Below are 144,179 nucleotides of genomic sequence, written 5' to 3' on the forward strand. Positions count from 1 at the left end.
TGAGTTGTCCCATCCATCTTAAATGGGTTGTTCTCAGAGAGGTCCTGCTACTATCGCCCCAGCACAGGATGCTTGGGTGAGGGCTGCTTTCCAGCTCTTCTGGGCTGTTGTCAAGCAGCGACCCTCACACAGCAGAGTCTTCTGTTCAGGTGGGTGGTGGCTGAGTCCAACCTACTGTATGTAGGACAGACCCTAAGCCACTTGAAGGAAGGAGAAGGCCCACCTTTCCCAGAGAAGAATGGTGATGGGTGCCCTCTGTGAGTGAGCAGAACCACCTAAGGATGAGGGGTTGTGCTTCCAAGGCACAGGGGTAAGGCCATGGGGAACTCAGGTGTGGTGTGCATAGAGCCCTAGATCACCTTAATCCCATCATGAACCAGTATTTTCAAGTCATTGTTTGTGCATGTACAGCAGTGTTTGTGTTAATTATTAAGCCCTTTAAACATGTGTGCGAGTGAATATATCATGGGGTTAGCAGGGGAGATTACATCAAATGTATTTTGAATGGATTGCAGATTTTCAGCATTTCTAGCTTGGTTTCTTGCTTAGTATTGAATATTAAACTCATTAAAATCAAAAGACTTCCTGGCAGTGAGCATATTAGCAAATTATTTCTTTGCCAACACAGTTTCTTATACCTGGGCACCCGCTGGTATATGTGGTGTTTGACATGGAAGCTCACTCCACCGCAAGGCAGCTAGGATTTCCTTCTTTCCCTTTTTGAATTCCAATGTTAGGCTGACTGTTCTCCATAACACAGAGCTGTAGATATGAAAATTTCTTCTCAAACTGTAGGGGGCTTCAGGTGTATTAGATTTACAATATTGAATCTATTTTCCTTGTAGGCCAGCCCAAAGACTCTGTGCTGAGTTTGTGTTCCTTCCAGCTCCCTCAGAGTGGGTGGATCAGTGCAGCCCAGCCCAGCCTGCCATTTACTACATCATCTTCTGGCTTTCCTCAGCTGCACAGCAGAACAGTCTAGCTCAGCCTGCCAGCCTGCCTGTGCCAGTAGACCTCCTGCGTTCATTCCAGCTCCCTCAGAGTGTTTGAGTGACTCCTGCAGCCTGCCGTTTCGCTCCCCTTCCGCTGGCTTCTCTCGGTAATTCAGCATAGTGGTCTACCCCCTAATGCCAGCCTTTCTGCCACCCAGATAGCGGGGTCCTGCAGGAACAGGTAAGCTGGAATTTAATTTCTCCTCAGTTCCCACGTGTGTGTTAGAGTAGCCTGGCTGCCTTGTTGAGCTCATCAGCAGTTCTTCAAAGAGCAATGCAGAATGTTCTGGTAGCTCAGACTGCCAGCCCCTCCGTCCCTGTAGACAAACCAAATGGCTGTAATCTGTGGTAAAAGATGAGTATGAGGGAGAAAAGTGCCTCAGATGGGACATAGATTCTGTTCCCATACCTCTTACAGCTACCTGCATACAGAGCATTTTACATTAAAATACTAAATTGGGACTTGAGAATTCTGCGTTCTGCTCCTGGCTCAACCATAAACATCTTTGTGATCTTGGTCTATTCATTGAATCTTTCTGCCTCGTTCTCTACTGTGAAAAGACAATAATACTTTCTAACACCACTGGGGGTTTTATGAGGATAGATTAAGGTGCGTGAGGGGATCAGATACAGCAGTGATAAGTGCCATAGAAAAACCTATAAACAAAAAACATAATTTTCTTTAACAACAGTGCTGTTGTCCAGCTGTTCTAGTCTCCTATGATTTGTGCCCCTTTAATGTGGTCTTGTCCTGGGCCAGCACCCTCAGTTACCTGAAGGTTCAGTCCTGTGCCCTTGGGGTTATTAATCCAAGAATGTTGGTATCACCCTTCTCCTCACTTCTTCTGTTTCTTCATAGCAGAAGTGAGACTGCCAGGGAACTGTAGCACTTCAATCTGGTTCTGCAGGCTGTCTCTAAAGCTCCTTTTTTAAAATCCTTGTAAGGAAAGGAGGCTGCTTAAGTTCTATTGAGCTGATTTTTACAACACTGAAGTCCAGAGATTTTAAGCAAGTGGTTAAGGTAGCCAGTTCTGAATAGGTATAGACTTAAGCACATGCTTATGTGTTTTCCTGAATGACGGCTTCTGTTTGCTGCTTTTCCTTCTTTTTAGGAATTACCTGAGCTAGGGGAATAAGTGAGCTGCGTGCTCTGTCAGCTAAAGAGCTTCAAACTTTCAATCTTCAAAACTTCCTTGAAAAGGTGGCACTGTTCTTAGTCTTCATGTCTTGTCTTTGTATGCAGCCAAAATAAAAGCGAGTTCCACTTAAACTAATATAGCACCCTCCCCTCTTTACAAACCCACTTCTTCCACGAACCTTAGGTTAAGCACCTTACCAGTGATCATTCCACATCTCCCCCTCCTAGAACTGTTTTATCCCATGTTTTGTCTTGTATGTTATGATCCCATTCTGTGAAGCGCTGAGCACTTAAACTCTCTCATTGACTTCAAAACCCCAAACGCTCTTGTTATAGCACTAGGACCTTTGGAACAAAAGCTGCATGACTGAAGGCAAAGGGAGTTTCCCTCAGACTTTAGTGGGAGCTGAACTGAGCCCTTTGTTGTAAATTCTGTGTAGTAGGGACACTCTCATTTCTGTTTTGTTAAACAGCTTGCTAGCTTATAGCGCCATGTAATTGTTTCTTAGTAAACCCCCCCTATTTTGTGTAAAATAGTCACAAATCCATGTTAAGTAAATAACCTCATGATAACAGCTGTGGTGTTAATCCATTGTCTTAAGTATTGTTTAAGCAAGATGTTTCTCACATTTGACATTAATATAGGCTGATGCTGAATAGACTAAATCTTTTAAGAAGTGCCATGATCAGCATGTTTCAGCATTCGTTGTTTGGCTTTTTAGCCACTTAATAAGTTTCTTTCTGTTCATGTGGATAATCATTAAAAAAACCTTATTGTCAATGAAGTATCTCTGGTTACTCATGTTGTAATAGATAGTTGATTAGGTGGACTTTACTGTGTTCACATCTGATTTTGGGTAGACATTGCTAAGGGGGTCTTGTCAAGAAAGTGGCAATTATTACAGCCCCATCTGGAGTGACTGATTAGGATGCTGAGATGCTCCATTAGGAAAATGCAGTGACCATATAGATTTTTTTTTTTAAAAAAAAATCTATGATCAGTTCCTAAATACAGGAGTTAAACCATGCCTAACTTTAATGAAATAGTGATACCTTTAAAAAAAACCAAAAAACAAAAAAAGTGTTTCATTGGCTGTGCTATAATGAGAAGGATACAAGAATTGGGACTCAATTAAAAGATTAAATTAAAAGCCTTACATGCTCTAATATTTTCTTTATCATCTTTGGTTGAAAGGCTTGCACTATTTCCTCACAGCTCTTTCTCAAAACCAAAATTTACCCAAGCAGCAAGAATTGGCTTAATGTAGTAGATAAACTACACCCTTTGGTTTCTTTCCCATTATATCTAAGGAGAAAGTTTCTGTCTTTCCTTTATCTATACACCTGAATATAGCTCTGTAATGTAACTCTTACTGTACCTATCTGATAGATATGATGGGAATAACGTGAGGAACTGTCAGCTTCCTCAGCTACATTATGTCTCCTAAGTCAAATGGCTCTGCGCATCCTTATGTATTAAACTGGCAAATACTCAAAAACAAAATTGTTGGAAATCTTTAAGGCCATGCTTTGAGAAATAGATCTGAACATCTATTAATACTTTATTCTTCTGCAGAAAAATGAAAGGTCAGGAGAGTTAAAAATATGAAGTATGATATTGGTGCAGCAAAATTCAGTATTTCCATATGATCAGAATTTTAATAATTTATTCTTACACCTCTGCCACCACCAAAGCAATCTGGACAATGTACAACAGAAAGAAACCAAATACAGTAGCATATGTCACATCTTCTTAAAATACTAATGAGTGGGTCTAATTTAAAAAAGGAATTGAAAGGGAGGGGCCGCGGATACATTTTGAAAATACTTTTAACAGCAGAAACATAAAGCTTTAAGATGGTTAGGTTTTTTTTAAATGGGGATGTTCAAAATGAGACTGACTACTTCAGATGCAATGACGAGAGCCTTAAATGATGGGTTATGTGCAAATCTGGAAACACAATGGGCTAAAGGAGCAGGTACATGAGGTCTAATGGCCCTTAAGGTTTTAAATAAAATAGTCATAACTGAAATCAGTGTGCCATTTTAGAGTCAGAGACACAGCAGGAGAGGTAATATCTTTTATTGGACCAATATCTGTTGGTGAGAGAGACAAGCTTTTGAGCTTATGCAGAGCGCTTCTTCAGGTCTGGGAAACTTACTCAGACTACGTCTACATTACAGCACGTACAGCAATGCAGCTGCAGCGCTTGTGGTGGAGATGCTCTAAGCTGATGGGAGAGAGCTCTCCTATAGGTTTAATAACTCCTGCCTCTGCGAGAAGCGGTGACTATGTCGATGGGGAAGCTCTCCTGCCGACATAGCACTGCCTACACCGGCGCATAGGTCAGTATAATTTACGTTGCTTTAAGGGAGTGCATAAGTCACAGCCCTAAGTGTTATATTGAAGTAACCTGTAGTGCAATGGTTCTCAACCAGGGCTATGTGTATCACTGCGGGTAAGCAGAAGTCCTTCAGGGGGTACATCAGCTCATCTAGATATTTGCCTAGTTTTAAAACAAGCTACATAAAAAGCATTGGCGAAGTCAGTAAAAACTACAATTTCATGCAGACAATGACTTGCTTATACTGCTCTATATACTGAAATGTAAGTGCAATATTTATATTCCAATTGATTTTTTATAATTGTGGTAAAAATGAGAATAAGCATTTTTCAGTAATCGTGCTGTGACACTTTTGTATTTTTATGTCTGATTTTGTAAGTGAGGTGTAACTTGGGGGGTATGCAAGACACATCAGACTCCTGTAAGGCGCACAGTAGTCTGGAAAGTTTAAGAGCCACTGCTGTAGTGAGACAGGGTCTCAGAGTGTCACAGCTAAATACAAAATGGAACAAATTGTTTAGCATAAGTAGTTAACACACATTCAGGCTGAAGTGGCCCATTAACACCCCTCCAATTGTAGGGAGGAAAGGAAGGGGGGGAAAGCAACTGGGGAGGGTTGTTAGTTGGTTATAGATTGTTGTAATAAGCCAGAAATCCAGTGTGTCTGTTCAGTCTATGATTTTAGTATCTAGCAAAGTTATGAATTTAAGCTTCCAGGTTCGTCTTTTGAAAGTGTTGCGCAGGTTTCCTTTGAGGGTGAGTACTGGTAGATCAGATACAGAGTGATCATGTTAGGAAAAAAGTTCACCCACAGGTGATATGGGGTGTTTTTGTCTTTTTCTCATTTTCCTGATTGAATTCATTTGAGAGAATAGTGATTGTCTGGTTTCACCCACATAGTTGCTAGTGGAGCGTTTAGTGCGTTGGATGAGGTACACCACATGTTGTCATATGCATGTGTAGGACCCATGGATCTTGAAAGGTGTGGGGGTGGGGAGTGAGGGAGGCAGGGGGTGCTGATCATTTCCGCAGTTTTTGCATCTGTTGTTTTGGCAGGGTCTGGTGCCGCTTTGAGTTGGTGGGTCCTGGTCTGTAGGGACCTTGCATCTGATGATGAAATTGAAGAGGTTGGGGGCTATTTGAAGGCCAGAAGAGGGGTTTCAGAAAAGATTTTAGAGTTCAGACAGTTTAAAAAATGGTAGGCAGATGAAATGATGACTCTACCCATTAAGTAACTGAACTGCTAACTGGACATGCATTGTTATGAGGTGGTCAGGCACCGTGTTTATACAATCTAGACAGCCTTTAGGGCCAGGTTCTGTGCTCATTCAAGTAAATGACAACATTCTTATGGCTTTCAAGGAACAGTATAGGCCCTAATGAAGCCAGCCATGAATCTGATTCAAGACTGCATGGTTTTTCAATATAATTACACCTTTTTGTAAATGTTCTCAATGATTTCTTCATTTCTGTAAAGTTTCTGCTGCAAAAGCCCAAAATGACTCTGCACCTGCACAGAAAATCCTACCTTTGTAATTGAAATGATGTGACCTTAATTTAAAACAACACAAACAAACAAACAAAAGGATTTCCAGCTGCATACTTTCATTTGCATTGAAATTGAACTTTATGTACTTAAGTACTATGTACTTTTGGGAAAGTTCTGGATTGGGAGTAAGATGAGAGGAATTCTGGAAACTCAATCCTTACTTTCAGATCCAGCTAACATAATTACAGTTTTGCTACTGGCCAGTAGCACTGCTCTTGATATCATCAAAGCATTCTTGTAAAACATTGTGAACTACTCCCAGTGACCATTTCTGTGGTGGGCATATGGTAATCTTAATGCACATACTGAACCATGCCTTGTACAAAGAGCTATGAAGATTTTACATATAAACACCAGGATAGATCCATGTGAACTACCAAGGTACCAAACAGCTTTGTTGTAAACAGCATACAATTTGAAATTTTGGCATCTTGGCACCTATTGTGCAAATATCTTTCAAATAATTTTGGGACTCTGTGGTCTATAGTTTTGCTGCTGTAATCTATCACATCAAATAATACATTTTGAGGGGGCTGTGTCAAAAGCATTGGAGAATCAGTGCTCAATGAACAGTCAGTTGACGTTGATCAGTTGCATTGCTAAAATGATGGAGAAAAAAGCTAGAAAGAAAGCTGTAACAATACGGTCCGCCTACAAACATGACAAACTGTAACTTCTAGGAAATAAATTGATTTGTTTCTGGAACACATCTGCTCAGTTTTCTAGTAAAGTGCAATTTATGGAAAGAAAATGTCCTGTTTGAAAGACAAGACTAAGCCAATTGTGATGTAGTTTAACCACTCATAGATACGTACCTATTACTTTTATTTCATTTGTTTCTGGTAGCACTCAAAATGTACTAGGTGTTTTCAACAGCTTTAAAAAGAAAAAAATAACAGTCAAAGAGAGAGATGGTAGGAGGAAAAGGTAACAACAAATAAGTAAGTAGGGCCAAGTCTTGATAATAAAATGTTTGTATTATTCAATGGTGTGTGTGTGTGTGTGTGTAATACACATCCACTGGAATACCAAAACCTAGTTGGTCTGCTGGAATGCTTTCCTTGTTCAAATCCTTCCTGAGGGACTCTGTCTGCTGTGGTGATATCTCAGGAACATTAGCATATATGCCTGTTAGATATTTCCATACTAGTGAATTGTGTGATGTGGGACTGTTTGCATGGGGAAATACATGGTTTTGCTTTTATAGCACAGTAGTAGGAAATCTGCTGTGCACAGTGTTACTGAACATGTTGGAGATGTGCAGGACATAGGGGCAAAGTGGCAGAGAAATCGGTGAATAGGGATGGTTGTGGGTGTGGCTGCCCTTTAGTGCCCCTTGCTGATCTAATGTGGTGCTCCAGGCACTTGTCTGCTCTGTGTCCTTTCTCTCAGGTCCCCTTATGAACGCTGTGCAGTCCAAGTCCAAAAAGGTTTCAGACAAAATTCCCCCACTGCAATTCTACTATTAAATCCCAAAATAAACTTGCAATAAAGGCTCTCCCTTTGTACTCGTGGGTTGCACAGCCCTCCTTTTTGGGGACTATGATCACTAGGATTTCTGCTCTCGCTCTCGCTCACTCTCTCTCTCTCTCTCTCTCTCTCTCTCTCTCTCTCTCTCTCTCTGAGCACCTCCATGCAGCTGAGCCCTGATGACCTTTTATCAGGTCCAGGTGCTGGTTGTTCAATTAAGGGAAGCTTGGACCTAGACACCCTTAAATGGGTCAGCAACCCTATGACAGGGATGACTGGAGGTTAAAGTATGTTACCCAGTTTCACCCAGAACAGCTTTTGTGCGGTGAAACAATTTATATGAAGATTAGGCAGACTCATATCTCTATTACATCAGTGTAAATTTGGAATAAACTCTGCTGAAATTGAGTTATTCTGGATTTATGCCAGTTCAAGTGAGATCAGAATCTGCCTCCCTCCCAACAGAAACCTTCCAAGTAGATAATCCCCTGGCATAGGTGTTTGAAATGAGGGAGATCTAATTCTGAAGAAGACAAACGTGCAGATAAATCTGCCTACCTGTTTGTACCACATTTGAAGTATTTCTGGGAAAAATCCTTAATACTGTATTTCACGTACATTTACGGCACAAAAGACTTGCACAGAAATTCTGAATTAATAAATCAAGTGTTTACATTTAACTGCAGGCATTTATTTTTAATTTTTATCACATATTCATAATACCAAGCATAACGAAACGGATTATAATGAAGTTTACACAGATGTGCATCAGGTTTCAGTAGCTTTGTAGCAGAACATTCTGATTAGGGTGACCAGATAGTAAGTGTGTCAAATCAGGACACTTCTTTTTTTCTGGGGGATAGATGGGGGAGGGATAGTTGTGTGTATAAGATTAAAAATAGAATGTGCACTAGGCCTACTTTGTACTATAGGGCTTCTTGGAAGAGTCCGAGCTCTGCAGTGCAAGGCTGAAGGAGCACAAGCTCTGCACAACTGGGACTTGGGCTCCTTCAGCCCTGTGAAAAATCAGGAGAAATAGTACTTTGATCAGGATGGGGGACAAATGGTACTTTAAGCTTCTATTCCCGAGTGGTGATCACTTCTAGGCCAATTATTACTCTTTGTGCCTTGTATAATAATTCCTATTGGAACTGTTGCATTCTTTCTAGGTTCTATTTGTTTCTCCTTTAGGATCTGTAGCAGATTGGCAGCCCAAATTTTGACACCCTGGCACAGCAAGTCCTTCAGTGCCTAGCTTTATGTGCTCCTCTGGGTGACATATCGGCTTTGGCTTTTCCTTCAGTGACACATTCTGTCCTTCATCAAAATAATTTGGAATGTACTAGGATTAAATAAATGGTATGTATTGAAATACCAACCTGCCAAGCTAACCACACTTAAGTTTGCCAAACCAAACACGGTAACTGGAAATTTGCCTCAGCCTTGAAGTCTGTCTCCGATAGGATAGGGCTGGCTCCAGGGAGAGGAGGCTGCTCAAGAAGACACAGACTCAGAGATCCCATTCCTGGAGCAACAGAAAGCAGACTTTGTTTTGCAAATTCAAACTTTGGGTCAGTGTTATGGGCTACAGCTGAATTTCCACATCTCTGGGTTTGCTAATCCCCGTTACCCACCAATGATTTATCATAGTCCCACCATTTCTAGACTATTTTTAAAGCATTATCTCAAGATGATTCTTGTAATTTACAAAATATTTTTTCCTCATTGCTATTTATAATAACTCCTTAGAGACTTCAAATTGAAATCTATTTCCTGGCAGAAGACTCTCCCTCCATCATACATGCTAGTTATTGTAGCATGTATAGTGAGATTTGAGCTGCCTGTTGGCATTGTGGTGTTTTGGGATTTTATTTTTAAGAAACATTAAAGCATTTAAAGTATGAGAAAGAAAACCCACATACACAGAATATTACATGAAGAGGCTGTTGGGGGAGGAGGAAAGGTGGTAGGTAGGCTAATTTGGGGTCTAGCAACCTTGAGAGTGAGCCTTCCCAAAGTTTAACGGCAGCTAAAGAACTATGGGTCCCCTGTGCCCATCTGTGAGTGGACCATTGCCTGTGCCCATGAAAGGGGGTCATTGCTCTAATGTGGCACTTGTCCCACTTCCCCAGGACTTAACATGAACCTCTCTGTAGCTAACTACTGGGTTTCTGACTTCAGGAAGTTGCAGGGTTTGGGACAGGAGAGCAGGCTGGACTCCTCCACATCCTCCCCCTCTCGAATCCATAGAGGTAGGGTGACCATATTTTCCCAAAGGGAAAACAGGATATTGCTGTGGGCCAGCCCAAGCCCCCCTGCAGCATGCCCACGCGCGGGACCAGCTTGAGGCTCCTTGCTTCCTGCCCACCCATGTGGGGCCAGCCCAAGGCCCCCCCTCTACTTTCTGCATGCAGGACTGGCCCAGGACCCCCTGACTCCCACCTGCGCAGGGCTGACCCAGCCCCAGCTGCTCTCCCAAGCCCCTCCCGCATAAGGCTGGCATTGCTGCTGATCTCTGCTCCAAGCCCCATCCCCCCCACATGTTCCTCCGTGCCCCTCTAGGGGTCACATCCCACTTTTTTTTTGGCAAAACTGCATTTGTCCCATTTGCTCTTGCCAACTGATGATCAGTTGGCAAGAGCAAACGAGACAAATGCCCAGTTTTACCAAAAAAGTCAGAATGGCTTAACAGGGCTTAAAAAAGGGACTGTCCCAGCCAAAATACGGACATATGGTCACCCTACATAGAGGAAACCAATGCACATTAATACAATCAATTGCTTCATTGAGTGGAACCCCCTTTTAGAGAGTGGCTCTGAGAGAAGTGATGATTGGTTGACACTGTTCACAGTGGCTTGCTCATGGGACCAGAGGAGTCACTGAGCCGGCAATGGAATAGATGCAAGGGGTGGAATCCACAGGATAAGCAACTTAAATGCTCAGGGTGATATTCTGGCCTTGCTGAAATCAATAGGAGTTTTGTCATTTATTTAAGTGGGGCCAGGATTTCACCTTCAGTATTGGGACAAGAGGAATCATGTCCCATTCCCTAATGAAGTTGGAACTGAGTCTTCTCTCCCCTACATGAATTATTCCTATGGAGTCTAGCCCCTAATAGGGGGAGAATCTCTAACTCAAAGTTAGGCTTCATCATTTTCTTTCACTGAGAGAAGTCTTTCCCCCTTTCTTTCACATAAACTCTTGCATCCAGGATCTCCCAAATCCATACTCCATTCTCCTTAAGAATGCACCCAGGGTTTCATTTCATCCTTTGTTGGAATCTGTCCTGCCGCTCTGTTTTTCCAAGCACCCGTGCTGCTTGTTTTTTTCCTTTCTTGCTATAGTTCCTGTCACTTTAACAAACCTTGAATATTCTTTTAATAGCTCTGTTCTCACTAGTCTGAATATTGCTATTTCTGAGCTTGTCATGCAATACCTATAGGACATAAAAACATGGGAAATGCCCTATATCCCTCAGTTATATTTAAAGTAGTAAGAGCTCTATTACAGAGTTCAGTTGTAATTACACTGACCTAGTGCTTTGTCAGTTCAATATTTGCTTAGTCAGTTTTGCTGATCTTAATTTACTTACATTTGGTTTTGATGCCAATTTCTCCTTTCTGTTTGCTATTCCTAGTAAATGTGGTTTTTATGGTGCACCTTGCTCTTAAAGGAGATGAGGTTCACAGCAGCAAATCTTGAGATTGTAGCCTGTAGGACTTGTGAAGCAATCAAGGAAAAGTACAGTACATAGAGGCCTGCCTGCTTTATATTATCATATATAGAGAGATTGCTAATGCCAATGTTGCGTATAGAGATACAAATTATGATTGACTATTTCAGTGGTGGCTGATGTCAGTGGTAGCTATGAGGGGAAATTGCATCTTTTTAAAAAAATCTGTTAATTCAAGTTATGCAGACTTTATGAAATCAGATTTAATAAATTCTACATTAGGTATGGGTGACAAAGCAGAGTTAAAAACTATATGGAGTTAATAATGTAATGGGAAATCACTTCTAATACCTAAATAATAACCTCTCCCCAAACTAGTCAAAAGCACCCACTCCTTGCCAGGACCAACATCTTAAATCAAACTTGGAATTCATATTCCAAGCCGTTTTTGAGTTATGGCATGCTAAAGATCACATCTTTTTAAAAACGTTGATATCTCCCAAACACTTGCTTCAAGCTTTCCAGATAAATTCTGCCTTGGCGTAAGCACTTGTCTGTGAAATTTCAGATGGCTTGGTTTCATTTTGATGAAGTTTAGGCAGAATATGTCTAAATCAGCCTGCAAATGGAAGGATTCTTTCAACCTGAACTGTGGAGAGACTATTGTCTCTCCATAATAAAGTAATAGATGTTTCAGAAGTGCTTTGAAGTTGTTCCAGCCTCTTCATGGTGCTGTGAAATCTGATACTTCAGCTTTTAAGCAGTCTGTGAAAGTACAAACTGTAGTACTTGTGGAATTCATTTAGTGACTTCCAAGCTCAAGTCTGGCCTGGGAATGAAAAGAAACAGTTTAAGGGAAGGTGGGGCCTGGGGGAGAGAGGGGCAGGCTTCAATAAAATGTGGTGGGCAGTTGTCAATTTTGGCCTATTTTCAGATATGTGGCTTCATGCTTTCTAGAGATAAACTGTGACTTTTCCCAAAGGATTGAAGGATTTTTTTTCCATTAAAACTTTTAGAATCACATGGCTGTGAAGTTAAGTGAAATACAGAACAGCCAAAAACCATGCTTTGTTAAAGCACTTAAATGTTAAATCTTTTGGTTGGTTGGAAGACCTTGTCTCCACTTATATCAGCACAGTGCATTTGTCATCTTCAAAAAACAAAACAACCTCTCTCCCCCCTGCACCCTCCAAGTTACCATACTGTGTAACAGTCTAGCAAGGTTTGCCTGAAACCCCTCATCCAGTCAGCAGATGTTGGTTCTTCATGGAAAGGAGTAAATGGGTTGTGCTGGCTCCGAGGCTCTCAGTTGTTACCTCAACGGTCTATGAGGGAGGTGGAAGTGATAGAGATGGAGGTTTTGGGGAGTGTGCTGGACCAGAAAGAGATGAGGGATCTCTTTGTCTGTTATTCTTCACAATCGGATCGTTTTGTTCTATTTTACAGTAGGCTAGAAAAGGCACCTGATTGTATGTTGCTTGTTAGTTTTTCTTTGGACTTGGTTTTCACTGCAGAGTTAACTTTGAGTTATAACTTGAGGATTGTCTGTAACTTGAGTCATGGCGACACAAAAACCCCTTTAAATTCAAGGGGGTGGGTGCTTTTAACTCGAGTTGGCTGGCTCACCAGGGGGCACAGGCTACTGCTCCAGTTAGCACAGCTCCTCAGCTGCTAGCACAACCACTCTGTGTAGTACTCCATTCACTCTGTGCATCTCTAATGTTGTTCTTCAGCGTGGCTGCTTTCCATTGAGCACGGCTAACTCAAGAAGAATGAAGTCAGATATGGATAACTGAAGTTAACAATGCACCAAAGACACAGGAGGACACCAGAGGACTAGGCTGACCAGACAGCAAGTGTGAAAAATTGGGACAGGGGGTGGGGGTTAGTAGGAGCCTATATAAGAAAAAGCCCCAAATATCAGGACTGTCCCTATAAATTCGGGACATCTGGTCACCCTACAGAGGACTAACTGTGATTCAGTCACCATTTCACCATTCCTCCTCTGCTTCCCGCTTGCTTTGGGAAAGGAGTAAGTTGTTCCACCCTTTTTTGTGAAATAGTTTATTCTCCCCTCTGTGTGCCCATGCAGCTACTCGGACCAGTGAGTACGGAGGATGGAGCTAGGGCTACTGCCATTCCTCCCTTGCCCTCTGACTCCACTCAGCCCATTTGCTTACAGTGGGCAGTTGTATCTGCAGAGTAGCCCTTCCCCTGCCCAATAAAGCCAGAGTCACAATTTGAGCAGGAGAGAGTGGAAGCGTGTGTGGGGGACATCATGCCCTGCACTGAAGAGTAAGGGTTGTGACCATCTAACGTATATGGAATATCCAGCCTGGAGTTTTAAAAACACTGCAACACAAAATCTGTACACACAATCTGCACATATGTGTGTCCCTAAGTAGCATTCACCAATATCCTGACAACACCAGAGTTGTAACTGCATGCAATCAGATTCAGTGGTTGGTGAAGTCAACCCTATATATAGTTTGTATATCAGATTACGTTTCTGTTGTGTTTTGGAATCCTTTGGTTTGAAAGACACTATGTAAATGCAGGAGCTGATTATTTTATTAAGGATAAATAAATATATATATTATATAATATATACACTTAGTTCTCCTGACTGAGGGATGGATATGACGGTGTAATGGGGCAGAATTTGGCCCACAGGGTATAATTTGCGGGTTTGTGTCAGATAAGTATGGGGCTTTCTGATGCCAACTCTGATAGAAGGAAAACAACAAAAGAAAAGCCCAGCCCGTTCTGTTTAGGAATGGCAATAAGAAGCAGACAACTTGGATCAGAGGATAGTCTGCAGTGATGCATCCAAAACAACTGCTTTTGTTCCAAATTGAGCTGATGCATTCAATAAAATATTCAAGGAATGTTGTGCCGTTTGTGGTGCAGTACTATAGATATCGTTGTCATGAAACTAAACACTCAAATCCATGTTAAAATAATATTACCATTGAAACAAAATCAACAAAAGCAAGGCAAATTCCAAGGGAAGACTGCTGCCGCCCTGCAAGTCGACTGAAGTTTGAAATGAAATGAAATGATCTCCATTTAACGCTCAGAGCCATCACTCCGAAGACCCTTTGCTTATGCCAGTTCAGTGGCTCAGAGAAATAGTTTTTAAACTGCTTAGCATCAAGAGGTCAGAAATTACAGACAGTAGTTTAAGAATTTAGAACCAACTGTGTGATTTCAGTGAAGGTGAGCATGAAGGCTCCTTTATATTAAGGAGTAGTATTTTTTCACTTGGCATTGTTTTCTAAGTCAAACATAGGCGCACATATATGTAATGTTATGAAATTGTGTTTGTGTGTGCGTGCGCAATTCGTACATATACTATATTTCTGGTGACATCATAATGAGCAGTTAAGGTCGCATTCGTATTTTCAATTAAAGTGGGATTTCATTCTTGTAATTAGGCAGGAAAGCAGCTGTTGAGCATAACCAAAATTACACTGCTTGCTCTCAGGGTAAAGGTTCATAAGGTTCAAATTTATTCAATGGTCTGGGAATTCAAAGAGGCTAAAAGTAACTTTCTAAAAAATATTTTAGAGCAGCTAACACTATCTTTCAGAAGGTTTTACTGCTTGAAACTTAAGGTAGAAATAGATCAAAACAAATTTATTAGTATTATGTATCATTAGTGTTTCTGTTTACGTCACAATAGCTGAGGGATTTAAAAAATCCTTATCAAATATCATTATCAATACTCTGGCATTTTATAATTTTGGATGTTAGCTCTTTTGAAAGAGATGAGAAGGTTTCTAGCCAGTAGAGCACAAAGTGGTCAATAATAATAGAATATTTGGGTTAATTACCTTACCAGTCTCTTCTATTCTTCTTAATGCTTAGGGTTTTGTAAATGTAATATTTTTGTCCTGTATTTTGTGAAAATGTATAATGCAATTAGAGACTTGTGCATTGAGATGACACTAATATACAAGTGCCACGTAAATATTTATAAATAGAAATAATAACACTAAATGAACAGCCTCCTTTGCATGGAAGTATCCATAGTTGGCCTGGCTAGTGATTTTGGTGCTTCTGAAAGCGGTTGAATTCTGAAATCTTCTGTTAACCTGGAGAGCAGGTAGAGCACAAGCAGCAATGCCAACCTTGCCATGCTCCTCTGCTTTGATCTATAGGGACTGCTTCTCAGCAATCTTTAAAATGTTATGGTGGGGAGGAATTGAGTGAAAAATACATACATCCTCTTTTTTTCTTTATAACTATCATTTGGATTTGTATCTCCCTCCACCCCCAAGAAAAAAACAAACAAACAACAAAAAACTCCTTTTTTTCCTTCCCTTTTGCAGCTTGCCTAGTTCTGATCAGCTGGGAAGTAGGAACAGGAGCATCTGCCTCTGGAGAACAGGCAGTTGCTGTGGCAAACAATATCAACAGTCTGCAGAAAATCAGGGATAAACTGGGAGGGAAGAGCCCCTGTTCTTCCATTCCAAGGTATCTACTAAGCAGGGAAAGGGCGGGGAGGGAAGGGGAAGCACTGTGATTGCCTAATGTAAATGGAAGGCTACGCTGTCAGAAACCATGGACCGGATAATGGGAGGGGGCAGAAGCAAGTGAGGTGAGGAAAGGGGGGATGGCAGCCAGTAGCTAGTGAAGCTGCTTTGCCACAGATCTCCCTCCTGCTACCCGTGCAGAGACCATAGGACTTGCTGGGGCTACCTCTGCTCTTCTCCTGGCAGTGCTGTCACAACACAGGAACTGCAACCATCCTTGCTCACAGCTCCTCTCTGACTTGCTTTTGGGATGAGAATGAGGGAGAGGAACAGCATTCCCCCAGTGCAGGGTTCTGAAATCCTCACCCCTTCTGCATTTGTAACTGCACCAGGTCCACTGGGTCAAGGCCCTTTGTGGCAATGGAAAAGGGGGAAGGATTTGTCCCTTACTATAAACTTTATTTCTCTGAAAATATTATAGGAGCCTCTTAAGCCCCACAACACTCCTGTGAGAGGTAAGTAGTAGTAGCCCCATTTTAGAAATGAGAAAACATAGGCACAGAGGACAAGAGACTTTCACACAGCCACACTGGAAGTCTGTGGTAGAGCTCAGAGTTCAAGTCTACCTGCTACAGTCTTGTGCCTTGACCATCAGACCACCCACTGTTTGTTTGACGAACCCCCCAGCAGATGACCCCAGTTTGGACACCAGCACTCTAGTAACCTACCTCATCAAAAGGGGTCATTGCTGAGGGTTCTCTCAGCTTAGGTATTGAGAAGAGACAAATAGTGTTAAAACAATCCCTTTACAATTTCCATATACCCTATATTTTACTGTAACTCAACTCAGAAAATCCATTCATTTCTGCCTCTCTCCTTTAATCTCTAAATCCATGAACACTAACAGGCTCTCCTATCTCTTTAAGGTGATAGTTTATGGTGATAATAACTAAGACAGTTAAGGGAAAAGAAACAGCTTATTTGTGGTGCATTTATTACAGCCAAGAAATAACAAGATGAATAGTGAAATATTTCTCTCTGTAGAACACAGTTTTGTGTTTTAACGGATAGGCTTTGTCAGAGCTAAAAGGGAGTTTTGTAATACATTTTTTGAGAGAAGACTTCCAATGTTAATGAGCAGCTGAATCTGTCTCAGGGAAACAGTTTGTTGCTAAAAATAGATCCCAGCCTAACTGTAACTAAACTCAGATTGCAGAAACCAAGCTATTCAGACTCCTGATTTCTAATGCAGGAGGAGAGGAAGCTATTACAAACAGCTCTGATTAATATATATTTTCAAAATGTGCCAAATGAGCCCAATTTTGAAATTAATCCACTTGTGAACTTCTATCAAATACGCTTACAACATTCTCTGGAGATTTTCTTCAGATTCCCAAAAGCCAATCAGAAACCAGTTAATAGTTATGGGGCTAAAAGGAAAAACACTGCACACAATCTATTTATAGAATGCTAAGCAAAACAGTGTGATAAAGGGCAAATGTAAGCTTTCAGTGAGACTTCTCCCTTACAGTCCCTGTCATGTGGTCTTTACATACAAACCATACAATTAACCATGGAAATTAATTTGCTTTAGAACAACATTATTTTGATTAGAAGAAAATATTACAGTGTTTGTTTACTGTTTAAAATGTTCTCATTTGCAGGCCCTCTATGTTTAAGGGATCATAATGGCTTGCAGGGCCTAGAGATTTGGGGCTATATTTTCAGGTGGGCATCTGCAGGTCTGCAAGCATGGGTGCATGATGGAACCTTCCATTTTCAGATGGAAAACTTGCAACATTGGCAGATTTTTTTTTTAAATGCTCAGTTATGGGTGTCAGTGCAGATGGAGTCTCAGCAGGTGGGTGCGAAAGGACACAGGCAGAGCTCTGCAGAACTACTTGTGCCTCATTCAACTGGTGCTGTTGTTGCCATTTTTTAAAAAACCCAGGTGGTAGGCTGGGGTGCCATCTAGCTGGAATAAAGGATCCAGTCCAGAATGAGAATGGCAGGTCATAAGAGGTTCTGCTATCTGTTTTGCAGGTGAAGTTGAACTCCTGGCCATGATGAGTCTGACTCAGGAACCCCTTCTCACTGCCCCCCATGAAGATAGTGCCAGTACCAAAGTCTAGCAGCATAGGTTGGGCAAGCTCTGGATAGAACAGATAAGAGAGTAGCACGTCCCTGGGATCAGCTGTCATTTTTGGGGCCAAAAAGTCAACCCATAGGGCAGCCTAAAATGATGCATACCACCTATTAGTAAATAAGAACTGGTACCACCTGGTGTCAGATAGGAGACAAACTATCTGAGGTACTTCCTGTTATGAGTTGTTGTCCCACATTTCTAACAACTAAATAGGCCTTGCAGCTCTCTGTGGAACAGAAAGAATAGTGATATAAAATCGGATACAATTAATTTAGGGTGAGTGGCAAACAATAAGGACAGTGTCTTTGAAAGAGTGATGCTACACAGCATAGGATAAGTAGCCAGCAGTGCACTAGTAGAAGAGAGAAACCATGTATTTAGCAATGCAGCCACAGAATTTGATGTCCTTTCACTGGGCATATGTTGCATATGGACTTCCCAGAGCCTCCATAACATAAATCCATTTACAGAGCAAAGAGTGGTAAAAGTGAGAACCAGGCTCACCTTTGCATAGGAATCAAATCATACGTATGGCGCTGATCACCAAAAAAATGGTACAGCAGTCCTGTGAGTCAGATGAGCACAAGGCCTGAACAGAATGTTATTCATAGCCAGGCAGAACAAAAGGCTGCTCAAATAAATGCACAAGAATTAGGCAATGCATTGGAGGCAACAGAACAGTTAGCTAGGTGTGGCATTTGTCACAGGTAACAGGGATGTCTCTAATCACGTAGTAGTAGGTCAGAGGGAATTGTACCTGTGGTACGGCTATCCTTGCTTATAGTGCATCTTAAAGAGACATAATAAAGTTTATTAATTAATGTACAGCATCCACTATAGAGAAGCAGAACAAAATACCCAGCAAATGCCAAACGCCTACCAACACCTGTATGTTTGTCATGTATTTAAGATCTATCTATCAAAGGTACAATACTTATATGACCCTCATTACCATAGCTTCTGAGTGCCTTACAATCTCTAAGCACCATATGACACTCCTGTGATGTAGGGAAGTGCTATTATCCCCATTTTGCAGATAAGGGATTAAGGTATGGAGAAGCTAAGGCCCCGATTTTTAAAGGTATTTAGGTGTTGCTCCACTCAGCATTGCAAGGCCTAAGTCCCATTGCCCTTCAATGAGACTTTGGCTCCTAAGTCACTTAGGTCTTGCTTACAAGCTTACACTGCTTACAAGCAGACTTTTCTTGTCTTTTCTGCTCACAGGTCTTGCAGTGTTGAACGGAGCCATGCCTAAATAACCTTTACAAGTGAGTTGTTCAGGGTCCTATAGGAAGCCTGTTTAGGAGCACAAAATTGAATTTAGCTCTCCCAAATCCCAGGCTATCACCCTAACCGTTGGAGCATCCATCCTCATGACTTGCGTGTCATCTGCTTACAGTGACATTGCAAGCCAGGGCCCCAGTTATCATGGTTCTTTTCATCCCTCTTTCTCTGACCACTGGTTTAGTTGTAGACTGTGGCTGGAGTTCCACTGTATCAAACCATGTGGAATCATGGAGGAGGGGACTAAACCAGTGGGAGGTTCAGGGCATGTTACCTCAGCCTGGGTGATTGGGGATGGCACAATAGACCAGATGACCCTTTTGCACAGTTATAAAACAGCTGCTTTATTGTATGACTCTGCTTTTTTTTTTTTTTTTAAATGTACTACTTTGGGCTTGCAAGTTGAAGTCTTGCCAGAGCCATGGACAGAGACCTATTTTAGGTTTCCTTTGGGTCATGTAGGACTTGTCTTCTGTACTCCTGGACAGTGCCGATAATCCTACCCTTGTATAATGAGGTGTCCACCCCACATAAGCCCCTTGAATCAGGTTAGTGTGGGCTAGAAGGGCCATATGTTGCACCTGCAGGGGAACCAGGGATTGATAAAGTCTAAGGGCAGATGAGCCAGCTGGGTGAGGAGCTGGGATAGCCTTATAAGTCAGGAAGAGGCAGCAGGGAAGAGGTTTGCAGTCAGTCCCTAGAGGGAAAGGGAGTTGGCCAGGGACAAGGAGGTGATCCAGGGGAGAGGAAGCCCTGGGGAGCTGCATTGGACTAGCAAGAGGCCAAGCAGGGTGAAGTAGCCACGGGGAGCAGAGGAATCTCTGGTGGTAAACAAGCAAGGAGGTACAGGCAAGGAGATGGAGAGGTGGGGTAGGAAGGAACCCAGGGAAAGAGCAACAGGGTCTGAGATTGAGCAGAGCTGGATTGCTAGTCATTGGGTCCCTGGGCTTAAACCCAGAGTAGTGAGCAGGCCCAGGTTTCCCTACCAGCTCTTGGTAAAGTGGCACAGGTCCTAGAGACTTGGAATGAAACAGACACATCAGTGGACGGCTTGTCCAGTGGGACCTTGTTACCTCAGAAGAGGAGGACTATATCATTACCTGGCTGGAGGGCTGAGTTAAGAAGAGCAAGCACCTTGAGGCATGGAAGTGGGGGCAGGGAGGTGGGGGGAAAAACACAATGCGAACAGCTGATAGATGGAATAAGAGCTAATTCCCAGAGTTAGCCAGGAAGACATGCACCTACAATGCGTGGAACCCATTTACACCTTGTCACTAGAAATATGCTAGACGCTACCCCAACATGATTGTGATATATAACGTGTTTAAACAAAGATTAAAAACAAGAGCCCTAAGCATTAGCAGTCAATCAAAACCAATACTATTCACTGGAGTATGTTGCCACTCCTGTAGCAATGGTCTGGCCACAGTATTGATTCAGAAAAGATTCTGCAATTTGCTGCAGCACTAGGTGAGTATAGCCTAGCTAATGATGAAAAGAGCATATTTTCCCATATTTCCTAGTTTGAGGCTGTAAACTCAGAAAAACATCTCCATCCTTTCACCTTCCTTCATATCAAGGTGTTTAGGCCAAAAGGGCTTCCCAGCTGCTGTGCAGAAACTCTTTCATAGTGCTAAATTGCAGAAACCTAATCTCAGGTTCCAAAGCAGACTTTTCTTGGCATCCTTTGGCAGCAGCAAACTATCATTTAAACTGAATATATCAGTTTGTTGCACCCGATTTAACAGCTTGCCTGTGATGGACCAGAAAGGAGAAAAACTGTATAAAGCACCAACCAAAGTGAACCTGTTTATGCTTTGAAAAGCTAGAACAATTGTAAATATAGATTTAAAAAGCATTATTCTCTACCATCTGTGCAGAATTCCCGCTCCTGAGTCTTAGTTCCTTAGCATGACACTGGTGGATCTCCATTAGCTCTTAAGATCATATGGAAAGCAGTAGTAGTAGGATAGGGCTCAGGCCAAGCTCCATTGGATGCCAGCAGCTGCTGAATTGAAATGCTGCCTTCTGAAAGTTCCTGTCATTTGTTCTTACTGTGATCAGCAGAGGAGTTCTTTTCAGGAGACTACATCTGACCAGGTATTACTCCACTTCTTCCTCAGATCCTTACAAAGTCTGATCAGGTATCTTTTGAGTAACCTTCCCTGGTGTTCTTGTAGGTCAGGACAGTCAGCTGAAAAGCTAAGGTCTTTGTCTTAGGTGCCCTTCTGAACTGTCCTGATACTTTGGAAAAATTTTGACCCGGTTCTAAGTTTTGTAGCTCAAGCTCATTTCATATTTGATCCTCTCAGAAGCTTTAGAGTTGCGAATTATCTTACATTTACTTGAATTAATTACCAAAATCATTTCTTTGCCAGCAGTGATCTCTCCAGGAGGGAGAATGGTGCCGTTTTGGGAGAAGCAGCTACAGGAATTGCATCCCTAGCATCTCAGACAAATTACTAAATAAGAACTCCTTCCTCACTCTCCGGGAGATTATTTCTAATGCCTGTGATAAGGTGTGTGGGAAACTGTAGGCAGCAGGGTATTTAGTGGATTTATATTTATATTGTGGATGATGTTGCTACAAGCTGTAACTTTAAATGTTTGCATATATTTGACATTTGACTGCAGAATCCTCTGTTGCTATGCCCTGGCAACACCTGTTCACATCATCTTGAATTGTGGGTTCTCAGCTGCTCCAAAAATCAAGCCAGGCATCCAAAATTAGTGGGCACCCCTTGAATATTTGGCACTTAGTCTTCCTTTGTCATAATTCTCTTCATTCCCCACAGCGCCACATACAAACTAAAGAAAAATTAGGACACTGCAAACTCATTCTAGGTTGAGCTTGAGGTAGGGAGAAAATATTCACGTCTAACTCTGCTGTCTCTGATCTATATTTTGCAGCTAGGAAGCTGGGTAGCAAAGATCAACCAACATGATGCATATGTTTGTATTCCCATATGTCAGTCTCTCAGACAATTTCACAGATTAGCTAATGGGAAGTAGGCTTTTCAGCTTCTTCAGGGCTCTTATGGAGAGATGTGAATGTACTCCAGAACCTTGATGAGTGATAGAGGGAGCTCTCAAAGACAAATTTCCACTGATGTTACTTAGACACACGACCTATATAGAAAGTCAGGAGTCACTCTCAGGTTAAAGAAATCAACACTGGCTTCTACCCAGGATGTGAACTGTTTAAGAGCTCCGCTATACTTGTGTTCTTCTTTATTTTCAAACACATGGTGGCAATGCAGCAAAGTTACAGAAACAACAGCTTGGACAATGGCCACATCCTACCCCTGGTAACCCAAGTTTTATGGGATCTGGGTAGACCTGAAGGAGGAAAGCACGGAATAAAGCAAAGCCAGGGAGAGTTGTGGAAATGTTCCACAGAATATGGCAATTACACTGGAGTAGAGTAGCCTTTACATCCCCACTGCACATGGGGAACCAGAGAATCCATGCAGTGGTGGACCCTCTGCACCTTCCCCAGCCATTCCAACCCAGCCCCAAGTTTCCCTGCATGTTGCCTCACAAGAAGCTTGCATGGAAGTCCAGTTCCATGCTTCGCAGGGTGTGCTAATTCCCTGGTTGTCCCAGGCATGGCCAAATTCTGCCTCCCCATCATCTTGGACAGCAAAACCTGCTCCACTGCCATCTGGCTCCCCATAGCCACAGAGATAAAGACAGGAGTTGCCTATCTGTGCATGTGTCACAGTGATGGAAAACAACAAAAATAAAAAGAAAAGCACAGTTTGCCCCACAGTGTTTGTTGCCAAACAGACTCCGGTGCGTATTCCTCCTCCCCTTCACACACATACAAATGCACACACATGTCAATGTGAGAGTATCCTCTTACTGGTGCATAGTTAAATGAATCTTGATTCACACTAGAGCTGGTCAAAAAATGGGGTTTTTCTCCATGGAAATGTTTTTTCTAAAATGAAAAATTTTTTTCATAGAATTTCCAGTGAAATTACACCCCATAATATTTAGATTCTGAAATTCCTCCCTTGTGCCTTCTGGAAATTGTCGTTCAGGTGCCTCTTGTTCTCATTCTCCTCTCTGGGTTGGACTCCCGCAACTGTATTCCATCTCCCATGATGCACTACAGCCATAGGATTGCCATGATGCACTGTCTCTCCGCTTAAAAAGAAGGACCATGGATGGCGTGAGAATGAAGAGGAGAGTGGTCATGTTTGCAGCAGGTTGGAAACCGTTTTCTAGCTCCATCTCCCAGAGAGGTACCCCATTTTTCAGGACACTGTGTCCTGAATAAGAGAGGTTGCATTTTGACCCCAGTAATACTGGCTGACATTGGCACCCACTGCCTGGTGCATGTGGGTGGTTGTCTCACCATTGGAACTGCATGATCTTAGTTTTAGTTCCCCCTACTTGCACAGTTCTGAATATTTCACAAGGTCTCAGCTCCTTTGCTCCTGGCAATTGTGGCATCAATGTGTTTTTGCTCGTATGGTCATTTGTGCATGAAGCCATCTCAAATTTCTCTCCCAAATAACTTAATGACCTAAACTACACCCACTACATTAGGTATCTCTCCTCCTGCTTCCCCGTGAAAAAAAAATCCCCAATCTACCTAGTCCCCTTATTAACAGCCTAGAGTGAGGGTTAGTGTAAGAGAATCTCTTAAAAGCTGTTCTACTGGAACACAAATGGGTATAAATGTGCCTCATCACAGTGTACTTCTCAGTCTGAGACTCACACCTCAATGGCATGGAACACACTGATCTGATCCATTCAAATATAAACCTGCCAGAACAGATAGTTCTGCACAAAACCATCCCACACTCCCACTAAGTGCTAACAAACAGGACTGTGCTTGGAAGAGCACGCAGTAAAGCAGCAGTGTGTTCCATTATTTTGTAAATGATCTAGGGGACGAATGACACACCAACCCAGTTCAGGACTATGCAGATTATGGAGGCTTTTCAACAGAGAGAACATAAAGCTCACTGCATGGGGCACATGGGGGGAAATAAACATCAGCGTAAATATATCTATCTATATATCTCCCAACTTCCATCTCCTTGTGAAGATTTCTGCTGACTTACCTAAGTATCCAAGAGAGGAGTTCTGAGGATTTCTCAGCCCTTTGGTCCTGATTCTTGTACAGATGAAGGTGGGAATGGAGTAGCCCAGTGAGTGAATAAGAGGGTATTTTCTCCTCTCAGCGCCTTATGGGTCATTCCATTCTAACTCTCTGAAGCACTGTACTTCATACTGCAGTATGTTTAATAAAAGTGTGTAGATGAACAATTTACAGTAAAGATGCGAAAGAGACAACACTTAATAGGCAGTCATCTGTCCCAAGAGACTGCTTCAAAGTATCCTCAGCCACATGGGCCAGATTGTCTGGTATGGTCAGCTGCTTTGTGTTGCCGTCCTGGCATAAACTGGCCCTGCTGCTGACATAACACACATGCAGAGGGTCACTTTAGCACTCTGGGGGCGTAGCAGTAGAAGACTGAAGGGTGGAAGAGGGGGGAGGGCATGGCTAGGATGCCACTCTACCACACTGATCCTCAGCTGTGCTCTTGGCCCTATGGGGCATTTTCACTCAGTATAAATTAGAGCAGCCTTTCCTCAGGGACACCTGCCTGGCACAGAGACAACACCGGGACTGGAAGAGTGTCAGATTTGCTTGTGTTTTTATTTTTACTATTGGGAAAATGTGATCTTAGTTTTGGTTCCCCCTACTTAGTCACTTCTGAACCTCACATCCCCTCTTCCCCCCTCCTCCCCTTCCCCCCCGCTCTTCAGCAGGGTTAGATCCTTTAGCTTCACAGCACAGACCTCTGCCATTTGAGCTAACAAAGTAACTGATAGCAGTAGAAGGTTCTCACACTCTGTGTGGACCATCCACTAAAGGGAGATGAGGATCGTATTTTGCCAGTGGGTTTCACAGCCATTAAATTACAGCAGAGGAACATTGGAACTCAACAATTCTGGGTTCCAGAATCCAAGAGGAGCGTTCTCTTGTGATCACAGATTCTTCTGCCCCAAACCCCCCATCCCCACCAGGGGTGCTGGAACAATTTGTGTAGTGGGGGTGCTGAGAGTCATTGAACCAAGCTGTAAACCCTGCATATAATGGATACCACTTCAAGCCAGGAGGTGTGGCTGCGCCCCTAGTTCCAGCACTTGTAATCCCCACTCCTCCTTTCCCTGGCCCCTTCAGCCTGTACTTGTCCCAGTCTCTCCCCGGTTCTTTGTCTCAGTCTGCTATCTCGCCACCTGATAAGCCTGGCTCTGTGCCCCTCTTCATTTCAGTTTGGTTATTTCCTCCTCCTCCTTTCTGCCTGGGCACCAGCAGTGAGAGTATTGAGAGCACAGGAGAGGCCATCTCCCTCCTGTCAGTTCCTGTGCTCTGTGCTACACTGTCCCCCTGGCAACCAGGAGGAGCGATCAGAGGGATAGTCCTGTTCAGCTCACGCAGTCCCAGGCTGCAGCATGCTCACTCATACTCTCAGGATGGCACACAGGAGCTATGAAAAGGTGGAACATGCTCAGTGCAGATGGACTCTTCAAAGAAGTAAGCTGCCAAACTAACAAGTCTCTACTAAGCAAGTGCAAATTGAGATTTTTCCAGAGGAGGCTTATAACATGGCCAAATTTGGATGAATTTTCACAGTGATAGCAAAAGGCATATCTCTGACCTCAGGGCAATGCCCCTGCCAAATTCAGAGTTCCAGCTTCAAATCACAAATGCACTAGAGGTTCTCAATGAAATAGTTGTAGATTTTTTTTTTTTTAACACGGACAGAACCAAGTCGTATTTCCGAACCTCATTCTGAGAAATGGCTTACCTGTTTTTGCTTAAACTTTTCAAATTTTTTAAGTAAACTGAAAGGGCATCAGATTTAAAACCCATTAAAACATCAAAAATACTCAGCCTGAGGCATGGGAAATTTCAGCCCAAATGGTTAAAGTTTGGCAAATTGTAAGAAACTGAAAACAGGTTCTTATCCTGGGGAGTATTGGGTAATTTTAACTAGTCATTGCTATCTGCTCCAATCATATCCATGGAATTAGACTGTTTGGTGCAGTATAAAAGTTCTGGGATGGATGTAATATACGTGGTAAAGCACAAGTGAGTATTGCAGGTTCACCAAAATATTTTCTTTATATAGCGCATTACAGAAAATTATTTTAGAAAGTGTTAAACCATTTTTATTGGGGTTATTTTTCATATCCTTCTGCCAGTAAGCCAAGTGCCTTAGTTATTATAATCACAATGGTGCAAGATTTTTAGGGGGCCATAAAATTGGTCCTAAGTAACTTTTTATATCTAAAAATGTAACTGTTATTTTGACATCTTCCTGGGCTAAAAGCTGGGATCTCCCCATCCAGTGGTATATGGTTTCTCTTTCCTAACCCTGCAGGACCATGATATAGCAAATTATGTTGGAATTTCTTTCTTCCTTCCCTTTGGGCTTAATATACTAATGCTGTGATACCATAGTTATGGCAACATTTATAACCAGAAATTATACTAATACAGCAAAAGTACAATATTTTTGCAGGATTATTAGAGAATAACTGGTTGTGTACGAAATGGCCTCCAATGTTGAACATAACTTTCTATCACAGGCAGCTACAGTTATTTATGATAGCAATATAGCTGCTGTTTATTATTGGAAAAATTTCTCATAGATGAAACAAAAAGAACATAAGCTTTCTTTGGCATCTCCTTAGTAAATAACAGAGGAAGGATTGGAGTTTCAGAAGTTCAGTCCCTTAGGATAAAAAACAACAACCCAAAGCTATAAATCAGACCTTACTAATATGAGCGCTTCTTATTAGCATCATAGTTTTCAAATAAACAATGTGTCTGATAAGCAGTTACTCTGGGAAGTAAACTGCAAATGGAACCTATTGGTAGGTAATACAACACTGAAATCTGTCAATAAAACAAATATTGTTTTGCTTCAACAGCTCTGATTTTTACTCATAGAGAACAGAGCTTTCTAGGCAGTTTTATGGGCTAATGTTTGATAGACATGTTACAGCACTTCTCTGTTTACATGACCCTATCATGTTATAAGAAAAGGAGTACTTGTGGCACCTTAGAGACTAACCAATTTATTTGAGCATAAGCTTTCATGAGCTAAGCTCACTTCATTGGATGCATACTGTGGAAAGTATAGAAGATCTTTTTATATACAGAAAGCATGAAAAAATGGGTGTTTACCACTACAAAAGGTTTTCTCTCCCCCCCACCCCACTCTCCTGCTGGTAATAGCTTATCTAAAGTGATCACGCTCCTTACAATCTGGTTTCAGAGTAACAGCCGTGTTAGTCTGTATTCGTAAAAAGAAAAGGAGTACTTGTGGCACCTTAGAGACTAACCAGTTTATTTGAGCATGAGCTTTCGTGAGCTACAGCTCACTTCATCCATTTCCAGCACAAATCCAGGTTTTCTCACCCCCTCCCCCCACCACACACACACAAACCCACTCTCCTGTTGGTAATAGCTTATCTAAAGTGATCACTCTCCTTACAATGTGTATGATAATCAAGGTGGGCCATTTCCAGCACAAATCCAGGGTTTAACAAGAACGTTGTTGTCCCTGGATTTGTGCTGGAAATGGCCCACCTTGATTATCATACACATTGTAAGGAGAGTGATCACTTTAGATAAGCTGTTACCAGCAGGAGAGTGGGGTGGGGGGAGAGAAAACCTTTTGTAGTGGTAAACACCCATTTTTTCATGCTTTGTGTGTATAAAAAGATCTTCTATACTTTCCACAGTATGCATCCGATGAAGTGAGCTGTAGCTCATGAAAGCTTATGCTCAAATAAATTGGTTAGTTTCTAAGGTGCCAAAAGTACTCCTTTTCTTTTTACAAATACAGACTAACACGGCTGTTACTCTGAAACCTGTTATCATGTTATATGGAGTCTTTAACCTTTACATTTATTTTAATGTTATAACAAAAATAAGCAAGAGATCATTATTTAGTTAATTTAAAAGTCATCTACTATGAGCATTTGGATCAAATAATAAAAAAGCATAGCAAGATGTATCTTCTATATAGTCTTGTAAACCTGAGGAAGTGTGCTGGAAGTGAAGTGATCTTTTAAAAGAAGTTTTTCACAAAATAGAGAGCAACAAATAAAATTTCAGAATGCTCGTACCTCCTTTGGGGTTTCTAAGGAAATAGAAGCTACATTTTAATTTTGTTTTTGCTTAAAATTTTAAAATATGAAAAACAAGAAACTCGTTGCAGCAGCATGAAATATAAAACAATAATTTCTTGGAAATATATTAAAATATTGGATCATTTTCCAGTAATGTTTATTATTTCAAAATTGTTTGTGTACATGATTTACCTGTCATTGGAAGACTCTTTATACTCTCTTGGATTCTATTAACACAACTATTTTCAGGAAATCACATTCTCTTTCTATCTCTGTGTAAACAGGGATATGGAATATGATAGGGTTATAAACAGAAAAACTGGATATTCATTCAAATCCAAAGGTAATTGTTGTTCATTTTAGTTTATTTATAGCTTTGAAGAAAAGGGATAATTTTTAAATGCAAAACTTGAGCCATTCTTATCTTTGTTCCACTTGGGACTGACTTCATTTTGTGAAAATGCAAAGAATGTACAGTAAGGCATAGAGTGGGAAGGAGATCTTTGTGGAGAGATGATTAATGGTGTTTAAAAGAAGGAAAACAATTATGTAATAAATACAGCCCATGAGATTCAAAGTGAAGAAAGCATCACAGGTGCAGACTGTGAACAAGCCCCAAAAGAAAGAATATTGGACTCTTAAAGAGAAGATACATAGGATATATACGTAAGATACATAAGCAACAGAAGATATATAGGATATCTCCTTTCATAAAGTCTGTATTTGATAAATCAGTACATGGAGAATTTAAAGGCCTAAATGTTTATAAACTCAAAAGAACATCCGTACTCCTGTAAAGTAGTACAAATAGTACAACAGTGTTAATTTACATGAAGTGGGAAAGATGTGTGGGCTAATGGGTCAGTTTGTTTTTGACTTTTGCAAACTATGTGATTTCTGCCTCTCTTTGGTTTGGTTTTGTTCTATTTGTTTAGTTCCATTTTGTTCCATCTCAGCTACATAATTGTTCTTTTAGCCTGTAAATATTATGGTCAATCTCCAGCAAAGTTTAGATGAGGCCAGTCTAATGTAAACAAGTGTGTCCATGCCAAATAATGAGAGTAAGCATAGCCATCTCTTGTGATATTTCTTTCCCCCTTTTCCCAAATGTCCCTTGATTGCGAGAGCATTGCAAAGCCTGTCACAGTAGCTGTGCATAGTTTCTGAGCATAGTTTGACTGTCCATCTGGTATTTAGTCTTGGTGTTTGATGCAGGAAACATTCAGTAAAATGCAATGTGGAAATGGGAAGAAGATAGCTTCGGGGGCGTGTCCTGCCTCCTGCAGACTACGTCCCTGATCTGCCACACATATCCACCAGGGCTGGCCTTACCATGAGGCGAACTGAGGCAGCCGCCTCAGGTGCCAGACTGCGTGTGTGGGGCAGGGAGGTGCCACTAGGACCCAGAGTGTAGAAAATTGTGTCTGCAGCTGGTGCATATGTATTCTCTCTGTTCTAGATGCACAGAGATGGTGGAGTGCTGTGCTGGAGGAAGAAGGGTATAAGAGACATAACAGGAGAAAAGGTGAGAGGGAATAACAGAAAGCAGCAGGAGCTGCAGGGAGAGAGGGGAGGAGGAGGAGGAGCCTCTTATGTACCTCTCTAGCACCCACAGGAGCCTGGACTGATTAGCACCAGCTTCTCAGGGAGCTTCCTGTTTCCTGCTGCTTCCCTGAACCCACTTGAGGAGAACAAGCAGTCAACTGAAGTAGCAGGAGCCACTTAGGCCCTTAAGACACTGATATCTTTCCTCACTCAGGCCCTGCTACCAGCCTGCTTATTTTCCCCCTTCAATTGAGTGTAGAGAGCCTCTGTAGCGGGCACAGAACAGCAGTCATGAGTGAGAGAAGAAAACGCCCCTCTGGGGCAGCATTTGGAAAAAGAAAGCAAAGGAAGCTTTTCTATCTGAGCAGGAAGGAGCTCTCCTGAGATACATAGACACAAATGTTCACGGTGAGCCTTCCGGCCCCAGTGAGGATGTGAGTGGTGAGGACATGCCTGATCTTCCTGTTAGTCAGAGTCCAGATGACCTGGCAGCTACTGCAGCATCCAGATATCCATCTCAAATGGATGTAACCATGCACATTCCTGAAGAAAAGTGTAGATCAGAGAAAAGTGTGGTGGAGGCACAAGAAACAGCTGCTGCTGAGTTCAGTTCCTTAAGTCTAGATGATCCAGGACTGTGGACCCACTTGAGCAGTAGCCTGAGGGACTTCCTTGTACTGCATGAGCCACAGCAAATGAAAAACTTCATGTTCCCCAAAGACAATGAAAACAGAAGTTTCCATCCAACACATTACTGGCGTGAAATCCCCAATGGTGACAAAGTGGAGAGGCCGTGGCTTATGTACTCAAAAACCCAGAGTGCTGCATACTGTTTTTATTGCAAACTCTTCCAGTCTAATGTTCCAGCCACATTGGGTTCTACAGGAACAAAGGACTGGAAAAATCTGGCTAGAAATCTGGCATGCCATGAGAAGGCAGCAAATCACCAGAGAGCATTCCATAGGTAGAAAGAGCTTGAGATGAGACTAAGGTTAAAGGCCACCATAGATGATCAGCATCAAGACAAGATTGCATCAGAGTCTCTTTCCTGGCAAAATGTTCTGAAAGGCTCATTGCCATTGTGAGAATGCTTGCTACCCAAAACCTAGCACTGTGTGGCACTTCAGATCAGCTGTATGTGCCAAACAATGGAAAATTCCTTAAAATTGTGGAGCTGATGGCCGAGTTTGATGCAGTACTCCAGGAGTATCTAAGAAGAGTCACCACCCAAGAAAAGTACACACACCGCTACCTTGGAAAAACCATTCAAAATGAGATCATTCAGTTACTGGCAACAAAAGTCAAACAGGAGATTGTGGCAGGTCTGAAGTCAGCAAGATATTACTCTGTTATTCTGGACTGCACCTGACATCAGCCATACGGAACAAATGACTTTAATGGTGTGTTTTGTAACAGAACCTAGTGAAAATGTCCCTGAAATGGTGACTGTCAGAGAGCATTTTCTAGACTTTATTGACATTGATGATACTACAGGAGCTGGTATGACAAATGTGCTTCTTAAAAAGCTGGAAGATATGGGAATTGCGATAGCTGACATGAGAGGTCAGGGCTACGATAATGGTGCCAACCTGAGAGGAAAGAACAGAAGAGTGCAGACATGGATCCGAGAGTTAAACCCTCAAGGTTTTTTTGTCCCATGCAGTTCTCATTCATTGAACTTGGTGGTCAGTGATGCAGCATCAGCTTCTAGTGAGGCTGCTGAATTTTTTAATGTAATTCAAAGCATCTATGTATTTTTCTCTGCATCAACTTATCGACGGCAAATTTTGAAGCAGTATCTGGGAACATCTTCTCTGACACTGAAACCACTGAGTGCCACACGACGGGAAAGTCGAGTGGAGGCCATAAAGCTTTTCAAACACCAAATTGGGAAGACAGATGATGCCATAGTTGCCATTATGAAGGATAATGCTATGACAGGAACTGTTCGTGGGAGAACAGTGGAAGAGGGAAATGGAATCACCAGAAACATACATAACTTCAAATTTCTGTGTGGCTTAGTGTTGTGGCATGACATACTGTTTGAAATAAATGTTGTAAGCAAGAGACTCCAAGGTGTTGACATTGATATATCTGGAGCAATGGAACAACTGGACAAAGCAAAGTCATACCTACAGTCTTACCGGTCAGATGAGGGATTTCAAAACGTTCTGAAGAGTGCACAGAAGTTGGCAGAGGAATTTCACACTGAAGCTATTTTCCCACCCATTCAAGAATACAAGAGTCACCGAAGAAGACATTTTGATTACGAGGCACGGGATAATCCCATAAGAGATCCTAAACAAAAATTCAAAGTTTAATTCTTTAACCAGGTGCTAGATTGTGCAGTACAGTCAGTTGAAGAACGGTTCATGCAGCTCAAGGAACACAGCAGTATATTTGGGATGTTGTATGGTATTCCAAAACTCCTCACCATACCTGAAGAAGACCTACACCAGCAGTGCAGGGCACTAGAGACAGTGTTGACACATGATGACATGCGCAGTATTGATGGGAGTGATTTAGGTGATGAACTGAAAGCCCTTTCAAGATACATTTCAGCAGGGTCAACTCCAAAGGCTGTTCTGGAATATATGTGCACAAATAAGATGACCACCCTCTTTCCAAATGCTTTTGTTGCTCTGTGCATACTTCTAACACTTCCTGTAACAGTTGCCAGTGGAGAACGCAGCTTCTCCAAGCTGAAGTTAATAAAAACACATCTACGCTCCATAATGACACAGGAGAGGCTGGTCGGCCTTGCAACCATCTCAGTAGAGCATGAGCTGGCCCAGACTGTGGACCTTCAGGAAGCAGTTCAAATCTTTGCAACCAAGAAGGCATAGAAAGCACCACTTTGATTATTCAAACAGATAAAAAGGCCAGTGTTTACTATGCAGACAAGAAAAGTTACATTTGCTGTTCAGGCATTTGAAAGTTAAGTGTTACTTAAAATTTTTGAACAAGGCATTTTAAGTTGTTAGTTCTCCTTTATTGGGGTAGGTAGCAGAGCAGTACCATGAGAGGAGTAGAAGAGGAAGAAAGCAGAATTGAGACCTTTCAAAGTTTTGGCCCAAGAGAGGGTGTATGGGGGCATCAGGTGCCAAAATGTTGCGGACTGGCCCTGAAATCCACACAGATGAGGAGCACCATCTGTAAGATGGACGTGAGCGCAGTGTAGCTTTCTTCTGATAAGTCAGTGGGTTCCCCTTTCTCTACTGTTGCCTAGTAACCTCCCATTCTGTCCCCAGTGCCGAGTCTCCTTGCTCATCCTGTTGACCTGGTAGCCTTTCTTCGTTATGGCCTTAGTGCCTGAGTCCCCTGCTTCTCCCTCCAATTGTGGCAATTCAACTCCAGTACCAAGTCTCTCCTGCTTCCTCTGTGCCATTTCCCGTGCCTGGCCCCCACCCCCACTCTGGTCGATGCTTATCAACATCCATATCTGTTTGTTAGCTGTAGGACACGGATGGTCACTGTTTGGTACAAGATATTCACTACTAATATGGAATCTTCACATCCTTATTAGTCCCTAAGGAGCTAAGGGTGAGAGGGGCCTGACATTTTCCATTACCGAGGGGAGAGGAAGGAGTCAGGCTGATCTCCCCCACTCCCCCTGCAAGAAATGTATCTGTTTTTGAATACAGAGTACTTTCTCTGCCAGGGAACCCACAACCATGTTCATTCACGGACTCTCTGTCTCTGGAAGATTTTTTTCCCTGAGCTTCAGATGCGAGTGCTGTGGTGATTTGCAGCTGGAAGAGTTGCAGCATGCTTGGCTAAAAACTATTTTAAATAGCAGGTAAAAATATTAACCACTTCTCAGCTCTGGGGGTACATTCAAACAGTTTCCACCAGCACAGCCCCTCCATGTTTACATTTAGAGTTACTGTAGAATTGATCATAATGGCTACTGGGGGGAGAATCCAGATGCAGTATATTAACAACCGATGATTTATTCTGTATTTCTTGTGTAGAAAGCCAAGCTACAATTTCAAACTTTCCTGCCTTCTCTTATGGGTACTTTTACACTTCTTTTCTTTTTTTTTTTCCCAGATATAAAAACCCTTTAGTCACTGCCTTATTAAATCTGCTCTGTTGCCTGTTTATTTATTGGTAAATGCTTTCAGATTAATCTTTCCTTCTTGGGAGACAATCTCTCTAAAAGCTGGGCAAGAGCTAAGGAAAATCCACTAGACTGGATCTCTCCTCTTGCAGCCTAGGGTAGAATGTGGTGCAGAAGCAAATTTTCCTCTAACACATAGATTCTATGGGACAAATACAGCCATTAGATAAACGTGATTAACTCCCTTGAGTTCAGCGAAGCTGCTTTCACTAAGCCTGAATATAGCCTATGTCTTTACCTTAACCCATCTCTCAGTTCCTGCTTCCCAACTCTGGATCTGAGTAGTGTCCTTCCTTCCAAGATTCTTAATGGGACAGTGTGCTGTTTCCACACAAAACACTTTACCAAAAAAAGGTATTGAGGGCCCTGACTATATGTAGTTTACCTTCACATTATAAATTCCACACAATATATGAAACAATAGCAAATGTGTACATTAATGCTTCTCTTTTACTTTGATTTACTAGGAAATCTATACATTCAACCAGTTCTTTAAACTAAACTATAGGAATAGCAAAGTGGGAACAGATTTTAAAGAAATGCTTGGAGAAATCAATTCTTTGGGCACTGTTTTGAAAATGTAGTATCTACTGTCTTGTCTCATGTTTTGAATGCTCTTGTCTTTATGCAGGTCAGTTTAGTTAGATCCGAGCCTCAGAGTTTGTCACAAGTGGCAAACAATTTTCTTGAAGAATTTTGCTGCCATTTGGTAAATCTCCATAGTCCAAAAGGTGTAAGGCTTCAAACTGCAGCTTTATTTTAGCACCGCCTTTCATGGTTAGGAAGTGTCAGAACATTGACCTGTTAATTGAACTTCTCCTGGGAAATCACTGGGTAAACGTCATTCATATGGTGTTTTTGCCTGTTAATTTCACAACTGGATTATTAGATGCAGTAGTCTCTTTTTTAAAAATCCTCCCCGTGGACAGAAGTGTAGGAGAGTTGTTCAGTGTATACTTTCGGTAGATTTTCAGCAGATGCTCCTTCAACTATGGGCTTTTTGGTGTCTCTGACATCTTGATGGGGCTCAGCTTTCGTGGAAGTATAGTCTCTGGAGAGATGCTATACAGATGAGTCCCTCCCAGGTAGTCTGCCTTGGTGGCACACAGGTAAGTAGAATGCATTTTGGGGTTAGGAGGTTGCACACTGAGAATTTGCATCTTACCCCTTCATCTTGGAGGTGTGTCATGTATTCTCTCGCTGCATCAGCTTTTGCAGAAAGGGTGGGGTCATGGCTCTATCTCCTTGGTATGTCTAGCACTGATGGCAGTGCCAACACTCCCTAATCTTTGAGCTCAGGACCGGGATCATGACTGCCCCAGTGTGTGTCTGTTCAAACGGGTGTCCTTTATGCTTCCTTTCCCTATTTGTTCATCATTGTCAGGCCCTAAATATCCTGTTTTTAACCTCATTAACAAATAGCCCTATATGTTCTTAGCCAGGTACCATCTTTGACCTTGATCAGCAGTAATCTGGCTGCAAAGCAAAATTTGACATAGAAAAATCAGTTTGTGATGCATTCTCTAAAGAATAATATCCTCTTCCTTCTATCAGCTAGAGTCAGCCTCAAGTACAGAATAATTGCTCAAAACCCCTTCATATTGACTCTTCATGTCTTCTGTTTTCCATTATCGGTCAACTGCTAAATATCTTAAAAGGCAGAGTTAATAATTATTAGAGCAAGCAAAAGCATTTTCTCAGGATAACCAGTAGTTTCAGAAACTTCAGCTGTTCACCCTGCTTTGTCACCTATTTTAAAAAAAAGTGTCCATATTTCATTGCTATCTAACAAACAAACTTCTGCCCTCGATCCATTTCCTCTTGGGCAGTTTGCCAGAAATAACAAATTCAGCTTCAACTCTTTGCTTAAGAAGTTTCACTTTATTGAGTAGAGTTCAAGTGCAGTCTATTACCCTAAACTAAGTGATAAAAAGGCCTTTGATGTTAGCTTCTTGAGTGACTTATATAGGCTAGTGCTTCCTGTAGGGAAAATAGGACACCATCTAAAGGAAATGTTTGATTTATCAGGTAACTCCCTCCCCAAGTTCAAAATTATACTGCAAATGCTTGACTGCCTTGTGGAAGAATTATACATGCACATAAATAAAGGACCTGATCCTGATCCCATTCAGATTAAGGGGAGTTTTGCCATTGACTTCCATAGGACTATAATCAGCCCCAAAATAGTAAGAAAGCAGAGGATATGGTAATGTGGATATTCTGAATTCATTGCTTGTCATCTTCTAAATGTAATTCCAAATATGGAGATTGAAAATCAGTCTCCTCTCCCTCTGGTCAGTGGAGAAACTGCTTCTGTTTGTACAGCATCAGTAGTTCTTACTAAGCTGGAGCTAAAATTCTATTATATGTGAGTGTTAGTTATGCATATGTGATAGGTTATTTGTTTATTACTTATTTATTACATACCATGTTATCTGGAGTTATTTTTTTCCTGCAAGTTTGACAAGGTAAGATTTCATTATAGCCCCAGCCAGCTCCTACTGGTCAGTGGGAGCCCCCGCCCTCCCCACCCCTGATACCAGTGGGAGCAGGTTCAGGCCAAATAAAACACTAATTACAGAATTAAGACATATCTCAGTCTGCATCTTAATTCTGAGTGCTTTTATTTTTATGCAACTTTATTATAAGGCAGTTAATATGTCAACATGTGGAAAGTCTGCACTAGAGGTTGTCTCTAGTACAAACACACAAACCTGTGTATCTGTAGAGTTTTTCTGTATGTCTACACTACCACGGTAAGTCAACCTACACTGTGCATTTCCAGCTACATGAGTAATGTAGCTGGAGTCGATGTACCTTAGGTCAAGTTACTGTGGGATCTACCCTGCGGGGGGTGGATGGGAGAAACTCTCCCGTTGACTGACTTTACTCTTCTCCTCAGGGGTAGAGTACAGGGGTTGACTGGAGAGTGATCTGCTGTCAATTTTGTGGGTCTTCACTTGACCTGATAAATCGACCGCTGGTGGATCGATCCCAGAGCGTCGATCCCGGCTGTAGTGTAGCCATAGCCATAGCCATATGTGAGAGTAGCTCATGGGCTGTGATCACAGCCTGCTCACTTCTGCTCCTCCCCATCCCTCCTGTTCAGAACTAACAACCTATCGATGAGGGGATTTGTGAAGGGGCCTGGTTCTAGTCAGGGCTAATGGCACCAAAATGAAGTGATTTCCGATAGGTTACTGGCTGTGGGTTTGAATCCTGATATGGCATGTTAGCAATTCAAAAAAAAAATTAGGATGGTTGTAAGAACTGTGACAGACTAGTTTTTTGTGGAAACGCTTTGTGAAATCAATTTCACCAAAATTTCATTTCAGAGGACAAAAGGGAACAAGTGTTTGGACAATATCTATTTTGATATTTCTGGAACTAAATGTTTCCATTTTTCCTTTCAAATAACTTTTCCCTTCAAATCTTTATTCTGTATTATATTTATATAATGTAAAGTAAAAACAAAACAAATAACGTTTCGATTGAGCCAGAGCTATTTTTAAAATTTTCTCCTGTGGAAAATTTTGAAATCTTCAGGCTTCATCCCAAATTGGAATGCAAACAGATTTCAAAAATCCTCCATATAATAGGATTTCCATTCTCCAGCCAGCTCTGGAAATATAGCCTCCATGCTAGTGGAGGGAGTTAGACAGTGTTTTTAGATGCATCTATGCTAACTAGAGCAGGAAGAGAATGATTAATTGCATGATTCTGCCACTGCAGCAGTAGTACCTTACTCTGCCAATAGTCCTCCCACTGGCTTCAATGGGACTTCCCATGAAGTAAGGTACTACTCAACTGGAGTAAGGGAGTCAGAATCCAGTACTAAATGAATGGATTAGATAATAAATTAACTCTATTTCCCTAAAGAGGAGAAAAACCACACAATTTCCTGCCTATCCAAAAAATCAGTCACTGGTTGGATTGTGCCACCTTGGATTTGCGCCAGAATGTTCAACACTGGCTTGGTTGGATGGGGTTTATGTCATGAACAGGGTTGGCCACTCAGGGCAGTTTAGATCAGTTATTGCAGCTAAGTTCCCTGAGGACTCTTTGGAGGCTGCAAGTGGGTTCTGGGGGAGGCTGGCTGGCTTGACAAGGATTTCCAGCAGCACTCAAAATCCCTAGTCATTCGCCTCTGTGCTTCTGACTTTAGTTGTGACACTGACACAACCAAACCAACGGGCACAAATGAAGCCATTGGTTAGAGCTTTCTTTCACTGCTGCTGAAGCTGCTCTGCTTAAATCATAGAATATGAGGGTTGGAAGAGACCTCAGGAGGTCATCTAGTCCAATCCCCCACTCAAAGCAGGACCAACACCACCTAAGTCATCCCAGCCAGGGCTTTGTCCTTCCATGATGCATTCTGGCACTATTCTTGAAACATGTACATGGTTGATTTCCGGTGGCCCACGTAATACCGAGTATAATCCTCTGATGGTGGCATGGCTGTTTGTTGTTGTTTCTGTCTGTGTCCCTGAAATATCAGGGCAGGGTCTTCATTTCCTGGCCATTTCACAGGCAGCCTCACCTACGTTCCCCATCTTGTGGATGACTGAGTGTCCAGAGTCAGAGTTGTGTTCAGTGTACAGAGGTGCTGTTGGCAAAGGATACTTCTTGATGAGGTCTTGTGTTTGTATGAGAAATGCATCAGTTTGGGGTGAAAGGATGCTGCAGTAGCCCCCTGGATAGAGTATATTCCTTTCCTGCAATATGTCTCCATCAGCCAATCTAAACAGGCAAATTTAAACCAAGAGGCAGGTTTTCCCACACTCTTCTCAGCACTTCCTTTTGTGCTGTCTTGTTGGTTTCTTTTATCTCCATGAGTTCTTCCTGTCACCAAGTGTGTGCCTCATAGACCCAACACAGTTTTCTGCTGAGTGCTGGGGACCCATGGTAGCAGTGGTATTTAGCAACAAGTGAGCAGAGCAGTGGCTGGGTACTGCAATCCCACATGACAAGCAGGTTAGACAAATACCTGTCAGGGATGGTCTAGATAATACTTAGTCCTGCCATGAGTGGAAGGGACAGGACTAGATGAACTCTCAAGGTCCCTTCCAGTCCCACGATTCAATGATTCTATGACAACTGCCTTCTGAGAATCCTGATGGCTGGGTTCACAGCTAGAGAGAGTCTCAAGACATACGCATTTTTAAGAAACATCAAGTACCACCCACCCTCAGCTCTGAAAATCCTTTCATTTGTCTTGGCCGCTAAAAGGGAGAGCAATAGGTTTCCTGTTGAACACGCAAGACTCTCCTTTTGAAAATCCCTCAGCGCTAGTCTACACCTGGGCTGCAGAGACTCTTGTTCCTTCGGCAAAGCTTTTTCACCTACCCATGGAAATACAGCCCATCAGCTGGGTTAAGGGGAACATTCATGTCTGTCTTGTACTGGCCTACAACCCAGCAATATCTGTCTGTATTCTGAAGGGGGATAACATTAGGGTTCTTAGATACATGGAACCATATTTCCCCCCATCAAGAGATGTGTTTTTATCAAGCTAGTTGCTTAAGGAAACATTAAAATGCTGGAAACCAGAGATGTGAACTGCTGAAAGCCTTGGAAGTTCTTGGAACCAATTCATTTATCTGACTGCAGGCTCATCCTTATCTCAAAGTGTATTGTGATTGTGTTGTCAGCCTGTCAGGTGCATATTTGGAATAGGAGCAAATGGGGTTTACAATGATTGTACAAATACATAAACCTGTTACAAAATTTCAGTAGCAAGATCTAAATCTCATTTCCTAAATCAAGTAAGATATGGCAATGGCAAAGCAGGACTGCTTTTCTCACTACACTCTGATCTTTGCATGAGATGTTTAAAATGAAGTCCATTCTGCCCATCGTATACAGGGCTTCTTCAGAAAGGGTAGGTGATAAAATCGTGGTGTCCTTGCCAAGACTCTTACATCTACGTGCAATAAAGCACGTTCTAATGCCTGTAAGGTTTTATAAGCCCCCAGGAGCTGGGTTTATCACACCGAAGAATCAACAGTTATTATTAACTGCTCACATGTTCAGCTCAGTCTGAATCCATTTAAGCTCCCGGAAACCTCTAGTTCACACTCAGCAGGCACAGAGAGATGCAAGTGTAGTCACTCCAACATTAATGTTACAGGATTTCATCTGCATAATCACTCCTAGGCCACATGTGAGCTATTATTGTGAGTGCACAATGGCATCACACTAATTACACAAGGTATATTCTGTATATGTGAAGAGAAGCAGGATAGTCTTGCAATAACAGGAGCTCTGCTTTATGGCTGCTAGATTACTTCTGCCTAGTAGCAGGGGAAAGGCCTCAGAAAGGCTTAAGATGGGGGTTGTGATAAACCTACCAAGCATCTTCTCCATACATAGGCTGCCCCCTGCCCTCCTTTTTGGTTTTCTGTGCACTTGGGTGTTAGGGAGCAAGCATGAGAAGAGCTTGAGACTTACTTGCACTGATACGGAGGGAAGATCAAGTCCAGTGGCTGCCCTTATTTGCATATGCATATAGCTGCTCATACTTGTGATGGATCATAGCAATCTTCTGCTTTCTGTTACACATCACACAAGTTATTTCAGGCTGAAGTCAGTCAATCAGCTTGCTGGCTAGTTGGCAATTTTTCTTTGCTAAAGGCTAAAAAAATAAAATAATTGCATAATTATAATTATATGCATGAAAGAACAGAAGAAAGGGAGAGTGGAAGTGTCAACAAAAGTCCCAGGAGAAAGTTTCTCATTCTATTTCCAGCCCCCCCACCCCCTTTTTTTTTTAAATAGGGTCAAGAGATTTCAAAAAGCATCTGCACTTGTGGGTGTCAGTCCAAACTGAACCAAAGCACTGAACGTTTTGAGACAGTTTTGAGACAGTGTCTCAAATCACTTTGAGACAGTTTTAATTAGAAGTGGCACCAGCTTGCCCAACAACAGAGGTATGTTTACATTGCAGCTGGGAGTGAGCCTTCCAGCCCGTGTCAATAAGGCCCACTCGTGGGAGTCTGCCTTAGCATGCCAATGGTACCGGTGTAAATGCTGCTTTGACATTACAGGTCAAGCTGGAGCTCGGGCTCTTGAGCCTTGGGAAGAAGGTTGGGATAGGGAGGGTAGGTGTCTTGAGAGCCTGAGCTCCAGCCCATGCTGCAGTGTCAAAGCCATGTCCATGGTGCTATTTTTAGTGCGCTAGCACAAGCCCCACTAATGCAAGTCTGTCCACTTGAGCCAGGAGGCTTGCTCCCAGATGCAGCATAGACATACCCCAAGTTTGGTTCCAGATGCAGCTCCTGATCCAGTGTTCCCCAAAGCTCAGGGATGCTGATGTTCAGCAAGTAGCAGGGATAGTGTTTGATCAGTCCAGCCCAGTGCTGCATGTACTTCGTTAATAACCCATGCCATATTTTTTAAACTGGTGTCACTCTTACAGGGGGAGTCAGCATGTGCCTGTGGAGGGTGTCACTCTTGCTGGGGGTGGGAGTGTAGCCTTCTCCAAGGTGGTATTAAAAGCTTGAGGCTTTGTCTTCCTCTGCCCTCACTTGTTTATAGGGGAGGTGGTGCTCTCATCTGTGGCCATTCATGCCAGTTACTGACACACAAGGAGGAGGCTGCATTGCAGGTCTGGAGGTAGAGCTGGTCAAAAGAAAATTGTCCACACTTTTTAAGGGGAACAATGTTTTTTTGGCCAGGAATTCTGTAAAATGTTTGCATGGTCACATTTTTTTCCCTTCTTTCTTCAGCCCCTCCTCCCCCGCAATCAAAACAAAAATTTGTTTTATATTGGGGGGGGGGGGAAGAAATCATTGAGGTTTTTGTGTTTTTAGGTTTTTTTCCCCGTTGACTCACTTGTTTTGTCTTTTTCCACTGCAAAAATTAGAAGAAAAAAAAAGTCAAAATCCCCATAAAAACCTCAAAGGTATTTGGGGAAGGGCCTGAGAAACTAACAAAACAAAATCATTTTTCATTTCATGTTTTGATTTGTTTAGATGAAAAATTTCAAAACAAATGAAAGCTTTGTTTCTTTGGAAGGGTTTTATGAAAATGGAATTCTATTGCTCAGCGAGCCCTACCCACAGACTTCCTGCCAATGTTCAGACAGGCCTTACCGGAGATCATTGGTGCCTGGGATGTAGCAGGACTGTGCATGTGCATGCTTTTTTGTCTGATCCCTCTCCTAAATTGCCTTTCCTGTGTCCCGCACTCCAGTCACTGGGGGGATATAAAGGGTGCCCAAGGGTCTTGGAGCATGCAGTATTGCACATGTGCAAGTGGAGCAGCTTTTTGAACCCCTTATGGCCATGCTACTTGCCAATAAAGATTCTTTGTATAAATCCACATTAAAAGTGGCAATCTGAATCCAAGGAATTATCAGTTATTCTCTGTTTGAAATATCTCCATAGCTTCTGTGACTGCTTATTTGATCTTGAACACTTTGATTAATACAATTTAAAAATGTAAGGGGTCTTGATAATTGCACTGAGCATTAGAGTTTTATGGGTATACATGAAACCTAATGAACAAAGGGAAAGGTTACTATTTACTGTAAACATTTATATATATAAATGTCACATGAAAGGCTGCTGGATTAAAGAATTACACCGTATTGCTGAGTGCCTGGAAAAAATCACTTAAGCATTATGTTAGCCCTTGGCAGAATATATTGCAATATATACTGTTTGTTTAAGGAATCTACATCTCTGTGTCTGAAATGACTCTTAGGACTCTGTGTACAGACTCAAGTACAGGAATCTTAGTCTATTTCTACTAGCCTATACAATCTCCTGTGTGTGTGTGTGTGTGTGTGTAAGTAAGACCATGTAAGGGCACAGAAGGCCTCAATGTACCTCAGCACCCCAATAACCAGCGTGGCTAAAGAAATTACTTCTCTGTAAATATTTTTGGCCAGGTTTGCAATTAGGATGGGGGCAAGAGACAGTAGATTCACCATCCTAGTGCTCCTCTTCAGCTGCTGCTGATCACGTACACATTTCCTCACAAAAGCTCAAAGGAAACTTGAAATTAATCCACTCAAAATCTGCATTCATGATGGCACAATCCTTAACCAAATGCACGTAGCCTAAAAGCGAATAGTAGTCTGGCGATTCCTGCAGCCCTCAACCAATACGCAATGTTTATGGATTGACAGTTGGCAGCCTTTACTCATACCTTCTCAAGTTGTTTGGATTATTTAATTAAGGCATGGGTTTAGCTGGAAATCCTGCATCATGGCATAACAAATACCATTGCCTTTTACAGGCGCTCTCTCCTCTGCACGAGCAGTACCACATTGGTCTTCCATGCCTCATTCTTCTTGATTGCACTGATTATTCTTGGGCATATAAAAAGAAAAAAAGACATTTGAAAAGCAAAGAAAGAGAGAACCTGGGGATTGTGGGACTTCATGGTTGTCTGAACAAAAATTAAGAACTCATTTCAAGTGTGGGAAGTATACATCAAAGATTTCATAACGGGAGGATATTCAACAGGGTTTGCACTTTCAGGTGGCATCAAAGCAAAAGGGAGAGATCATTACCCATTAGTTCTGCACTTAATACTGTATGTCACTGCTTTTCTGGGATATAGTTAAAGTTGAGAGAGATCCCTTGCATCTGAACAGAAGCAGGTTAGTGCAATGGCTTGGAACCTGGAAATACCTGTTGGCAGAGGGAAGGCACTAGTATGAAACATAAATGTCCTCTTTAAAGACCAATCAGTGGCAAGGATTGCCCACAAAGGTCCCTTCCTCCCCTCAATGTCACTGTGATTTGTAGGAATGATCAGTTCCATCAGTAATAGAATACATCATTAGAGAAGCAGGACAGAGTTCAGACTTGAAGTATGTTTTCAGCACTGGCTTAAGTTGAACCTCCCCATGCCATTTTGGTGGTTTTACTGCACTGAATTGTCTAAAGGTAGTGCCTTCAGAAAAGCCAGTTTAGTGTGAGTCTGGTGATAGGAACATAAATCTCTTAAGGTAGGGCAGGAGAACTGAAAAACAGGAAGGAAGGAAGGCAAAAGAGGGTGAATTTGAAGAGAAAGAAATAGGGGTGGGATGGGCCAGCTCCAGACACCAGTGTTCCAAGCAGGTGCGTGGGGCGGCAATCTGCAAGGGGCGGCAATCCAGCAGCAGCCTCTCTTTTCAGCTGCCCGCGGTGGCAAATCTGTGGCAGCTTCTATCTCTTCAGCCGCTCAAGGTGGCGGCAATTCGGCATGCTGCTTGGGGCAGCAAAAACAGTAGAGCCGGACCTGGGAGTGGGGGAGAGTAAAAATGTAAAAGTGAATAGAAGGGGTGATCCTTAAACATTTAAAAAACCTTTTCCACATATGTGATAGTGTAGTGCGGCAGGCACTCACCACCATGGTGCCTCCTGCTGGTCGTCCGGGAATTAGCTCAGTTCCAGCCTCAGAGTGCCTCCTGCTGGCAAGTGTCTTCCTACTGGTGCCTGCTTCCTGGTCTCCACCACTTGTAGCACTTCTGGCCCCCTGTCCCTCCCAGACCCCAGTGCCCCTTTCCTCAGGGTGCTGCCCCACAGCAGTGCCCCCACACTCTGGGTCTTCCTTCCCTGGGGAACCCCAATCCCCTAAGCCCACCTGGCCTCAGTGACCCACTGCCAGTCCTCCTCTAGCCCCTTCCCTCAGGTTGCAATCTGAAGTAGCCACTCATCAGCAGCAAAAGGGTTGGACCTGCTGCCTTTCTAGCCCCAGCTGCCTCCCTGCAGTCCTAGTACCTCCCCTGGCCTTTAGCAAGGCCTCAGCCTGGGGACTCACCAGGCCAGAGCTCCTCAGCTCTGCCTCAGGTACCCTGCTTGCTCTCCCAGGCAGCCTGGCCCTCTCTACTGCTCAGCTGGAGCAAGAGTCTTCTCTCATGTGCTCATCCTGCCCTTTTATCAGGGTCAGCTGGACCCTAATTGGGTGTGGCCGCACCTGTGGCTGTTTACCCAACCAGCCTCCCTTGGCTGCTTTTAACCCCTTCCTAACCAGAGCGGGGTGACCATCCTGCTACAGATAGTCACTTCTTACCTACATAATGGAGGCCTCATGAGGCTAGTTCTTTTCCAGGAAGTTGCTTAAACTATTTTAACTATTATTTTCACTCCTTTTGGTGATTTATGGAGCCACTCCTTTAAACATCACTGCTAGACTGTATGCAACAGTATTACAGATGAATGAACCAATCATAAATTGGCTGAATAACATGAATATCAATTGTATTCAGCAAGGCAAATCTGGCCCATGTATAATTCAGTCTATATATGATCTATTTGTTGGTTAGCAGTTCTGAAGCCTAAGATCAGCTGCCTTCAGGAGAGAGTAGCAGGACCTGTGCAAATTGAATTCAGCTGGATGAGAGGATCAGCTTCTCTTCCAGTGCCTGATTCCACTTACCTCTTAACATTATGGGAAAGTGAGAATGTGGAGCCCACTCCTTTCATGTTCCTTGGACCTGGACAGGTGCAGATCGCTTCCTTGCTCCCAAGTCCTGAAGGGTAGGGAAGGTAAGACAGAGGGATGTGGAATAAAAAACTCTGTTGTAGCCCCACTGCTTGTCCTCCTCAAAAGAGAGGCAGAGCAAAGTTTCTCTCTTCTTGGGGCTCTCTTTTCCTGGGGACTTAAGAGCCACATCATGTACCTCTATCCTTGTGGTTACTCCACGCCCTTAAGCCTTTATGGAAGGGAGTGAAGAAGAGGTGTGGAGTGTGTTCACATCTCTGCACATGTTTCTAGATTTCACCTCTTGAATCCCAACCCTTCAAAAGGCCCAGGTTTCCCATCCACCCACATCTACTTAAGGAGCGTCTTCTAGGGGAAGACTTGAAGGCTCTGAGCCCCTCATTGCTACAGAAGTCTTTGGGGCAGCAGTTGACTGGTCCTCTCTCTTAGACTCCTCAGGGGTAGTCAACTGGCCTACCCCCGTTGGCATGTTTTCTCCATAAACCGTCTTTAGATGAAAGAAATATTGAGTGGGATTTCTGGATTCGGGGAGGTTCTGTCTGGCATGTGGGAGCTGGATGATATTCAGTTGTGGGGGTCCAATTAAAATCTGTTAATTTAGACCCCCACATTTAGAATATGAAAATCTTCCATACATCAGCCTAGTCGCCCATCACTACTATACAGTATCCATAATCTCTCTTCTCATTCACTTTGTTTTTTTTCTTCCTGCTCTCTCACTCAAATGCAGCAGGGATGACAGGAGTTATAACAGGGGCAGCATCCATCAGCAGCCCTTGTTAAAGGACTAACCTTGCAGATACCAAAAAAACAAAACAAAAAAAACCCACCAACCAAAAAAACCCCAACCCCAAAGAAACAAACAAAGTAACAACCCCACAGTAGTGTTTAACTAGCCACTGCAGAATCATTACTGCTTTTGAAATATATTCTTACATAATCAGGAGCCAAGAGAAGAGTGGTCTGAAATCTTCAGGGAAAAAATATAAATAAGAAAATGCAACTAGTTATGAGTGAGGTCCGGTTTTACCCCACAATTTACAGCTGGGCTGGTGGGATGTTACAGGGTCAAATGACCTGCCCAAAGTCACACAATGAGTGTGTGGGTTAACTGAGAAGTGAGCCCATAGCCCTCCTGGTCCCTGTCCTTTGCTGTCACAACTAAACCCAAATTTACCTTCAAATATGTAGAGATGTACCTTGTCAGAACAGAATTTCTGGACTTGTCCCAGCTGAGTTCCCTCACCTGCCTGAATTAATTAACACTTAGTCTTTATAGAATCCTTATTTTTGGTCATATGAAAAGCCTTCTAAGATTTTTTTTTTCCCATTTAACTGAAAGGAACCGTTGAACCAGGAAACTGGAGGTCTTTCTGAGATTTCCCTGTCATGGCAAGTTGTCAGGAAACCTCCAGTAATTGTTTTTACTCTTATATCAATTGCATCAACTCAGATCCATCAACATTACTGTCCTACCATTTTTACCTTTCAGCAAGATTGTAGCAACATCTCATTTGCCTGCTGCTAAGGGAAGCGTAAGAAAACTGATTAGCCTTTGTGTGTAATTTCATTGACATACAAATAACGCAACCAGTTAGAATTCTAAATCCAAATGACTCATTATTGACTATTGGGCTTCAACTCTTTTTGATGATACAAATTATCTGAACATAGAGATACTGTGTGGAAGGAGTCAGAGGAAATTATATTTGAAAGAATAACTAAGTTACTGGCATAGGCCTTGATCTTGAAAACACACACGTGCTTAAGTGCTGACATAAGTAGTCTCGCCGAGACAAAGTTACATCTGTGTGTTTGCTGAATCAGGACCACAGTACTTGGTGTATAGTCTACATCTTGTGATAATTGGCTTTTTATCATCCCCACTGTATTCTGTTAGGTTTTTTGGGGGGGGGAGGAGGTTTTTTATATATCTTATTATTTGAAAAATATAATATATGTTCTTGATAAGACATGTATAATGCACACTACATTCAGAAGTTTTAGAGAGGTTTGATATACTGTATCAATATGATGTTTGTGTGTGATACCATAAGATATCGGGGGTCAAATTCAGATCTGGTGGAAGGAAGTGTAATTTGGTTGAAATCAGGGACAATTTCAGACATGATGTAGCGGTGGGTGACTCCACTGTGTTTTTAAGAAAGTAAGAGATGGAAAAGAATTGAATATATGTTTTTTGTTTGTTTGTTTTTTTGTTTTTAATGGAGGAGGTAATATACCAAGATTATGGTATCAGTTGTAAGTGGTAACTGAAAACTGAAGGGGTTTGGGAAATTCTTATGTTCCAGAATCAACTCTCAAAAGTGTGTTGAATAAATGTTCATTAGTGACACACCCTAATCCAGCTCTGGTTTCTGGAAGTAGAAGCACAGGAGACTTGTTTCTCTAATCTTTTTTGTTTTTAGGATAAGAACAAGTTATAGTGATGGGTGATGCTCAGAAGGTTCAGAGATTTGGTCTGTATAATCCCTGAAAATCCAAATAATTCCTGCAGTTTTCCTTTCCTTTTCCCTAGCCAGACTTCCTGACCTGATTACAAACCCTGCTGGTTTCCCACTTTGGAAGAGGCCCTGATCTGGACCAGCTGCCTCTGTTAGGGTGACCAGATAGCAAGTGTAAAAAATCAGGACAGGGAATGGGGGGTAATAGGTGCCTATATAAGAAAAAGCCCCCCAAATCAGTACTGTCCCTAAAAAATTGGGATATCTGGTCACCCTAGCCTCTGTTCTTCTGCATTGTTTGAAGAAGCTTGGCACATCTTCCATCTTGGTTACCAACTTCATAATTTGTGTGCTTTTGAACTTCCCTAGTATTCGATAGATGCAAAATGTATTACGTGCCTCTGACCCTGGGGGAAGACCAAGAGTATGCAAAATTTGAGACAGCAGTCAGCCCAAGAGAGAATGTCAGGTCTGCTAATGTGGACTTTGCAGGATATCAGCAAATGCAAGAAGGGTCTTTGGGAACAGATTGGGTGAGGTGGCGATATACCAGGTTGATCTGAGTTTTCAAAAAGGTTTGGTTCTGTTTAACCTTTGTGAGAAAAGTCAGGGTCAAGATACTTCTGTCAATGTACTAATATATAATATAGTAGGTTCCCCCAAAAGTCACACTTAACTATATCTTTTTGTGGGTCTTGATAAGCCTATTTCTGGGACACATTCCCTTCTTAGCACTTCCAGATCTTTTTGATTGTGTCAGACCGAGAGATTAGAACACCACAGCAACAATAATGTACATAATCCAACAATGCAGCAAGCCATTGTAATGGAAAATTTGGATTTCTAGCATATCCTGAGGATAGGGCAGTACAATGCCAATTGGGAAGGTACCTGTATAGACTCTTCCAATTCATGCACAGGAGCAAAGGAAAGTATATAAAAATATTGAAGAGTGAATGTGTTCCAGAAGACACTTTCTTTAGCAAATATCAGGAATTTCGGTTACAAATTTGCTTTAAGATTTACTTCCTTTAAGCATCTATTTTATACCGATCTGTAGCTGCTAATTTAAATCCATTGACATCTTGTGCACCCTATTTGACAGAAAACAGTTTGTAATGACAGAACAGGGCATGATTGTCTGAAGTGAAGTCTTTTTCAACTTGAAGGAAAATTTGATAACTCCACATTCTTTTCAGTGTTGTGTATGATAAATCCATGATAACATCGGGAGAGTACTGGGTTGTGTGTGTGTGTGTGTGTGTACATACACACAACCCAGTACTTTCCTGATGTTATCATGGATTTATCACATACAACACTGAAAAGAATGTGGAGTTTATATATATATATAATGTCATCTTTAACACCGGTGTCACTGGTGAAGTGTAATTTAAGACAGCTGTTGAGGTTTGTAACATTGTGCTCTGTCTTTCATTGTTTATTTGTGCCTCCCTGATAGCTGAGTGATGGCAAGTAAATGGGACTGAAGAGGATAAGGTTACAGGAAGGAGGTGATGTGAGATACTCTTATACCTGAAATCAATCGGAGCAGGTCAAAGGTACAGTATTCTATAAAGAGCAATAAGACTATTCCTGTTTGTTAGCCATTACTTTCATAGTGGAGTGAAGGAAAAGATAGCGCCTCTTCAGCCCCGTTACAGTACGGAAGCGGTCCATTGCTCATCTAAGCTCCAGTAATTGTTTATTCAAGCTGACATGGGAATAAGGACATAAAAGGAATGGCTGGAAAGGAAGAAACCACTTGACCTAAAAATCCTGTCCCCCTTTAAGTTTATCTTAGCCCCAGTTCTCTTCTCTGTCACCGTATCCTTTAATCCCTTCTCTCTCCATAAAAGTGCCAAGATGTCCCCCACTTATACTACACTACTTGTTTCCATGATCTTATTTGGCAATTAATTCCGTAAGTTTATTACTCTGACCTTGAGTGAAATAGTTTTGTCCTGTATATACTTATTTTTTTCATTATTTTTGAATGTGACTCCTGATTTTTGAACCCCTCATTAAACTGCTGTGAGCAGTTTAAATGCTTACATTTTATCAAATCCCTTTGCAAGCTTTGAGTCCTGTTACTGGGTCATTTCAAAGTCATCATTTCTTCAGGGGCAGTAGATTATTCAGAATTTCTTCATAACAGATATTCTCTTGGAAGCATGATAAAACCTGGGATCATCTGTTTGCCCTATACAAGTAGGGTCTGATTCTGCCATTCTTGTTCACATTAAGTAGTACTTTACTTCATAAATATTGGGACCATTTGTGGAATAATGTACAACTCAATGTGTATAAGGGGAGGAGAACTGGGCTTATAATAATCAGGATTGTCATATATTCTGTTCTCTCCAGGACAATAATATCCAAACACATAGACTCTGTTCTGATCTCATTTACAGCAGTATAAATCAGGAGCAATTTTACTGTCTTCAGTATATTGTGTGAATGAAAAACCCAATGTAACTGTGGTCAGAATAAGGGTCTGATATTTGGATGTCTAATTATTCTATTCTGAAGTATCTATAGTCTTTTTTATATGTATCTCGTTTTCCTTTTTAAAGTATTTTTCAATTAATAATTTTAATAAAATATCCATGAATAAAAATAAATGGCAGATATTAAATATCCAGTTACTGCACATAGAAATAGTACAATGGATTTACCTTCTATTCTTTTTCAGGCATTCCACTCTATAGTTATAGCAGGTAATAAGACACTAAAGAGTGATTTCCTCTACCCTCCCCCATTACTGTATCCATTTACTAGACTGACTTCTTCAAGTACTTCTGTAAAATAAACTCTCCGTTCAGATCCTTTTAATATCTCCAACAATTAGTCTAACAAAATGCATCTATTTTAGTGAAGATTGAGTTGGCGTAAGAGTATAATTGAGGGTGCAAAATGGACACATGAATGGTTTCCCAGCTGGAACTGTTTTGAAGTTTGTGCAAAAGCTGATGATGATCTCCTAAAGTACATCGCCAGCCAAAAAAAAAGAAGAAAAGGGCTTACACCACTGAAGTGGTATTTACTATTTTTTATTTCCTTTCTTAGCTTACTGTCAGCCATGGGAATTTACAAGCATTCCAAAGAGGCTGAGGAAATCCAGGAAACCACAATGACAGCTCTACTTGAAAAGACCATTATATGATAGTTACTTGAGAGAGAAAATATAGCATATTTTACCCCATTCATGAAAGATTAGAAATATCACTTATATTAAACTGTTTGGTTTAATAAATGAGTTAGTTTTAATTAGAGCTGGTCAGGAATTTTTTGATAGAATGCTTTTTGTTGGAAAATGCCAGTTTGTTGAAACCAAAACTTGGTGCAGGAATGTAGCAGGTTCAACAAAGTTTTCAGGCGGGGTTTCTGAGGTACAGGATGGAATATCTAGTCACAGAGGGAGAGAGGCAGACAGACAGTACCAGAAAAGCTTGGGGGCACTCACCTGGGTCTTGGGAGGCCTACATTCAAGATCTTTATCCAAATCAACTAGAGTGGGGATTCAAACCTGGGTCTTGCACATTGCAGGGGATTTTCTAATACAAGGCTATTTGGAGGCCCCCCATCTGTGGGTGTTTTGTGTGTGGGGAGGAAACTTCAGAAGGTTTGTTTTGTCCCAAAGTGCAACAGAAAATTTTTTGAAATCTTGAAAATTTTTGTGGGACAGGAGAACTATTTTCCTACTAGCTGTAGTTGTAATGCATTGCGGGAAGATATTTGTTTGCATCAACTGGGATTTTCCATATAAAGGTCATAGTGATTGACTTCTTTGAGATATGGCTATGTTATTACTCATGTCTTGCTGTATCATGTGCAAACTTTTTGAAATGTACCATTTGTTTTTCTCTTGAAATAATTTACATTTTATAGGCAAGAAACCTCCTCAGAGAAATTACTGGTTATTTTTCCATCCGTATGTTTAACAATGAGCTTGGTGTGATGCTGTGTATAAGAAAGATGACCATTTGTATAATTGTTTCTATGACTGTTAAACAATTGCAACAAATCTTGTACAATGTATACCATGTAAGGTGTCAATGGAAAAGTTACGATTTGCTAAGTATGATTATCCTGTTTATATGCATGTATCATCTTTATATGTGAAGTTATGAATATTGGCTATGGACTTGTATCTTAAACATGTGTTGTATTCCTGGGTGACACCCCGCAGACAGAATTTACATCGGGGCTAGACAGCTATGTGTTGATGGACCATCAAGGACACTCCACTCTCATGCTGCCCAGTAGGTCTCGCTGCGGATGCCTCAGACAGCAGGGAGCCAATGGCCAATCCCCTGTGATTCAGCAAAACATGTAGGGGCATGTGATATGCTCATGTGATCTTGGCCAGTAACTTTCCACAGGCAGGGGCTGTGGGCTTTGTTTGGAACAGTACATTCCTAAGAACATGACCGAGGATATATAAAGACACTCGAGACACCTCCATGGTGCCTCTTTCCTGCTCTTATTCTCTGGATTGTGGATTAACAACTAAAAGGAGCACCTTGAACTATGGACTGAGCACCTTCCAATCTTTTGGAAATTGCCAGAGATACTTTTAAAGCCAGCAGTCTATTTCATCACTGCTACAAACCTGATATAAGGACTTTGCAATCATTTGTATGTATATGATCTATTAACCATTTATAACTCTCTTCTTTTCTTTTATTATTGAATCTTTAGTTAGTTTACTAAGGATTGGCTGACATTGTCATATTTGGGAAAGGTCTGAGATTCATATTGACCTGGGGATAGAAAGAATCTCTCATATGATTAAATGGGTTTTCAATAACCTCTCACTATATTAGATTGGGTTGCCTGGATGGGAGCTAAGGGCTGGAATGCCTAAAGGGAACTGTGTTTGGCTTCTTGTTAACCAGCGTGGTACTGCAGAAGCTCTTTTGTTACTGGTCTGGTGAATCTAATTATAGAGTAAACCACTAGCTTTGGGTATTGTCTGCCCTACTTCTTGCAGTCTGCCCTGCAAGAGTGTGGCATTATCAGTGTGGTCTATCACAGGCAGTCATACCTGGTGTAAGAGCTTTAGCTGGATAAGCACCCAAACATTCTGATACTTTTTAATTTTTTTTTAAATCCTTGTCAGAGCGGGAAATTTCTCCCTCTGTATTGGCCAGAAATATAATGGAAAAGAGCCTCTCTTGAAGTATCTTGGTTGTTTTCAGCAAGAACCAGAAAGTCCAGAGGCACACAAAAATGAAGTAAAAAAGATTAAGCAAATCTTTGCAGATCTTAAACCTGCCAACCAAACCAAACATCCCACCAACAACAAAACCACACAAACCACCACCACCACCACCACAATTTTGGTTTGAGTTTTTGGGGCAAAGGTTTGGCTCTTTCTTTTAAGAGTTTACAATTTATAGTTCCAATTTTTGAAATAAGTTTCTTTTGTGAGAAGTTAATGTTTCCTTTTGTAGGGTGAGTTTAGATAGTAAACCTCAAGGTCACCACTCAGATAATTTTGAGGAAATGTATAGTTGGTATTTTCCAAGCTGCATAGGTGGATTTGTCCCCACAACTTCTATTGGCTTGAGTGGGAACGTCTGGCTAAATTCACATTGTCAGGTTTGAAAACCTCAGTTCTCTGAAAACCTCTGCCTATAAAACATCCATAGTACTTGTCTCCATACTAGTCACTAACTGAGAATTTTCAACCAGTTGGTTAAGTTGTGGTTCTACTCTGAAACATCGTTAAGATGAAAGATGCCTCCACCCAATGGATCCGCTTTTTGTATGTAACTACTTCTTGATATTAGTGACAAAGAGGTGTTCATTCTTCATTAATCCCATTTAACACTTTAGAGCCTGGGTTAGAGAAAGAAATCTGTATTCTATTCTGTTTTGTGAATCTTCAACAGAATTGTTTGATAAGTTCCAGTCAGTCACACATGCACAGCCCTGAGATTGCACAGGTGTCACTGAGGGCATACCTTAAAGATGCACAGATATAACTGCTGTTGTGATTTGCCCTACAAAACCTTCATTACTAGTTGTGATACATCAGAAGGAAAGAGCCCACGTTGATTCTCAGATCCCAGGTTGTTTCCAAGGCTAGCAAAAGGAGGCTTAGTGCATTTGATATGGAAATCAATAAGAGACAATAAATGTGGAACACCATGTAACATTACTGGGTTTCACCAGACTCCAGTACTGTTGCAGGTGGTGTAAGTGGCTCTGTGTAGCTGACCGCATAGCCACTTAAACTGTGTGGAAAATGACTTTTGCCATTGATGCTGTAGTTGCTTTTAAGTGCTTTGCTGAGCCTATCACCAGTAAAAGCTTTGTCTTGGCTTGAATCTCTCTACTTTAGTCTCTCACTGATTGGGCTATTTCTTAAAGCATGGAGCTGCTGCCACAGAAGCAAACAAAATATTACATGGTGCCAAAGCATTATGCAATGATGCTATGTTACAGAATCATTTTTCAGAGCAGAGCTGCAACTTAAGCAAGATTTTGGTCCAAATAAATTGACATAAGCTGGCTTGAATCAAATTGCATGCTGTTTTTTTTTTTCCAACATGCTACCTTGCTAAATTCCACATTCACCCCCAAATGCTGTTAATCTAAGTGGGCTGTGTTGTTTAGTATAACACAGTGCCTTTTCTCTCCCTTTTAAAAACCTATTGGGTTTGATTTGCCAGTCTACAGTCCTCCGGAATCTTACATCTCACTAGAGAATGCCTACAATTAGCAACTGATTTTGTTCCTTTCCAGCTTCATTTCTTTTAAACTGATGGAGGTTACCTGGCCATGGACCTTTGTCTGCCCCCAAATCTGCAGTCTTTAAATAATGCTATCCAGAATGACTGTCCCTGTTTAATTCCTTCATTTTGTGGGCATTTGGCAATGAGTGATTTTCTAGTTTTGCTCCAGGGAACCCATTCCAGAACAAAATGTTATGCAGGTACAACTGTAAACAAAACTGAAATGGCTAGGCCATGCAGTAGCAATTCAGGATCATTTGCCATCTTCTTGGAATGCGGGGAAGTGTCAGCTAAGGTCAGGACTCTTCTGGGAAAATTAGATGGATAGTAAATGTATTACCAGCCGACTATCAAACTCCACATACCATGAACTATCCCTGACTTAGGCGACCCTTCCCTTCCTGTAATGACAGAAGGACAGCAACTGTTTAAGAAATCTGTCACTTTCTTATCCCCCGTCTCCAATTCCCCACTACCAATTTTAGTGAACCAAGTTTTTCCATTATATTCTGTGTGTTTGTGGGCATATTTGTAAAGCTCTTTATTATTAAATGAAATATTACCTGCAATTTAATATTTGGTGGTTACTCCTCCCCCCCCCCCCGGGGGGGAATGAAGGGGTACAATTATTTAATGATCTTCTAAACTTTGTTATTTTCGTAACACTGCTCTACTTCTTACCAGATTTTTGGCCAGTTTCCGTTCTCTGTTACACTGAAATAAACCAGGACTAGCACCCCTGACTTCTTTTTTGGCTGCTTGCTGTATGTTTCACGAGGACTTGGAGAATCAAAGACTTTGCACCAATGGAACTATTCATGGAAAGAAAGATTTCAGGATAGGGTCCATAAATAGCCTGGTGTACCCAGAGAAACTTCTGTCCATCTACAGCATCTCTAAGATGCTTCTTATCTTGGCAGCTAAGAGCTGACTTGAATTGAATTGGACTTGATGACTTGAACTTGTATCCTCTGTTTAAGGTAAAGATTTTTGAGTCTCTGATTTTGATGCTGGTCTTCAGTGGGACTAAGCACCCACAATACCTATTGATTTTGATGGAAAGTGAAGCTGCTCGGCACCTTTTAGGAGTAGACCCTTTGTCTGTTTCTTATTTTATTTTACTGTTTTTGTAAATAATCCAGTATAAAACTATATACTTCTGGTCAGGGCCTTCTTTCTTCTCTCATATATTTCATATTTTCATGTATATACATACCTGTACACCATAAACTGTGGTGACCAGTGTAATTTCCTCATGATTCTACTATTTGAGTGATGCAACCATCTCAGTTATGCTGATGATAAATCCTAGACATCACCGGACTTTCATGTGTGCACTCACTCTCTGTCTCTCATGTATGAATGTGTGTGTGTGTGATGATGGGGTGCAATCTAGAGATTTACTGTTATGAATTTGGGATGACCATACTACTCATGAGTGAGAGTTATGCAGTTCATCCCAAACAAGTGCCAATAATGACTTTATACTACATATTCCCTATATGTGCCATATGTTCCACAGAAAGCAGTTTTAGGAATCTTTTAGAGAGTTATAAAGTTGTTTTTTGGTGCAGATTTTCAAACCCCTTCACCTGAAAGTCTTAGTTACCATTAGTACATTGGTAGAACCTTCCGAGGGAATGGAAAATCATAAATAATACATTTTGGAATCCCTAAAAATGTCGTAAAACAGGTTTTCCATGCATAATGTAATATTATTATTTCACCTGTGGGATTATACTAAACAAAACTGAGCACATAGTGGAAACAATTTTCTATGAATATTCATTCAAATTAAAAACCAAATTTCAATTCAGCTATGTTCATGACCCATTGTGTTCACTTTCTTTGAAATTTCAAACTTTACTAGCACAGATATGAAGAGAGACGTGATGATTTAGAATATTACAAATAAATATACAATTTAGATTTGTATTATATTGGTTCCATATATAAATCTTAGGGTGCTGTTTTGAACAGGTGGCTTTTGTAACTCATGAACACAGTTTGCAAATATTTGCAATAAACTGCTCTCAAAGGATTTGCAGACCAAGAATTGTTTGTGCACATTATTTGTGAATAATTTTGATGCAAAATTCTCTAATATATTTAATAATGGGCTTGTGAACAATTTCCAAACAGGAACAAAGATGAAATTTGTCAAATAAATTATTTGTTCAGATCCACCACATATGTGATGATGGTATTCAAGTAATAACTGTTTTAATACAAACATGATAAATGATGCAAAATGTATATATGACCCTCTCATCACTGTTAATCCACCTCAGCTGGGACTGCTTCTGACATTCCAAACCTGAAAAAAAAAATTGGAAGAGCCACAATTAAAAAACAAAAACAAACCCTGTCACAAAAGTTTAATTATTTCCATCTGTCATAAATATAACAGAAGGGTAACCACCTTTCTGTATACAGTGCTATAAAATCCCTCCTGGCCAGAGGCAAAACCCTTTCACCTGTAAAGGGTTAAGAAGCTAAGGTAACCTCACTGGCACCCGACCCAAAATGACCAATGAGAGGACAAGATACTTTCAAATCTGGAGTGGGAGAACAAAGGGTTCGTCTGTGTGTGTGATGCTTTTGCCAGGAACAGATCAGGAATGCAGACTTACAACTCCTGTTAAGTTCATAAGTAATCTAGCTAGAAATGCATTAGATTTCCGTTTGTTTAATGGCTGGTAAAATAAGCTGTGCTGGATGGAATGTATATTCCTGTTTTTGTGTCTTTTTGTAACTTAAGGTTTTGCCTAGAGGGATTCTCTATGTTTTGAATCTGATTACCCTGTGAGGTATTTACCGTCCTGATTTTACAGAGATGATTCTTTTACCTTTTCTTTAATTAAAATTCTTCTTTTAAGATCCTGATTGATTTTTCATTGTTCTTAAGATCCAAGGGTTTGGGTCTGTGTTCACCTGTAGAAATTGGTGAGGATTCTTATCAAGCCTTCCCCAGGAAAGGGGGTGTAGGGCTTGGGGGGACATTTTGGGGAAGACGTCTCCAAGTGAGCTCTTTCCCTGTTCTTTGTTTAAAACGCTTGGTGGTGGCAGCATATGGTTCAAGGACAAGGCAAAGTTTGTACCTTGGGGAAGTTTTTAACCTAAGCTGGTAAGAATAAGCTTAGGGGGTCTTTCATGGAGGTCCCCACATCTGTACCCTCGAGTTCAGAGTGGGGAAGGAACCTTGACACCATCAAATATAAATCACAAGGGATTTTAAATTACTCTCATCTAGAATCTTGGACTTGTAATTTTCAGACCTGGGACAGTGATAAATTTAGAGCCTAATGCTTTTAAAAAAAAAATCTTGCGACCTCTCAGAGGCTCTGTCTCATAGGTGTGATGGGAGTCCATCCAACCTTTCAAACAGATCATGTATTTGTATCCCTGCAGGTTCACAAGATATTATACCTTAAGCTAATGGCACCCTGATGTATAATAAAACTGCTTTATGTCATTTTTAGACATTTTAAAAGTTTAGACCTCAACCCTACACTGTTGTGCATACGGACAGATCCCTGTGCCTGCAAAGACTTCAAGGAGGCAGCGGCACAGACACAGGGGTCCTCCTGCATGCTTCACATGGCAGAATAAGGGCCTTGTTCTTTCTTATTTTGTCTCTCTAAGGATTTTACATGAGAACTAAGGCAAACTGGCTTTACAGCCACAGGGGTACAATTAACTTTTCTCTAAAAAATGGCATAAAAGAATGGTCTTTGAGGTAATATAAAGATGGGACTGGCACTTACATCTATAATTGTATGAAGAAAAGGAGTACTTGTGGCACCTTAGAGACTAACCAATTTATTTGAGCATAAGCTTTCGTGAGCTACAGCTCACTTCATCGGATGCATACTGTGGAAAGTATAGAAGATCTTTTTATACACACAAAGCATGAAAAAATGGGTGTTTACCACTACAAAAGGTTTTCTCTCCCCCCACCCCACTCTCCTGCTGGTAATAGCTTATCTAAAGTGATCACTCTCCTTACAATGTGTATGATAATCAAGGTGGGCCATTTCTAGCACAAATCCAGGATTTACAAGAACGTCTGGGAGGGGGGGTAGGAAAAAACAAGGGGAAATAGGTTATCTTGCATAATGACTTAGCCACTCCCAGTCTCTATTCAAGCCTAAGTAAATTGTATCCAATTTGCAAATGAATTCCAATTCAACAGTCTCTCGTTGGAGTCTGGTTTTGAAGTTTTTTTGTTGTAATATCGCAACTTTCATGTCTGTAATCGCGTGACCAGAGAGATTGAAGTGTTCTCCGACTGGTTTATGATGTTATAATTCTTGACGTCTGATTTGTGTCCATTTATTCTTTTATGTAGAGACTGTCCAGTTTGACCAATGCACATGGCACAGGGGCATTGCTGGCACATGATGGCATATATCACATTGATGGATGTGCAGGTGAACGAGCCTCTGATAGTGTGACTGATGTTATTAGGTCCTGTGATGGTGTCCCCTGAATAGATATGTGGGCACAGTTGGTAACGGGCTTTGTTGCAAGGATAGGTTCCTGGGTTAGTGGTTCTGTTGTGTGGTATGTGGTTGCTGGTGAGTATTTGCTTCAGGTTGGGGGGCTGTCTGTAGGCAAGGACTGACCTGTCTCCCAAGATTTGTGAGAGTGTTGGGTCATCCTTCAGGATAGGTTGTAGATCCTTAATAATGCGTTGGAGGGGTTTTAGTTGGGGGCTGAAGGTGACGGCTAGTGGCGTTCTGTTATTTTCTTTGTTAGGCCTGTCCTGTAGTAGGTGACTTCTGGGAACTCTTCTGGCTCTATCAATCTGTTTCTTCACTTCCGCAGGTGGGTATTGTAGTTGTAAGAATGCTTGATAGAGATCTTGTAGGTGTTTGTCTCTGTCTGAGGGGTTGGAGCAAATGCGGTTGTATTGCAGAGCTTGGCTGTAGACGATGGATCGTGTGGTGTGGTCAGGGTGAAAGCTGGAGGCATGTAGGTAGGAATAGCGGTCAGTAGGTTTCCGGTATAGGGTGGTGTTTATGTGACCATTGTTTATTAGCACTGTAGTGTCCAGGAAGTGGATCTCTTGTGTGGACTGGACCAGGCTGAGGTTATGCTTAAAGCTTATGCTCAAATAAATTGGTTAGTCTCTAATGTGCCACAAGTACTTCTTTTCTTTTTGCGAATACAGACTAACACGGCTGTTACTCTGAAACCTATAATTGTATGCGGCACCAGTAAAATCTGTTATTATTTATTACTGCAGTGCCTTAGTTCTGTGTGGCACTGTTCAGATATAGATGGCAAGTTTTATGCACCACAGATTCTACAATTTAAATTGAAATGTCCACGTGGCCATGTTGCATATCAGTTTTAGAGTATGTATCAAGACCTCAATCCTACAAAGAAGCCCATGCAGGCATATGCCTGCACAAATCCCTTTATGACCCTGATCCTGCAAAGGGAACAAGGCAGGCATAAGTGTCCATCCATACAGATCCCTTTGTAGGATTAGGATAATAAACAGTACAGGAAAGGTAAACTGGAATAGAAAATATACCTGTGACATGCTATGGATTTAGCACTGTGGGATAACAATATCTAGCTCTTTTCATCAGCAGATCTGAGTGATTTACAAAGGAGGCCAATATCATTATTCCCATTTTGCATGTGGGGAAACTGAGGCACAGAGAGGTTAAAGTCACTTGCCCTAAGCCACCATATATGCCAGTGGCAGAGCCGGGAATAGAATCCAGGTCTCCTGAGTCCCAGTTCACCACTAGACAACACTGTCTCTGGAGTTGGAATTAAATAAAATTTTTGGAAATTCCTGACTTTTGAGTGTATAATTGTCAATTGTTCAGCCTTAATGTTGCATCAACAGTATTTTTTCTACAGTATTTCAATTTTCGTAGTTTTTAATTTTTAAAGGACCTCTCCGTAATTCATTGAATTGGTCATCTGGCAAGCTCTAGAAGTTTTACAATGGAGCTTGGTACATTTCTTGAATCACATTTCTTGGTTCCCCAGACTTGGCCAGTTGTAATTTGTATAATAAGGCTGAAATTCATCCCCATGCAGAGGGCCTGCACAAGTTCCATTTTTGGGGTAACTACGTCTGTATTCCCTCACCAGAGTTCATTCCAGGAGTGCCCAGTGAGGTCTGAGGCGTCCAGCCATCACCTGTCTCTGAGCAGGAACCCGTGTCCCAGTCTCTTCTAATTGGGATTTTTAAGGCTACACAGCCCCCTTCCATACACTGTGATATCCCCAGCAAGCCAGTCTGTCTGGTAGCCCTCAGTGAGAAAGCTGAGCCATGACCAGTGTGTGCCAACAGTTAAAAGTTACCATGCAGCTCTTTCTCAGCAGAGTACATTTACTCTTCAGAAAGTAGATTCATAGCGAAAACACATAACCAACAGAATCATAGAATATCAGGGTTGGAAGGGGGTCATCTAGTCCAACCCCACGCTCAAAGCAGGACGAATCCCTGACTAAATCATCCCAGCCAGGGCTTTGTCAAGCCTGACCCTAAAAACCTCTAAGGAAGGAGATTCCACCACCTCCCTCGGTAACCCATTCCAGTGCTTCACCACCCTCCTAGTGAAAAAGTTTTTCCTAGTATCCAACCTAAACCTCTCCCACTGCAACTTGAGACCATTACTCCTTGTTCTGTCAATACAAGTTCCTACACGCTTACTAAACATACCATAAATTTCCCACCTTCCACTTGGGGAGTCTGATAGGCTCACATCCCTTGCACCTCTTCAGCAAGGGTTGGGGGTTGTCTTAGGACCAAAAGTCCTATCTCTTTTGCTGAATCAAAAGAAAGACCCTGTGTTAGTTCAACTCAGCCTTTATATCCCAAGTTATTTCTTTTGTCTTTTGGTCTCTGGAAAACCCAGTTTGAACCAATATATGCAAACCATCTCTGGAGTTGTTTCCAGTTTTCTAACTCACCTTAATCCCCACCTCTCCATTGTTTTTAATTCCTGGAAGAGCTGTGGTAGCCCACCCCATGGAGTAAAACACTATCATACATAAACCATTCATAAATGTCATCTAGTGGTGCCTAAAGATACTTCATGAGGTTACAACATCTGTCACTTTTGGTACCACTCAGATCCCATTTACACCCTATTTTGAGAGTTTAAAATAATCTATGTGGTACATAGGCCTTGAACTGTCTTTTTGCACTGGCTTGGATTTCTCTGCAAGTCCCGTGCTCCAGAGCTATTGGGCTTATAGAAACGCAATGTTATTGTATGACCTAAGTCTACAGCTAATCAGCTTGCTTCACTTGTAAGCTCCACCGCTCATTGCTTCAAAACAATTGAACCCCTCCAGTTAACCATACGATCTCTGGCTTCAGCTGCTGACTGTGTCCTGGAACCAACTAACTGTGCAGATAACTACCTGCACATGTGTTCACACCATATCCCTCTTTAAGGGCTAATTCTTGCCCCTGCTTCCACAGCAGTGGAGGGCCAACTGGCAGTGGAGCTAATGCAGTTGCACTGTGCAGGAGAGAGCAGTACTTGTGGAGGTCATGTAAGGACCTCCTTATGTGGAGCAGAGCCATGCTTTATAGGGTTCCCTCAGAGAGTGGGGCATGGTGTAGGTGACAGGAGAGGTGGGGCCGGAGGATGGCCTTTCCCCCATCCTCCACAGAGGTCTGCATAATGACCACTGAGGCTATTCCAGATGCTGATCCACAGTAGCCTTGAAAATCTCAGGCAGAATTGCTCCATGGCCTGCAGGGAGGCACACATCTGCCAGGACCTGGACTTGCCTTACTGGGCTGGGCACTAGGTGAAGGATTTGCCACTATGTGTGCATTTCAAAATGACTTGGAAGTTTCTACTGTGCATCGTCAGTCTCTCATTTACAAATTTTCACTGCTTTGTTATTTTGAAACTTTTTTTTTCAAACCTAGCAAAACAACTTGAGCCAGATCCTCATCTGGTGTAAATTGACATAGGCTGATTGTCAGCTAGCCCACATTGTTCACCAAGAAAATTTCTGACTCTTTTTTTTTTTTTTTACAGTGTATGTGGGGAGGAATTCTTACCTTTGTCTGATTTCAAAATGGCGGCTGGGATTTCACTCATACTTAAAATATTCAGGTGAAAAATGAACAGTGGAAAATGTCAGCATAAAAGGTAAAATCTTTCAGAAACTCACGAACTTGTTTAATTGTAAATTAGTTTTCATTTTAATCTCATAACCTGGATTTTAGGGATTATGACCTGCATGATTGTTATACTAATAATACATCGTGAGGTCTGCTATAAAGGTCTTATTGCCATGTGTTTGGGATGACCACATTATTCACCACGTAGTTTCAGCATCAGATTCTCAGCTGGTGTAAATTGGAGTAGCTCCATTTAAGTTAATGAAGTTATGGTGATGTACATCAACTGTGGACCTAGCACTAAGTGTCTAACATTTTGCTCATTGCTTTGACTACTCTCTTTTACATATCTTCTTGTATGGCTTCCATCACAGTAGTATCTGGGCACTTTGGTATCCCTTTATGTCAATATCTCTCTACTAAAAGTTATACAAAGTGGGGATTAAAACTATGTGAATAATCAATTTTTCTATTCAGGGGCTGAGCCAAAAAATTGAAAAAAAATTGTTTCAGGTTGAACAAAACCTCTTGTTTGACCTGAGAGGAAATATTTTGTTTCATTTTTGGTCTTTAAACTTTTTTAAAAAATAAACTGTAGTAAAATTCAAAACAAAAAGGTATTTTGAATTGAAAAAAAAAATTGACCCTAATTCACTTACCCCAAATCTGTATTTTTCAGCACCCTTCTCCCCCCCGCCCCAAAAAAAAAAAAAAAAAGGAAAGAAAAGAAAAGTTTTGGCCAAAAACTTGGCCCAGTTGTAGTGTGGATTGAGTCTGATTTTATCCACATGGATGAACTTGCACAGATGTGAGAGAAGTATTTGGATCATGCCCCACTTCATCTGTTGGAGGCCAGGAGCAGGGGGTCACATTTGATGGAGTAGGACTATAGGATTCATCTATGGCTAAGAGATTAGATGGACTGGCTGTTTCTGCTGTTATAGTGCTTGACTCTCCAGAGTAAACAGTAAAAAAAGGTGTTGTTTGTGAGAGTCTTTTCACTGTAGCATCTCTGTAGCAGTGATGTCAGAGCACCTTCTGTGTCAGGGGGTCTCTCAAGAAATATTTTGGTGGCCTCAGACTGCGGCCACCAACTCTTGCTGGTGGCTACTCTGACAATTTTTCCTAACATACTTAATTAACATTAAGAAAAACAAATATCCATGTCCAGATTGTAGGATTTTGTTGCAGACTCAATAATAAAAATAATGTACAGTTGTCTTTGTTCTTTACTGGATCTAAACAGAATAGAAACAAATAATGTGCCATGTACATTCTTGTCTTTTTTGTTGTTGTTGTTTCTTTTGCTTTTTTGGTTGCTTTTTTAAAAAGACTTGCTTGCTAGTAAGTCTGTTTCTGTGAAAAGTGGTATTTGTACATTTGTTAACCCTGCTTTTGCCCTCCCCAGCCCCAATCACTACCCAGGAGGCTGTGACTGCACAAAAAGCCCCTGCTGGTCGCATGCAGCCATAGTGATCGCATTTGAGAAACGCTGTCTTATGTGGCCATGCAACATGAAATAAGTATTGAAAATAAATGATCCAATTGAAAAAAAAAGGTGACTGTTTTCTTAGCCCAGTTGCTGCAGAGTTTGCTGTGAAAAGCAACAGTTAATCTGAAACACCGGCAAAAATAATTGCAGCACTAAGGACATGTTTGCCTCGGTTGATGTCTGTTTTGCATTCTAAGCACTATATAGTACCAAGCAGCTTGATGGCCTAATGCCAAACTGTAATATTTCCTTTTGCTGTTGTTCATAAAGGCATTCAGGAAAACAATTGAGCACAATAAGGGCCTTCCTGTTCCGGCAGGCGTGTGAACCACCCAGTAAACTTGGAATGAGTCATCCGAATGAACTGTGAATTTCCCTTTCATTTGTAAATAGAGCCTCTCAGCAGCAGCTGCAGAAGTCTGAAAAACACAGAACCCCAGATAGCTGAGCTCAGGATGGCTCCAATAGATTAGCCTTTTCAAAATCAATTTCTCTCACCTCTCAGTGCACAACAGGATTTCCCCAGTCTCACAAAAGTAAATGTTTATACAAGGAAACATCACAAACATATTTTGGTTTGAATGTTGGAGGCTTGGGGCTTAAGCGCTTGTCCACCCACAAAAGTTGTACCATTCTAACAGTGCTAGTATGTAAAGACAGGACAACCCTCCTGGGGTAGACCTAGTTATACTGGTATAAATGTTATACCAATAAAATAAAAACCAGCAGGATCTTATTAAAGGGGAAACGGCAAAATGCCACATTTATTGTGAATACAGAAAGAATCATAGTAAGCAGTTAGTTATAGCTATAACATTCCATTCAATTTCATATTTATGCACACATTCATTCATACACACACGCACACAGGTTCTGCAAGGTTGTTATCATAGTTACCAGCCTTAGAGTTGCTCATGCCAAGCCACTGGCCAGATGACCTGGACATGAGGAGGGAGCAGGGCCTTGTCAGATGCACATCTGATGCTCCTGGAAGTTGGTTTGCAGAATCAGACCCCAAAGTTCTTACTTTCTAGAGTCCATTTTTATAGGAATTTCTTCCTATGCCAGTCTATGGGAATTGCTTCATCATGTTGCTGCTGAATCGATCAGCAGATTGCACATTCCTGACGGCTTCATGCTGCCAGATGTTATCTTGTTTTTTGGTTCTCCCATTCTTGAGGCTGTTGGGTGGATTCCAGTCTGCCCTCTGGGGGTCCTCTGGTTATTTCCACTTGACGCCTTCTTCAGCCGATGGACACTGGATTCTTAGGCTGGCACATCCCTGATCATTCAGTTATTATCCACACCAAGCATCCATCCACATACATCCTCTATCTGTATTTTAATCACAATTGTTAACAAAGCGAGATGAATACAACAAAAGGGCGGGGAGTCTCTGGGTGCTGTTTCCTGTTGTTACAGAGTATTGCTTTGAGTCTCTCTCTCTGTGTGAGTAGTTGTTGTTACAAAGAATTGCTTTGAGAACAGACTCTATCTTAGAATGTACTGACACAATTAGCAGCTTGCAAGTTTCACACATAGAGGGAGCGAAACAGTACCAAAAACCAAGAGACCTCTTAATTAGTAATACCCTGGAATTTAAACTATGGGGAATCAAACTCATTTGTGATTTTAATACAGAACTACTTTAATATGATCCAACATAATGGTGCTTTGTACTGGTGGTGGTTTCCTGTCTAGGGAGAGGAATAAGCTCGTATAAAGCATCTTTATACTGGTATAGCTGTGGCCACTCCAGGGGTTGTGCTGGTATACCTATTTCAGTTAAAAAATGACACCCCGAAATGGAATAGTTCCACCGTTGCAAAACCTCGATGTAAACCACATGAAATCAGCTACCCATGAAATCAGCTGTGCAAAGAAAGTCATATGGCACGTAAACTAATAAGGATAGAAATGTCTTGAATTACATTTGCATGAGCTGAAACACAAAAGCAATAAACAGGAACAAAATGGAAGCCTTTTGGTCATTTTCCTTTTCTACGTGTAGAACTGTGCTTTCACAGCCTGATACTTCCGGGGGCTGAGTTCCTCCTGATTTCAGTGGAAGTCAAGAGCACCCAGTACCTTGCGGAATCTGGGCCCTTTATTCCCCTTTCCCAAAGTAAGGCTAATGCCCCTTTGACTTCAATGAGACTAGAATCAGGGTCAGACATAGCACAGATAAGTAGGCCATGTCTACACTTGGTAATAGCCATGAGTCAGCACTCAGTGGCCAGCACTGGTGTAGCCACGCTGGGACTGACCCCAAAGTATAGACAAGAGTGTGCTGAAGTTTCCACAGATTGTGCTAATGGATGTTGGGGTCAGCACCAGTGAAGCTGCAGCGAATCTTGAATTGGGGCTATTCCTAGATGTTGACAAGGTCCAAGGCTTCTTGTTTTTACATTGTGTGGGGGATGGGGGTGGAGGGAATATGCATAATTATGAGGTCATGGTCATGGTGTTGGCTGCAACACCCATTCCAGGAGGAACCCCAGTGGGCCAGCTTATATTCCACCTTAGTCCCACTGCCTGCCGGGGATATTGGTTGGTGGCTCCTTCACAGAGCCATGAACACAGGCATATACTTGGCCTGGTTCACCCCCATCCCCGATATCTGTCCCTTTTGCAGCATGAGGGAGACCCTGGCGCACGTTTACCTAGAGTGTGCCAGGTTGCAGCCTCTTTTCCGGCTCCTCCTTTACCTACTGCTGCATTTCCGGGTGCACTTCTCCCCCCACCTTCTTATATATGCACAGTCTATTGGTGGCTCCACAAAGTTGGGGATCTCCTCGACAAACTCCTCCTAGTGATGGCCAAAGTGGTCATCTACAACAGCAGGAAGAGGATGTTGGCTGAGAGGGTTCTCTGTGACTGTGGGACCTATTTCTGATTCTCCCTCTGTTCATGCATCTGGGCAGAGTTCCTCTGGGCTGGCTCCCTTGACACCTTTGAGTAGCAGTGGGTGCTGTCCAGGGTTGTCTGCTGGGTGTTCCCTTCAGCTTCCCTTTTTTTGACCCATTGACCTACACACCTGTCCTTGTTATATTTTCTGTTGTCCCCCAATAATTATTTAAATTCCCGGGCTCAGTGGATCCTCCTAATAGGCTGGGGGAGGGTACTTTAGCCATGGGTAGGCTTGCACCCGCCCACTTCCCCAGAACCCAGTAGGACCCATTCCAGTCTAACCCAAGACATTTTGGAGCTAGAGAGTAGGGAGAGTTTATCTTGTTTGACTTTTTGCATACTTGCCCACTGTTCCAGTGTGGCCAGCACTGTTCCCAGTGTCCAAATCCAGTTCTAAGCAGCTGACTCAGTATCTTTAAAAAAAGGAATAGGCAGTGCTGGGGGAAGGAGGGAGGAATTTGGTCTCCCACCAGTAGAGGCCACTATTTCAGACTACTCCCTCCACCCCTCACCAGCACTCCAGTAGCTTTGAAGTCTCTGGCTGCAGAGAGAGCTGCCAAGAAAGAGTCAGCAGTTGACTCCTGACCACACAGCACCAGCGTACTGCAGAAGGGTGTGGTTTAGAAGAGCTTGTTTCTTCTCTTTCTCCTCTGAACATCATCTCAAGGCTGAGAGGGGGGCAGTGTAGGCTGGGGGACAGGTAGTGGTGGAGACAAAGATGATATAACAGAAGATAGGAGGAGGACAAACTTCACCCAGAGGAGAAAAAGATAGGAGAAGCCCTGAGGCCTAGTGAAGAGGAAATAGAAAGAACCCTCTTGCTCCCCAATCTATGTAAGGAGGAGGAGGCAAGATGGCTCCAGAAACTCTGCAAAGCACCAGCCGAAGGTTTTTAGTGAGGGTTAGTGACAGGATTCTTTTGCACACACCCAAAAATTTAACTAACTAATTTTAAAAGTAAAAAATGTGAGAGAGACTGTGACATTATCTAGGGTACAATCTGGACTGATGGATGGCTGTATCCCCTCAATTCTCTAGCCTCGGGTGCCTTTTACACTGCTTCGCCATGACAGCAGCCACTCCTGGTCTGCTCACACACAGCCTCCAGCATGTAAATTACTCCCAGTACTATTTGAGTGCTGTGGTCAGCCACTCATGAATTACACTGCAGAACAACACAAGCAAATTCCCAGTCCCAGACTTTCCCGCAGAAATGTACATCTTATCATAGAATCATAGAACTGGAAGGGACCTCGAGAGATCATCTAGTCCAGTCCCCTGCACTCATGCCCGGACTAAGTATTATCTAGACCAGTGGTTCCCAGACTTGTTCCACCGCTTGTGCAGGGAAAGCCCTGGCAGGCCGGGCCGGTTTTTTATATGCCGCATCCTCAGGTTCGGCCGATTGTGGCTCCCAGTGGCCGCAGTTCGCTGCTCCAGGCCAATGGGAGCTGCTGGAAGCGGCGTGGGCCAAAGGACTTACTGGCCGCCGCTTCCAGCAGCTCTCATTGGCCTGGAGCAGCGGACTTACTGGGAGCCGCGATCGGCCAAACCTGCGGACGCGACAGATAAACAAACCGGCCTGGCCCACCAGGGACTTTCCCTGCACAAGCGGCGGAACAAGTTTGGGAACCACTGATCTAGATCATCTCTGACAAGTGCTTGTTCAGCCTGCTCTTAAAAATCCCCAATGATGGAGAATCCACCATATCCCTAGGCAATTTATTCCAGTGCTTAACCATTCTGACAGTTAGGAAGTTTTTCCTAATGGCCAATCTAAACCGCCCTTGCTTCAATTTAAGCCCATTGCTTCTTGTCCTTTCTTCCTCCTCCTTGTAACAACCTTTCATGTACTTGTAAATTGTTATCAGGTCCCCTCTCAGTCTTCTCTTCTCCAGACTAAACAAACCCAATTTTTATAATCTTCACTTATAGGTCATGTTTTCTAGACCTTTAATATTTTTGTTGCTCTTCTTTGGACTTTCTCCAATTTGTCCACCTCTTTCCTGAAATGTGGCGCCCAGAACTGAACAAAATATTCCAGTTGAGGCCTGATCAGCGTGGAGTAGAGCAGAAGGATTACTTCTCGTGTCTTGTTTACAATACTCCTGCTAATACATCCCAGAGTGATCTTTGCTTTTTTTTGCAACAGCTTTACACTGTTGACTCATATTTTGCTTGTGATCCACTATGACCCCTAGATACCTTTCTGCAGTACTCCTTCCTAGGCAGTCATTTCACATTTTGTATGTGTGCAACTGATTGTTCCTTTGTAAGTAGAGTGCTTTGCACTTGTCCTTATTGAATTTCATCCTTTTTCCTTCAGATCATTTCTCCAGTTTTTCCAGATCATTTTGAATTTAAGTCCTGTCCTCCAAAGCATCTGCAATCCCTCCCATCTTGGTATCGTCTGCAAACTTTATGTGTACTCTCTATGCCAGCGGTTCCCAAACTTGTTCCGCCGCTTGTGCGGGGAAAGCCCCTGGCGGGCCGGCCAGTTTGTTTACCTGCCGCGTCCACAGGTTCGGCCGATCGTGGGTCCCAGTGGCCGCGGTTCGCTGCTCCAGACCAGTGGGAGCTGCTGGAAGCGGCACGGGCTGAGGGACGTACTGGCCGCCACTTCCAGCAGCTCCCATTGGGCTGGAGCAGCGAACCGTGGCCAGTGGGAGCTGCGATCGGCCGAACATGCGAACGCGGCAGGTAAACAAACTGGCCGGCCAGCCAGGGGCTTTCCCTGCACAAGCGGCGGAACAAGTTTGGGAACCACTGCTCTATGCCATTATCTAAATCATTGATCATGATATTGAACAGAACCGGCCCCAGAACCGATCCCTGCGGGACCCCACTTGTTATACCTTCCAGCATGACTGTGAACCACTGATAACTACTCTCTGGGAACGATTTTCCAACCAGTTATGCACCCACCTTATAGTTGCTCCATCTAGGTTGTATTTCCCTAGTTTGTTTATGAAAAGGTCATGCAAGACAGTATCAAAAGCCTTAATAAAGTCAAGATGTACCACATCTACCGCTTCCCCCCTATCCACAAGGCTTGTTACCCTGTCAAAGAAAGCGATCAGATTGGTTTGACACTGCCCAGCCCTCTCTTGGACAATACAAGCTCATATGAAGACTGTCATTTCTTTAATAGCAAATGATATGCACAAATCTGTTCTCTCAAATGAAGTTCCCAAGTTCAATCCAAATACACTGGTTTAGATAAAACAAAACAAATGTATTAACTACAGAAAGATAGATTTTAAGTAATTACAAGTAATGAAGCATACAAGTGAGAATTGGTTATAAAGAAATAAAAGGTAAAACATAACTAATAACTTAACAAGCTAAATGAATTCAAAGCAAAGGTCTCTCTCACCACAAGTGCCAACAATCTTACCGGCTAAGGCCATGTCTTCACTTACAAGCATACAGTGGCACAGCTGTACTGATACAGTGGCACAGCTGTACTGTGCCTCTGTAAAGTGCTCGTGTAGCCGTGTTATGGCGATGGGAGAGAGCTCTCCTATTGACATAATAAAACCAGCTCAATAAGCAACAGTAGCTATGCCATTGGGAAAGCATCGCCTGCCGACATAGCACTATGCCCATGAGTGCTTATGCCAGCAAAACTTATGTTGCTAGGCTGTGTGGTTTTTTTTCACACTCCTGAATGACAAAAGTTTTGCCAACAGAAGTGCTAGTGTACTAGTGGCCTAAATCTTTCAATTAGGATCTCTCCCTAGTCCAGTGCTGCTCCTTTCTTCAGGTGTTGTTGATGCCATTGCCAGATAGAAAGGGAGAGAGGATGTGGGGCATTTGCTCTCTTCTCTTATAGTCATTTCTCTAGTGCAAGAATCATCTCAAGCTGAGGTTCATGAGACAGAAAGTCTATGTGGCCAGGAACCTCAAGCTGCTGCTTTGTCAAAATGTAGATTCTTTGCCCACGCCCTCTCTCCTGCTGAAGAGTGGCCACTTAATCAGGTGGTGGTCCATTTGATCTTGTTGACACCTGGCTGAGGCACTGGCTAACCTTTTGCCTCTGGGGAATGGTTTGTGACTGCCCTCCAGAACATATTGGAATATGGCTCAGCAATATCACACAGTGGAATCTTATAACTCGACATACAATGTTGCCTCACATATTCTACCAAGACAATAATGATCATCAAATCATGAGTTTTCAAATGATACCTCACCAGGTATATTCGTACAAGTTTTAACATAATCCTCTAAAGTGCGTGAACATAGTGGTAGAGACTGTCACAGAGACATTTAGATCTAGCCCAGTCTCTGGAAAAGTGAATTCCAGTTGCTTTTTCTCCTTAACCCTAGCATTTAGTTTCCACTCCTTTATGTTTTCAAGACTATTTTGAAAAGGAAAGGGCTGGAAACTCTCTCAAAAATAAAGCTCAATTTACATTATTTATTTATCTTCCTTTGCATTTTTCTAGATCTCCCATATCAGGCTTTGTTGTGGGTCCCACAGGCTGTCTCTAACTAAAAGTGAAATGTTTCTGTGAGTGGTAAGTTTGGAGGAGTGATCAGCCTGTGCATGTGTGTTTTGTGGTCTCATGTATAGCAGGATCAAGAATTTGAATCTCCAAGTGCAATTCCACCTATGTATCAGAGTTCAAACTTCATATGATTTGAGGAAATACTAACTTTCCATTTTCACCCTGAACATATTCATGCCATTCCCCAATATATAAAATTTCCCTAGCGATATTATTACTACTTTGCCTTACCAAGAAATGGGCTGACTTTGGAATTATAAACTCTGAGTTCAAATCCTGTCACTTCTGGGACCTGCATGGAGTGTGTGAGGTTTGTAATATAATGCAGCTGTGGATCATTGCAAACTGCTTTCTAATATTTGGCAGCTTGCTTTTTAATATTTCCAAACACTCCTGTTATCTCTTTTCAGCAGTATGATTCTAATCACTACAATAAATTTATGATCTTCCATTAATCCATCAAACCTTCAAAATTATCAGCATATGCAGTTATATTTGCATTTTAGGAATGCACATTGAAGCAATTTTTTCCACTTCTTAGAGACTTGGGTCTTTTAGATGTAAGATGCACATTACTAACTGGCAATGGTTTTTCAGCAAAGGCTTGTAAATACCTGTAAGTATTTAGGATTGTGCAGATGACATTTTCCTCAATGAATGTAAGAAGGAAAGCTGCAGGGTTTCAGCCAAATTCAGCAGGAAGAAGGAGAAAATTATTTCCACATCTCTTCTGTATGTTATTAAAATGGAAAAATGAGATAATTCCGCAGTACATATAAAAACTAAATAAGAGGTCTATTCTTTGTATAACTTCAACCAATTTCAATGGCTGTTACATGCACATTGATGGGAGAAAAGACACCAAAAATAGACTGATATATGAGTGACGTACATTTAATACTAAAGAAAATGCTTATTTTACTTAGGATAGTCACTTTTTATTCCAGATATATGCATGCATTCTTTTTACAGTAAGTATTCCAGCTGTCAGAATGACCTGATACTTTTGTTATTTGATGTCAATTTGAGTTGCATCACTGTGGAATCGTTGCTACAGAAACTCCAGCCCAGTTTTTAAATGTATTGTGTTCACCCATTTTCTTCAGGGAAGCCGGTTTTGATTTCTCATAGTAAAATGGAGAAAATCTCTAAATCTGCAGCAGTGTGCGTGGCAAAAGTACCCAGAAAGCTAGATCAGAGACAATAGGGAAAAAATGTGATTAAAATGCCAACAAACAAAATTTATCTCTTGATAACACGTGCTTCATTTTAATTGAAACCAGTGCTAAATTAGATTAATACCAAAATATCAAAGTGTGCCAAACCTGTGTTCTGTAGGCTTTGCTATAATTGGATTCTGATGCGGATGATAGTTTAAGTAGGTAAAGTCTGTTGATTCAGGAACTTGATTATTCATAGGGCAGGAGCTTCCTGCTAAGGTATACAGTGCTTTGCTTTTTTTTTTAAAAAAAAGAATCACTCATTCTCCCCTTCCCCTGCCCCTATGCTCCATGCTTATGTATCTAAAGTCCATATCGTGCCTACAGTAAATCTTTCTCTTGCTCAGAAAGAAACTATTTCAATATGTAAGCCAGGCATATTGACAACAGATTTACCCCAGCCAGCTCAGCTTTCTTCAGTCACAAGAGAGCTGGGTTGGTTTCAGGTTTCTGGGATACAGGCACAAAAAATGTGCATGCCCCAAGTAGAATCCATTTGTTTTCCTTTGAACGCACCTAGGGGGAGGTCAAAAAGAAATAAATATTTTAGCTGCTCAGAACAAGATGAATTATGGGATTACGTGTAATCCAGACGGAAAATTTAATTACAAAAAACAAGGTAGCACCAAAAATAAGATCCATTAACTCCTGAGAGTCAAAAGCATATTTTATATTACTCCTTTAGATTTATCCTGTGTCTTTTCTCTTCAGGTTTATAGTAATCACTGCATATCTCATAATACCCCTTATGTTTTTGTAGAACTCCCTATTTTTGGAAGATATAAGAAAGATAGCCATTTATGTATCCTGTCTGTTGTATTTCTTATATTGATGTAACTTACAAAATGGAGTGAAGTCTAGAATTTTGCTGTGATATATTAAGAATAAATCAAGTTAGACTCAATACTAGGGGCCCCAGATTCTCTGTGGAGTTCAACCAAACAATGGTAGGGACAATTTGTCACTAACATATCTGGCTGTTTGATTTTCTGGAGGTTTGACTGGCGATATTTAGGTTTTTACTACCACATATATTACAGCTTTAAAAAAATTCATAGCTGTATGCAGAGGTGTGAGTCTTCATAGAAACAATCCTTTGAACATAATAATAATGAGTGAAATCCCTGCATAATAAAAATTGCTTTAATGAATAATGCAACTTTTTTTTCTCCCTCCCCAACCTGTTGCCAGAAATAAATTCCAAGCTAGGAGCTGCTTTCTACACAGATCATAAATACTCAGTGTTTTCTTCAGGGACTGGCCTAAACACTGAACCAAGCTCCAAAATGAGACACTGGAAAGGTGAATTGGTAATTTTTTATAGAAGTACATAGACTTCTGCCCCCTTTACCATCTACTTAGAGGTTAGAGTATTTGGAATATACCCTGTCTACCTGCCCTGGCCCATAGCATGCCTGAAACCAATGCAAAATATTCCCAGGTCTGGCTAGGTTGTCTAGTGACAGTAAAGTAAGGATCAGGGTTCAAATTGTGAATGTGGTCACATGCCTCATAGGCCAGCAGGAGCTGGGGACACAGCAAAGGTGGTGTGTACTGGCCACAGAGGATGGAATGGCTTGCACTGTTCTAGAGTGAACTCTAACCATAATTGTGGTGACAGGATTAAGATGAAGTTGAGGCCAATCTATCTCAAATGGTTGGAGGGTGGGTGAGCTGCAGGCCTTTCAGCAGTGGATGTAGAAGATCCCACAGAACTTCTGTTTAAAAGAAAAAAAAAAGAAATATTATTTGATCCAACTAGTGTTGGAATGGAAAAGCCCTCCTTCCAATTTTAAGTGTCCTGACCTAAATGGAACTTTAATGGAAATGGTTATAAAGCCTCTCACCTGTATATTGCTGAATCAAATCCAATGTAAGTAGGTTGTGACCAGAAGCTGATATCACCAGATGACTGTTAAGGAGCCTGTGTAAGCTGAGGCGTGGTAGTTTCAGTACAATTCTCAGTGAGCAAATGTTCACATCACAAAAACTACCATAAGTGCCACCTTTGTTCACAGCTTCAGCAGAGAGGCTCAGTCCTGCAAGTTTAGCCCAGTGGCCTCCAGTGGAAGTTTTACCTGGATAAGTGAAATAAAAACAGGACCTTAGGTAATAATTTTTAAAAAAATAAGTAATGCCTTTTGTTGTTGTTTATATTTATATAGCTGAATAAACTAGACATCTAGACGGAGAAAATGTTCTTTCCCCATCTTTTCCTTGTTTAACTTTGTTGAAAGATAGTTTATTTCTTAAGAATTTACTCTATCTACCCCCCTCACAGGCTTGAGCTTTCATAAATCAAAGATTTTAAAGAATATTGTAATAATGTAAATCTGAAAATATAAATGTGGCCATGTATGTACATTCTACTACTTCATTGTATTCATTTGTGTTTCTAATAGTATTAGTCCTGTAAATTTTGTGCTCTAATATGAATTATTTATCAAAATACTTTTGCACCAAAGGAAACATATTAAAATATAATGAATCTTCTCCTGAAATGAATGCCCATTAAATAATAATAGTTAAATTAATATATTTTTAAGTAACCAATGTGTGTATTTGACAGGTTTCTACTTTATGAGCAGAGAATAGCAGGAGGAAAATGAAGTATAACTGAGACAAGCACAAAAACCACTAATGGCTATAGATTTCATGCCATCAGAAAAGAAACACAGGGAGCAGTTTTCCACAGGAACATCTTGACAGCAGTGGCCAGTAATGAAATCGGAACACAGCCAGGTACGATCTATTAAAAGAGCAAATTTAGGCACCACAGAGCCCGCAGAGAAATCACTAGGGCTTTGTAAGTGCACGGGGATCCACCTGGCTGGAGCTCATGGCAGGCTCGGGACTAAGGTTGTAGTGCTTTCGAGCAGTAAGTTTGGGATTTGAGTAGTACAATTCTCACCAGCAAAGCTTGGTAAAATTTTGAAGATGGCTGAATGTGCATTACAAAAATGATGAGCTGAGCCAATATTTGGCATTTGAAAACTGAAATTATTCCCCACAACACTGTCCATTCTGCAACCTACCTGATTGTTTTGATGGTGTGTTCAAATATTGATTGGAGTGAAATCCTGTTATGGATGGAGCCAAAATGTCACTGAGAGTGGGTGTGAACCACCCTTCAGTTAACATGACTGTCAGGGTGAGTTTATCTCAGATGTCCCCACCTAAGACAAAAGGGATTTGTGCTGAGTATTATTTGTATTGTGTGGGACAGGGTGGGGAGGGGATGGCAGAACAGAGAGAACACAAAGGACCAGAGAGAAACACAGAGCGCTTGAAGTAGCAGCTGAAACCCTGGGTCAGAGTGCAGGCTGAAAAGTCTCCTCTTGTTGCTGTGTGCAACAGAAGCTGTTTCCGGCTATTTGATTCCTTTTATGTCAGAGACACAGGACTTTATACATTCCTTGCAAATAAACAAGATTGCATGAAAGAAATACCTGACTATCCATAAGGCTACGTTTTATTCATGGGTATTTTTAGTAAAAATCGTGGACTTTTGGTGGCGTGTGGCCCGGGACCCCCGCTGGTGCTGTGGGAGGGAGGGTTGGTGGGGCTGGCAAGGGCTCCCTACCTGGCTCCATGTCCCTGCAGCTCCTAGGCAGTGGAGGCAGGGGCCAGGGCAGGAGCTACTCCTCTGCTCTCGCCACAAGTGCCGGCTGCCGCAGCTCCCATTGGCCAGGAACCGCACACAATGGGAGCTGCGGGGGCAGGACCAGAGACGCCCCCGCCCCTCCACTGTCTAGGAGCTGCAGCGGGCCCCCCACCCTGGGTAAGTGCCCCACCGCACCTGCCAAAGCTCTGCCCCTAGCCCCGAGACCCATCCCACACACCCAAACTGCTGCTGCTGGCCCAGGGGCTGCCTGGCTCAGGCAGCCCCTGGGCCAGCCCCAGCCGTTGTAGAAGTCACAGAGGTCAGGGAAAGTTATGGAAGCTGTGATTTCTGTGACCTCCATGACAGACTCATAGCCTTAACTATCAACCATTTTTATTCTCAAGTGGAACATCCCCAGGCCCTCAAATGTCAACTAGGTGCTCTGGTCCAAAACAGGCAAAATTATAAATAAGCATTTGTGTTAGTAAATATACAATTGCTAAAAATATATAGGACTAAATCCACCACCCCTGTAAGGGGTGTGACAATTGACTTCAGTACAGTTCCACTGGCTTATGCTAGTGGTGATTTTGGCCTCTACTGGTTACATTAACTCCAGCACATTTAAACACATTTATTAGGGTCTTATTGGTAAAGTTATCAACATTGAAACCTTACTGTTTTCTTCAAATGTATTGCTACTTTTTATCAGTTTACAAATACTTAGAATACTTACTTACAAATTTAAGAAAGCAACATTCATTGACATTCACACAGACTGATACAAAGGAAAAGTAAAATATAGTGGTTAGACTGTACAGTATGGAAGAATCCTGTACTCCATTGCAGGAAGAAGGACAAGAGAGTCTATCTTGAATCAGGAATTTATGCCTTTTACTATGCAGACCCAAATTGCTGTGGCCTTAAGTCTAGTCATACTCAGTTGCTAACTCATGTCAGATTTGCAGCCCCCTGTCATCTGTCGGTCTCCTCCCCCCTCTCATTGATACAATGTGTTTCCAATTATTTCCCCCCAACTTATATTAGGTTTGTTTTTTTTTCCAAACTGAATCTAATTTGTTTTTGCACCAGATTTTTCATAATTCTAGCTCCAACTGAATCCCATTTGAAGATCTAATTATTAGGGTTGGTCAAACATTTTAAATTGAAATAATTTTTATCGACAGGATTTTAGATTTATTTGTGTCTTGGTCAAAAAACTGAATACCCCCAAACCAGAGTGTTTTGATTTGGATATACCATTCTGGTGCCTCATGTCAGTTGTAGTTCAATTGCTTCCTTTGCCCTGTCTCTGTGGGCTTGGCTTCCCAGCTGGACTTCATCTTCCATGGTGCACTGCAGCAGGAAGACCTGCCTATGGTGCAGAGTGGCGAGACTACGTCGTGGGAAATGCCGTCCAGCCAGAGGCCTGCAGGGCGAGCACGAGAGTATGAGGCACCTGAACCGCAACTTCAGAAGGCATCCTGGCAACATTTCCAAATAAATATTTTCAGTTCTTGGCTTAAAAATTCTGGATTTTGATTTTTCCCTGAAAATTGTCTGGGGAGAGGGGGAGAAGGAGGGGAACAAACATTTGCTGGCCAGCTGTGCTAATTATTACTTCTCTGTCCTGACTGGTGTTTGCAATACCCTCTAGTTGAGCATCCATTGCAAATTTCACAAAGGCAGTATTCATTGCCTCTTCCATATAGTTAATTAACATGTTAAAAATGGACTGGACCTATTGCTAATCTCTAGACATGTCTCCAGCTTCATATGGTGCCATTTACCACAGCCTTTGTTGGGAGTTTTTGCTCTTATGTAAGCCACATTACAGCTTTCAATATCCAAGCCATTATAAACTTATTTTTTCAATGAAGTTCTGTAAAGAACCGTAGCAAATGCTTTACTAAAACCCAAATATTTTCCCCCCATTGGGTTCCCTTCATCTACCATAGGCCAGATTGTGTCCTCCTCATATACACTGATGTCAGTGGGGCTACTCATTAAAATATGGGTCTACGTTTGCTGCCTTGCCATATATAGTGGAATGGGACAGTCGCCTCTCTGGCACCATATCCCCTTTCCCCCAAACTACACAATGGGTTTCTTCAGGGCTTGTTCTCTGCGAGTAATTGAGGTGGGTTATGTAGGGGGCATTAGGGGATGGATCATAGCAAGGAATGACATGCATCATCTCCCTGAACCCCTCCCTTCAGAGAATGTGGCTGAGGCTGTATCAGCTCTGCAGTGGAACGTTTCTTTGAGTTGTAGTCTTTTTTTAAGTGGGATTCCTCAGGGCAGTTTCTGTTGAAAAACTGACCAAGGGAAAAAATTCAGGAGTTCAGCAGTTCGGCTGGAGGCAGGGGACCTCCACAGAACATGGAGGAGCTTCATGTTCTGAAGGCCAAGCCTCAGCTTTCTTCAATGGCAACAACCCTTATGGAGCTTCCTGGCCCTTTTCTTATCTCCCCCAGTTTTGCTGTTCTAAAGTCCAATGTCCTTCTCCTTCTGTGTTCTGTGATCCATCCTGCTGAATTCAAGGATCTCATGATAAATAACTTGCCTACTAGTCTCACATTTTCCATTAGTTCCTGCCTGTTAGTAAGACACAGATCAGTGATGGCTTCTCCTTTAGTTTGGAGTCTTTACTTGCTGGATCATAAAATTGTCTTGTATGTATCTTAGGAACCTCTTTAATGCTTGTTTGGATGTTTTTATTAGTCACATATCTGAACAGTACAGTGAGTATCCTGTCACTTTACCTTGGGAGTTGGTCCACGAGTTTTTTGCTCTTACCTTTTCCCTGGTTTGGTGATATATATTAGATGCCTGCAGCAGTTCCTTCTTTGCTTTCCCATTCCTTATGTCCTTCAGATATGATTTCAGTACTACTATAGTACCTTAGACTGGTTGTAATTAAGGATCTTTTGAAAAATAGTCTTCTATTGCCATTGTACTGTAGACCCCTTCCAGTTCAGCAATTGAATGAGATTTTCCCACTGAATTTATGTCATAGCTACAGATCCTGTGTGTACAATTCAGTGGAAGCATTAGGATTTTCTTGTAATGTGCTATTGATGCTTGTGGAACAGATAATAATGCTGTGAGGAGTTACATAACTCAGCTCTTTGACATTAGAAAAAGCTGTAAAAGACACCACTCTAGATCCAATGCTTGCACATTTTAATTTTTTTAACAAAGCACAATTTGTTTTACTTAGAGCATGCCAAAAAAGCATCTGAATCCAGTAACCCCTAATACCTATCGATTTATCTGTATATAAATCACAGCAAAATTTACGTCAGTTTTTAGAGAGAAATTTGCATTTAGACTGACAATTTTACACCATGCTTCAATCAAGTGTGTCTAAAATGGTGAAATTATGAAGTGTTTTAAATTGAAATGACTCTTTAAGGGAAAATTATAGTGATTATTTATAATACCTTAGCAAGTTAAATAAATATTTACTCAAGGAAAATACATACAGTATAGATTTTAACAAAAGAATTTTCAAAACAGCATTAGAAATACCTGTCACAATCTGTCTCTCCATTCAACACCTGGGGCTGCTTCTCACAGGGTGTGAAATTCACCCCTGTGGGGGGGGCCAGCATGAGGCCCAGGCACTTCAGGTTGAAGTGGACATGTGTGCTGGCCCTCTGGATAGGAGCAAATATCACCACATTAAGGGCTGCCCTGTAAATAAAACTTCCCAGCAAGGACCCTAGGTGAGGATGTAGAAATAGGGGTGAAAGATTCTTCATGCTATCTGAAAGCACTGGCTGTTCCAGAGTCATATGGTAAGGGAAGTTCTGCTATTTTTAAAAAATGTTTCATTTAACATTTGGTTAAATAACTGTTACATGAATCAATGTTTCAGAAAACATATAGACCTTGTAGCTCTGTAATGTTCAGATTTCCATTGCTTCCTAATGATAAAGGATCAAAGCTTCATGGCAGTTAGAGGAGAAAAGACCTGATAATCACAGTCTATTCTTTGGCATGGGCAAGCAATCATTTTTCTGCAAATCTTGTGAAAACAATTTAAACCAATCTTTGATAAATCAAATGTTAAATTAAACATTTTAAAAAAAATAGCAGAACTTCCCTTACCATACGACTCTGAAACAGCCAGTGCTTTTGAATAACTATTTCACCCCTATTCGGTACCTGTCAACCTTCTTGTCCCTTGCAAGCTATATTCAGCTCTTAGTTATGGCAGCTTCTGCTGAGATCTGTGGGATCATACTGATGTAAACTTTGTGTAGGGGAGAGGGCCACAGTTGTGAAAGATGCCCTCAACTTCACGTGGCTGGTGGCTGGAGCAGCTTCAGAAGTAGAAAGCCAGCAAAGAGGCTCACCTAAGGTACCTGTAGGATCTGCTAATTCTGGCAACCCAACCATAACTTAAAGTAGACTTTTCCTGACATGACCTCTGAGAATGACAGCAATGTAAATACCACCAGCCCTGTGCTGGGGTACGCCTCCGGCATCATTGGCAGTGAATTTAGCCAGTGATTGCAAACTGCAGTAATTTCTGTATGCTTATAACAGGAGATTACTGCAATATTCCAAAACCAATGAGTGGAAAATGTGGGCAAACTTTGGCTTTCTGTTTGCAAAGTGTACAGTGATTGTAATATAATTTACGTTGAACTGAAATCTGAGCCATCTTAAAAAGGCAAGGAAGCCCACAGACCTGGGTGGGGTCTTGAGTCAAAGACTCCCTTGTCTGGCCATTGTGGCTTATGTCGACCTCCTGACTGAGAAAGTTGCAGTGGCACTGTAATTTCTCTGTTGGCTACCAGCCAGCTGCTTCAGGTGTGCTGCAGCAATGCTGGTCAGTCGCTGTGGCGACAGGTGGATAAGGAAGCACATCCAAAAAGCCGCAGCATGGTGGAGGCAGCCAGTGCCCCATGTGGAGACTCTCGGGAATAGCTCTGTTCCCCCTGGAGAGTGGAAGGAGGCCCCATGTGAAGAACCCTTGCCCTTCTGTGAGCACAGAGTGGCAGGAGGCAGAGTATGAAAACAACTTCTCCCTGCCTGCACTCTTTTAACATGTCTGGTCCTGGAGTGATGAGGAGAGGCAGGCGCAAAGCTGTGATGATCTGTGTGAGGGAGATGCTGCAGTGTGATGCACAGAGATGGGAGAGGGAGAAGGGAGACAGAAAATCAGGAGGGTCCTAGGAGCTCCTCTAAAAAGAAAGCGATTATAAGATGTGGGAAGTGTGGAAAGGGTTAGCAGCAGATTAAGGGGAACAAATGTAAAAAATGTCGGGGACGATGTACACACACACACAGCTGGTTGTAGAAAGAGATTTCCTGAGTGCATCTTCAGCATGTGCTTTGAAAAGCATGCCCTTGTAATTCAGCCTCCATTCGAAGCTCTGAAGTGCCATGCAAGCCTATTCCTTGCTCTGTAGGAGTTTTCTCCTGTTTTGTTAATGAAAGTGAATGTGTGTGGGTCATTCGGGGTGCTAAATCTTCCGTTGGGGATCTCTGAGGGCCTGGGAATTTATGTGGGGGAGAGTGTCCACACTACCTCACAGGCATGTACTGGTGCTGCTCCAGTTCCCCAGCCTTGATTTCCAAGGTGATTTCCCTGTGGCTGTACCAGCAGGAGTGACTGAGGAGGTCAGGAGTCAACAGAAGAAGAGAGTGAAGCTGAACCTATATTAGTAGAGCACACAGTGGAGAGCAGACATGCCTTGTATGAAAAAGATGAATGGTCAGAAACTGCAGAACACACTGTGCAATTTTGACACATTCTTTTGCAGTTTTATCTGTAGGGTGTAATCCATGTGAAATCTGAACAAATTGTCAGCTGTTTCGAAGTGGACCTATGCATTAGGGCAGAGGATAAGGACATGTAACTCCAGACAGATTCTGATCAAACAAAGGAGCAGAGCGCTCACAATTCCAGACTGACCTCGTTGCTGAAAAGACTTGAAGGTCCTTCTTGCTTAGTGGTAATTCACTTCTAAAGTTTTGGAAACAGTTTCACTGCATTATCCATATTCTTCAGGGGTTGATCCCCGTGCAGAGACAGTGTGTCCTTCTCTGGATTTGTACAGTGCCTAGCACAAAGGGTCCTGATCTAGGTAACTACCATTAGAAACATGATTAATAATAATCCTACATTTTCTATGCAGGAAAAACCCTGCTGAGTCTTGGCCATGCAAGGATTGTAGGATTGGGGTTACAGAGTAATTGATACAGCAGTGTTTGCCCTGGATCCTACAGGGGTGACGGGGAGGATGAGGAAATAGAGCATAACCCACATGTAAAAATAAATTTTTTTTAAATTGCTCTTGTACAAAAAAAATTATTTGGAAAGTCAGTGGCCTGTTGTATAAAATTTTAAAATGGAAGATAATGAAGTCCTGCTGGGGAATACTTCAATACACTTCATCACACAGTCTTGAGACAAATAGCTGTGTGTTTTCCTCACCTCACGCACTTCTTCCATTCAGCACCCTGGCCAACACTCCTGTTCCTCTTAAACACTGTTCTTGCCTCATTCACGCTGTGCAGATTACAACATTTGTTCTTGCTTTATCGCGCCCGTTGTCTGAAAACCTATTTTCAACACACCGGCAGAGCGTGTTTTGGAGGGCTCCTTCCCATGGAAAGAGTTTGGCTGGCTTGGGCCCTCTTGCATGTGTGTGTGTGTGCACACTCATGGTAGGGGACGGTGCTAATTCTTCTGCCTTTCTCCAGTGTACAGACATACTGTACTTCGTAAATTCTGCAGCTGTTACAATTGTGCCAATATTTACATGCTAGGGATAATGCTACCTAATCATAGTGACACACTGTGGGAATTTAGTGGATTGTTACAGTACATGATGAGCCTGTCTGACCAAGCAGGAAACAACAGCTTGTGAGAAAGTGGAAACTGCCTGTTATTCCCATCTCTGCAGACTGATTACAGGAGATGGTCATGGGAAAACTGCATACATCCAAATAAATCTGGAGACAATATTTAAAGGGTCGTGTCATGAATATCTGCCACAGAGGAGAGCTTGGATCTGCTATCAGAGCTCGACCATTACTTTGGCATCCCATTGACCTGTCTCGTCTTCTTGCCCACTCTCCTATGTCTTGCCTCCACTATGCAGCTGCTAAGGTGGCCTCCAGTTCCCTGAACAGTGCACAAAGGGCACTTCTTCTTTGAACGCTCAGCTTTCCATGCACACACTTTTCAAGTGCTAACTACCTGTATGCACAATTGACAGTTATCCTTGCCTGAGTGCACAGGCCATGGGATTGGACCTGTTTTGTAATCCTTGCTTTTTTCCCTACTAGTACAACATAGAAATATTCATTTAAATATGGAGCATGATTTGCAATGGTTACTCTGTTACTATCCTCCCTCAGCTCTCATGAGTAGTGGAGTATGAGCCTGTACCAGCAACAGTGCTTGTTGCAGCTATAATGATTGCAGAATATTTATAGTCCATTATAATTCAATGAAATATATATATGGTGTGGCAAGATGGCCTATGTTAGTATGCATTTTTCTTGGCGGGGGGGCTAAGACGCCACCCCTTGCCCCTGCTCTTGGGCCGCCAAGGTCCTCACTAGTGGCCCGGGAAGGTGGCAGAGGAAGGAAGGAAGCAGGGGAGGGGTCTGGGTTTGCTCCTCACTCTGAGCCCCAGCCCCTCTCAGCCCCTGCAGGTTCTTACCCTCTTCCCCCTTGGGTGGGGAACCTTTGGTCCTTAGATGCTGGGGGAGGGAGTCTCCCTCCCCTGCTGGGGCAGGGTCTCCCTTACTTTGGTTCTCTGGTCTTTCAAATCTTACAACATACCTCCAAGCTCCAGTCCTCTCTCCTTCCTTCTCCTCCCCTGACTGCCTGAAGCAGGGGTTTTTATTAGATTCCTGTCAGGGCTTAATTGACTACGGGTGCTCCAATTAACCTGTAGCAACCCTCCCTAGTCTACAGGGAACCACACCTTAATTAGCCTAGGGCTTATACATTTCCCCTCTACCACTGCTCCCTGGCCCTCCTGTATCACACTGCAGAGTTGTTGTCCCAGCAGTGCTGGATGATTGCCTCCCACTGCTTACCCACCTTCCTCGGTTCTTTGGATCCTCGCAAGTGCCTGGTCCTGGGTGGAGACTTCAACTGCACCCTCAGGACAGCATGGGGATCGAGCTGAGCTCTGCCGCTGCAGACATCCTCAGGGAGATCGTAGCCCATCACTCCCTGGTGTACATCTGGCACGACCACCACCCGGATGATGACTCTACGTTCACTTTTGTCTGGGTAGAGGAACAACAGTTGAGCCACTCCTGGTTGGATTGTGTTTACTTTTCTCGATGTCGTCTTTCGCAGGCCCACTCCTCCAGCGTTTGGGCGGCCCCATTCTTGGAGCACCATTTGGTGGCCGTGACGGCCTCTGTTTCTTCGGAGAGGCCGTGGCTGGCTTATTGGCATTTCAATAACAGCCTGCTGGAGGATGTGGGCTTTGTGGCGTCCTTCTGGGAGTTCTAGCTGGTCTGGCAGGAACAGAGGCATACCTTTCCCTCAGTGCGGTGGTGGTGGGATGTGGGGAAGATGTGCGCCCGGCTCTTCTGCCATAGCCACACCCGGGGCACCAGCTGGCAGAGGGATGTGGTGATGGAGCAGTTGGAGCGGGAGGTTTTGGAGCTGGAGAGGCGTCTGGCTGCCAGCCCCGGGAATCCACCCCTCTGTGGAGCGTCCTGGGAGAAGCGGGAGGAGCTCCGGGCCCTTGACGATCTTCGGGCCCGGGGTGCCTTTGTTCGATCCTGCATCCATTTACTGCAGGACATGGATTGTGGCTCCCACTTCTTCTACACCCTGGAGAAGAAGAGGGGGACAAAAAAGCACGACCTCTGCCTCTTGGCAGAGGACGGCGCCCCCCCCTTATGTATCTGGTAGTGACGCGCAAGAGGGCCAGGGCCTTCTATGCTGGCCTTTTCTCCCCAGATCCAACTGATGCTGATGCCTGAGGAGTGCTTTGGGACAGACTCCCGACGGTCAGCATGGGTGACTGGGACCGGCTGGAGCTGCCTCTCACTCTGGCTGAGTTCTCGGAAGCCCTGAGTCTCATGCCCACCAATAAATCTCCAGGAATGGATGGGCTGACTGTGGAGTTCTACCACGTGTTCTGGGACGTCCTCGGCCTGGATCTTGCCCCATTCTGGGCTGAGTATTTGGAGAGCGGGGTCCTCCCTCTGTCGTGCAGGTGAGCAGCGCTCGCCTTGCTGCTGAAGAAGGGGGACCTCCGCGATCTCCGGAATTGGCGTCCCGTCTCGCTCCTCAGCATGGACTATAAGATGGTCTTGCTGCGGCTGCGGTCCGTGCTGGTGGACGTGGTCCATCCTGACCAGACCTACACTGTCCCAGGCCGTACCATCTTCAATAATCTCTATCTGGCCTCAGATCTCTTGGAGCTTGGGTGTAGGGATGGTCTGTCATTCACCCTCCTGTCCTTGGATAAGGAGAAGGCGTTCGACCGGATGGACCACAGGTATCTCCTGGGCACTCTGTGGGCATTCAGCTTTGGGCCCCAGTTTGTGGGATTTCTCCAGGTGCTGTATGTCTCCGTGGAGTGTTTGGTCAGGCTCAACTGGATCCTTACCGCACCTGTCAGCTTCGGGCGAGGGGTGCATCAAGGCTGCCCGCTGTCGGGTCAGCTGTACACTCTGGCCATTGAGCCCTTCCTTCATCTCCTTTGCAAGAGATTGACAGGGTTGGTGCTGCATGAGCTGGAGGTGCGGCTGGTCCTGGCAGCCTACGCTGACGACGTGCTCCTCGTGGTCCAGGACCGGGTGGAGGCTAGCCAGGCTGTTTATTCAGCGGCCTCCTCCTCCCGGGTCAACTGGGTCAAGAGCTCTGGCCTGGTGAATGGGGCTGGGTGGTGGGCAAGCTCCCTCCCACCCATGGTTCAGACCATCCAGTGGAGCGCGGGTCTGCTGCTCTATCTTGGCATTTACCTTTCTGCCACACATCCATCTCCTCCAGAGAACTGGCATGCTTTAGAGGGCAGGGTGACTGGGCAGTTGTGGGGCTGGACGGGACTGCTCCAGTGCCTCTCCCTCCCTTAACCAACGTCCTGGTGCTCAAAAGGACCACTCTACCACTGCTCCCTGGCCCTCCTGTATCACAATGGAATAAAAGGGGAAAACTGCTCCTAGATTTCTATTCCTCAGAATTGTTTCCATGATGCACGTGCATCAATTATCAGCAGGAGTAAAAGATCAGATAAAAAGAAAATAACATTTGTATGAAGTTGCAGTCATACTGAGGTTAGGGTTTACACTAACCTGGACTCAGGTGTGTTAATTGTTTTAGCATGACAATGTAGGTCAGTCTTGGGTTTCTTGGCTTTTAGACAGTCCTGTGGCCTATGTGGAACTTTTTCAACCCCTACCATTTTCTGTCTCTAATCATTTCTCTGCGGTTGCTGTGTTTGATATTTCAAAGCTTTCAAATCAGAGTAACCTGGGTTGGATGTATTGCCAGTTAGATTTTTATTTTTGCATTTAAAATTTCATAGCAGAAGAACTCCTCTGAGACCCAATGGGATCCAAGAGCAACAGTAAACAATTACAGCTTGATGGAGTGCCTTCTTGCCATGCAAGGAATCCTGATCTCTACAATAATGTCTTCAAATGAGGGAGACAACCTTCAAAGCTTGTGTATAGGTGGTTAGATGGGGGCTCACTGCACGAATATTAAGTACTATTTTTCTATTGTACTCTTTTCCCCCCCACTGCCATTTTAAACTTGTTACGTAGTATGTTGACAGCATATGGTATAGACCAGAACCTGTAGAGGCCAAAAAGGGGGGAAAGAATGGAAATTTGCAAATGAGAGAGAAACATATTGTTCGGTAAAAAGTCTGGTGAATTTTTGCTGCTAGGACAGGGAATAGGGAGAGCTGCCTATAGCGTAATCTGCTCCCAGATAATCCCACATCATTTTCATGCCACAGCAAGGGGTGTATAGGGAATGAGTTGGGGTGGGGCCACACTGAACAGATTTACTCCCAGGGCTCTGGTTCCACTTCATATCCAAAATGCCATTTCACTGCACTCCCTGTTAAGTGCAGCATAATCTTTTGCAAGACGTGGCCCAAGATATTTAATAGAGGACACAGAGTATCTGAGAGCAGTTGTGGTAAAAGACATTAAAGCTTATTTGTTCCCACCTGTGAACCCAGCGGTCTCTGAGAGAAAAAATGTGCTTTAACAGAATTCACTTCAAAGAAGTGTCAGACGAAATTGTGCCGTGAATGTGTCGTAGGAACTGACTGTTGTGGAGTGAGACTCGACAGTCAGGTGTTGATAGCATGTAGGAGGAAAAAGCGGTTATTCATCAGCGGGAAGAAACACTGAGTGTGGTATGGGAGTAGGGCAGATGGGAGTGAATAGACAGGCTCTTATCAAAATTATTCAGCTTCTGAATCATCTTCATACAAACCTACTTTCAGAGCCTGCAGCACAGAGTAGCCTCTCCCTCCATGGTCTGACAACATTGCCAGGATGAGTATGGCATTCAGAGAGGTGTTGAGTCAGCTCTCTGCACAATAGTAATTCATGGTGTCCAGCTAGTGCTTTTATCACTGTTTCAACCAAATAGACTGTGACTATAGTATACAGGTGGGAAGCAAAGCCATTAATTCAAGTGCTCTGTGGGATGGAGAAGTAGTAAGAGGTTGTTGTTAAGGTAGTTAGAAGAAGTGTTTGTGAATCTCTGTTTTGGGGGCTATTTTCCATATCCACCCACTTATAAAGCCAACTGCCTTGTTGCCATGAGTTCAGGTATATAAGGCTCAGTGGGAACCATGAGAACCTCTACTGCTGACCTATCCTGGCTTTCCTATACTGAAAAACGTTACCACCGTTGCCTTGGGCTTGGGGCAAGTGCTGCGTATCCCAATTGGAAAAATTCAGCAATTCCCTTTCCCAATGGAATTACAAAGCTCCCATTTCTACCCTTGGAAGGCCATGAGACAAATGACTTTTATACATTTACACACACGCACATATACACACATGCACACACGTGAAATCCATGTGAAACATTGCAAAGCCATGTGACAAGTTATTCTGCACCTTTGACCACCTCACTGGCAGCCTGCCCTGCTCACTTATCCATCCCCTCGGGACTTATTTGAACATTCCAACCCTTTCCTCAGCATCTTCAAATAAGTGCCAGGTTAAACAGAGAAATGTCTCCTCCTCCCCGCCCACAAATGTGGAATTTCCCCCCATCAGTTACCCCTGCTAATGTGTATATGTGTTGAAATAAGTGGGCCCAGAGAGTCAAAGGTTTAACCTGATTGTGTTGCTGTACATTATTAAACAGTTGAATGTGGTTCAGGGATTTGAATACAGACTTCTCTCCTCAGGAACATCCAGAACCCAACACACCAGTGAGCAATGATCTCAAATCCAACAAGGGAAAAGATGTTAATAAACACTTTGTTGGGCCCCAAAACCCCTTCTTAAAATGACACTACCCAACCCCCACAACATGCGAATTTAATTCCTGGGCAGTAAAACCTTTTTCTGTACATAAAAATGTCATGCTTTAAAGTCTATTGTCTCACGGTCTCTGTTATATGGCAGCCTCAGGCCTGGTCCATTTAGCCATGCAGCCTTTCAGAAAAATGTGCCAATTATAGGTACTTGGCTATGCTGTAAAATAAGGTGACTCCGATACCTTTGCAAAACACTTCCATGCTCTCAGCTGAATGAGCACTATGTGATTGCAAAGCAACAACAAACAGCACCCAAGACTCAGTCCTCTGTTCTAAACACTTGCACACATTCTCCGTCTAGAGCCAGGAATAGAACCCAGGAACCTTGAGTCTTAGCACTCCATTACTGTCTACCAAATAGCTGTGTAACTCACTGGCAAGTGCATGCCATAGCCCACCCTTGTGGCTGTTCCAACAGCTTACTATAGCTACCAGTTTCGGCAGCTGAAGTGTTAGAGGTTGGTGCTATGGCTCTGCTGGTCCTGGGTTCAGACCCTGCTGATATTGTATGGGGGCAAGTTTTTCTGGTTGCATATGATAGAATTTCTTTTTTTTTTTTCTGCTTTAAAAAAAATCCATGCAAACCCCCTTCTCCCCCCCTTTTACTAAACAATGTTCGAGGTCAAGTGCTCAGGAGTTTAGAAATGTCAGCATTAATGTTGCCCAGGAAATCAGAGTTCCTCCTGAGACTCCGAGGGCTGCATCTGCACTGAAGTTTTTGTGCAATTCTTTCACCACTGCTGTAGCACCAATGTTAACTGGTGGTGAGGAGCATGGGTGTAAACTGCCTGCCAGCATCTTTTTACCACTGGTTCACCTAGTGCTGGGAGATCTTTAGAAAAAGCTTGTGTAGACAAGGCAGTGCAGCAGCGCTCTGCTCTATGCCCAGCTGGCTCTGCTAGCTTGGAACGGGGGGAGTCAAGATCATGCCCTCACTCTGCCCCTCCTCACCCTCTTATGGAAGACTGCTGACAGCACGAGCATGGAGCTGTGCCTCCCATCCTCAGCCAAGTTATGGCTGGACCCTCTACAGTGGAGCAAGAAAGGGGAAAAACTTCTCATTCCTTCTGTCTTCCCTTGTACCTGCGAGGGCCAGCCACAATAAACCTCTGATATATTAGTAAGAAATAGGCACCTTTTTAGTTAATAAAAAGCATAGATGTAAACAACTCTGTGTGAAGCTTAACTTAATGAAGCATATTTTCTGGGCCTCTCACAAATCCATTAACACTCTCTTTTCTCATATGCTCTAGTTCTGAACAGAATGTACTTGTTGCAAATATTTTTTTTCCAGTTTTTGGTCTTCTAAAATAATTTCCCCCCAAAGGGCCAAAGGAGGTTGATTTGATAAGTTTACGCCTGAGCTTCCCAGTGCAAAAGCAGTGGTTTCACTCTCAGGGTCAGCGCTGAAAGGTATTTCCTGCGACACTTGTGAAACAGAGGAAAACAAGCCTGTGCACTCCACTTTTGTGGCTCTATGTATGTACTATTACATTTAGTGGATATTCTTTCTGAAGTTTTATACAGTAGAAGTGTTTCAATTTTCAGGGCCTTTGTCATTAATTGTGACTCAAACAACATATATAGGTGTGTGTGTGTGTGTGGACAGATACAGATAAATAGGTAGTTTGCTTCTGGAAAAGTCTTATCCTGCCTGCATAGCAATCGATAAAAAGAAAAGGAAAAAATTCTAGTTGGAAAATATGATGTTCTTCGAGTGATTGCTCATGTCTATTCAACGTTAGGTGTGTGCTTGCCATGTGCACATTGTTGGAGATTTTTCCCCCAGTGGTATCTGTCAGGCCGGCTCTATCACCCTCTGGTGGCATGTGCTTATATGCTGAATTAAGGGGCACTGTCAGCCCTGAAACTGCCCCCAGTTTCTTCTTACTGCCCATGACAGTCACTGGAACAGCTTCTCTTGCAAGGCAAGGCATTTTTCCATGGTTTTCTTCTCTCTATCTTAGTTATTATTCTTAGCCCTGGTCTCCACTACGGGGTTAGGTCGAATTTAGCTGCATAAGGTCGATTTTAAAATGACTGCGTCTACACAACCAACTCCAATGCACTAGCCAGGTACACAGTAAAAGCCCCAGGAACTTTTGAATTTCATTTCCTGTTTGGTCAGTGTGGCGAGCTCAGCAGCGCAGGTGACCAAGCAGTCCCCCCAGAATCGCAAACGAGCTCCAGCATGGAGCGAATGGGAGACACTGGATCTGATTGCTGTATGGGGAGAAGAATCTATGCAGGGCGAACTCCGATCAAAAAGAAGAAATGCTAATATATATGCCAAAATCGCACAGGGCATGATGGAGAGAGGCTACAACAGGGGCACACAGCAGTGCCGTTTGAAAGTTAAGGAGCTCAGGCAAGCCTACCAAAAGATGAAAGAGGCAAATGGTCACTCCGGGTCAGATCCCCATACATGCTGCTTCTATGATCAGCTGCATTCTAGGGGGGGATCCTACCACTACCCCACCACTGTCCATAGACACCTGCAAGGGGGGAGTCTCACGCAACAGGGAGGAGGATTTTGTGGATGAGGAAGAGGAGGATGAGGAGGAGGAGAGTGCGCAGCAGGCAAGCGGTGAATCCATTCTCCCTGCCAGCCAGGATCTTTTCATCACCCTGGAGCCAATACCCTCCCAAGGTGGGATCTCCGACCCTGAAGCCGGAGAAGGCAGCATTGGTGAGTGCACATTTGTAACTACAGTACAGGGTTTAAAAGCAATAGTGTTTAATGTTTGATTTGCCCTGAAGAATTGGGATGCATTCGTGGCCAGTACAGCTACTGGAAAAGCCTGTTAACGTGTCTGGGAATCCTCCAGGAACATCTCCATGAAGCTGTCCTGGAGGTACTCTGAAAGCCTTTGCAGAAAGTTTCTGAGGAGGGCTGCCTTATTTTGTCCTCCACGGTAGGACACTTTACCATGCCAAGCCAGTAGCAAGTAGTCTGGAATCATTGCAGCACAAAGCATGGCAGCGAATGGTCCTGGGTTTTGGTCGTATTCAAGCAACAGTCAGTCTTTATCTTTCTGTTAGCCTCAGGAGAGTGATATCATTCATGGTCACCTGGTTGAAATAGGGGAATTTTTGTAAGGAAACAGTAAAAGGACCCCATTCGTGCTGGGTTGTTTGTGCTTGGCTAAAAGGGATCATCCCGGAGAATAGCCACGCAGCAGGGGGAAGGGTGAAGGGATCCTTCCAGAGAATAGCCACGTGGTGGGGTCGGGGGAGATGTGTGCTGCACATCTACCCAAAAACCACAGCCCTTCCTTTTAAATGCGAAACCCAAGCAGCATTGCTTGCTATGGGAAAGGATGGTGCTGCAGTTTGAAACCATTCCCACATGTTATGAAGGCGGAAGAAGCCAACCCCGCTTACCATGGCTTACCATAGCTGCCTGGAAACCGAATTCTGTTGCCCAGCCGTGTGTGATGTCACCAGACCGGCAGGCACTCAATATAAAAAGCAAAATGCAACCTTTTAGCTAAAGCACATGTGCTGTCTGCTGTGAATTGCTTGATTCACTGTGAAGGAGTCTCCCTTTTGTTCTCAGAAATGTATCACCTTAAATTTTATTCTCCCTTTTTATCTCCCCTAAGGTGCAAATGTTTCTACGCTCCCCCTATCATCTCCGTCCCTGAGGTTATTGCAGATTAGAAGGTGAAAAAAATGCACTTGCGATGACATGTTTTCCAAGCTCATGCAGTCCTCCCGCACTGATAGGGCACAGCTGAATGCATGGAGTCATTCAGTGGCAGAGGCCTGGAAAGCATTAAGTGAGCGTGAAGAGCAGAGGCAGGAGGCGATGCTGAGGCTAATGGGGGAGCAAATGGACATGATGAAGCATCTGTTGAAGCTGCAGGAAAGCCAACAAGAGCACAGACCCCCCGCTGCATCTATTGTATCACCGCCTGCCCTTCTCCCCAAGTTCCATCCTCCTCACCCAGACGCCCAAGAATGCGTCACTCCACTCCAGAGGATGGCCCAAGCAACAGAAGGCTATCATTCAAACACTTTTGATTTGTAGTGTGGCTACAGTAAGCAATGTGACCTTGTCCTTCCCTCCTCCCACACCTCACCCCATCCGGGCTACCTTGTCAGTTATCTCACTTTTTTTTTAATTAATAAAGAAAGAACGCATGGTTTAAAAACATGAGTTACTTTATTTTGAAGTGGGGACGGTGGTTGGCTTACAGGGAATTAAAATCAACAAAGGGGGTGGGTTTGCATCAAGAAGAAGTACACACAACTGTCACACCAAAGCCTGGCCAGTCATGAAACTGGTTTTCAAAGCCTCTCTGATGCACAGCGTGCCTTGCTGTGCTCTTCTAATCACCCTGGTGTCCGGCTGCTCAAAATCAGACGCCAGACGATTTGCTTCAACCTCCCACCCTGCCATAACCTCCCACCCTTTACTCTCACAGATATTATGGAGCACACAGCAAGCAGCAATAACAATGGGAATGTTGGTTGTGCTGAGGTCTGACCTAGTCAGCAAACAGCGCCAGCAAGCTTTTAAATGTCCAAAGGCACATTCTACCGCCATTCAGCACTTGCTCAGCCTGTGGTTGAACTACTCCTTACTACAGTCCAGGCTGCCTGTGTATGGCTTCATGAGCCATGGGAACAAGGGGTAGGTTGGGTCCCCAAGGATAACTATTGGCATTTCAACATCCCCAATAGTAATTTTGTGGTCTGGGAAGTAAGTTACTTCTTGCAACTTCTCAAACAGCCCTGAGTTCCTAAAGATGCGAGCGTCATGCCCCTTTCCCGGCCGTCCCACGTTGATGTCGGTGAAACGTCCCTTGTGATCCACCAGTGCTTGCAGCACCATGGAGAAGTACCCCTTGCGGTTTATATACTGGTTGGTAAAGTGGTCATGTGCCAAGGTAGGGATATGTGTTCCATCTATCGCCCCACCACAGTTAGGGATGCCCATTGCAGCAAAGCAAAGCTGCAGGGCAGCTCTCATCTTGGTATTCCGGTGCTTCAGGACGGGGGAAAGCAATTCACAAAGTTCAACAAAAGTGGCCTTACACATGCGAAAGTTTCGCAGCCACTTTGAATCATCCCATACCTGCAACACTATGCAGTCCCACCAGTCTGTGCTTGTTTGTCGGGCCCAGAATCGGCGTTCCACTGTATCAACCAGCCCCACTGCCACCATGATGTCCCAATTGCCACAGCCCGTGCTTTCAGGAACGCCTGTGTCCATGTCCTCATCACAATCGTCCTCGTGCTGGCGTCTCTTAGCCCTGTTCTGCACATACTCCAGGATAATGCGCGAGGTGTTTACAATGCTCGCAACAGCAGCGGTGAGCTGAGCGGGCTCCATGCTTGCCATGGTATGGCCTCTGCATGGGTAACCCAGGAAAAAAGGCACGAAACGATTGTCTGCCATTGCTTTCACAGAGGGAGGAAGGGGTGACTGATGACATATACCCAAAACCCACCCTCGACAATGTTTTTGCCCCATCAGACATTGGGAGCTTAACCCAGAATTCCAATGGGCTGTGGAGACTGTGGGAACTGTGGGATAGCTACCCACAGTGCACCGCTTCGTAAGTCAATGCTAGCCACGGTATTGAGGACACACTCCACCGATTTAGTGCACTTAGTGGGGACATACACAATCGACTGTATAAAATAAATTTCTAAACATCGACTTCTATAAAATCAACCTAATTTTGTAGTGTAGACATACCCTCAGTATAGTTGTAGTGGTAATACACTAGTGTAGATAGTTAGACCCTCTCCTTTATTGTAGAGGGGCTCCCTTTACCCCTGAGGCTGGGCATGCCCCAGTCTGCGGGATTCAAACCTTGTGCCTCCTGTGGCAAGCCCATGTTGGTGATCGACCCACGCTCCAGTTCTCTGAAATGTCTGGGAGAGGCTCACATAAGACAGCACAGTCAGATTTGTTGGGACGTTAAGCCTCATATGAAGAACAACAGAGTGGCTAGACTGAGGGCTATCCTAATGAAAGCCACTGTTAGACTGGCGTTGAAGCCAAGTTGCTCAGATTCGGCACTGAGCACTTTGGCCTTGGTTCAAAGCACCCCTTCTGCACCATGCATTTCCCGATACTGTTCTTCATCTCCGGTGCTGAGGAAGAAAGATAAAAAGCAGCCCTCCGAGAGAGGGCACTCTCCTGTGCTGAAGAAAGGCAAACAAGGGGAAGGCAATGGAGTGTGACACACATTGAGCCACTCCTCCACCCGAGAACCTATAGTGGCACCATCAAGTCTGCCCAGATGGACGTTGAGTCCAGTACGGAACCCCCCACCCATGCCAAGAAATCATTGTGGTGCCAGTGGGATCATGGTACCTTCTACCCCAGAGGTCTTTGCAGTAGCCAGGGATTTATTATTGCTCCCAGTACTGCTTACCTTGATGGGACAACCGCCGGCTCTGATGAACATGAGAAGGAGACAGCATAGTGCTCTGAGCTCCCTGCTGGCACTGGGACCTTCGGTACTTTCCAGGGGTAAACCAACCCTTCTTTCTTCTACGAGGTTAGCCCTGGTCTTTCACCGGTCCCCAGACCCTCACCACTGAATGGCGGAAGTGAAGGGTACTGATCACCTCAGGAGGACTTTTTGTTGGAGTCTGAGTTGGAGCCCTAGGCCTATCCCAAGAGATGCCCATTTTATGTACCGCCGCATCCCGGTGAGGGTTCCCGCACCAGTATCTGGTCAGGTGGATGGTGACCTATGCAATGGCCGTTCTGGAACTCATGGGGTTTTTCCCAGATACCAGGTCCATCATCCCACTGATCATACTCAGTTGCTTCGCTGCTGTGCTCTGCACTGGACCCTGACTCGGTACTGAACCTGGCACCAATATACAAGGATGTGGGCTCCATGGAAGTAATCGATGCAGAGGAACAGGAGGAAGCTTCTTCCCTGGTACAGGCCTCTTCCTCCTCCTCCTCCTCCCCAGACGAGGCTGTCTTGGAACTCAGCAGTTCCACCAGGAGCTTCTAAAGAGGATAGTGGCTAACCTGGGACTAGAGGCTGAGGAGCTCAAGGAATCATCTCACAGCCTCATTGACATTCTGGCTGCAGCAGCACCATCTAAGGTGGCCCTACCCAGTAACGAGGCTGTAATGGGTCTGGTCAGAGCCCTTTGGCAGACTCTGACTTCTCTCGCTCCCAGTTCAAAAAGGGCAGAGAAGAAATACTACAGCCAAAGGGTATGAGTACCTGTACTCTCACCGTCCTCCTCGGTCCCTTGTTCTTTTGGTGGTCAGTGAGAGGAATAGATAGGGCCAAGCAAGTGCTACCCCCAAACAGAAGGACTCAAAGAAACTGGATATGCTTGGCAGAAAAATGTATTGGATGGGTGGACTACAGCTGTTTATCTTGAACTAGCAAGCCCTGCTGGGGTGATACAATTATAACTTGTGGGACTCCTTATCAAAATTTAAAGACTTGCTGCTTCAGGACTCCAGGCAAGAATTCTCTGTCATCTTTGAGGAGGGAAAGAACATTGTGAGGCCCTCACTCCAGGCAGCACTGGACAGAGCTGATGCGGCTGCCAAAACAATGGCCTCTGCAGTGGCCATGAGGTGATGCTCTTGGCTACAGTCCTTGGGGCTACCTCAGGAGGTCCAGCAGTCGATTCAGGGCTTCCCTTTCCAGGGCATAGGGGCTGACTCTGTGGGTGCTCCGGGGTTGGAGCACCCACGGGGAAAAATTGGTGGGTGCTCTACACCCACCGGCAGCTCCACGCCCCAGTTCACCTCCACTCCGCCTCCGCCCCTGAGTGCACCTCCGCGTCCTGCTTCTCCCCCCCACTCCCAACGCTTGCACCGTGAAACAGCTCTTTTGCGTGGCAAGCCTGGGAGGGAGGGGGGAGAAGAGGGAATGCAACGCGCTTGGTGGAGGAGGCGGGACCGGGATGGGGATTTGGAGAGGAGTCCAATAGGGGCAGGGAGGGGCGGAGTTAGGGCGAGGACTTTGGGGTAGGGGTGGGGGAGGGGGGGCGTGAACACCCACCGGTGCAGAAAAAAGTTGGCGCCTGTGTTCCAGGGCACCTTGTTTTCGGAGCAAACAGACACAAAGCTCTGTGGCCTGAAGGACTCAAGGGCTACCCTGAGGTCCCTGAGCCTCTGTGGCTTGGCTACTTACAGGAAGCGCTTCAGGCCTCAACAACCGTCCCACTTCGCAGCTCTGCTGCCAAGACAGGACCTGTTCAAGAGCAGGAGCAGGGATTACAAGCCCTGTCAACCGCTTCCATCCACCTGCGTCAGACCCTGCCCCCCTTTGTTTTTGGACTGACTTTCCCACTTCAGCCCAGCGTGGCTCCTCATCACATCGGACCGCTAGGTGCTAAATACAGTGGTGGATGGTTACACCCTTCAGTTTTCCTTCACCCCTTCCTCCCACCCCCCCCCATCCACGTCCCTTTTCAGCGACCCTTCTCACGAGCAACTCCTAGCCCTGGAGGTGCAAACCCTTCTATGGGGGGGGCTATGGAAGAGGTGCCTCAAAACTTGAGAAGGAAGGTGTTTTACTCCTGATATTTCCTAATCCCAAAGGCCAAGGGGGGGTCTTTGTCCCATCCTGGACCTGTGTCATCTCAACAGACATCTCAAGAAACTGAGGTTCTGCATCGTCTCCCTGCCCTCCGTCATCCCCTCCCAGGATCCAGGGGACAGGTACACCCAGGCTCCCTTTCAGATGCCTTCCTGCTTCCATGGACAGAGCTCCTATTCTATACATTTCCTCCAGTTCCTCTGGTACACAAGGTCCTACTGAAAATCAAGCATGTCAAGGTGAGAGTTATTCTTATAGCTCTGGCGTGGCCATGCCAGCACTGGTTCAGCACACTGCTAGACTTATCAGTAGCACCCCCGCTGCTGTTCCCCCTCTGCCCAGACCTGGTGTCACAAGACCACAGCTGTTTACTCCACCCAAACCTCAAGGCCCTTCACCTGACTGTGTGGAAGCTCCATGGCTGAACCCAGAGGAGCAAGCCTGTTCAGAACAAGTTCTCCGGGTCTTGCTAGGTAGTAGGAAGTCATCTACTAGCGGTACCTACCTTGCTAAGCGGAAGAATTTCTTGATACGATCTTCCCAACAAGGTCTCTCTCTGATTCAGTCTTCCCTTCAATCTGTACTGGATTACCTGCTCTACCGAAACCAGCAAGGTCTGGCCCTTGCATCTATCACGGTACACCTAGCAGCAATTTCTGCCTTTTATCCACCAGTGGGTGGTAGGCCAGTGTTTTCTCACGAGATAACAATCCACTTTCTTAAAAGTTAGAGAGGCTTTACCCTCAGGTTTGCGAACTGATTTCCCCCATGGGATTTAAACCTGGTCCTAGCAAAACTCATTGGCCCTCCGTTTGAGCCAGTAGTGTCATGCCCTCTGCTGTTTCTCTCATGGAAGGTTGCCTTTCAACAGCAATTACCTTAGCCAGAAGAGTCTCTGAAATAAGGGCCCTTATGTCAGAACCACCATACACAGTATTTTTCAAGGACAAGGTTCAACTGCGGCTTCATCCAGACTTCCTTCCAAAGGTAGTCTCACAGTTCTATATCAACCAAGTCATTTTCCTGCCTGTTTTCTTCCCGAAGCCACACAAGTATTCCGAAGAGCAGTGGCTTGGATGTTAGGCGTGCCTCTGCCTTCTACATTGAGATGACTAACCCATTCAGCAGATCCACACAATTCTTGTGTCAATAGCAGAGAGGATGAGAGGCCTGCTGGTTTCAGCCCATAAAATCTCATCCTGAGTAACCTCCTTTATTTGAGCATGTTGTACCTCTTGCCATCTTGACCACTCATTCCATGAAAGCTCAGGCCTATTGAGCAGTATTTCTGGTGGAGGTCCCAATCCAAGACATCTGAAGGGTCGCAACCTAGTTGTCAGTGCATACCTTCTCCTCCCACTGTGCCATCACCCAACAGATTTGAGATGATGTAAGGTTTGGGAGAGCAGTGTTCCAATCCACATGGCCATGAGTTCTGAGCCCACCTCCTTGGATACTGCTTGTGAGTCACCTAACATGGAATGGATATGAGCAATCACTCGAAGAAAAAAAACGGTTACCTTTCCATATCTGTTCTTCGAGACGTGTTGCTCATGTCCATTCCACGACCTACACTCGTACCCCTCTGTCGGAGTTAGCCAGCAAGATGGAACTGAGAGGGTGTGGGGCCGGAAGTGACCGGTATGCTGATGCATAAGCATATGGCACCAGAGGGCGTTAGAGCCAGCCCAAAGGATACCACTTAGGGAAAAATCTGTGGACACAGTGCATGCAGCGTGCACACAACTAACGTGGAATGGACATGAGCAATACATTTTGAAGAACAACAGTTACGGAAAGCTTAGTAACCATTTTTTTCCATTTCTAAAATAGCTGGGGGGCGGGGGGGGGGGAGAAAGACAGGAAAAAAATAAGAAACAAGGGATCAGTGAATGGCAATAACAGAGGTGAAGTGCACGATGACTCAAAAATAAAAAAAGCCTCTGGTTTCTGCTGTGTGTTCATTCCAATCCCCAAAACAATTTAAAAAGTTAAAAGTATGAGCTAATTGAGAATTGATTATTGAATTGGCCCCAGTTTTTTTTTCTTTTTTGTCTTTTCTCTTCTCCTCTTTTCAATAAACTCTTTCTCATTATAAAGTTTTGCATGACAAAACAAAAAACCACCACAACAAAAAATGACCCCTCCATAAATATCTGGAAGAGACATTCTTGTATAATAACCCTTTTCTTGCAGTGAATTTTTATCATTATAGCCATATCTCAGTAGCTTTGATGGCCAAATTACAGCCAATCAAATCTATTACAATAATGGAGCATTTAACCATTTTGGAAATTAAATGTGTAAGCATGTCATTGAAGTGTCTCCAAACACGATTTAAAAGATGTATTTTTACCAAATAATTTGTACATTATCTCACTTCATTTGAATTTGAATTTTATTAAAATTGCACCATTGATGTTCTCCCCCCGCCTTTTTTGCTCGTGCAGCAATTTTGCAATAGACCTTCCCATCTGTCTTCAGTTTTTCTAGACTTGATCATAATTTGCTCAAGATCAGATCTAAAACTTTTCCACTGAGGGTCATAATTTACCACCTGTCTAATGGTGACACTGTAAATTATGCTGTAAATATCTAGCAGGCTAAATGCCCATAAAGGGTAACAATGCTATCAAAGTCAGTAGCTAAACTGGAGTCAGTAAATGAGAGAGGTTAATACAATTCTCTTCCTCTTTTTGATTAATGTTGAAATGTTTTTTTTCCAATGTTATCATTTCATTTTGTTTAGACTTTATATTACAATACATTAATTTTATTTTGTATTATGTTAATATCATACAATAATTATAAGTTACATGACATTACATAATATATATTATATTTTATAGTGTTTTGACATTATTGAAACAAAATAATTTGACATGAAAATGGAACAATTCAACATGATTGACACAAAGTATTTTGCTGTTTCTGAATGAATTTTTTAATGAATTTCCATTCCAGGAGAAATTTCAAAATTTCAACTTTTTGTTCCAATTCAGAATGAAAACAAATTTTGAAATGACAGCATTTCCCACTGGACAGAAATTCCATCTTCTGACCAGCTCTGCTTACTTGCTGTAAACTGGGGTAGCTGCACTGGTGTCAATGTAACTGTGCTAATTTACAGGTTTCAGAGTAGCAGCCGTGTTAGTCTGTATTCGCAAAAAGAAAAGGAGTACTAGTGGCACCTTAGAGACTAACCAATTTATCTGAGCATAAGCTTTCGTGAGCTACAGCTCACTTCATTGTGAAGTGAGCTGTAGCTCACGAAAGCTTATGCTCAAATACATTGGTTAGTCTCAAAGTTGCCACTAGTACTCCTTTTCTTTGTGCTAATTTACATCATTTGAAACGTTTTCTCCCAACTATAAATAGTTGATCTCCGGCATACTCCTAATAATGAGGTATCGGTTTAATCCAGTGGTATTTCATCACTGTGGGTAAAATCTTGATTCATTCCTTATTCAGGCAAAACACGCCAGATCTCAATGGAAAGCTTGCTTAAGTAAGGACCGAGTAAGGAGTGCAGGATGTGGCTGATCGTGCTACTTTCTATTTCAAATATTTCTTTCATTTCACTTCATACTTTTATGGCTGCATGTATAAAATGGGCAGTTAATTCTGCAGAACAGGATGACAGTGGGCCCAGTTCTGCTCTTGGGTACGCTGGTGTAAATCTGGAGTAACTGCTGATGTTGTTAATTTAGATTACAATGAGATCTACAAATGGCAATGAGAGTAGAATTTAGTCTGCAAGTCAATTTTCTTAACAGTCAATTTCCTTATTCAGAGGAACTTTTCCCTGATGATGAGAGATTATCTGCCTCCCTGCCAGAACACTGCGGATAATTCCTATTCCGCCCACAAATCCTTGAAACTACTCATTGTAGCCAATATATTCCTATTTAAATGAGCTGAATGGGGCTTCTTACCGAATCCACCAGTGCTGACCATAGGGTCCACCTGTGTTCTTATTCAGTAGTTCAGATCACTTCCAGTAGGCCACTGGTTTAGCTTAGATTCACCCTTTGTTGTGAGTATTGTTTTATGCGCATGGTCAACAACTCAGGAGTTGCTTACCAGTCAAGTATGTAGCCCAAATGTTTTGAAGAGAAATAAGATGCTATTTTCCCAGGTTGAAACCAAGACAGCAGTGTTTCCTCTAAAAAAAAAATTAGATTTATACCATCCAACTCCAATTTGGGGATGTTCAATAGGTCTTTACTACCAAGCTGGGGCAAATTCATAGAATCATAGAATATCAGGGTTGGAAGGGACCTCAGGAGGTCATCTAGTCCAACCCCTGCTCAAAGCAGTACCGATCCCCAATTAAATCATCCCAGCCAGGGCTTTGACAAGCCTGACATTAAAAACTTCTAAGGAAGGAGATTCCACCACCTCCCTAGGTAACGCATTCCAGTGTTTCACCACCCTCCTAGTGAAAAAGTTTTTCCTAATATCCAACCTAAACCTCCCCCACTGCAACTTGAGACCATTACTCCTTGTTCTGTCATCTGCTACCACTGAGAACAGTCTAGAGCCATCCTCTTTGGAACTCCCTTTCAGGTAGTTGAAAGCAGCTATCAAATCCCCCCTCATTCTTCTCTTCCGTAGACTAAACATCCCCAGTTCCCTCTGCCTCTCCTCATAAGTCATGTGTTCCAGTCCCCTAATCATTTTTGTTGCCCTCCGCTGGACTCTTTCCAATTTTTCCACATCCTTCTTGTAGTGTGAGGCCCAAAACTGGAAACAGTACTCCAGATGAGGCCTCACCAGTGTCGAATAGAGGGGAACGATCATGTCCCTCGATCTGCTGGCAATGCCCCTACTTATACATCCCAGAATGCCATTGGCCTTGTTGGCAACAAGGGCACACTGTTGACTCATTTCCAGCTTCTCGTCCACTGTAACCCCTAGGTCCTTTTCTGCAGAACTGCTGCCGAGCGATTCGGTCCCTAGTCTGTAGCGGTGCATTGGATTCTTCCGTCCTAAGTGCAGGACTCTGCACTTGTCCTTGTTGAACCTCATCAGATTTCTTTTGGCCCAATCCTCCAACTTGTCTAGGTCCCTCTGTATCCTATCCCTACCCTCCAGCATATCTACCACTCCTCCCAGTTTAGTATCATCCACAAACTTGCTGAGGGTGCAATCCACACCATCCTCCAGATCATTTATGAAGATATTGAACTAAACCGGCCCCAGGACCGACCCTTGGGGCACTCCATGCGATAGCAGCTGCCAATTAGACATGGAGCCATTGATCACTACCCGTTAAGCCCGACAATCTAGCCAGCTTTCTATCCACCTTATAGTCCATTCATCCAGCCCATATTTCTTTAACTTGCTGGCAAGAATACTCTGGGAGACAGTGTCAAAAGCTTTGCTAAAGTCAAGGAACAACATGTCCACCGCTTTTCCTTCATCCACTGAACCAGTTATCTCGTCATAGAAGACAATTAGATTAGTCAGGCATGACTTGCCCTTGGTGAATCCATGCTGACTGTTCCTGATCACTTTCCTCTCCTCTAAGTGCTTCAGAACTGATTCCTTGAGGACCTGCTCCATGATTTTTCCAGGGACTGAGGTGAGGCTGACTGGCCTGTAGTTCCCAGGATCCTCCTCCTTCCCCTTTTTAAAGATGGGCACTACATTAGCCTTTTTTCAGTTGTCCGGGACTTCCCCCGATCGCCATGAGTTTTCAAAGATAACGGCCAATGGCTCTGCAATCACATCCGCCAACTCCTTTAGCACTCTCGGGTGCAACGCATCCGGCCCCATGGACTTGTGCACGTCCAGCTTTTCTAAATAGTCCCGAACCACTTCTTTCTCCACAGAGGGCTGGTCACCTCCTCCCCATGCTGTGCTGCCCAGTGCAGTAGTCTGGGAGCTGACCTTGTTCGTGAAGACAGAGGCAAAAAAAGCACTGAGTACATTAGCTTTTTCCACATCCTCTGTCACTAGGTTGCCTCCCTCATTCAGTAAGGGGCCCACACTTTCCTTGACTTTCTTCTTGTTGCTAACATACCTGAAGAAAACCCTTCTTGTTACTCTTAACGTCTCTTGCTAGCTGCAACTCCAGGTGTGATTTGGCCTTCCTGATTTCACTCCTGCATGCCCAAACAATATTTTTATACTCATCCCTGGTCATTTGTCCAATCTTCCACTTCTTGTAAGCTTCTTTTTTCTATTTAAGATCAGCAAGGATTTCACTGTTAAGCCAAGCTGATCGCCTGCCATATTTACTATTCTTTCTACACATCGGGATGGTTTGTCCCTGTAACCTCAATAAGGATTCTTTAAAATCCAGCCAGCTCTCCTGGACTCCTTTCCCCCTCATGTTATTCTCCCAGGGGATCTTGCCCATCAGTTCCCTGAGGGAGTCAAAGTCTGCTTTTCTGAAGTCCAGGGTCCGTATTCTGCTGCTTTCCTTTCTTCCTTGTGTCAGGATCCTGAACTCGACCATCTCATGGTCACTGCCTCCCAGGTTCCCATCCACTTTTGCTTCCCCTACTAATTCTTCCCAGTTTGTGAGCAGCAGGTCAAGAAGAGCTCCGCCCCTAGTTGGTTCCTCCAGCACTTGCACCAGGAAATTGTCCCCTACATTTTCCAAAAACTTCCTGGATTGTCTGTGCACCGCTGTATTGCTCTCCCAGCAGATATCAGGGTGATTGAAGTCTCCCATGAGAACCAGGGCGGTGCGATCTAGTAACTTCTGCGAGTTGTTGGAAGAAAGCCTCGTCCACCTCATCCCCCTGGTCCGGTAGTCTATAGTAGACTCCCACCATGACATCACCCTTGTTGCTCACACTTCTAAACTTAATCCAGAGACTCTCAGGTTTTTCTGCAGTTTCATACTTGAGCTCTGAGCAGTCATACTGCTCTCTTACATACAGTGCAACTCCCCCACCTTTTCTGCCCTTCCTGTCCTTCCTGAACAGCTTATATCCATCCATGACAGTACTCCAGTCATGTGAGTTATCCCACCAAGTCTCTGTTAGTCCAATCACATCAAAATTCCTTGACTGTGCCAGGACTTCCAATTCTCCCTGCTTGTTTCCCAGGCTTCGTGCATTTGTGTATAGGCACTTGAGATAACCCGCTGATCGTCCCTCTTTCTCAGTATGAGGCAGGAGCCCTCCCCTCTCACGCGCTCCTGCTCGTGCTTCCTCCCGGTATCCCACTTCCCCACTTACTGCAGGGCTTTGGTCTCCTTCCCTCAGTGAACCTAGTTTAAAGCCCTCCTCACTAGGTTAGCCAGCCTGCTTGCGAGGTGGAGCCCGTCTCTGCCTAGCACTTCTCCTTCTTGGAACACCATCCCATGGTCAAAGAATCCAAAGCCTTCTCTCCAACACCACCTGCGTAGCCATTCGTTGACTTCCACGATTCCCTTTCACATTCAGCTCAGTGAATAAGAACAGCTCTGTTCCCATTACTGATCCCCCGAGCAAGTCCTGCCCTCATAACTGGCTTAACAAACTCAAGTTATAGGAGGAAAATGGCACAGATCAGCTCTTTTCTCTGTCTGATACAAGTACTCCTGGCTTTCCAGTGTCTCTCATTGAGAGGGCTTAACTCCCTGTTGTCCGTTGCAGTTGATTCCAGCTTTCCTCACAGAACATTCTCTTCTGTATAACTCTTGCAGACAGGTTTCCTCAGCAGTTTCCAAGAGATGATCTCTTTGAACTCAACCTCTATGATTATTAATGTTAGGTTCTTCCACGTACAAAGAACAGCCGTACAGTGTCAGTGGGAAGGAGCTTGGATTATATTAAGTGAGCACTCTGTGTGTGACTCCTTGGTAGCAGGAAGAAAAGGAGTACTTGTGGCACCTTAGAGACTAACCAATTTATTTGAGCATAAGCTTTCGTGAGCTACAGCTCACTTCATCGGATGCATTCAGTGGATCCACTAAATGCATCTGATGAAGTGAGCTGTAGCTCACGAAAGTTTACGTTCAAATAAATTGGTTAGTCTCTAAGGTGCCACAAGTACTCCGTTTCTTTTTGCGAATACAGACTAACACGGCTGCTACTCTGAAACCTTGGTAGCAGGCAGCATCTGAACACAAAAGGACAGCTGCTTCTGCGGCAGGAAGGGGGGCTTTTCTCCATTTAAAAGTAGAGTTACCAGAAAACAGGTCAAAAAAGATTGTTAAATGTTACTATCCCCTTATTGGACCAAGATGTTCCTGCTTACAGTAAATGGTTGTGATGACAGACAGCAATTCTAGGCTTACTCTGACTTCTATTATCAGCTCTAGCACATGGAATCTGGCCCATCATCACACTAACACTCTTGTACAAAACATGCTTTTATGATGTATCGAGGACTGTGTTGGAATTGCTAGCTATCATTTTAAGTTTGTTTTTGTGTGGCGGGGAGTTTCTGGTCCTGCTTGCAGGCTACAGGTCTCTTTCTGTAGCAAAGCCTGTGATCAGAGTAAGTCTGGAAAGGACCAGCTTAAAACAATGTAGGCGAGTTATGCCTCACTGCCTTGGGGAGTAGTCTGTTTTCTCTCTCTCTGTTTCTAGGTTCTTGTGTGTTATGAATTCTAAGAAATAAAGCAGTGTTACACTTCAACCTTTCAGCAAGAGTATTTGTTCTCCTTGTGTATGCTGTGACCATAGAACTTTAAGGGCTTTCTTTTCTGGATCTAATCTTTCTGCAAGACAAGTGTGTGTATGGAGGTAAGGGCAGGGTTTCACACCCTGTAATCTGTCATCTTTGATCTAGTTAATGTTCTGAGAGCACTCACTACTGTCCTTTTTAATGTTTTTAAGCTCCCTCATGCTTTTTTCTAGATTCCTCTCTGACTCTCCTTGTCTGCATCTATTTTTCTCTCCTTAGGAAGAACACCAATCCTGTTTCAGTCTCTCTCTTGCAAAGGTAGCCTGCTGCTGTGCTGGCTTCTCTTGGGCCTGGTCTACCCTGCAGAGTTGGGCTGATGTAAGGTAGCCTACATTGACCTAACTCTGTAAACGCTTACACTAAAATGTAGCTCCTACCGATGTAACTCACCCACTACACCGACTTAATAACTCCACTGTCATGAGAGGTGTAGGGTAGCATTTAGGTTGATCTAGTTAGGTCTATGCAGTGTCAGTGTAGACACTTGCTGCCTTTTAGAAGCCTTCCCACAATGCTGCACACTTACAGTTAAATCGGTGCAAGTACTCCTGGCGAGGACCTGCACCGCCGACACAAGGAGCGTAGTGTGGACACGCCAAAGTGATTTAATTACTGCAGTTGGCTGTATATCAACTTAATTTTTAGTTTAGACTTGTCCTGAGTATCTGTTCTTTTCACCAGAAGTTCCCATAATTAAAAACTAATGGGAGAAAAATCATTCAAACCTATTTTCAAACAAAAATCAGATTTAGGTTGAGTTTTAGTGGAGTTCAGATTGTCATTTCTCATTATATCCAGGTATGTTTACTTAGCCTTTCCTCTAATATGTAATTGCAGAACCAAATGCAAATGGGCGTTAGCAGGTATACCACCATCAAAGTCAGTGGAGCTATGCCCACTTACATCAAGACCGTGTTTGGCCTTTTCTGTTTTTCTGCATCTTTTGTTCATTTTACTAGCTAAATCCTGCTGCTTTTCAAGTTACTAAAAATCAGAATAGTTTCTCTTTTTACGGCATCATTACCAAATGTAAACGGATTCCTGAATGCTGGACTTTGACCAGGGTTTTTGAACTGTCAAAAGATAACCACTGTGTATGGTATTTCATACTGAAATAGAATAATGTCATGGTAATAGTAAGTGAAATATAATGGTGTATTCTGAATGGAGTGTGCTTCAGAGAATAAAAGCAATTGGATAAATCTGCTTGCTTTGATACAGTAGATTGCAGGATACTTTACACATATTTCATTCAGTTTGTGCTTTAGTTATATGCGGGGGGCTGAGGGGTGAAGATGCTCTCTAATTGAAATTGGTGAGCATGCAAAAACCACAACTAATCTGTGTAATGCTTGACCATTTTAAAAATACACTGCACTTTTGGTAGATGTTGTAATGCATTTAGCATAGTGTGAAATCTTGACATAGACCCTGAGTTCTAAAATAAGATGAACTCTATCTTTTAAAATAAATGTTTGCCTATGAAATACTTTTGCTGTCGAGGGCTTGTGAAGGTGACAGTACCTGCAATAGCAAACCAAATTCACTTTTTAATGTCAATAAATATTCACAGAACTGTGCAAGAAATTTTTCTCAGTGAATGCTGAGTGGGTGAGATTTTATTCCCACACGTGCTGTTCTAATATCTTTCCCTGCTGCCTATATCCAGCCAAACTCACTCTTGGGTTTTCATGTGTATATGTGGCAGCAGATTTGGGGAAATGTGCAGAGATTTGCGCCATACATCTGAGATTGGAGTCGGATCCACTGACTACATATCAGAAGTTCTAAGCAGCCTTATGCTGGAGCAAAGTTAACTGGCAGCCAGTGCTGGCTCTGGAAATTACTGCTGGGCAATTGTGTCATGCAGAGCTCTTTACACATACAAGGATCTGATTTTCAAAGGAGCTGAGCACCTGCAGCTCCTGTTGACTTCAGTGGGATTTGTGGGTGTTCAGCACCTCTGAAAATCAGGCCACAGATTGCTTACGTAAATGCAAAGACAAATTCAAAATTCAAACCAGGTTCCCTGAAAGATAAGCAGTCATTGCAAACAAACCTGTGCTGTCTTTCCAACCAGACTGTGTCACAGAGGGCATATGGCTCCCTCCCAGTTCTCTTATTCTCTGCTGCGTTCTGACCATCATGGTGTAACTGCTCTTGAAGGAGTCTGAACATTTCCCCATGCTCTCCAGAGCAATGAGTCAGAAGAAATTTAGCAGGAACTTTGTTCAGCTACTTAGGTGCTTCTCCAGCAATCAGTCAGCAGTGCAACTTTTGGATTATGTTAAGCTCCCAAAGTATTTCATAGAGCAATGCAAAAGATTTTTGAAAATAGAGATGGCATACAAATGTACATAGATGATATAATAATGCGAGGAAAAACTTTAGAAGAACATGATAGAAGATTAACAAACATCATCTAGAGCCAAAGAAGCAGGATTAAAACATAACAAAAATAAATGCAAATTTAGAGTGCAAGAATTAACATTTCTAGTAGGAAAACTGACCAGTCGGGGGTGAGCCACAATGAATACAAACCATTGATAATATTGCTAACCCAAAATAGGAGGAGTCATTACAGAATTTTTTGGGTATGGTTAATTTTGTAGGGAGATTTCAGAGTAACAGCCGTGTTAGTCTGTATTCGCAAAAAGAAAAGGAGGACTTGTGGCACCTTAGAGACTAACCAATTTATTTGAGCATGAGCTTTCGTGAGCTACAGCTCACTTCATCGGATGCATACTGTGGAAATTGCAGAAGACATTATATACACAGACACCATGAAACAATACCTCCTCCCACCCCACTCTCCTGCTGGTAATAGCTTATCTAAAGTGATCATCAAGTTGGGCCATTTCCAGCACAAATCCAGGTTTTCTCACCCTCCGCCCCCCCACAGACAAACTCACTCTCTTGCTGGTAATAGCCCATCCAAAGTGACCACTGTCTTCACAATGTGTATGATAATCAAGGTGGGCCATTTCCTGCAGAAATCCAGGTTCTCTCACCCCCTCACCCCCCTCCAAAAACCACACACACAAACTCACTCTCCTGCTGGTAATAGCCTATCCAAAGTGACCACTCTCCTTACAACCTGCATGAAAATCAAAGTGGGCCATTTCCAGCACAAATCCAGGTTTTCTCACTCCCCCACCCCCATACACACACAAACTCACTCTCCTGCTGGTAATAGCTCATCCAAGGTGGGCCATTTCCAGCACAAATCCAGGTTTTCTCACCTCATCCCCCCCCCACACACAAACTCACTCTCCTGCTGGCAATAGCTCATCCAAACTGACCACTCTCCCCACACTGTGCATGACAATCAAGGTGGGCCACTTCCAGCATAAATCCAAGTTTAACCAGAACGTCTGGGGGGAGAGGGGAAACAAGGGGAAATAGCCTACCTTGCATAATGACTTAGCCACTCCCAGTCTCTATTTAAGCCTAAATTAATAGTATCCAATTTGCAAATGAATTCCAATTCAGCAGTTTCTCGCTGGACTCTGGATTTGAAGTTTTTTTGTTGTAAGATAGTGACCTTCATGTCTCTGATTGCGTGCAGAGATGTTGATATGCATACACGAGGGACATTTAGGCATAGACAAATTTAAACATAGAGCAAAACACATTATTGGCCACAAATGAACCAAAACAGAGGATTATATAAAAGAAAGTGACATATGTCAAAAATATAGAAATGCTTGGTCTAAACAACCTATGATGTTTATTCAAGAAAACTAAGGCCTTAATCTAAAGTAGGTTTAGATCTATTTGAGTATAAAGGACATTGATATGTCACAGTTCTTGATTATTTTTTACATTTTTCTGAAATATCTGTAGTAGCAAATGCATCTACCAAACAAGTAATTAATAAAATTAAATCAATTTTCGCAAGGAATGGCATTCCCAACATGGTAATGACAATAATGGACCTCAGTTGCACAGTCAAGAGTTTAAAAGATTTGCCACAGCATATAATTTCAAACATATTACATCAAATCCTGGTTACCCACAGTCTAATGGGCTAGTTGAAAATGATGTTAAAATAGTATAAAGATTACTAATAAAAGCTGAAGAAATTAATAATTATTTATATTTTGCATTATTAAATGATAGAACATTGCCATTAAAACATGGTTTATTACTTCCACAGTTGTTGTTTAACAGGAAGGTTAGAAACAGATTACTATTACTAAAACTAGTGGATTACTTGAATATAAAATAACACACTCGTGTATCAAAAGAAAAACAATGAAATGTGTGAATACAAATTGTTCTAATCTTGTATTTGCAGTTTCCTGTTTTTTCTTTCCCTTCTTTCATTATTTCTTTATTCCTTCTCACCATAGGGTGAGATTGTGGCCGGAGCAAGAAACCTTTCTCATTGTACAAGGCCCAGCCACATTTGCATTCCTTTTATTTCCCTGCAGGTGATAGCTTCTCCAATGGATGCAGGTGGCACCACAATCCCACCACCTTCTACACTAGTCAGTGAAGCTAGCTGGCCATGCGTGGGGAGAGCATGTTGCACCTTCCTAAGCTGATGTGTGGGCCATTTGCTGCCCCTATGATGAGCACAAAGCTGCCTGGAGCTGCCAGTAGGGTGGTGTGGCTCCACACTACTGTCTACACAGGACTGTTCCTTTGATGGCATAATCTGACCCATTATCTCCATCCCCTTCCATGCCCTACCTACTGCAAGGTTGGCTGGCTTGGTCTCCAGGTTCCTGGCCTTTCGAAAGGCTATTTTCCACACTTTCGTGCAGCAGGGTATGGTTTTCATATCAGGACGGCCCACTACACTAGCATGGTTGTCTGGCCATCTCAAAGTGAAATTCATGAGAAAGGGGCTAAACCATGAAAGCCACAACTGGGGCAAAAGTCTACACAAACTCCTGTGAACGAGGTTTCACGCAGCTCTAGGTTGGACTAGTCAAACAACAAATAGTGAACAAACTAAGCCTAAATTGCTTCATCTTCCTGTATGTACCTAGCTGGCACTTCTCTCATCTCCACTCATACCTTCATAGTGTTTTACTCCATCATGATTACAAATGTACAGATAATATCAAAAACAACAAGGAGTCCAGTCGCACCTTAAAGACTAACAGATTTATTTGGGCATAAGCTTTCATGGATAAAAAACCCACTTCTTCAGATGCATGGACTGAAAATTACAGATGCAGGCATTATTATACTGAGACATGAAGAGAAGGGAGTTATCTCACAAGTGAGCCAGCCACTCCCAGTCCCTATTCAAGCCCAAATTAATGGTGTTAAATTTGCAAATGAATTTTAGTGCTGCAGTTTCTCTTTGAAGTCTGTTTCTGAAGTTTTTCTGTTCAAGTATGGCTACTTTTAAATCTGTTATAGAATGTCCAGGAAGATTGAAGTGTTCTCCTACTGGCTTTTGTATGTTACCATTTCTGATATCCGATTTGTGTCTGATAATATCAGTAAACTTTACATGTGTTTGCATCAAAAAACTTAAGAACAGCCATTCTCAGTCAGACCAAAGTGGCCAATATCAGATGCTTCAGAGGGAATGAACAGAACAGGTAATCATCAAGTGATCCTTCCATCCCCTGTTGCCCATTCCCAGCTTTTGGCAAACAGAGGCTAGGGACACCATCCCTGTCCATCTTGACTAATAGCCATTGGTGGACCTATCCTCCATGACTTATCTAGTTTCTTTTTGAACTCTGTTATAGTCTTGGCCTTCACAACATCCTCTGGAAAGGAGTTCCATAGGTTGACTCTGCATTGTGTGACAACATACTTCCTTTTGTTTGTTTTAAACCTCCTCCCTATTAATTTCATTTGGTGACCCCTAGTTCTTGTTTATGAGAAGGAGTAAATAACACTTCCTTATTTACTTTCTCCTCATCAGTCATCATTTTATAGACCTCTATCATATCCCCACTTACTTGTCTCTTTTCCAAACTGAAAAGTCCCAGTCTTTTTAATCTCTCCTCATATGGAAGCTGTTCCAGGCCCCTAATCATTTTAATTGTCCTTTTCTGTACCTTTTCCAATTCCAGTATATCTTTTTTTTAGATCAGGTGACCATATCTGCACACAGGTCACATCTTGAATACTATCATAGATTTATATAGAGGCAATATGATATTTTCTGTCTTGTTATCTTATTAACAGAAAGCACAAGCAGAATGTTGTATGATGTTCCCACCTCTGAAGTTGCACAAGACATGCCATTTATATACCATCAGTCAAGGTTTGTGAGTGGCCGTGTGCCAGGGATAAAACCCTGTTAGGTTGAGAGAGTCTATTTATGCTTCTCAGAAAGTGGCCCTACCCTTGCCCAGGTGTGGTTGAGGAGGGGCGAAGGGCTCCATGTGGCCTCTCCCTCATATTGTGCATTCATTGGAGGCGGGAGGCATGATTTAGCTTTATAGCACTAACCCTCGCCCCACATTATCCCCCCTTTCTCCCTGAGCAGTAATAACTTCCACCCCTTACAGCTGAATTTCAGCATATCTAAGGATTGATGAGGAAAGGATGTTGCTCCTGTTTTTAATTACAAACAGGCTCCATTTGGTGTTTTCTATTTTGATTTTTCTGTTTCCATGTCTAGCCTTTGTCTTAGGTGTGTGCACATTCTTTCTGCTGTGTTAGGGGGTTTGCTTAGCTATTCATGTGTTCAAATGCAAGGAAAGATACTTATGTTTTCAGGCAGATCAAAGACATATGTTTAGGAATTTGGAATATGCAAGCGGGGAGAAAAACATCTTTAAAATGATGATACAATATAACTTCTAAGTAAAATATAGCGTTGTATACACATGTGCATTTGTGTGCTCTCAAAATCAATGTTTTTCAATTACACAGTAAAATACATTACAGCTGAAAAGTTAATTGCAATGGGCATCCATTAGTGTGGCTCGCCAATGACTTTTTCTTTTCTATTTCGGCGACAAACAAATTCCCTCTTGTTGGCAGCACTAGTTTCTGCCACGCCAGCAAAACTGCAGAAGTTTAGTTCTTGAAGAAAAAGTTTTTGACCTGGCTGATGGGTCTAAGACTGGAAAATTCTGGCCTCACAGCACAAAGACTAACAGCACAGCTGCTAAGAGACAGTTGCTACAGGGTGTTAGGCTATGCTATAGGGCTTTTAACACTGCTTAGTGGCTATTGAAAAGATCAGAACTCCCAAGTGTGCCTTTCACTGTGATAATATAAAAATGTGAGGTATTATAAAATGGAAATAGTGGGGTATGTGATGTACACTATATATTATACTAACTTGTGTGTGAGAAGTGTGGATAAGTAAATATCTAAATTAGGACCAGACATTTTTAGATGTTGAGCTGTTTAAAATGCAGACAAATCAACAACAGTCAAATAACATGGGACCCACAGGGGCAAGGATTGCTACATATACAGCAGATAAGGATTAATGGTCTATGGTTCTGACATCAGCTATCTAGGCAAAATAGGATAAATTAAGGACACGGGCCACTTTTTTTTTTTTAAGGATGCTTCAAATTAGCTTCCTGAATCCTTATTTATGCTCCTAAATTAAGGGCCTGATCCAAAGTCTGTGGAAGTCAATGGGAATCCTAAGCGGCTGGAATTTCAAAAGTGCTAAGCATCAGGCAGCATTGATGCCATTTTTAACTGCACCTCCGAGCCCCATTTAATTGCACTGGTGGAGAATAAACTTCTTCAGCTGGTCAGTTTCAGTTCTTTTGCTTTGTAAATTGGACAGGAAAGAAAAATGACTCCCAAGCTGCCACCTTGGTTTAGCTGGCAGGGAATGTTTACAGACAACTTAAAAACCTTTAAAAACAAAAGTCCCTCACCTCAGAGGCACAAATGCTACATTAACAAGAAATAGCCCAAGCAGTTGATATTAAATAAGAACCAAATTCAAACCATTGCCCATCTCTTAAACTGAATGTTTTTTTTTTTTTTAAGGTTTGAATGTTTTTGTAACTTTTCCCTTCCTATTTTCGCTGGCCTCACTGTCTGCACCTCTTAATTCCCATTAGGGCCACAAATGGAGACGTCAAAATACCACAAGAGAGACTGTTCTCAAAGCATTTCTGGTTCAGCTGGATGCAGGAAGCTCTGGAAATCACAGGACTAAACCCTTTCTTACAAGAGTTAGAGCCTAGCTTTGCTGAGCAAAGGTGAGTAGCTAATTTGGATAAGGTCTGTGACCCTTGTTGTTAGTCCATTGCTAACAGTAACCACAATGAGCCACTTAGGGAATAACTGATCTCCCAGTGGGAGTTCTGCCTGAGTAAGGATTGCAGGATTTGACTCATTAAGAACAGGAGATTAATATATATACATATATTGCACTGCAGAAATAAGTTACAGCAAATCAATACTTGGGAGAAGGACAGCATATAACTAGCTAGACTGAATTCCAATGAAATTCCCTGAATAGTAGTTGTCTGCTGCTACAGAAATCCCAGTACAAGGCTGAGAGATTTACATTCAAAGCATGGGACTGTGGTAACAAACAGATATAATTATTTTATAATGCCCAGGAGCCTGCAATTGTCTTGTAAAAATGGGTGAGCTACTTCCTTATTGTTAAGTGTTGATGTCAAGAGAAGAAAGTGATGTCAGAAAAATACACAGTAAAGTGTTTGATGCCATTCTGGGAATGTAAATACTTCTGTATATATATAAAAATAATCTGGAGAGGGCAATGGAATGAGAAGAGTTGGGAATTAGGTTGAACTGTTCATGAAGGAGCAATAAATCAGATCCTTTTTCCATCGGTAATAATACTTAAGCACTTTTAATCTTCACAGCATATGAACATTAACTAGTTAATCTTCCCAGTGCTCCTGGCAGGTTGATAAGTGACTAAGTCCTTTCTGTCTCAATTTTACAACTGATGAAGCTGAGCAAGAAAGGATCAGTGACTTCCCAGGGCCACCGGGGTGTGTCCATCAGAGCTGGGATCTAACAGCACTATGTTAAAGTATGCTAGGAAATCTTTAACGTGCACCAGAAGGGTCTACACGGATCAATTAATGTGCAACACATTAGTGCACTTGAGAAATCATGCCCCTTTGGTCCTCATAACATGTAGACAAGCCCATAAGTACTTATGTACCCATGCCCCCCAATTATCCTCACAACACCCCTGTGAGGTAGGAGGGACTGAGGTATTGGGAGATTAAGAGTAAAATCTTGTCCACATTGAGGTCAATGGAAATTTTGCCACTGATTTCAATGGAGTCAGAATTTCACCTTAAGTAACTTGCATAATGTCCCACTGGGAGTCTATAGCAGAGCAAGGGATTGAACCTGATTCTCCTGTGTCCCAGGTCCTAGCCACTGGATCTTTTTTCTCCAACACTGAAGTCAGTGGAACAAGAGCAAAATCAGGCCCAATGAATTATTATTTCCCAATCCAACATTACTCCAAAATCCTGTGTTTACTGTACTCTTCACTGAAAATCATGAGTAATATCTGTTTGCTCACTTTGGCACTCCTTGTCTGAAAGATATGGGAATATACTTGTGATGTTGTGAATTCAATGTTATTGATAAAGCTTTATAAAGAAATATGATAACCTCATTGCAGTCAAAACATATTAATAGATAACATAAGACTCTTTTATGAAAAAAGTACTTGGAAACACACAAGATAAATTTGTTTTAGAAAGGTGACTTCTGTAGCTCCATTTACCATCGAAGCGGAGGTGTCTGGAAACCTTAACTGGAACAGAATTCTAGAAAGTCCTATACTCTTCTTAGAGAAAATGGTAATAAACCCATAACTCACTTGCTAAGTTCTATAAATATTTATCAGATAAAACTATTATCTACCCTACAAAGATTAAAGGACACTGGGGCTTGGATGTGAGCATGCAACTGTCTGATTTGCCATGTGATAGGTATGCGTTAACATCAAAAAATCTTTAGACTTAAAATCTAGATCATGCAGCAACAACAAAATTATATTTGGATTCTAAAGAGAATGCTGTGAGTGAGTATTTTAACAGCACTAAGAGCTGGTGCTGCAATGTGCCCTTAGGATCTTTAGTATGTGTGTTATGGGACTGTAAAAAAGAATTAAAGGATAGTGGAAAGATACTATCATCGGAATAGGATTCACCCTAAATATTAGTCTTCCATGGGATCCTAAACTATTCATTTTGTGTGAACTTGATGACAACTCTTCAATGTTCTGAAGCTAACAAGAAGTAATTATTAAAGGTAGAATTTCCAAATGCCTAAGGGTATGTCTGTACTGCAAAAAAAGACCTGTGATGGTGCATCTCAGAGCCTGGGTCAACTGACTTGGTGTCACAGGGCTTGCACTACAGGGCTAAAAATAGACATCTGGGCTCAGGTGGGAGCCTGGGATTTGACCCCCAGAGAGGTGAGTGGGTCTCTGAGACCTGACTCCACCTAAGTCCAAATGTCTAAACTGTGATTTTTAGCCCCATAACATGAGCCCCACGAACCTGAGTCAGGTGACTCAGGCTCTGAGACTTGTTGCTGTGGGTCTTTTTCTGCACCTTAGACAGACCCTATGTGTCTTAGGATACTAAGGCCTGACTACACTACAAACTTAGGTTGACAGAAGCATTGACCGAATAATGTATGCGTCTACACTACCAGGTCCCTTCCACCGACCCATCTTGCCTGTTACATCAACTTAATTACTCCACCTCTGTGAGAGGCATAGCGCTTAATTCGATGTTGATGGGTCAACAGAGAGGCAGTATAGACACAGTGTTATGTAAGTCAACTGAATTGGCCTCCAGGAGGTGTCCCACAATGCTCCGCTGAGACTGCTCTAGTGATCGTTTTCCACTCCACTCCATAGCAGACAGGTTCACAGGGAACAGTCCCTCCCATGTTAAAGCCACGTGATCTTTTGAATTCCCATTTCTTGTTTGATCAGTGTAGAGATCATCCTAGGTTATCATGGTGGCTCAATGCCCCAAACGTGCTCCAGCCTGGAGTACATAAGAGGTGGTGGATCTTATTGGTCTCTGGGGAGAAAAGTCTGTGCAGGCATAGCTCCGATCCAGCCGTAGAAAAAGATCGTATGGGGCATGGAGGAGAAGGGCTACACCCAGGACATGCAGCAGTGCCATGTGAAAATCAAAGAACTTCAGCAGGCGTACCACAAGACAAGGGAGGTGAACAGTCATTCTGGTTCTGCACCGCAAACATGCCGCTTCTACAATGAGCTGCATGTGATTCTCAGTGGCGACTCCACCACTACCCCCAAATGCAGCCTGGATACCTCACAGGAGTTTGAATCCCAAGCCACCTCAGGCAACAACGAGGAGGAGATTTTGGAGAAGAGGAGAATGGGAGACAGGCGAGCAGGGGATCCATTCTCCCTGAGAACCAGGACCTATTTTTAACTCCAGAACAGTCCAGCCGGTTACAGGACAGCATCGTGGCTGAGCATGATGCCAGAGAAGGCACCTCTGGTGAGTATGCAATCCCAATCAAACTGTAGGGGTTACATGCTCTTATATTTTATGTTTAGTATGAAGAAAAAGTGAGGCGCAGTGGGTATCTGATTCCCAGTGGCCACTTCAGCTATGCAGAGAGCGTCCCCCGGAAAAGATTGTTTATGTGTACAGGGATGGCCTGAGAATTCTACATGGGGATCGCCAGGAAACTTTCATGGAGATACTCTGCAATCCTTTGCAGAAGGTTTCTGGGGAGGGCTGCCTTATTTCTTCCACCATGATAAGACACTTTCCCACACCACTCCAGTATTAATTCTGCTAGCATCATTGCGGTACACAGCATAGCAGCATAAGGACCAGGTCTGTACCCAGACGATTATAGCATTTGCTCCCTTGCCACCTCTGTTTCCCTCAGGAGATTGATATCACATAGGATCACCTAGGGGAGATGGTGGAAGTTTTCACTACAAGTGCTCATACTAGAAACAAGAGTACATGTGATTCTCCACCCATGGTGTTTTCAGGGATTGGCACTGACCTAAGAATCTGCAAGCCCAGGGTGACTACTACCAGCAGTGTTAAGGCAAGGGAGCGGGGGAGTTTCCCTGTGTTCTCTCGTGGCTGCAACCTCCCCCCACCCCTTGAGTTGCCTCTGACACAGACCGCACTTTGGGGGAGGCTTAATGCTGGTCCCCGGTCTCCACGCACCATCCATGTTGCTAAGTGAAGGGGCATTGTCCATTTGCCCACATGTGCTCCTGACACAGGTTGCCCTCAAGTTGCAGCACAAGGCCTGTCGCCCATGCCCCTAGGCTATACTCACCATGACTGGAATAGCAAAAAATGGTTAATTGAATAGCTAGGGATACTGATTATGTTGCATTCAGTGGAATAAGGAGAGTGATTTTTAAAGAGTAACTTTGTAGTAATCCTAGACCCAGGGTATGCACTGGCAATGGTTGCCTTGTGCTCTACATGGCCCTGCACACTTGGATCACAACAGCTCCTACGGTGGATTTACCAACTCCAAATTGATTCCCCACTGACCAGTAGCAGTCTGGCATTGCAAGCTTTTCAACACAGCAATTGCCACTCACTTCTCCACTGTCAGAGCAGGTCTCATTTTAGTGTTGCTGTGCTTCAGGGCTGGGGAAAGCTCTGCACAAAGTTCCTGGAAAGTGCCCTTCTGCATTCGAAAGTTCTGCAGCCACTGCTTGTCATCCTATAACTGCATAATGATGTGATCCCACCAGTCAGTGCTTGTTTCCTGGGACCAGAAACTATGCTCCACCATGGTCAGTTGCTGCATGACTGCCAGCAGCAATGGGGAATGGTTTCGTTCTATGGCTTGCAGCAGGGCTGCTCGTATGATATCACAGTGTTCCACGCGGCGGCTCCTGTCTCGGCTCTGGAAATACTGCAGGATAAGGCATGAGGTATTTGTAATTTTCACAGCAAGAGTGCAGAGCTGAGTGTGGTCCATGCTTCTCGGGCTATGGTGTACCCGTGGCTAATATCAGGATGAAGGGAGTAAACTGCATCATGGGAGGTTGAAGCTATGTTCCCATTCCTTCTTGCGACAAACTTTTGGTCCCAGGAGGCACTGCAAGCCCTTCCCCAAACCTCCTGCAGCATGTTGCACTGTGGGATAGCTACCCATGGTGCGCTGCTCTCTGCATCGATGCAAGTGCTGCTAGTGAGAGCACACTCCACCAACACAATGAGCTTGGTGTAGACACACCCAACCAATTTAATTACTGTAGTGGCTGGATGTTGACTTAAATTCAGTCAACTTAACTTTGTAGCGTAGACATGCCCTTCAGCTAAGTTCTCTCTAAGCTGCGTGGCCGCGCAGCAGCCTATTAAGCGCCTCTCAGGCTGCGGTGGAGAGAGATGCCCCTCCCCGCCAACCCCAGCCCAGCCCTGGATCTGCCAAGCCAGGGGAGAGGTGCTCTTCCCCTGACCCCAACACAGCCCAGCCTGGCCCTGCCGCAGCGGGGCAGAGGTACCCTGCCCCCAGCCCAGAACTGCCGTGGCTGGGGGAGAGGTGCCTATCCCCTGCAGCCCAGGTGCTTCTGCGGGGAGAGAGAGCTGGGGGGAGTCCTCTCTCCCTGGCGTAGCCCCGGGGCAGCCTGCACCCCAAATCCCTCATCTTAGGCTCCACCAGAGCCCGCACACACAGCCGGAGCCCTCACCTCCCCTACCCCAACCCTTTGCCCTAGCCCTGAGCCCCTCATCCCTGACCCCACCCCAGAGCCCGCACCCCCAGCCAGAGCCCTCCCCCTCATACTCCAACCCTTTGCCCCAGGCTTAAGCCCCCTCCCACACTCCGAACCCCTCAGCCCCACCCCCACCACATGAATTTTGTAATGTGTCACACACCACCTCCATATTGGTGCATGTAACAAAATTCATTCCACACATGCGTGGGAAAAATTAGAGGGAACGCTGCCCTTTTTGATGAGACTTAAGCTGCTAAATTCCTTGTCACTTCTGAGAATAGAATTTAGGCTCTTTGGAAAATTTTACCTTAAGTTTTCTGCTAGTAGCCAAAATCCGAATACTAATGAAAAGAGGGCCCTTATGCACTGCAACTCTAGAGGAATGAAGAAAAGATCTTAGCGATGGACTGTTGCTGTCGTGAATATTTTCAGGGTGTTAAACAAATTTGTTTATTTTTGCAGACAGCTGGGGCCAAAATCTGCCCTGATGTTTACCCCACCACACCCAGCTGCAGTGAATGCCATTGCACAGGATGTAAGTCAAAAGTCAGGGAAGAATTTGGCCCCTGGGCTGCATTTTTGATCTGCATGACTAAACATTTGTTTCAGTTCCCAGTGAGCATGTGCTCACATCCCAACCCCCTGCACAACTGGTACCAATTACCGTCCTGGTTGGCCATGGGAACTGAACTACCTTTTCCCAGGAGGTAGGCCATGCAACTCCGGCCGGAGGCAAGCTGGTGGGGAAAGGTGGGGAAGGTTGCATTACCACTCTTATTACTGATCTGAGGAGACACACGGAACTTCACTCTCCAAGCACCTTCCCAGAAGTTCTATTCACATGAAACATTTAAAAATAAGGGGTTTTATTCTTTTTTTTTTAAATCCAAGCATTCCTTTCTTTCCTTTCTCTTGCTGCATTATTATTTTGTTTCTTCTCCATTATTCTGTATAATTTCTGTTTAATCTTAACTATATGTATATAAATATGGTATATGTACCTGCATATAACATTTCAGATGGTTCTTTATCCCACATGCTGCTCTTACATAGCTGAAAGAATTAAAAAATAGAGGAACTGACATTGTACAGATGTAAACTGCGAGTTTTACAATTTTCTTCCTAGATTTTTCAATGCTTAATCCATGAAGAAATGACAATCATAGTTTTATTTCTAAAGTGCCAATTACTAAGGTGTTCAGGCCACCTTACAACATACAAATTTACATCTACCTAACACCTAGTGGGGTCTGAGATGGAAGAAGGGAAATAAGCCAAGGAAGGTTATAACATGACCTGTTTGGGGAAACATAACAAGGTAACTGCCCCCTTAAATGAAATTGGGCCCAGTGCTCCTGTTCCAATCCAGGTGTGCCCTCATTTGGTGTAATGGGGGCGGGGGGTAGGGAGGACGGCTCCGAGACCTATAAATGAGAGACAGCCCAAAGGGAAAGGGGAGTTCAGAACCCAGAGTCCAGAGACAGAGAGAACATGCTCAGAAGAGGAGCCGAGCTGGGCTCAGAGCTGCAGGGAGGGGATGCTGCTGAAGGAGGGAGTGGTGAGCATTCCCTACTTGAGCAGTGGAGCCAGGTCAGACTCATGAAAGTGGAAGGTGGTCCGGGGGGCTCTTTCAAACTTCCCCACACTGGAAAGCCATGGCCAGAAATGGCTGGAGTGGTCTGAAGGCTGATAGCTGTAGACAGAGTTGCCTACTGCTAGAGAACTGAAGCCAGAGGGCCAGAGAAGGCTGGGGAATGAGGGAGGTGTGAGCCCCTGGTGTCTCTGGATGAGAGCTAGAACTAGAGCAGAGAATGAAATAGGGTGGAATAGCTAGAGGGGCTAGGTGAGATGTGGTGAAAGAGTTGTACCGGAGAGCCAGAGCATGGTGAGACATTGGAGCCATGCCGGAGAACTGAAGCATTGTGAGAGACACCAGAGCTGTACAAGGTGTGTTGATGAACTGTTGGGTCTTGAAAAATTGAATGTACTATTTGGACTGCACTGGGGGATTCTGGATTATGACTGTGGGAATTTTTTAATAAATAACTCCAGAAAGTGCTATTTATATTTGGAAAGCTTATGTGGAGTTCCTGGAGGCTCCAGAAGATAGGGGAAACTGAAGCAGGAGCACTGGTTGTGCTGTGGTCTGCCTTTGGATCGTGTCCCAGGAAGGGGCTACCTTTTCACAAGTGTTGGAGAATGTGAGCAGGCAATGGGTCGCTGGGAAGAGGGCCACCCTGAGACACAAGGGGATGCCCTAAAGGAGGCCACCCTTTGACATGGAATACCATTTTAGGGTATTGTGTAAGGATTTGGAGATTTGAACCGAGAAGGATGTGAAAGGGACTGACTTTCATCTTGTAAACTTCTTTCTTTGCTACTCAAACAAATTCTTTTGTGCTGAAATTTGTCATGCTTGCTCTGTTTCTTTTGGCTAGTTTGAGCAATTTTGGGATTATGTGAGTGTGAAAAAAAAATCCCATTGTCCTCGTACATTCCAACTGAAATTTTTGCGCACTCATAACTCATGAGTAGCAGGAGCTAGGCTCTTTGGATGCAGTTTGTTTTATAGTCCTCACTGAGAAAGGAGAAACAATTGTAACTAAAAGAAAATTGATTCAGTATTTTTAAACACGCAGGATTGGATACTCGTTTACACTTGGGCCCGTTCACAGTGCTGTAGCAAAGTCCCATGAATAAGGCCCAGGAAGATTTTAATTTCGCATTTTTGCACATGCATGTTAGAGTTTTCTCTTAATCTTTCTTGTGACAAGTTTAATTTAAGGACGTCTCAGCTATGCCCTCCTGAGTTAAAGACTCCTCAGTAAATGTGCTTCAGCTTAGGGTGTGCAATGAGTTAGTAGCACTTTTCTTTTCCTGCTTTCTTTCAAACAATTAAGAGAAATAGAATGCTAACACCCAACATTCATTGAGTGTTCGAGTGAGAGAAATCACTTCTTAAGAGCCAGGAAATTAACCTTGTCCTGGAACCTGATTCTCCTCTGCCTCAGACCAGCAGCTGGCCCTGATTCCACAAAAGGTTCTGCTATCACTGGCCCTTACACTTGCACAGAGTCCTAATGACTTCAGTGGGTTTCCATGTGGGTAGAGGGATTCTAAGTTTGGAACCCTGTGCAGCATCGGGCCTTACTTGTAAGTGAGCCTGTTGAACTCAATAGGGCTATGTTAGCATAAGAACAGGGTAAATGATAGAACCAGGCCCCCTGTTTCTATCACAGTCTGGGAGCAACTGAATCTAGTTTTGATTCAGCCACTGTAGGAAGGATCCAGCTGTGAAATTTACATCTAGATCTCAGTTATTTTTCTGAGCTCCTCAAAGAGCAAAGCCATTTGGATCTGGGGTTCTGTTCTAGCGTATCTCTAGTTTTATAAATAATTTTATAATCTTTGATTTCTTCCCAAGAGATCTTGACTATGGGGTATTTATATAGGCAGCACTGATTGTTGTGAGTGGTAGATCCATTAGACAATTAGGCTGAGAGTTTCAAAGGAGCCTATGAGAATTAGCCACTGAATTTCCATTGAAATTAAATGGGAGTTTTATGTGTGGTTTCTGTGAAAATCCCAGCCTTAGTTTACATTGTGCTGTGTCAACTGGCCTCCTGGTCCCTTCCAGGGGGGAAGAGGATTCACCTGTGTGGGGAACAGGTGAGTTACTGCTGGGGTCCCCAGGGGTGCCCCATTGGTTGAGATTGCTGAGAGGATGCATTGAATCAGCGCATCCTACACTTAACCCTGTCCATGGCCCTTTCACGACCATGCCACCCACATTTTGGGGAGCATAGTGCCCCACAGAGGAGAGGATCCTGAGGCTGATTACTGACAGGTCCTGATTAGAAATGTTTCTATATCTGTGAGGTTGAGTAAGATGTTCATATGAGCAGTTTGCTTTGGCTTAGTCTACCATTTTGTGGTTACATGTGCCTTATTGAAAGTGAAGGAATTGTCCAGGAATTGAACCCTTGGAATTTACTCTATCTTGGCCATTTCCTTTTTTTGCCTGTGCAATGTGTATAGATTGTCAGCATGGTGTGGTATGTGGTAACCAATACATGCAGAGAGCCATTAATCTTCTTGTACAGCACTTTGTTAATATAAGATTTAGGGGTACGGTGGAATTCATTTATAACAGTCGTACCTTGTAGTAACTGTTTGGCTGTGTGCATCTAATACTTTCCAAAAGCCACTTTCTATTAATGCTGGCATGTGTGCCCCTTACTTATACTGTGCACTGGGGCAGTCAGCTGTAATGATCAGAATAGTTATTATCATTCCTTTATGTTTCAAAGGATAGGGAGGGATTTCATATCTTGTTGGGTACACTCAGCTGCAGGTGAAGAATATTACAGATATAAGAATGCCAATTAGACTGGAGTGACTTGCCTTGGTATTAAAATGCCTCGGAGAATTTGTTGCATCATTGAAAGATGCAAATTTTGCTTCTATGTGTGTGTGTCTAATTTGGGAAGTTTGCTCATGTACGGATATGGATTTAATGATCATTCAGATATAACACTCAAAAACAACAGCTGCCACAACCAATGTTTAGAAGAGGAATCCATCGCTGCTTATTATCTCTACACATGCAATTATGTGCAAAACAACTGTGAGTTTAGCATATTCCTTGTTTTGTTTAATTTCTAAGAACTGCTTTAATACACACTATGGAGCACTGTCTACCTAGATAGAAAAAAACAGAAATGCCAATATACTACAACTGTGAAGTTTATAGAATAAAGATGACAGTTATACATCAGTTTAACCACAGCCACGTAGCCCAAAATAATACAGTCTCCCCCACAACCAACCAAACAGTCCATTAACCCTAGGAGGAAAATGATTGATTAAACTTTATATTTTCACTGCCCGTGCAATTATAACACATCGCATTATGCAGAGGTTTTCACTATACTGCTAATACTCCCACTGGATGTAGGTATATTTTTTCTACAGTGTTTAAAGATGCTTTTAGCTGATACTTTTAGCAATTTAATCCAAACCAAAGCATTTATATCATGGGACTTGCCATTAATTCTCTCTTAGATGCCTTTTTTCCCATATGCCAAATTAGATATCATTCTGAAGGCATGCATTCTTAATTAGATTTTTTTTTTTATCAATGACTGGATTCTCAGGAGGTTTTTTGCAATGCATCGTTATTTTTCTCTCTCTACAGCATCTTTACCGAGTGGATTATTTAAACACAAAGAAACACTTTGTGGATTTTTCTTGTGACAGACCACAAACCTGTGAACTTCTTTTTTTTATTTTTAACTTGAAGCTGCTAATTGTAGGAATGTATAATGAATGCTTTATCCACGACAACAAGGTTACATGGTTTGTGTTTGGTGAATGTGCATATTTGGGGGGGGGGGAAATACATAACTGAAAGGCTATTAGCACTATGCTGTTCTTTACCATTGCACATGACAACTGGTATTTCAGTCATCATGGGAACTGTACATCTTATCTGGCATGGGTGGCTATGAAAATGCACCCCTAAAATTGACTGGAGCCCTACCATTGTCATTTGGGCTCACAGCTGGAATCTTGCTATTTAACTTTCACAAATACGTTATTATATCCAGATATTCTCATAACTGGAATGTTTGCACCACTAATTGGCACATTCCTACTTCAATTTGGTAGGGCATGCCAATTTGTAACATGACTCAAGAATTTACTTCTTAATGGTTAATTAGTTCACCTTTTCTAATTTTTTCTGCTCCCCAACCTCTCCTTTGTCTTGTCCCTGCCTACCTTTCATTTAGCATTTATAATCTTGTGTTATCTTGACTTCCCTGGGATTATTTCACATTTTTATCAATTGCGATTTTCCCTGACCTTTACGTAAATCAACAATACTTTGGCCTACATTGGATATGATGGAATGATTTCCTTTTAAGTTGCAGCAAATTGGTGTTATATTAGTGCTGCGTTTGTTACTGCAATATTAGGGACATTTTTAACAAAATGAAGAGTCTGGATTCAGAAATCACATACAGGATAACTGGTGACAATTATAGTACTGAGAGTCTTGGTGACACCAAAGATTAACTACCCGCTCCCATGTGTGAAAATGAGGCAGTGACTTATGACTTGTACAAATATTTATAAATCTCTAATTCAAAGAGATGGCTGCAAATCCTGCTGGTTCAAGTCTCAGCCAGTCTTTCGAGCCGGTTTAAGTCACATAGTTTTTAATCCCCATTTGAAGTCCCTCTGGTCTTTGGGTTTCTCTGAACTAAAAAGCCCAGTGCAAAACATGGATAAAACTGGGTGAGTTTTGCCAGAGCCATCATCAAATTGAGTGTTGATAGTGTCCTGGTGAGGCTGGTGACAGAGTCAATTCCACAATGAAACCCAAGGAATAAAATTTGCTGGCAGGCAAGCTCTTTTATTGGTTTTGCTCTTTTTAATGTCTCTGGAGATGCTGATGATGCAGTGCTCAGTCAGCTTTGTTGGTGGGCACAAAACCTGACTTCACGTGAGTTTAGAGTCCTGTTCTAACATTTTCACACAGCTCTCCTAGTACTTAATATGATCGCCCTTTTACCAAAATGACTGATGATAATGAAAAAAAACCCATGAGGGTTTTTCACCCTTCCAGAAATAAAATAACCTAAAATTATTTGTCCTTGAATTGTGCACAAGTATGATTTTGAAAATGTGACCTAACTAAAAATGTTAAAAAAGATGTATCCACACTTGCTAAGTATCTCTTAATTAACGTTATATTCACATTGCAAGTCCACACTCTGTTTCCCATAATTATAATAGTAATTGGCTTGTATATAGCGCTTTTCCTCTGTTGGTGTCATGGTGCTTTCAAAGATGGATAAACATAATAATTCCCAGTTTGCAGGTGGGGCAGCTGAGGAATTGTAAACTGGGAATAATGATGATGTTCCTCTACCTTTTTAAGCACTATGAGATCTGCAGTTGAAAGGTCTTGTGCAGCGAGTCATGCACATCAACAGTTATGGAGCGTGGTCCTAAGTAGCACAGCAGGAGAAGACAAAATCTAGTTCTACTCTTGTCCCATAATTGTGTGTCTATAATTTATTGCCTTTGAGGACTGTCTTATCATAGCATCAACTCATTAGTCATTTAATACAGGATAAGCTTATGATAGAGAATCTGTTTACTGAATGGCCTTACTGCAGAGCCATCTAGTTAATAGCATATTTTGAGGATTTGTCTTCCGGATATAGCTGTTAAACCATTTTATCTTTGGATTGTTCTACTCTTCTAAACAGTACAACTATAATGGTTCAAAATACTATATCTTACAATAAAAGGAGTACTTGTGGCACCTTAGAGACTAACCAATTTATTTGAGCATAAGCTTTCGTGAGCTACAGCTCACTTCATCCCTGTAGCTCACGAAAGCTTATGCTCAAATAAACTGGTTAGTCTCTAAGGTGCCACAAGTACTCCTTTTCTTTTTGCGAATACAGACTAACACGGCTGTTACTCTGAAACCTATATCTTACAGGGATATCTCCATCATTTATTATAGAATGTGATAGTATTAGTTTATAAGAATACTAACGTAATGTATTGCCCATCTTGCACAAAATAATAAATATAAGAGCACCTCTCCTTCCTACATTGTAAAGTCAGTTGGCACTGCCTGAAACTTTGACAAAGCCACAACATGATATACCCTCATCCACACAGCTGCTGCTGTTACCTGATATTAGTGATACCATTTCAGGGTTCATATCCCAGGGTACTGTGCATCACCAGGAGACACTTTGCTGTGTGGTGATGGTATTATCCCCTGCCTTCACACATTTGCTGATGGCAGTTCCTGATCACATCTCGGACCTTTGCCAAGCTGGGTGGAAGAGATGGAGCAATGGGATGATGAAGTGATTCTGCTCCTGCTCCGTCACAGGATAAATGTTTATGTAGCAGAGTAGGCAATCAGCAAAATGCCGGATGGAATTTGGGGAGAACTTTCTGACATGTCAAAGGTAGCCAACCTTGAGGGTCATTCAGTTCCCATGTTATAGAGCTGGTGAATGCTGGTATTGCCACAGTATGCCCGTGGGTGGACTGTTGCCTCCAGTGCAGAAGATAAAGCATGGTGTGGTGGGATCACATCATTTTGGAAACCTGGGATGGCCTGCAGTGGTTTCAGAACTCCTCAATGAGGAAACAGACTTTCATGGAGCAGTGTGAGAAGCTTGCGCCAAACCTCCAGCACCAGATCACTCGATTCAGGGAAGCAACCTTTGTGCAGAAGCGGGTGACTATTACCCTGTGGAAGCTGGCAACACCAAACAGCTCTTGCAAACGACTTCAGGGTTGGAAAGTCCACTGTCGGGGTCATGGTTGTGCAGGTTTGTGAGGCAGTTAACACTGTGATCTACTTCGAGTGGTTGCCATAAAAAAGTTCCAGAAATAATACCTGGATTTCAGAGGATGACATTTTCAAACTGTGCAGGGGCCATCATTAGTACCCCATCCCAATACTTTGCGCACCAAAAGGGGCAAGTGAGTATGTGAATTGAAAAGGCTATTATTGCTTTGTTCTGTTAGGCTTAGTGCACTGCAGAGGCAGATTCATGAATTCAAATGTCGGAAACACTGATGTCAGCGTGCTAAAGAGATTGGGATTTTTCCTGAAGGGGTAAGAAGGGACTTTATTCACCAGAAATGATGCGGTTCTCAACAGTGTGCCTGTGCCTACTGTTATTTTGGGGAACCCCACATACTTGTGTAACATCGACAGACCCCGGTCGTTGGTGGGCAGGCTCGAACCTGGGGCCTCTGGAGCTTAGTGCATAAGCTACAAGCCATATGGCCCTTAGCTAAGGCTGTAGAGCAGACTCATTAATCTCTCTCTAAGTGGTCTCTGTGCCACTAGATGGGACAGATCACCACACCCAGGACCGGTGTTCCCTCTAATTTTTCCCACGAATATGTGGAATGAATTTTGTTATGTGCACATCACCCCCATATTGGTGCACATAACAAAATTCATGTGGTGGGGGTGGGGCCAAGGGGTTCGGAGTGTGGGAGGGGGGCTCAGGGCTGGGGCAGAAGGTTGGGGTGCGGGGGGAGTGATGGCTCCGGCTGGGGGTGTGGGCTCTGGGGTTGGGCCAGGGATGAGGGATTTGGAGTGCAGGCTGCCCGGAGGTTACAGTGGGGAGAGAGGACTCCCCCCAGCTCTCTATCCCTGCAGCAGCATGTATGCTGGGGTGCGGGAGGGAAGAGGTTCTTCTTCCCTGGCCAGTCCATGCAGGGGCTGGGTTGGGGCTGGGGGAGGGGCGCCTCCCTTCCAGCCATGGCAAGTCCAGGGCAGGTCTGTGTTGGGGTTGGTGGGGAGAGATGCCTCTCCCTGTCGTGGCAGATCCATGCTGGGGCCAGAGGGGAGAGGCACCTCTCCCCAACACAGCAGGTCCATGCTGGGGGAGAGGCATCTGAGCCCCTGTGTGGGGCTTAATAGGCAGCTGCATGGCCGTGCAGCTTAGAGGGAACTTAGCCCACGAGGTGTGTGGGTTACATACTTCCCCTAGTTGAGGAAGCATGTCCCGATCTTCAGAGATTTCCCAGCTGAAATCCTAGATGAGCCTGCACTTGTAACACCAACAGACCCCAATCGTCAGCGGGCGGGATCTAAATGGGCACCTCTGGAGCTAAATGCATGAGCCTCTATTGCATAAGCTAAAAGTCATGTGGCCCTTAGCTAAGGCTGTAGAGCAGACTCCCTAATCTCTCAGTCCCACTAGATGGAACAGAACACCACACCCAGGAGGTATGTGGATTACACCTGCTCCTAATTTGTCCCAGGAAACCATACCCCAACATCAATGACCCTGGAAAAAAGGAATTCAATTACAAACACAGTAGCTGCAGAATGGTTGTGGAGTGCCCATTTGGTAGGCTGCAATCTTATTGGTGCTGCTTATGCACCCGGCTGCTTGCCAGTGTGGCCAGTGCCAGTAGTCTAATTGTCGACTGGTGCATGCTATGACATTTGTGAGGGTAAAGAGGAGTGCTTCTGTCCCAGGTGGGCTCAGGACAAGTCTGACTTACAAACTCTGTACAGTTTTCAGAGTAACAGCCGTGTTAGTCTGTATTCGCAAAAAGAACAAGCTGTAGCTCACGAAAGCTTATGCTCAAATAAATTGGTTAGTCTCTAAGGTGCCACAAGTACTCCTTTTCTTTTTGCAAACTCTGTACAGGCTGCTGGAACCCACCCATCTGCACACTAGGACTGGTTCCTAGTGGCCAAGGGAAATCAGGGATGCCATATGTGCACACGTCTTGGCCCAGCAGGGAGGCAGAGGATGACATCTGGCTGTGCCGAGGGACATTTTCACACCCTGGGTGGCAGCTGGAAAAGGAGGGAACATCGGCACACACTTATGGGGCTTTGTGGCTTTGTGAGAGTTTTGTTCCTCTGTAGCTGAAGGTCATTAGCTATTCCTTCCCGTGACTATTCACCCATTACAGGCAATTATCACTGGGTTAACACCTTCAGGGGTTGTGTTTGTGCTGTAGAGGGTGGGTGGCTGACTTGAAATGCGGTCATTGTGAAATGCTTTTGTCTTCACTGTTCACACTTGTTTACAGACCTCTGTTATTGGGAACACTCAATCTCCCTTAATGACCTTATCAACGTTTGCTTTGGTGTGTGCACATGTGCACCCATTCTTTCCCGTAACCATTCATTGTCAGCAGTGCTAACTGCAACTTATTGGCTGTTTTGGAGCACTAATCACTACTAAGGTTGAAACTGATAAAGGTTTTGGGGGCAAAGGACGGGGCCAGTTAAATATTTAATCACTTGGGAGTGGCAGATGTCTGTATTGTTGTTTTCTGCATGTGAACTACGCCAGAAAAACGTTTATCTCCCCATTTTCTCTGTTGTGAGTTATGGTGCATTTAGAATTAGTAGTACTTTCTGTAAGCACATAATACTAACACACTTTCCCCGCCCTTCTTGTGTATCCTTGGGTTTATGCCCAAATAAATTTGTTAGTCTCTAAGGTGCCACAAGTACTCCTCGTTCTTCTTGGGACTTTAGATATTTTTGAACCTGTGGTGTGGGTGGGTGTGGAATGGACAGAAAAGTGTTTTGCGGTATGAGGGCACCAGACAATTGCACCATTCCAATTCATGTGCTATGAATCACTGGGCCCCATCCTGAACCTGAAAACATCTCTATTCATCATACCTAGGAAGGAGGGTCCACACACAAATCAGGGAAACTACAACACTTTTAAAAGTACTATAAGGTACATGTAAGTAAAATATTTTTTTAAAAAAATATGGAAACCAACAAAATATAACAGGAACAATGGCCAAATGTTAATAGAGCTACACCAGTCTCCTTGCTGTACCCATGACAAGTGGGGAACGATGGGAAAATTATTCTTGAGGACAAATGGGGAGGTCTGCCTGCCAGGGTTTGGGAGACAGGTACTTGATGGGGTTCACAACTCCCACAGGCTCTTTGTTCCTATGCTGGACATTTGTGTGTGTTTGTGGGGGGGGGCTCCCTATGCAAGGAGTTTTAGGTGCCAGTGGAGTCCTGCAGGCTCCTCCTGGTCACTCAGGGAAGGGGAGGATGGATTCTCCACCGCAGCAGCACCATGAGGAGGTGGTGGTGATTCATGGACGGTGAAATGACCATGGCAGCAGGCAGACCCTGAACTCATTCAGTCACCAGGTCTATCAGCCTCTCTGTTAGGGATTGCTCCTGTTTCCTTTGGCATGTTCCATGTTCCTTCCTGCTCCATAGACCAGTTAATCCGTGTCTCTTCCCGTTGAAGAGGCCAATGCTCCTGTGCCCTTAAGGAACTCAAACTGCTCTTGGTTCTGCCAATAAGCAGCTCCTCCAAGGTTCTCCTCCTTCTGCCTCTGCTTTCTGTGGGTGCTGCTCTTGTCCGCCTGGTGGAATAGTTTCCCTTTTGAGAGCTGAAGGTCCTGCCAATTCAGAGACAAGGGTATCTATCTATCTATCTATCTATCTATCTATCTATCTATCTATCTATCTATCTATCTATCTATCTATATTTCTTTTGGAGTAAGCCACATGATATAACATACTGTAGGTGGCCAAAGTTTTGATACTTTTCAGCATTCCAGGCATGCAACTGTTAGACCGCCCTTGCTTCTCAGACAACTTTTGCAGCCCAGGAAGAAGGAGCCGAGGCTAGTAATGGTAAGATAAATGTACTAATTTTTTAAAAAGTTTTTCATAGTGTCTCCAAAGGGGTGGGAGTGGAGAGTGGCAGTTCCTTCCAGGGGCTGCTAGTTTGCCATGTCTTCTTTAGAGTCTGGCCAACATTTCCACTATTCCACCATTTGGAGAACACAGAAGTTTCCTACAACTGTCCCATCCCCAAACAGGGCCTTTTAAAATGTGTTTCTCTCCCTTCCCCTGGTCTGCGTTGCCCCAGGATCATTGCTAGGGCGCCGGGGCAGGTGGAGGGGCCCGGGCTTCCTGGCCTGGCTCTGGTTTCCAGCTTGGCCAGGGGATGGGCCCTCTGCGGGAAGAGGAGAGCAGGAGTGGGGACATGGAGGGGTGTGGCCTCCTGTCGTTCCCCCCCCCCCCGACTTTTAAAAAGAAACCGCTACCCCTGACCATTGCTGCCTACGTGCTGGCTGAGAAGTGCACAGACAATGGAGCACAATAATTGTTCATTAATAATTTGCTTTTCAATATAGTGTCTGCCAAATGCATAATAAAATAATTGATTTATAGCCATGTGTTGCTTGGGGACCATTGGATTGAAGTGAGGGCTGAGCTTAAAATCCGGCGTATAGCCCCAGAACAAGAAGGGATATAGGCAGGGAGGGTGAGGGATCCATTGTAACTGAGCAGCCTTGGGTTCTGGTTCCTGCTTGGGGTCCTCCTCAGGTTTATCGGACACTGACCACACATTGATCAGCACCCGTGTGTGGTCAGTGGGACAGGCAGCTGTTCTCAGAGCAGGATCCATTTTCACCCATATTGATCAAGAGTGCAGCAGAAAGCTGATGTGGTCAGCACAGCTACTACTGGTGAAAACAGCAAAGAGTGAGGATGGGGAGGGACCTTTACAGGGTGGGTAAGGGTCATGAGGAAAGAAAGAATTCAGTGTATTGTGGGACTGTGGGTAAACGATTACGGAAACTTGAGACTGGGTACATGCCCCTTACCCCCCTCCACACTGCACAGTGGCATGGGTTTGGGGCCAGGCCACAGCCCAAGGCATGTACTTACCCACACCCCTCAGGCATGCTAGCTTACTTGTGAATTATATAATTTTTATAAGATTCCATGGTCAGATTTCAAGTTAGGAGCACATTCATTTTGCAACCCCTGCTCCCCAAATTCTATCCCTCTCCATTGGAGAAATGCACTGGTACAGAAAGATACCAAACCTCTTACATATCTTCAGTGAAAAAATAGAACAAGCATCTCCCTGCTGATAAGGTTTTTAGAAATGTGGTGTCCATTCTTGTTTGATTTGAGAGAATATTGTCACTTCAATAAGAATTCAGAGGCTACTGTGGTGTGATTTTTTAGGTGAAGCAGTGTAGCTGCTCCTTGCAAACACTTTAACACATTGGCTACCATTCTAATTCTCTGAGTCTCAAGAAGTCTAGTACCTCTAGCCTGTAAAACATACATCTTTATTTGACCTGATGAATGTTTAGTCTGTTTCTTCTTGGCAAATGCACTTCAGCAAGGGTTTTCCACCAGATTGATGCTAAAGTGTTGTCTTTACTTGCCATCTGTCTGGACTGACTGGGGAAAAGAAGCAAAGTGGGCTTCGTTTAGGAAAAATATAAGCAGTTTACTTGACACAAAGAATGTATGAAAAGCAGCTGGGTCCAGAGGGGGAGGTACAGGGGAAAAGTCTGTTTTACAAAGATATTTTTTCTTGTTCATTCAATAAATGCATCTCATTTTGTTCTTATTTTGTTTTGTCTTGGAAAAAGTTACTAATTATTTCTAATGAAAATTTGTTTCCAGTCGCATTTGTTTTATTTATGGTTTTGCCCAGCCCAATAGTTATGACATTTTAAGTGTATGGTCTGCATAAGGATCTAATTCTGCAAATGGTTACTATTCACAAAGCACAGCACTTAAGAGTATGTGTGTACAGGACCTGACTCAAAACTGGTTAAGTTTCTCTTAGGCCTTGAAGTGCTTTTATGTTATTGGTGCCTTATTGTTTCCATCTTTGGTTGTACATGTTCTAGGGATTTGCAATTTATTTCTCTTGTGCATTGCCTTGCTTGTGAAAAATCCACTAGACACAGTTTGGATTGGCAGTGAAATCCTGTTCACAATAATTGTATCTGAACGTGCTCACAAGATGCTTTTTCCTCCAGCTCACCTCCACCCTTGGAAGTACTTGGAATCATCCTTGGTTAGAGTGAACTGGCCAGATGCCTTTTGCAATTAAATTTACTTTCTACCTTGACTGGCTGAACCTATCCCATGGTGAGTGCGCGTCTCAGTGAAAACCAATGTTACATGATTTCTGAAAGAAAGAGGGGCTGAATTTTAGTCGAACTGTCTGATCAAGCTGTTTGACCACAACCTTGCATATATATTCACAATGAGCCTTTACCACATGAAAATGAAACGCTGACCACTTGAATATGAACTTTTTTAAAACTTCAGGGCCTATAAGCCCCTAAAAAAGGCTCTCATACTCTTACTCATAAACTTCTTGCAAACTGAATTGGGAAGGTTTTATGCAGCTCTTATGTTTTCCCCTCTGAGAGTCCAACGCTGGAATCATCACTCATGTTGATAGGTACTTCCTCACATGAGTAAGAATTGCTCAGAATGAGCAGGGGTTCCAGATCTAGGCCCCATTTACTAGATTTCATAAGAACAGCCATACCAGCTGAGACCCAACTAGTCCCAATATCCTATTTTCGGACAGTGACCACTGCCAAATGCTTCAGAGGGAATAAATAGACCTGTGCAATTTATTGGGTGACGCATCCCCTATTCTCCGGTCCTAGTCAGAGGATTAGGGACTCCGAGAGAATGGGATTTCATCCCTGACCATCTTGGGTAATAGCCATTGGTGGAACTAGCCTCCATGAATTTATCTAATTATTTTTTTAACCCAGTTATACTTTTGGCCTTCACAACATCCCCTGGCAATGAGTTCCACAGGTTGACTGTGCATTGTGTGAAGTACTTCCTTATGTTTGTTTTAAACCTGCTGCCTATTAATTTCGTTGAATGACTCCTGGTTCTTGTGTTATGTGAAGGGGTAAATAACACTTCCTTATTCACTTTCTCCACATAGTTCATTATTTTATCAATTTCTAACATATCCCTCCTTAGTTGTCTCTTTTCTAAACTTTTCTAAACCCGTCCCAGTCTTTTTAATCTCTTCTCATCTGGAAGCTGTTCCACACCCCTAATCCTCTTTGTTGCCCTTCTTTGTACCTGTTCCAATTCTAATACATATATTTTTTGAGATGGGCTGATCAGAACTGTGTGCCGTATTCAAGGTGGTGTTATATATTGGCATAATATTTTCTGTCCTATCTATCCCTTTCCTAATGGTTCTTCCCATTCTGGTTTTTGAGTGCCACTGCACATTTGAATGGATGTTTTCGGAGAACTATCCACAATGACTCCAAGATCTCTTTCTTGTGTGGTAACAGTTAATTTAGACCCCGTCATTTTGTATGTATAGTTGGGATTATGTTTTCCTTTGTGCATTACTTTGCATTTATCAACACTGAATTTTATCTGCCGTTTTATTGCCAGTTGCTCAGTTTTGTGAGATCCCTTTGTAACTCTTCAAGTCAGCTTTGGACTTAACTGTCTTGAGTAATTTAGTATCATCAGCAAACTTTGCCACCTGAGTATTTACCCCTTTTTCCAGATCATTTATGAAGATATTGAATAGCATTCATCCCAGTACAGTTCCTTAGGAGACCCCGCTATTTACCTCTCTCTACTGTGAAAACTGACCCTTTACTCCTACTCTTTGTTTCCTATCTTTTAACCAGTTACTGATCCATGAGAGGACTTCCTTCTTATCTCATGTCTTCCTACTTTGCTTAAGAGCCTTTGGTTAAAGATCTTGTCAAAGGGTTTCTGAAAGTCCACATATATTATACCCACTGGATCACCTTTGCCCACATGTTTGTTTACTGCCTAAAAAAATTCTGGTGAGGCATGATTTCCCTTTGCAAAAACAATGTTGGCTCTTCCCCAACATATTGTGTTCATCTAGGTGTCTGATAACTCTGTTCTTTACTATAGTTTCAATCAATTTGCCTGGTAGTGAAATTAGACTTACCAGCCTGTAATTGCCAGTATCGCCTCTGGAGCCTTTTTAAAAAATTGATATCATATTAGCTATCCATCAGGCATCTGGTACAGAGGCTGATTTAAGACAGAGATTACATACCACAGTTCTTCTGCAGTTTTATATTTGAGTTCCTTCAGAACTCTTGGGTGAATACCATCTGGTCCTGGTGATTTATTGCTGTTTAATTTATCAATTTGTTCCAAAGTCTCCTCTACTGACACCTCAGTTCCTCAGATTTGTCACCTAAAAAGAATGGCTCAAGTGTGGGAATATTCCTCACATGCTCTGCAGTGAAGACCGATGCAAAGAATTCGTTTAGTTTCTCTGCAATGGCCTTGTCTTCTTTGAGTGTTCCTTTAGCACCTTGATCACCTAGTGGCCCCACTGATTATTTGGCAGGCTTCCTGCTTCTGATATACTTTAAAAAATTGCTGTTAGTTTTTAAGTCTTTTGCTAGTTGCTGTTCAAATTCTTTTTTGGCCTGCCTAATTATATTTTTACATTTGACTTGCCAGAGTTTATGCTCCTTTCTATTTTTCTCAATAGGATTTGACTTCCAATTTTTAAAGGATGCCTTTTTGCCTCTAACCGTCTCTTTTACTCTCTTTAACCATGGTAGCATTTTTCTAGTCCTCTTACTTTTTTAAAAATTTGGTATATACATAAAGTTTGAGAATCTATTATGGTATTTTTAAAAAGTTTCCATGCAGCTTGCAGGCATTTCACTCTTGTGACTGTTCCTTTTAATTTCTGTTTAACTAGCCTGTTGGTTTTTGTGTAACTCCCCTTTTTGAAGTTAAATGCTACTGTGATGGGTTTCTTTGATACCCCCCCCCGCCCCAAGGATATTACATTTAATTACATATGGTCACTATTACCAAGCAGTTCAGCTATATTCACTTCTTTGACCAGATCCTGTGCTCCTCTTCAGACTAAGCCAAGAACACTCTTTCCCCTTGTGAGTTCCAGGACTAACTGCTCCAAGAGGTAGTCGTTAATGGTGTCTAGAAATTTTATCTCTGTATCCCACACTGAAATGACATGTTCTCATCAGTATGAGGATAGTTGAAACCCCCCATTATATTGGGTTTTCTATGTTTGTAACCTTTCTCATCTCCCTGAGCATTCCACAGTCACCATCAACATCCTCATCAGGTGGTTGGTATGTATTCCGACTGCTGTACTCCTAGTATTCAAGCATGGAGTTTCTATACATACAGATTCTGTGGTACAGTTTGATTCATTTAACATTTTTACTATATTTGACTCCATGCTTTCTTTCACGTACAGTTTCACTCCCCCACCAGTGTGACCTATTCTGTCATTCCTATATATTTGTATTCTCGGGTTGTCATGTCCCACTGGTTATCATTGTTCCACCAACTATCTGTGGTGCCTATTATATCAATATCTTCATTTAATACCAGGCACACAAGTGGACCCACCTTAGTATTTAGACTTCTAGTATTTCTGTACAAGCACTTATCAAATTTGTCAATGTTTAGTTGTTTGCCTTCATGTGATGTAATTGAATGGGACTCTATTTTTGTTTGACTGTTTCTCTTCACCTCTTGTACTTATCAACTTCTAGTCTCTCCTCTTTACTATGATAGAGAGCATAGGTGCCACTCTGTTGCTGCTCTGGGGCAGGAGCACCCCTGGGGAAAAAATGGTGGGTGCTGAGCACCCACTGGTAGCCCGCCTATCAGCTCCCCTGACACCTGCCAGTGCCTCCTATCCACCAGCGGGCCCTGCGGATCAGCGCATCCCCCTCTCTCCCCATGCCGGCCACGAACAGCTATTTTGTGGTGTGCAGGAGGCTGCAGGGGAGGGGGAAGGAGCAAGGGCGTGGCATGCTTGGGGGAGGAACAGGCAGGAAGAGGCAGGGCGGCAGTAGAGCAGGGGCGGGAAGAGGCGGGGCGGGGTCCGGGGCAGAGCCGGGGGTCTTGTTTCCCCAGCACTTTGAAAAGTCGGCACCTGTGGTATAGAGTATCCCCTTTAATGAATTCTTCCCTAAGGAGTGACTCTATCCTAACCATACATTCCTCTGCACCTGCCGGCTTTCCCCCATCTCTTAGTTTGAAAACTTCTCTGCTACCTTTTTTATTTTACATGCCAGCAATCTGGTTCTGTTTTGGTTCCTGTATAGGCTACTCCTTTCCCAAAAGGTTCCCCAGTTCCTAATTAACCTAAATCCCTCTTCTGAACACTATCATCTGATCCATGCATTGAGACCCTGCAATTCTGCCTTTCTAACTGGCCCTGTGTGTAGAACTGCAAGCATTTCAGAGAATGCTACCACGGAGGTTCTGGACTTTAATCTCTTACCTAACAGCCTAAAATTGACCTCCAGGACCCCTTTCCTTCCTTTACCTGTGTCAGTGGTGCATACAACTACCAGCTCCTCCCCAGCACTGCACATAAGTCTGTCTAGATGTCTTGAGAGGTCTGCACCTGGCAGGCAATTCCCCATGTGGTTCTCCCAGTCATCACAAACCCAACTATCTAATCTAATAATGTAATCCCCCATTACTGTTATCTGTCTCTTCCTAACAACAGGGGTTCCCTGCTCCGGAGAGGTATCCCCTCTGCAAGAGATGCCAGGACATCATTTGGAAGGAGGGTCCCAAGTCCCAACTATGGGATCATTTCCTTCTGCTTCAGATTAATGTTCTCATTCCCCGAGACTTTCCTCTTCCTCAGCAGCACAAAGGCTGTCAGACTGGAGCTGGGACCATGCTACAGTGTCCCAGAAAGACTCATCTATGTACCTCTCTGTCTCCCTTAGCTCCTGCAGTTCAGCCACTCTGGTTTCAAGAATCTGCACTCCGTCTCTGAGGACCATGAGCTGCTTGCACCCACAGCAAGGTAATCATACATACTGCACTCAGTGCAATAAACTGCATAGCCCCCACTCTGTTGCTGGAATTCTGCCTGTATTATTTTTACTCTTGTAGAGATTTTTTACTTGTATGTGATTTTTTTTTCTTTGTGGGGGGAGGTTTAGTGCCCCAAGTTTAGAGAATGTTTGTTAGGTGTATCTGCCTCTCACAGTCCCTCTAAACTCCCTCACCAAACCCTGCTGTTTGCTAGCTCCTCTGGTCATTTACGAGCAGGCTTTCTGAACCCCCGTTCTCCCTGAGTTATCCCAAGCCCCTTGCCAAGGGATCAAACGATGACAGGCTAGAGCCTCATTAGGAAGCTTTCAGCCTTGCCTAGCTGGCCACTAGGTTCAGTGCACAGCCTCCCAAACAGACCACACTAGAAACTTCAATCAAACAGGCACAGGGCCAGCAAGCCAACACACAACAAACAAACGAACAGACTACAAACTCACTGAGGGTCACACCGTTGCTTCTCCTCCATCTGGAGAAGTGCCTCTCAAAACTCCCCTGTTTGCTGCTTCTTTTCATTATCTTATTTATTGCAGGACAGTAGTTCTCTCTGGTTGTACATGTTTATTCCTGTTGTTAGAATCTCACATAGCACATCAGGAGTTAGGATGACAGATGAATGTCCGTGTCTAACTTTAGGCTCGCAAGCTGAACATTTTGAATGATGGGGTCCATTTTTAAAGGGCTGAGTCCCAGCCTTTCCTTTTTGATCAGAACAAGTTGTGCCAGTAAAATATCAACTGGGTAAGCAAGTCTGAGTACTTGCATGTTTAACTGTCTGAGTGTCACCATCTGTTAGATACACAACTATTCAGAATTGCACTTGCATGTAAACTGTGAGTGTAAATTGTGCCTGCAATGCCTGGTGTCTGCATTGGTGGGATGAATTTTATGGGTGTAAATTAAGCCCTCCAAAAAATTGCAGCTGTTTTGAAATTTGCTAATAAATAGATTTTTCCTGGAATTAGATTAGCATATAATTGCCTTTCTTCATATTGTTTGCCTTGCATCATCTCTTTTGCGTGACATGTTTACTTTGTCTCATCTCTTGTGCGGCATGTTTACATTTTACTGGGTTTCAAAAATTGTCTGCTAGGCTGGATGATTCATGTTTTTGTTGGATCTATTAGCTTGATTTACTGTTTTTATAACTAAAAAGAAAAGGAGTACTTGTGGCACCTTAGAGACTAACAAATTTATTTAAGCATAAGCTTTCGTGAGCTACAGCTCACTTTATCGGATGAGTGTGTTTTGAGTTTTAATGTAGAGGTTTTTGCTCTGACCTTCCCTCTTTAAAATGATAACTTTTAGTGCATAATATTTTGAATAATGAATCAGCTGTTTTTGTAGATAATGAGGCTAATTTATTGAGGAATTTAGCACATACGCACTGGGCTTGATTTTTTATTATGTTTTACTAGTTTTGTGGTGCTGGAGCTCCACTGATATCAATGGAGATATACTGGTGTAAAATTGGTGTAGCAGAGTGGGAAATTAGTTCCTTAATTGATGCACTTCAGGGGGAGATAAGATCCTTCTCAAATATGCTGTGGGCCTGTGTATTTAAAACACTGACACAATCCATTTTGTGGTCCAGGTCCTCAGCTAAAGTAAATTGGCACAGCTCCCATACAGTTACATTAATTTGCCACAACAAAGGATCAGATGCTGTATATTTTCATATTTACACAAAATTAGATGAACAGAAGAATTTGCAGAGGTCCATGTATGCAACTGGATTGCACAATATTCATGTAATGTTATTGATCATTGAACAATTATTATAACAACTCTACCCTTTTAAACAAGGTGTTGATTGATATCAACAAAATATGATGGATAAACTAGATTCAATGACATGTAAGGAGATGCTGGATTCTTTACAACAATAAAGGAAGTACCAGGAAGAAGCAAACCAGACCCACTAGATAAATACAAAAGGCATGATTGATTAATGGGGTAATCATGTGTGCCAACAACTTTTGTTTCAAAGCAGAGACAAATGAGCTTCTTCCTACATGTTCTTTTGAAGAAAGAACTTGATCTCCCATTGAAAGTTTACCAACAAAGTGTCTCTTCATGCATCCTCAGAGGAATATTTCTCTTTCTTTTTAAACTAATTGTGGGTAAACATAGTGCTTAGCAAAGTAAAGAAATAATAGTGTTTTCTATAGCCAGGCATAGCGTGGGCAGATGTGTTACAAGCGATCCTCACACAAGGCTGCCAATGACCTCTGTTTTGACCTGCAAGGGCTATGCTATTCTAATCCTGGGCTCTTTTTGAGCAGAGATGGTAAACTGTGCTGGAATTGCATGGTAGTTCATGAAGGGGACAAATAGGGACAGAATGAACACAACAAATTTTGTATTAAATTCCACCGAACTAAGCCATACTTGAAAAAGGAGTGAGCTATGGAAAGGACAGGGAGAGGCAGAGGACTCTTGTGGTTAAGGCTCAGGTTCAGTTCCTCAGACCTTCCAGATAACTTTGGACATGTGTGTGTCAGGATACTGGGTCGTAGGCAGTCAAGCCTAGTGGTCAGAACAGGAGTCAGAACTGGAGTATGTGAATTCAGGGAAGGCAGGAGTAGGACTAGTTCCAAGGTAGGAGCAAGGCTGGAACAGGACTGGGGTGCAGGGCAGGAACAAGGTTGGTTCCAAGGCAGACAAAGCAAAATTATTGGAGCAAAGCAAGCACAGGAAAGCAGAGAATCCACAGGTATGTATACTGAGCAGCCACTGGCCCAGCTGCACTCATTGACTGCCTGATGACTGGACAGGCGCAGCTGCAGGCCCTCATTCCTGACAGCGCCTCCATTCCCCATCTGTAAAATGGGGATAATAGCGCTGCCCTATCTCACAGGGTGTCATGAGGACAAATGTATGAATGTTTGTGAGACTTTTAGTTATTACACAGATGATGAGCACCACAGACAAGCCTATAAATAAATATTGCAATACGTGTGAGAGATGGCACTCTCACCTGGGGATAGCTAAAAGTTTTGGCTAAGTAGCCAATCCATTGACCCCTTTCCATAATCTCCCAGGGCTGATCAGCCCTTACACATATTGTGATCACTAACAGTTCAGCAGCCAGAGATAGCACATTTGTGGTAAGGAAAGTTGTCCCATGAAATAAAAGCTACACTCTGTGGCGGACATGTGCATGCTGGTGTCTGTACCCATGCTCTCAGATGATAAGGATATATTTATGACTGCACATTCTAGACACAAACAAAAGCTTGCATTTCTTTCTCTTCCCCCTGCTCAGGATTCCTTCCCAGAGGATCTCTCCACTTTAACTCTCTCCATATTCTGAGTGTCACAGAAACCTTTCCTCTAGCTGAGGAAAACTGGATGGGGTATTTTTCTGAACCAGCAATGCCATTCCTTATGTGGAGGACCCCCTATTTAGTAATATGAGGCTGTCATGGGGTGTATATACCTCTTGCTGTCTCAGATGCTAAAGGATTAACGGGGAAACTGACTGCTTGCTCAGCTGAGGCAGACTGGTGGCCTCACAACAGCTGTGGAAAGTAGAGTGGACAGGTAGGATGGCTGCTAGAGAGGCTGAGAAGCCACTGAGAGCAGGACCCTTCAGCAGCAAACTGGTGAGAAGTCCTCCAGGAAGACGGTGATGGGCGAGGAACAGCCTGCAAGAGAGGCATGGTGGGAAGCAGGCCAAGGAAATAATAAGGGGTTGGGAAAGATCGGTGCCAATCACTTCATACAGGGTCTCTGGCTGGGCACGGAGGGAATGTGTGGGCCTGGATCTCCATACTGAAGCCAGCAAGTGGGTAACTGACTTTAATATCCAATTGTTGGAAATCTAGTCACTCTAGACAAAAGACTGGTCCCTGGCCAGAAGAACTGGTGTAGCAGGAGGAGGTTGCCTTGGCAACAAAGTCACCTGGCAGGGGTCTGTGCTCATGGGGAAGCTGGTAATGGTGACACATGGGCAGAAGGCTTTTAAAGGGCAGAAGCTGGTCTGCTCAGGGGCCATTGTCCTCTAGTCCATGAGAGAGAAACAACCCAGCATATAATAGCATGAGGCACTGGACTCCCTGCCTGCCTTTCTAGACCCAGAGAAAAGTGAGCTACAAAATGAGGGATATTGTGGTTTCAGGTGTTTGTTGTTTTTATATGAACTGTGCTTTACGTGATGAAGTATAAAAGAGCATAAAGGTGTTAGACTGTCAAAGTTGTGTGCTGACTGTGTCTCAGGTGTTCTCCCCTGAGAGTTTAAAACTGTAAACCAGAAGCTTCATCATGCCATTGGGTTGGGTTCTGGGAGAGGGATGTGATTAAGTAACTAGGGTATCTTTGGGGGTCAGCGCTGGTCCTGAAGCCGAATGTAGATGAAGTGAAGAGCCTTATTTCCCAGAAGTGGTAGCAGCTTAAAAGTATGTGTCCAGGAAATCTTCCAGAGAGGCCAAGGCAGGAACCAGTGCTGCAACCTGCTAAGGTTACAGAAGTTTAATGCACACTAGGAGATCCAGAGCACAGAGGTTTGGATTCCCCTCATGGCAGTCCTACTGAATGGCCAGCCGGGGATGCTCACTAAGACCTGTGACAGCTCCTTAATAGTTGTGGTTGCAGGGCATTCCAGGTGTTACCACTACAGGGCTCCAAAGCGGTATATGCAGTCTATACCTGGGGAGGGCAGGCACAAAAATTTTGAACACAATTTTTTCTCATTGGAAATAAGGCTTTATTGAAATTGAGATTTTCTGTGGGAAAAGGTTGATATTTTTGGAAGAATTTTCTGTCAGGAAAATATAAATAAAACATTTCACTTCAGGTCCGATTTGACATTAATCTCTGCATCCTGGAGCTGCTGTCTCATGGGAATTGTCATTGGTGATCCCTCTCAGCCCCATTCTCCCCCTATCAGCAGTGCTTCCTGGCTGGTTCTGCATCATAGTCTCTCCCTGGGGCATAGCTGCCACAGTGGGTGCTGCTGTGGGCAGCACCATGACCACAGGTGCAGACTTTCCAAAGTGCCTGGGGGTGCTTGACACCTGGTTCTGCTGCAGGCTCCTCCACTCCACCCCTTCCCCCAAGATCCCATCCCTGCCTCTTCCTGCCCAGTTCTGCTTCCTCCCCTGAGCATGCCATGTCCTTGCTTCTACCCCTTTCCCCCCAGAGCCTCCTGTGCATTGTGAAATAGCTGGTTGCGGAAGGCAGGAGG

At 43.2% G+C, this 144,179-nt stretch overlaps 4 long non-coding RNA genes across 6 annotated transcripts; 2 read left to right on the plus strand and 2 right to left on the minus strand.

Moving 5' to 3' along the window:
- The first annotated feature begins 861 nt into the window (after positions 1-861).
- On the plus strand, positions 862-57,437 carry LOC122461776. The gene is made up of 3 exons (XR_006283946.1): positions 862-1,173; positions 49,278-49,377; positions 50,885-57,437. It is a non-coding gene; the product is annotated as an uncharacterized LOC122461776 (long non-coding RNA).
- LOC122461775 lies at positions 34,190-44,744 on the minus strand. Of its 3 annotated transcripts, none has more exons than XR_006283945.1 (4): positions 44,667-44,744; positions 43,065-43,552; positions 40,362-40,545; positions 34,190-35,387 (listed from the first exon to the last, which is right to left on the minus strand). It is a non-coding gene; the product is annotated as an uncharacterized LOC122461775 (long non-coding RNA). The 3 variants fall into 3 exon arrangements; XR_006283943.1 differs by having other exon boundaries at positions 43,065-44,144; positions 44,253-44,738; XR_006283944.1 differs by having other exon boundaries at positions 43,065-44,144; positions 44,667-44,726.
- A 16,477-nt stretch (positions 57,438-73,914) lies between the features above and the next one.
- Positions 73,915-84,436, minus strand: LOC122461702. Its single transcript, XR_006283810.1, has 4 exons — positions 84,234-84,436; positions 75,852-75,992; positions 74,664-74,894; positions 73,915-74,534 (listed from the first exon to the last, which is right to left on the minus strand). It is a non-coding gene; the product is annotated as an uncharacterized LOC122461702 (long non-coding RNA).
- A 29,426-nt stretch (positions 84,437-113,862) lies between these two features.
- On the plus strand, positions 113,863-139,046 carry LOC122461654. Its single transcript, XR_006283736.1, has 3 exons — positions 113,863-114,274; positions 134,137-134,248; positions 138,883-139,046. It is a non-coding gene; the product is annotated as an uncharacterized LOC122461654 (long non-coding RNA).
- The last annotated feature ends 5,133 nt before the right edge of the window (positions 139,047-144,179 follow it).

This window comes from Chelonia mydas, chromosome 9 (genome assembly GCF_015237465.2).
Source record: "Chelonia mydas isolate rCheMyd1 chromosome 9, rCheMyd1.pri.v2, whole genome shotgun sequence".
NCBI lineage: Eukaryota > Metazoa > Chordata > Testudines > Cheloniidae > Chelonia > Chelonia mydas.